Source organism: Pinus tabuliformis, chromosome 8 (genome assembly GCF_031772625.1).
Source record: "Pinus tabuliformis cultivar Carrire ecotype Pingquan chromosome 8, CPIR1, whole genome shotgun sequence".
Taxonomy (NCBI): Eukaryota; Viridiplantae; Streptophyta; class Pinopsida; order Pinales; family Pinaceae; genus Pinus; species Pinus tabuliformis.
The window spans coordinates 1587602644-1587746822 of record NC_142294.1 but is presented as its reverse complement, the minus strand read 5'-3'; the positions used below and the strand labels follow the sequence as shown (position 1 = coordinate 1587746822).

The 144179-nt window shown below is 37.9% G+C and overlaps 1 protein-coding gene across 1 annotated transcript; it reads right to left on the bottom strand.

The window, feature by feature from the left end:
• Positions 1–50319: 50319 nt before the first annotated feature.
• LOC149242119 (uncharacterized) lies at positions 50320–52162 on the bottom strand. The gene is made up of 2 exons (XM_089370765.1): positions 51287–52162; positions 50320–51132 (listed from the first exon to the last, which is right to left on the bottom strand). Exons 1-2 carry the CDS (start codon positions 52160–52162, stop codon positions 50320–50322), a joined length of 1689 nt encoding a protein of 562 aa, XP_089226891.1.
• Between the last annotated feature and the right edge of the window lie 92017 nt (positions 52163–144179).

Here is a 144179-nt window from a genome sequence, read left to right as displayed (position 1 = left end):
GATGGGATCACTAAAAAAGTAAATGTGTCTAAAAATAATAATAATCAACAACCACAACAACAAGAACCACCACAACAACAGCAGACACCCCAAACACCTGAAAGTGGTGTTAGAAGATCTATCAGGATAAGTATACCCCTTGAATGATACTCTCTTTCATTATATTATTTATTGTTGACTGATTCTGGTGAACCCGAATGTTATGAAGAATCAATGCAGGTTGAAAGTAGGAAGAAGTGGGAGCCAACCATGGAAGAGGAGATGGACTCTTTAATGCATAACTAGACTTGAGACTTAGTTAGGTTGCCTACAAGTAAAACTACATTGTAGAATAAATAGGCTTACAGGCTGAAGGAAGAATATGGAGGAAAACAGAGGTACAAAGTTAGACTTGTGGTGAAGGGGTATGCACAGAAGAAAGGTATTGATTTTGATGTAATATTTTCTCCTGTTGTTAAAATGATTTCAATCAAAACTATTTTAAGTCTAGTAGCAGTTGAAGATTTGCATCTTGAGCAATTAGATGTAAAGACAACCTTTCTCCATGGGGATTTGGAGGAAGAGATATATATGTAGTAGCCACGAGGATATGAGGTAAAAGGCAAGGAGAAAATAGTGTGCAAGTTGAAGAAGAGCTTGTATGGCTTAAAATAGGCTCCAAGGTAGTGGTATCTAAAATTTGACAAGTTTATGTCTGAACAAGGTTATGCTAGAAATTTCTACCAGGTTCTAAGGAACTTCTAAGAAAGCAATAAATTTCTTTTTTCTTTTCTTTTAACAAGCTTCACACTCACAAAAAATAACAAAAACTATGGATGCCTTAAAAGATGCACAAACTATCCTAATGCAATGAGTATATGCTGATGTAAAAACTTAAGACTACTCTAAAGCAAAGAATGAAAGTAACTTGTTTATCGCTTTTAACTAGCCACTTAAGATGTTCAGATAGAATATAAGTTGCTAGTGCTCATTTTCGTCCAAACACTAAAAGCAAATATCAAGACAAGCAAAACGCGTTTTCACTCGCAAAAAGAAACCAAATCAAAACAAGGCAAAAGAAAGCAAAAACCAAGTTTTCAAGAAGTTTTCTTCAAAAGCAAAAACAAAAACAACTTTTCAAAAGTGCTCCAAATACTATTGAAAACGTTGAGACCGAAAAATAGGAAACAAAAACACTTTGCAAGCTATCAACTCAAAATGGGCAAAAAATCAACAAAATAGGTGTTTCAGGATGCTCTTAACGACCAAGAAGAAGCAAAAAGAGATTGGTGACAATGTTCAAAAGACCAAGAAAGACAACTTTCAAAATGGTCACTCAACAACTTTCAAAAAGCGAGAAAAGCAAATGGCCAGAAGATGTAGTTTTGACACAAAGCAAGAAGATTACAACGATAAAGTTTGTCACAAATATTGAAACAAATCTTTCTGCCCTAGAAGACTAGAACAGCCAAGATTCTTAGAAAGAAATCTCGTGTGCTCAAACACGAATGATGACACTTGCGACAAAACAAAAACAAGACCAAAACTTTCCACAATAAGAGAGAATTCGAAACTGGGAACTTGTTGTAAAACCAAAGACTGACAACAAAAATTGACTGCTTAGGAAATCCTTAGACCAACAAACAAATCTTCAGAAACAGAAGGTCTTGACAAAAGCTTGGAAAATTAGGGTATACGCAACTGTGTCAATACATAGTTGCGTGTATATGCGACTCAGCCCAAAGAAACCTGCGTATATGCGGGTTCATATGGGGAAACTTGCGTACATACCCTATTGTAACCTGACAAAACTGCGTATATGACAGTTCACAAGAAAAAGAAAAAAAGAGGTCTGAAGAAACTACTCAGACTTGAAGTCTAAGTTCCTACAGGAACAGACAAACTAGTTATAGCAAGAACAACTATGGTTGAGCCCTGATTGGCTTAAAATAACCCAAACTAGGAACAACAATAATGTTGTCCCCAGTGGAGTCACCAATTCTGTTGAGGGACAAAGTCCCCTAGGGTTTTCGGTCAACACCCTAGCAGAGCAGGGGTTATCTATAGTAAAAAAAAGGCATTCCACACAGCCATGATACTTAAATAAGCAAACTATGCGAAGAGAGGTGCACTTGGGGGTCCTTCGTTCAGGTAGATCCAACCAGGGTCCAAACCCTCTTGGAGTTCCTTTCGATCTTTAGACCTGTAAAACAACCAATTCGAAGTATAGCAATAAATGGAACAAATGTCATATATAAATTAACTTCATAACATATTGAAAGGTAGTTAGTTATACAATTGAAACGATTATTCATACGTAAACCATAACATTAGCATCATATGCATGAAGAAGATTGTTATTGGGAACAAGACAAATGTTTCTTTATTGCAGATAACTAAACAAAGCAAGAAATAATATCACCTGAATCATCCTCTTGCTAGCTCCAAGTGGAACCATCCTCCAGATCCGTCCAATCCCAAGTCTTCAAAAGGCTCCCTCCATGACTCATACAAAGATATCTCAGCTAGTGAAATAAAATCAAAGCTCAAGGAAAGAAGGGTTTCTTGTAATGGGGGTTGTGCTGGAAGCACAAGGATCCTCATACCTGATCAAGGATAATCTCAGCAGAGTAATTTTCTCTCTGTTCTCTCCTCCTTAGGCCTTCCCATTGAAGCCTTTTTATACTTCTCCCAAAGTAGTTTTTTAGTTGGGAATTCTTTGGGAACAGTTGGACCAAGGGCACTAATAGGTGATCAATAGGTAAAACCTGTGATCTCTACACGAAATTAAGGAATTTTAATTTTTTAAAGTGTTTTAAGACATATACGCAGGTTGGGTATATACTGACCCGTGTACATGCGTTTAGCTCAGGGCAATGTCACACATAGGTAGTAAAACACTTTTTTTAAAGTATTTGGACTAGGTTTGGAAGGAGGGTTTGCCGTAGGCCATAAGTGGAGCATCACAAATATCAAGGGTGAGATTTGGAGCTATAACAAGGAGCAATCAGAAGATGAAGAGCAACAAACTTCGAGTGTGAGAAGATTAGTTCGAGAAAGAAGGCAGTTGGAAAGGTATAGTTCATCTGCTTTCTGTTCAAATTTTTCTTTGTCTGTTATTGATGGTGATCCAAGAACTATGAAGGAAGTAGTAGATTCAAAGAATGGAAAACTCTGGAAAGAGGCCATGGTCGATGAAATGGAATCTTTGCACAAAAATGAGGCTTGGAATTTGGTAGAGTTGTCGGCTGGAAGGAAACCCATTAGAAACAAATGGGTGTTAAAGAAGAAGACAAATGCAGAAGGAAAGGTGGAGAAATACAAAGCTTGGTTGGTAGCAAAAGGTTATTCCCAAGTACCGGGAATTGATTTTGGTGATATTTTTTCTCCCGTTGCCATAGTGACTTCTATTAGATTAATTTTATTTGTTTCTGCTGCTTTTGATTATGAGGTAGAATAGATGGATGTGAAGACATCATTTCTTCATGCGGAGCTGGAAGAGGAGATCTACATGAAGCAACCTAATGGTTTTGTGGTGAAGGGTAAGAAAGAACTGGTATGCAAGTTAAAGAAGTCTCTGTATGGGTTAAAACAGTCACCAAGGATGTGGTATCAGAAATTTGATACATTTATATGGGGACTTGGCTTCACCAGAAGAAAAGCAGATCATTGTGTGTATTTTAAATTAATTGGTGACCGTGTTATTTATCTGGTCTCGTATGTGGATGATATGTTGCTGGTTGGAAATGACAAGGAAATTATCCAGGATTTGAAGACCCATTTGGCCTCCAAATTTGATATGAAAGATCTTGGTGCTGCAAACTATATTTTGGGTATGGAAATTAAAAGAGATCGGACAAAGAGGAATCCTTGGTTAAACCAAAGGAAGTATGTCAAGACAATGTTGCAGAGGTTTAATATGTAGGATAGTAAATCAGTGAAGTTTCCTATTCCTGTAGGTGTGAGGTTATCTGTTGAATAGTGTCCCAAGACACAAGAAGAGGAAGAGGACATGTCCCGTGTTCCATATGGAAGTGTAGTCGATAGCTTGATATATGCAATGGTATGTACTAGACCAGAAATTTCACATGCAGTGGGAGTATTGAGCAGGTTTATGTCAAAACCAAGGAAGGAGAACTAGACAACAGTAAAGCGGGTTTTCAGGTATTTGCGTGGCACTAGTGATTATGGTTTGTGGTACCAAGGAAGACCAGGATTGGATAGAGTGTTGGATATTCATGGAATTGTTGATGCAGATTGGGCTGGAGATCTGGATCAGATAAGATCTATAAGTGGGTATGTGTTTAACCTATTTGGAGGTGTAGTTAGTTGGATGACTAAGAAACAATTTGTAGTGGCACTATCAACTACAGAGGCAGAATACATGGTAGCCACTCATGCAAGCAAGGAAGCCATTTGGTTGCAGAGATTGTGTTCAAGTATGGGGTTAGTATAGGAGGCTATAAGGATAGACTGTGACAGCCAAAGTACAATTTTCTTGGCAAGGAACCCTACATATCATTCAAAGACAAAGCACATTGATGTTCAGTATCACTTTATGAGGGATATGATAGAAGACTTGCTGGTAAAGATGGACACTTTGAAGAATACTGCAGATTCATTGACAAAATCTATGAGCTCTGAGAAGTTCTCTCGGTGTAGAGAAACAATGGGCATTGCAAGGCTGGATAAATGACTAAGTTCTCTTGTGGCCCCCTGTGGAAAGAAACAAGAATTGGGAAAATGCTGGGTTGTGTTATATTCTTTCCATGACTAGCCCACATAGTTAACGGGGGGCTAGAGGGGGGGTGGAGCCCCCCCTTCGTTGTGTCGATTGTGTAGTGGGGGGGGTCACAGGGGGTTTGAGGGGTACCAATAACCCCATTCTATGGGGTCTGGGGCAGCGACCCAAAAAATTTTGGTTTTGGACCCTATGTTAGGTTTGGCGGACCCACCTATGGTTTTGTGCATGATTTTTGAACATGTATTTTAGATGCGATGGTTTTCGGTCCATGGTATTGGATGCTTTGGCATGTATAAATATGTCTTGTAACATTGAAAGGAACATAATGAAAAATCAAGCTGGTAGTCACGGTTTTGGGATCCAGGGGAAAATCTCTGTGTATATGTGTTTTGTGTGTTATCCTCTCGCATTGTTTATTTTCTGTGTTTTAGAATTCGTATGGAGGTAATTTCTATACGGGGTTAAAACCTACATTTTTGAAAAATGTTCTATAAATATGCGGTAATATCGGCATAACCAAGGAAACCATGTACCTCATTTTGTGTGTGGGGTGTAGGTAATTTAGGGATTACGTCAACTTTCATTGGATCGACATGAATTTGTTGGGTGTGGAGCATGATTATCATCCCAATTTAGAGGTCTTTATTTCAGCCAGATGTATACTCTAGGAAGATTGTACGCCCCTCCATGCGGGGCGGTGCGGGGGGGACTTGTCAAAGTATAGTAATTTCTAGTCAATCTGGGCCATTCATTAGGTGGATGATTTGATGGTAGAATTTATATTTAGTTTAGGGTTTTTTCCCTAGAAGGAAACTCCTCTTTTTGTATGAGGGTATTTTATTGAGGTTGTTGAATATATGTGTATTCTCGGAGCGAGAAACATATAGGTGAGACTGTGAGAGAAAACAGAGGATATTACAGCGGATCTGCTGTAGGTTGTGTCTCATCATTTTGTTGGATAATAGAAAGGAAGGACTGGCTGTTTGGGGTGGACGTAACCCAAACTGGGTGAACCACGTATACCTGTGTCTCTCTGGTTTTATGTGTTTGTGTTTTTCCGCATATTATATGTCTTGCATTTCTCTGTCATATATAATATTTTTCTGACAACTTGTATCATAGTCGAAGGTCTATTTGGCTGATAAACTCGTAGGAAATAAGGGTTTCTCGTTCGGGTGGGAGCAATGGTGGAAGATAATAAGTTTAGGGTCAAGAAATTTAATGGCTAAAACTTCCCGTTGTGGAAGATGCAGATAGAAGATTATCTGTATCAGAAAGATATGTACCCACCATTAAGCAGAAAAACAAAGATGCCGATGGGTATGACAGATGATGAATGGAACATTCTCTATAGAAAGGTAGTCAGAACAGTATACTTGTGCCTCGCAGCGTCGATCGCCTTCAACATTTCAAAGGAAAAAATGACAGAGTGTTTGATTCAGGCGTTGGTGAAACTATATGAAAAACCCTCGGCCTCAAACAAGGTATTTCTTATGAAATGGTTATTTAATATGAAGATGTTGAAAGGTGGATCTGTTGCAGACCATTTAAATAATTTTAATATAGTTACAAGTCAGTTAAGTTCTATAGGGGAAAAATTTGATAATGAAGGTAGAGCTCTGTTATTCTTGTGCTCATTGCCAGAAAGTTGGAATGGTTTCGTAATGGCCATTATTAACTCTGTTTCTGGATCTAGTACTTTAAAGTTTGATGACATTGTCGGTGCTATCCTTAGCAAGGAAATGCCACGGAAAAGCTCTGGTGAGACATCGGGTAATGATTTTAGTGCAGAGTCTAGGGGAAGAAGAATGGAAAGTGGAAAGAGTTGAGGATATCGCAGTAAATCAAGGAAAGGCAGGTCAGGTCCAAGTCCAGATCGGGGATAGTGTGTTGGAAATGCAGAAAGAAAGGACACCTAAATAAAGACTATAGATCTCGGAAGGAAAAATAAAGAGATGCACAACAAGAAAACAATCATGAAGCAAATGTGACAGGTGAGGTGTTACAAGATGCTTTGATTCCTTCTTTCGAAAATATTACTGATTCTTGGGTGGTAGATTCAGGGGCTTCATTCCATGCCACACCTGATAAGAAATATTTTCATGACTATGTTCAAGGAGATTTTGGACAAGTCCGTTTGGGTGATGATAAACCCTATAAAATATTTGGAATGGGTAAGGTTTTTGTAAAACAGTAGAATGGAAACCAATGGGTACTAAAGGAGGTAAATCATGTACAAGATCTGAAGAAAAATATGATTTCAATAGGGTAGTTAGGCGGTGAATGTTGTGTGACAACTTTCACAGATAAATCTTGGAAGGTTTCCAAAGGAGTGCTGGTAATAGCAAAAGGTGAAAAGGTTGGTACATTGTATTTATGCAATGGTATTTCTAACTCTGTTAATGCTTTAACTTCCAAAGGAGCAAATGCAACATTATGGCATCATAGGCTCAGACGAATGAGTGAGAAGGGGATGAAGATTCTTCACTCAAGGAATTTGCTGTCGGGTTTGAAGAATGTTTATTTGGACTTCTGTGAAAATTTCATTTGTGAAAAACAGAAGAGAGTCAGATTTCTCAGAGTTGTGAAAGAAAAGAAGAGCGATAAATTAGAGCTCGTGCATACAGATGTATGAGGACCTGCTCAGGTATCATCTCTTAGTGGCTCTCGTTATTATGTTACTTTTATTGATGATGCAACTAGAAAAAATTGGATTTATTGTATTCAGAATAAATCTGATGTATTTGATACTTTCAAGAAATGGAAAGCTTTGGTTGAGATTGAGATAGGAAAGAAATTGAAGTGTCTCAGATTAGACAATGGAGGCGAATATTGCAACAAATATTTTGATAAGTACTATTCAGAGCATGGAATTCACAGAGAGAAGATAGTTCCAAGAACACCACAAGAAAATGGTGTGTCAGAAAGGATGAACAGAACAATCATGGAGCGTGCAAGGTGCATGAGATTGCATGCAGGATTGCCTTTACAGTTTTGGGCAGATGGTATAGATACTACTGTTTATCTAATAAATAGAGGGCCTTCAAGTTCCTTGGATGGTGGTATTCCAGAGGAAGCATGGACAGGTAAAAAGGTAAACTATTCCTTTTTTAAGCCTTTTGGTTGTGAGGCCTTTGTCCAATTTAATAAAGAAAATAGAAAAAAGCTTGAGGGAAAATCAAAAAAATGTACCTTTATTCGATATGGTGTTAATGATTTTGGTTATCGCTTATATGATTATGAAAATCACAAAATCATTAGGAAAAGAAATAGGAAAAAGTAAACAAGGAATACACAATTAATGATGGGATCACTGAAAAAGTAAAGGTTCCTGACTGAAAATAATAATAATCAACAACGACAACAACAAAAACCACCACAACAACAGCAAGCACCCCAAACACCTGAAAGTGGTGTTAGAAGATCTACCAGGATAAGTATACCCCTTGAACGATACTCTCCTTCATTATATTATTTATTGTTCACTGATTCTGGTGAACCTGAATGTTATGAAGAAGCAATGCAGGTTGAAAGTAGGAAGAAGTGGGAGCCAACCATGGAAGAGGAGATGGACTCTTTAATGCATAACCAGACTTGAGACTTAGTCGGGTTGCCTACAGGTAAAACTACACTGCAGAATAAATACATTTATAGGTTGAAGGAAGAAGATGGAGGAAAACAGAGGTATAAAGTTAGACTTGTGGTGAAGGGGTATGCACAGAAGAAAGGTATTGATTTTGATGTAATATTTTCTCCTGTTGTTAAAATGACTTCAATCAGAACTATTTTAAGTCTAGTAGCAGTTGAAGATTTGCATCTTGAGCAGTTAGATGTAAAGACAACCTTTCTCCATGGGGATTTGGAGGAAGAGATATCTATGCAGCAGCCACAAGGATATGAGGTAAAAGGGAAGGAGAAAATAGTGTGCAAGTTGAAGAAGATCCTGTATGGCTTAAAACAGGCTCCAAGTTAGTGGTATCTAAAATTTGACAAGTTTATGTCTGAACAAGGTTATACTAGATGTCACTCTGATCATTGTGTTTATCTGAAAAATCAAAATGATGACAACTATATTATATTGTTATTGTATGTAGATGACATGCTTGTTGCAAGGTCTAACATGTAAGAAATAAATGTGCTCAAAATAAAATTGGCAAATTCATTTGCAATGAAGGATTTGCGAGCTACAAAACAAATCCTTGGTATGAGAATAACTAGAGACAGGAAAAATTGCAAATTAACATTGTCTCAGAATGAGTACATACAAAAGCTGTTGAAAAGATTTAATATGCACTATGCAAAACTAGTTAGTACACCTTTTGCTAGCCATTTCAAACTTAGTAAGGAGATGTGCCCAAAGACCCAATAAGACATGGATTATAAGTCTAAAGTTCCATATGCATCAACAGTTGGAAGCTTAATGTATGTAATGGTCTGCACAAGGCATAATATTGCACATGCAGTGGGAGTTGTAAGCAGGTACATGAATAATCCAAGAAAAGAACATTGGATGGTACTAAAATGGATTCTTAGATATTTGAGAGATACCACAAATCAAGCATTATGCTTTCGTGTTTCAAACATTTCTCTACAGGGATATGTTGATGCAGATATGGCAGGTGACAGAGATAATAGGAGGAGCACTACAAGATATGTATTTATTGTAGGTGGAACAACTGTCAGTTGGGTTTCAAAAATCCAAAGTGTTGTTGCACTTTCAATGACAGAAGCATAGTATGTTGCTTCTACAAAGGCTAGTAAACAAATGATTTGGTTACAAAGGTTTATGGATGAATTGGGTAAGAAGAATGATATGGGCACGTTATACAGTGATAGCCAAAGTTCCATTCATCTTGCAAAGAACTCAACATTTCATTCCAGGAATAAACACATACATCTCAAGTACCATTTCATACAATCAGTGTTGGAAGATGGAGAGTTGAAGCTAGAAAAGATACACACTAGGCAGAATCCTGCAGATATGCTAACAAAAGTTGTAACCAGGGAGAAACTGAGAATATGCTCAGTTTCAATTGGTCTTCAAGGATGACGATGAAGGAGAAACAGCCAGGTCCAACGAGGAGTCATTGTCCAGCAAATCAAGCAGCGGTGGAGTTTCTATAATCATTCTCCAAGTGGGAGATTGTTGGGTGTGGAGCATGATTATCATCATAATTTAGAGGTCTTTGTTTCAGCTGGATGTATACCCCAAGAAGATTGTACACCCCTCCATACGGGGGAGGTGTTGGGGGAGACTTTTTCGCCCTGCAAGGGGTTGGGGGGGTGGGGCCATCCCCCCCAGCTGGTGGGTCCGAGGGCCTACTGTTCCTCAATGGGGGTTTCGGGGGCAATTCCCTCGAAGATAAAAACAAATGTAAAATTGCCTTGTAAAAGTATAGTAATTTCTAGTCAATTTGGAACGTTCATTAGGCGAATGATCTGACGGTAGAATTTATGTTTAGTTTAGGGTTTTTTTCCCTAGAAGGCAACGCCTCTCTTTGTATGAGAGTATTGTATTGAGGCTGTTGAATATATGTGTATTCTCAGAGCGAGAAACATATAGGTGAGACTGTGAGAGAAAACATTGGATATTACAGTAGATCTGTTGTAGGTTGTGTCTCTCCATTTTGCTAGATAATAGAAAGGAAGGACTGGTTGTTCGGGGTGGACGTAGCCCAAACTAGGTGAACCACATATATCTGTGTCTCTTTGGTTTTATGTGTTTTTGTTTTTCCGCATATTATATGTCTTGCATTTATCTGTCATATATAATATTTTTCTAACAGAATTCCTACAACAGAAATATTGTTGGCATTATGGTACATGTGTTGTCCTCGATGGCAACCCGCATATAGGTCAGTTCAGAATTGATAAAGGTAAACTCACATTGTAAAAGGTCTATTAAAAGGTAACAGAGTAATGGCATAGAAGAACAAGATGATGGAACAAAGGATTATAGATCAGAATCAAGCTATTGAAGAAAAAGAATATTTTAAGTTGCATTAAGTTGTATACACTGTTTCACCTAGTCCAATTAGCATATACAAGCGGGTACATAGAAAAAAGGAGCGTATTCGTATGAAGGAACTTTCACAAGAGGAAAAGTGCATATGGGATTGAAAACTAAGGTTAAATAATACCAAGGGTACATACCATGGTATTAGCGCACAATATTGAGCGAAATAACAATTACTTGATCCCGTCTAAGAACACCACAGGTTCTAAGTGTTGTTTTAGTCTGAGTATTGAAAAAGTCTCTATGTATATAAGGAGGAGAAGATCAAAGGTGTAAGTGTGAGAGTAAAAGGGTTTTTCATTAATACTTTTATCTGAAGTATATTTTATGTTGTAAGGGCTTTGGTTATGATATAGCTCTGAAATATCTTGTGCACCTTTGGATAAAATACTGGACTAGGATCATGAGACTTGAAATGACTTATCATTGTATGATCTGATAATGATTGGACTAGATCTGAATGTTAATGCATGTTTTATCCTTTAAAAGCTACAATCTAGGTTTATCTGAAGTCTAAAATAACTGTGAAGTTATAAGTTATTATTTGCAGATATATACACTGTTTCTCCTTGGTGAAGGCACGTATACACGCAAGTTCAGCACTTCCAAGTAGTGTATACAAAGGAAGGACTTATTGGTCAGAGATGACTAATCTACCTGATTAGTGCTATTGTTTTACTGCTATTTGTCAATGATGTCTTCATTAGATCTGAAAGTAAAATTGATGTATAAGGAAATTGAGTCTATTTCCTACTATCTATTTAGAACTTTGTAACATGACTGTACATCTTCAGAATGTCTTTGCGTAATGTAGTTTTTGGTTAAGAAGTTTTATGATTTAGTATCTTTAGAGGTATATGCAGGTTGGGTTACAAAACGTAGCATATATGTGTAGGTTGGCTTCATTGAAGTAGCATATACATTCTGACATATGATTTTTGAGGTTGCAGTTGGTTTTGGTTGTTGATGTAGTGTTCTGGGTTCAGCGTTGTGTTCTAGTGACAATGATCTGATTGTTCAAATTGACTGACTGTTGATAGATGCAATTGTATTTGATGGTTGTATTGCATTGGTGATTGATTTTGATCTTCAATGTTACTGATGGGTCCAGTACAAAAATTTGATGAAACGTGGCCTACACATTATGTCGCTGTGTACCAAGAGTATCCAATTTTAAAATTTATGAAACGTGGTCCCTGGAGGAAGAGCGAAGGTAGTAGCTTTCTATAGGCTGGTGCATACATACTAGTAAACATATAAGCTAGTACAAGAGCTAGGGGGTTGGAGCTCCCTTCCTATAGAATCTGGAAAACGAGTGAAGGTTGTAGCCTTTAGTAGGTAGATGGTTGGATACTAGAAAAATTTTGCACCAATAAAAAACTTGTAAACACTTTTTATTATAAGAATATTGAAGACTAATATGACAAAAACATTGGTTTTTTCCCTCATTGGGTTTCCACCTGAAAAATCCTAGTGTTCTTGTGTGTTGCTTATGTGAGTTGATTTTGTTCTTACTGCATCTGTTTACTGCTTAGTAAATGTATCAAACTCTGATTTAAGACAATGAATTAGTTGTTTATCAAAGTTTATTATCTATATGTTGGTTTCATTCTTTATAGGCACGGACATATGCTAGTTAGTTTCAGTAAAATAACGTATACAGTATGAAAAGGAAAATCATTATTATGAAAGTTTAAATATTGATTCACACCGCCCCCCCAGTATTTTTCCCAACAATTGGTATCAGAGAAGGTCCTTCAGAAGAAGTTTGATCCCTTGAAGGAAGATCTATCAAGATGAGCAATCATGAAGGAATGGGATCTATTAGACCCCTAATCTTCAATGAAAATAACTTAACATATTGGAAGACAAGAACCAGAGCCTATGTTCAGTCACTTGGAGCTGATGTTTGGGTAATTGTGGAAGGACGATACCAATATCCAGCGGTAGTCCCCACAGATTCAGTAGAAAAGAAAGCATATGAAAATAATTCCAAAGTCCTCAATGCATTATCGGGAAGTCTGTTAAAATCAGAATTCGTCAAAGGCTTGTAGCTCAACATAGCCAAAGCAATATGGTAGAAAGTCATTCAGAGCTACGAAGTAGACTACCAAGTAAAACTTTTTAAGCTCCGAACTCTCAGAATTCAATATGAAACTCTCAAGATACATAGTGATGAAAGTATTGATAGTTACTTTTTATGAGTAAATGAGACTGTAAACCATATGAATAATTTGGGTGAAGAAATAAAGGAGGCTACTATAGTAGAGAAAATTTTAAGATCTCTATCTTCTAAATTTGAGTCAAATGTATCTTCCATTGAAGAGAAGTAGGATCTACAATCTATTACTATTTTTCAACTTTATGGAATTTTAACTACCTTTGGAATGAAGAAAGGAGGTCCATCAGAAATCAGAGAAGCCTCTGCAAAGGAAAAAGAAAAGGAAGATCTCAATGAATCAAGATATATATCAGAAGAAGACGAGGTAAACTTTGTGAAGAAATTTCAACTAGGTACCATAAGATTCAAAGGTAAGCTTCCCTTCAAATGTTTTTCTTATGGTAGAGTTGGTCATTATGCTTCCAAATGTCCTCATAAAAATAACCATGACTAAGGAAAGGATTCCACAAAAGTTAGTAGGAAACAATTTGTTAATAAAATAAGTTATTATACTCATGAAGATTGCGATGGCTTGTCTAAGAGTGATAAAGGTGAATCTAAAAATATATTAAACTACTCATGGCTTATAAAAATGATGAGTTTATGGATGCCTTAGAAGAAGAATATTTTCTTGAAGAAATCACTCATCTTAAAATATGTTTGGAAGAAAATAATATGGTCATAGACATTTTGACACATCAACTCACTGAAAGGGAAAATCACAATGAGAAATTAGAATGTGAAGTAGTGGGTCTAAGAAAATAACTTGAGAAGACAAAATATTTGAGTCTCATATTTGCTAAAGGATCAGGAAACTTAGCTGAAATTATCAAGGTTTAGCGTTCTCCTCTTATAAAGACTGGTCTTGGATACACTTGAGAAACATCCCAATCAGAAAAGTCTTTAGCCCTCACCAGAAGCTATTTTGATGTAGCAAAAACTAGTGGACAATGCGTCAATCCTCAGCAAAAGCCTAAAGGTACTCACCACGTAAAGCATGCTCATTTTACTCGAAAGGTGAACATCAATAGAAGCACCAACCAAAAGGTGAACAATACCAAAATAGTTTATGATCACAGAAACTTCTTCTTTAAGGTTCTATCACGCGTGAAACAATGAAAGTATTGTTTCAAATTTTTAAGTTTAGGCTTTGGTAAGATGTTTTTCATAATTTGAAGACTATTATGAATGTATATACTAAAGTCAGTATTGAAAGAATGTAAAGTGAATCCCTTTTTGTGACTTTTGTCCACTAGTAATAGCTAGTCAGTATCTAATATCTATGACCGTCCATAGCAAATAAATGGATGGTCAATATTGCAAATATGACATTGCAAATCGATGTTGTTTGGATAAATAAATTTCATATCTTTAATTACATATGAGTGTATGTAGAGTTATCAATTTCCTAGTGTAGAAACAAAGCATATCAATGTATGTAGAGTTATTAATTGTCGAGTGTAATCACAAAGCAAACGAAACCTATATTCACTTTCTCGAGTTGGGAAAACTCCTTATATTATAATGACATCAAGTAAATGCTTGCCAATATCTAGACTTCTTTGCAATTTTGCTATATACAAAAGGATTAAACGAACAAGGAGATTCATTTGATTTGGACAACCTCTCTTCATCATCAATTTACTTCACTGTCACTCCAATCTTTTTTTTCCTCTTATATATGAATTAGAAATTCAATATTATTTTCTCTCATATCAAAGACATTGAATTTGTTACCTTGTTGATGTCCATACATGTTAGGTTTGAACACATTATGAAATGTTAACTATATTAATTTGAGGAACAAATCTTCAAATTGTTGATGGTCATCTTATTTCGCTATTGTAAATAGAATATCTGTTAAAAATAGCTAATTACTCTTACAAGTAGATTAGTCTAGATTTAGAGTGTAAGTTAATTTGAGTCAAGTGAATGTTAGTTTAAATTTAATATGGCTATTGTAAATGGAATATCTATTAAAAATAGCTAATTACTCTTGCGTGTAAAGTAGTCTAGATTTAGAGTGTAAGTTAATTTGAGTCAACTGAATGTTAGTTTGACTTGAATCTTATATTTGGAAAGGGTAAATTTAGTATGTGTTTTCATGCTCAAGCTAGCATCATTTTAGTTGTGAGTTAAAAAGTATAAATACCCCATGTTGGGTTCATTGTAATCATGTCAAGTTTGTGTAATCAATAGAAAATCCACAACTCATATTGTTTATGTATATGAAATTTGTATTTTTCTATTAGGTCCCTATAATACTAGTGATTCCCCCATTAATATTGTCATTGTATCCCTTATTGTTATTTTTGTGCCCCTATTGTCCCCATATTGTTATTATTGTGCCCAATAGAAGCTCACTATTATTATTTTTGTGCCCTTATATTATTATTGTTAGGTCGGCTTTGGTTATATTGTGACCCCTTAGACTCTTATATATAGAAAGGTAGTTTTGTCATTTGTATCATCCAAGAATTATTCATTTTTGTAATGTAAAGGAGGTTGCCCCCTCGAAGAGGCTGATTTATAAGTCGCTGATCTATCTTTTCTATCTTTTTGTGAGTTGGTTTCATAACACTTGGTATCAGAGCTTGGATTCTATGGTTTTGCTACTCCAAATAGGTAATTGTGGAATTTTCACTATAAGTTTTTTTATGCAACGTTTCAGATGCTAAAAAAAAACCATTTAAGATTAACTCTCTTTGCACCACAGGTCCAAATTTCATGTCTTGTCTCGCTATAGTTTCAAAGATATGATCCAAGGAAGTTAGGGTTTTTGCAGGATCCCGAATTATATCTCAAACATGTGACCTGGGGAAAATCATCATAATTTTTTTTTTTTTTTTTTTGGAGCATCAGATTGAAATTTTGTAAGATGTTACAAAAGGAGGACGGACTATAGTTTTCTTTGTAATAGTTTCAGATCCTAAGGTCAAAATAGAGACATGTGGTACTTCGTACAATATCGATGTACTGACTAGTCTATAATCAGGTCATCATGGGATATTAGGCATAAATCTTCATTGGAGAATCCAATCTTGATCAGAATTGTGGGGTTGGAAAGAGTACTTAGAGGATTACCGCAAGAATCAATTTCAAACCTTGGAAATCCAAAATTACAGAGATACAGCCGATTCAATATCAAGCTCCTACAAGGAGAAAAAAGGTGTGTAGTTTTTAAATTTTTTTGCATAACTTTGGTTTGAAAAATTAGTTTGAAGGAATTCAAAGGCCATAGTGAAGCATTATTATCAGTAGTTGACGCCTGGAAGGAAGAAAATGGAAACAACTAGTAAGAAACCTGAAATCTCTAGCATGACTGATGAAGAAGAGGAATAAATTCAACATGATATATCAAAATTACGAGACCAAGTGCAACAAATTTCACTCGCACAAAAAGTAACAGAAGCTAAGATGGATGGTTTAAAGAAAGATGTAGAAGCTAGGATGTATGTCATAGAAGCTAAGATGGATGGTTTAAAGAAAGGTGTAGAAGCTAATATGAAAAACGTGGAAGCTAAGATGGATGGCGTGGAAGCTAAGATGGATGGCATGGAAGCTAAGATGGATGATTTAAAGTAAGGTGTAGAAGCTAAGATGGATGGCATGGAAGCTAAGATGGATGATTTAAAGAAAGTTGTGGAATCTAAGATAGAAGATTTGAAGACAGATTTGACAAAGTTTCTACAAGAATTGCTCACTAATGGTGAAAAGGTAGTAAAGGAAACTTATGATGAGAAAAAAATAAATTTTAATCATGATTTCATAGACTCTAGCATTGGTTCAAAAAACTACCATGTTCCAAAGATCGATAGGAGGAAGTTTGATGGCAAGAATCTCGTAACATGGATACTACAGATGGAGCAATTTTTGGATCTTGATAATGTCCAAAACACACAAAAGGTGTGCATTGCAACTTTATATTTGGAACCAAATTAGTTTGTATGGTGTCGATGGCTTTGATCTCGTAAACAAATTGTCACTTGGGCTATTTTTATGGATGAAATGATATCACAATATGAGGATACAAAAAGAAACGCTTTTTTTATCCAATTGATAAATCTCAAATGAAAGGGTTCAATGATGGAGCACATTGAGGACTTACAAAAATTAAATATAAGGGTAAAATATATTCCAGAGGAGCATAGGATTGATGTGTTTATAGGGAATTTAAAGGATAACAGCCAACATGAGGTTCGCCTTTGGGAACCTGATTAATTGGAGAAGGCGTTCAGGTTGGCAAGAAAAATGGAAAGCAAAGTTATGGCAACAAGGAAGCCTACCACTAACAATCATAAAGATGGAAGTGTTGTTGCCCCTAGCCATCCATAACTTACAAGGTTGATACCACAACAATTGGAAGAAAAGAGAGAAAAAGGGATTTGTTACAGTTGTGATAGTAAATACACTAAAGGTCATAAGTGTGCTGAGAAGAAATTATTTTACATAGATTGTGAAGAGGAGGAAGAAAAGGAACAAGAAACATCAAAAGAAGAGGATATATACCAAGAACAAACCGTAGAGAAAGAAGAAATGAATACAACCATATCTTGTAATGCATTGGTTGGAATTACCACTCCTCAAACTTTCATGATAGAAGGGCATATCAAGAAGAAAAATGTAATAGTGTTGATTGATTCGAGCAGTACCCATAATTTTATTCATTGTAAGATAGCCAAGGAATTGAATTGCTTCCTATATCGAGCACCAGAGTGTCAAGTGATGGTTGCAAGTGGAGGAACCATAAATTTCTCAGGAAAGTTCCATAATATCAAGCTATCCATGGGAGAATATGTATTGAATAGCCCAATGCTTTTCATTCCAATGGGTGGTGCTGATGTTGTACTATCTGTCCAATGGTTACAATCCTTGGGTACAATAGCTTTTAATTTTTAAAAAAATTTCATGAAATTTTCTTCAGAAGGAAAGGAAGTTGAATTGAGGGGTATCGTAGGGAAGCCAAGAAAGATAATCAGTTCTAACGGAATGACAAAGCTTCGAAAGAAAGAAGAATGAGGCATAATTTCACAAATATGTTCACTAGAGGTTCTCGCATCGAAATCATCTATTTCTCCATATCTCCAAAAAGTCTTGGACAATAATTCCAAGGTATTTGAGACTCCCAAATGCCTCCCACCTATTCGTGGTCATGATCATGCTATTCATTTGATTCTAGGAAGTGTTCCTCCAAACATCAAGCCTTACAGATATCCCTATGCCCAAAAGAGTGAAATCTAATGTATGGTTGCAGAAATGCTAGAGGCTGGTATAATTCAACCTAGTCAAAGTTCTTTCTCTGCTACAATAGTATTGGTTGACAACAAGGATGGATCATGGCACATGTGTCTAGATTAGAGGGAGCTCAACAAGCTCACTATTAAAGATAGATTTCCCATTCTTGTCATTGACGAATTATTGGATGAATTGCATGGATCAATTTACTTCACGAACTTGGATCTTCGTTTAGGATATCATCAAATCAGAATGAAGATTGAAGACATTCCAAAAACAACATTTAGAACTCGTGAGGGTCATTATGTATTTTTGGTCATGCCTTTTGGCCTAACCAATGCACCTTCTACATTTCAAGGTTTGATGAATTCCATTTTCAAACCCTTCCTTAGAAAATTTCTGTTAGTATCTTTTGATGATATACTAGTCTACAACAAGTCTTGGAAGGATCATGCTCAACATGTTGACAGGGTGCTTAAACTATTGGACGAGAAACAATTATATGCAAAAAGCTCCAAATGTTTCTTTGGAGTATAAGAGGTGGAATATCTGGGTCATATTGTATCTCATGAAGGTGTTAAGGTAGACTGTAGCAAAATTAAAACCATCAAGGAATGGAAAATCCCCACATCCATAAAACATCTACGAGCATTTCTCGGGTTGACAGGGTATTATCACAAGTTTGTTAAGAATTATGGGAGAATAGCAGCACCTATAACAACATTATTGAATAAAGATGCATTTTCATGCACTCCAGAAGTAACAAAGGCCTTTGAACATCTTAAAGAGGCAATGTGCCAAGCACTAGTCTTAGTTACACTAGACTTCACAAAAACCTATATTGTGGAATGTGATGCCTCAGAAAATGGAATTGGAGATGTTTTAATGCAAGAAGAAAGACCCATTACTTTCAAAAGTCATCTAATCAAAGGAAAGTATTTACACAAAGCTATTTATGAGAAGGAAATGTTGGAAATACTACATGCACTTAAGAAATGGCCACCCTACCTAATGGGAAGACACTTCAAGGTAAAAATAGATCATGATAGTATTAAATACTTTTTAGAACAAATATTATCTTGAAAAGAATAGCAAAAATGGGTCACAAATATGTTGGGTTATGACTTTGAAATCATCTACAAAAAAGGGAAGCAAAATGTTGTGGCAGATGTACTGTCAATAATGGATGAGGATGTGGAAGCATTTCTTTGTGCCATTTCTATTATCCAACTAGATTGGATAAATGAAGCAAGGGACGAGTGGAAGGATGACGAAGAAGTGTGGGAACTCATTCAAAAGTTACAACAAGATCCCAGTACATATGATACATTTAGTTGGAAAAATGATTCGTTATGGTACAAAGATCGGTTATACCTATGTAAGAATTCCCAACTCAAAGAAAAGATTCTTAAGGAATTGCACACCTCTCCCTTAGGAGGACACTCAGGATTTCTAAAAGCATACCACAGGGTTAAGAAGGATTTCTTTTGGGATGGACTTAAATCCGATATTCAAAAGTTTGTGGCGGAATGTTTGGTTTGCCAACAAAATAAAGTTGAAAAAATTAAGAACCCAGGTCTATTACAACCTTTATCCATTCCAAGCCAACATTGGGAGGAGGTTTCAATGGATTTTATCATAGGTTTATCCAAGTCCGAAGGAAATAGTGTTATCATGGTGGTAGTTGACAGACTTGCTAAGTATGCACACTTTTGTGCATTATCGCATCCATTTAAAGTGAGTACAATTTCTACTTCATTTATGGAAACAATTCAAAAGCTACATGGAAACCCAAAGATTATTGTAAGCGACAGAGATAGCATTTTCATTGGAAATTTTTGGACATCATTATTTTCTTGTCTTTGTACTCAATTAGCTCATAGCTCATCTTATCATCGTCAATCTGATGGGAAAAATGAGATAGTAAACAAATGTTTGGAAGGATATCTTCATTTCTTTGTATATGATAAATAGACACAATGGGTCAAATGGTTTCCTTTGGTTGAATGGTGGTATAATACTTCCTTCCATACCGCAACAAAAATGACCCCATTTATGGCACTTTATAGATATCATCCACCATCCATCACATCATATTTAAGAGAAAATTGTAAGGTTCAAGCAGTGGAAGATCACATCAAGCATCAATAAGAAGTTCTCCAACTCTTAAAGGATAACCTCACCTTGGCACAAAATAGAATGAAACAGTAGGCAGATCAACATCATAATGAAATAAGTTTTGATGTAGGTGATTGAGTATTCCTGCGGCTACAACCATATAAAAAAATGTCCCTCAACCAAGCTAAGAAGGATAATAAATTATCACCAAAGTATTATGGTCTATACAAGGCGTTGCAAAAGATAGATACTATGGCATACAAATCGAGCTTCCTGCAGCTTCCTAAGTGCACCTAGTTTTCCATGTGTCATGCTTAAAGAAGGTTATAGGTGACAAGATCCCAGTTCAAACAATATTGCTAGAACTTGATGAGGAAGGAAAAATCATATTGGAACCTGAAGCAGTCAAAGAAACAAGAACTTGACAACTACGAAATCAATCCATTTTAGAGTATCTCATCAAGTGGAAGAACTTACTCATTGAAGATTCCACATGGGAGGTTGAGAATTTTATACAAAAGCATCCAAAACTACTCAAGCATTGAGGAGAACACTTTTTTGAAGGAGAGGGGCATGTTAGGTGCCTATAATACTAGTGATTCCCCCATTAATATTGTCATTGTATCCCTTATTGTTATTGTTGTGCCCCGATTGTCATGATATTGTTATTATTGTGCCCCATAGAAGCCCACTATTGTTATTTTTGTGCCCTTATATTATTATTGTTAGGTCGGATTTGGTTGTATTATGACCCCTTAGTCTCCTATATATAGAAAGGAGGTTTTTTCATTTGTATCATTCAATAATTGTTCATTTGCATAATGTAAAGGAGGTTTCCCCCTCGAAGAGGCTGATTTCTAAGTCATTGACCTATCTTTTCTATCTTTTTGTGAGATGGTTTCATAACATTTTCTTTCTCTATCTTTCCAACAAATTAGTATCAAAGTTTCACAGAGTAGTGGGAGAGCTAAGATAATAAAAAAAAATCAATATAGAAAATAGAATTATTTTTTTAATTGAAAATGCAACTGTAACACACTATATTAGTAGTAGATATAGCATTATAACATTTGACAAGTTGTCGTGTTACAAGGGCCAAAGTACCTAAATTTATCACGTCGTTGGTGGGCTACCACGTGATTTGCGACACTACAAGATTCCATGGGGTGTTGGCATGGAAAAGTCAACAAAGTTTTAAGGAAAATGACCAAGCTGAAAGCATACTATAGGACAAGTTAATACTTACATTGATTTAGTTTGAATTCTTATTAAATATGGCAAGCTAATACCCATGTTGATTTAGTTTGATGTATTATTAATGTGAAAAGTTAAATATGTGAGAGAATGTTTTGAAAAAGATTTTTATTAGTCCCTGCCATTAGATGGCATGGCACTAGAGTAATCGATTCTATTAGTTAACATTAGCCTATTGATATTAATACAAAGTTTTGAGTTTTTTATGAATAGGGGCATTTCTTGTCAGCTTATCAGATTGACTTAATAATTTTGAGTGATAACATGATAATTGATGGTTTTGTTTGGCTTCTTTTCGAGGCAGAGAGATCATATGGTTGATATTTTGCATAGAATATGTTTGTGGAATGCATTTATTTGATTCATATTTGTTAAATTGAAACTATTTTTAGCATTAGTTTATAAGCATTTACTACTACCAATTTTTTGTGGCCTCAACAATGATTTTAAGGATGATGAAATGTTATCTAGCATAAAAACAAGGGCAAAGAGTATCATGTCGAATTCCTTGATACAACTGTTAATGCGTTCATGTCTGCAAATGCCATCTACAATTCGCATCGATTGCAGAGCACCCTTGTGTAAGCTTTTAACACTTGTGACACAAAAAGAAGGAAGCTAATACTTTAATTCCCTTAATCAACAAAATTCACATCTTTTTCATCGACTGAAACAACCAAATAAACCACCTAGACCATTTCTACTATAGGCTATGCTTCTATCTATGATGCTACTTACCTTTGAAAATGTGAGAGGAAGGTATTTGATCAACCAATGATGACAAGGCTCTTTCCTCCTGATCAAGATGATTTCAATGTTTCTCTATGACAATGAACATATTTTCTTTATTTATGATGCTAACTTCTTTTTGCGATTCAAATAGAGAAAAGGGAAGACTCAACATGTTGCCTACAATGCTTTCAGATTTGATTTTTTGTAATGAACTCTTGCACCAAATCCTTGTTCTATTGACATATGCATATAAGAGAATAATGAAAAAGCACAATCTCCATTAGAATAAGCATCACCACTAGTACTTACCAAATTTTATCAAAAACTTGGACTCGTGGTAGAATATAAAATCCCAACACCTTCAAAGTTAAGCAACTCATACTCATCATCATAATCGTAATACACTGGCATCAATACTGCCTTCCTAAAGGAATTCTTGTAACCCCTCGGGATGGATCTTTGTTCTTAATTATCTCCTTCTCCTCCAATAGCTCATAAATCCACTGACTATATTTCTACTTTGGTTTGTTCTTAAATAAATTCCTGAATCCTTGCATAGCTAAATATATAAAATTCTTAAGACAAACATGTGTGATCACCTTTGCAAAAAATGTGTGAGTGATGCATAGATTTAAATTTCCAAGTCAGGCATCTTGCATCACACTGGGGCGAGCATGTTCATGAGGAAACAAGGAAATTTACAGAGGAAAGCCACCTCTGTAAAAGTGAAATAAAGACAGGTTTGGGCAGAATATTGCATCCAGATCTTTAGTACCAACCAAGCTGACTAGTTCCAAGTTCATCGGCAGCTCACAAGTACTCGCTTCCTTCAATTATGTGGAGGTAAGGTAATCTAGATAAGCTTAGAGGATATTTTAAGGCCGAGGTACCATATACACCCAGTGGCCGCAATCCACCACAACTTCGGCTAATGGAAAATAGTAGGAGAAAGACCAAGAAACTTTTGATTGGGTTCTAGTTATGCCCAACAAACTAAGCTTTTGGTATAATGGTATGAGGCCTGGCTAGAACTTGGCCTAAAGAATTCCCTCATTTGCAAAGGAAATACATGATAGTAAGAGAAAAAGACATAGAGGGACTAGATTTCAATTGACATCATTGACCACTGCATGCATGCTATATGTGTCTTGCACAGATGTTATACCTATCTTTGGAAAACTTTCTATTTGGTATGTCACTCCAGGCAAGGACCGAGATTTTTTTTTATATTTTTCTTAAGCATGCATTCTTTTAGCAGGCCTTGTTGAATCACTTGTTTCAGGGGTATGTCAAGAATCGATAGATGGGTGGCCCAACACATATTTTAGCTTTCACGTGTATTACAATCATTAAGATTATAAATTACAATATATCTATGGATAGTAAGAACATACTGATGAATTTCCTATATTTTTCCCTATTATTCATGTAATACATGGCAATACTTAAATTCTCATAATACATAGTATTTAATTAATTACACCTAGTTCCAATAGAACCAGAGATTAACATTAATTACATTCTATATAATTAATGTATTAAACGAAATACTACCAACTTAACTAGTTTCTATGACTTTAATTTTTGAGCATATTACTTGCCATCGATCCACTTGGATATAAAACACCTTAACACTTCTACCTATTACTTATTATAATATACATTGTATTAGTCTTGTAACTTTAGTACTATAATTACGTATTAGAGCTATGATATATGTGTATTATCCCTGCAAAAACTTACCATTGAATTATTAACCTTTCCTGCATTGCTACAAGTTCGTTTCTTCAACTATTACTTGAATATTCTAGTGCGTTTCATGTACTCATCCTATAAATGCGTATGTATTCTATAAGTGTGTATGTATTCAAATATTTGCAATGGGATGCTTCTTTCGGGTAATGAAAAGCTCCCTACAGAATGAATGGATGCAAGCTACTCTGGTTCTAGATAATTCCCTGAGTATATGCTTCGAATTGGTTTGGTCTCTCAGTGTATGCATTGCTCGGTGTCTAGGCATATTGGCACTGATTGGCATTGATTATAACGAGCCATTCATCACTTCATGCCATGCATTCCACATGAAGTAGTTTCAATGTATTAAGGCTTAGTCCATTCATTCAATAAAAGGTGACACTAAAACTAGCACATCAACTCTCACCATATCAAATGGAGGGACTTGTTGCTTCACATCCCCTTGTTATATATAAAAATCCAAAGGTTTTTATTACAAGGGGATTGGTTATATATATATAAAAGGTGAAAGGGTTGGTTATAAAGTTTTTTGAGATTACACATATTAAAAAATAGTTATTTTATAAATATTTTCTTTTCTAAATAAAGGGTTTTTAGAAAAGGGAAGTTCAAGGTAAAAAAAAAAAAGAAATGACTTCATCAATTTTTTAGCAGTAACCACTAGCATTTATAGGGAAGAACTATGATATGTGGGCCATTAATATTGAGATGATGTTAAAGACACATGATGTTTGGGACTGCATCCAAATTTGATTTCAAGAAACTTAGAATGAAGAAGCATAACAAGTCCTCATACATACACAAAGGGAGGAATTGAGAATACACAAAAGGAAGAATTTTGTAAACATTGCAATTTATACAACAATAGTGTACCAAGCAGTATTCTAGAAGATTATGACCATGTCTTGAGAAAAAACATTGTGGGAGAGTTTGCCAATGGGCTATCAAGGTATGAAAAAAGTCAACATTGTTAAGTTGCAGAATACTAGGAAATTTTTTGAAATTCTACCAATGAAGGAAACATAGGATATTGATTCATTCATGAATCAAGTTTTGACTATTATAAACTAGTTATCGATTTATGGCAATAACATTAAAGATTAGACAATGATTGAGAAGGTCCTCAAATATTTGTCTATTATGTTTGATGTTGCAGTAACAAATATTGAATAAGCCAAGGATTTGGTAACTCTACCACTTGATGAATTGATGGTATCACTTCTATCCCATGAGGCTAGGATAGAGATATTTAAATATTCCTCTTTAGAAACCATTTTTAAAAGTCAGTTTTCTATATCAAGAGACCCAGGTCGAGGAAAGAGAGATTGAGAGGAAAATGACAATATGGAAGAAGTGGTGTGACGCAACCTAAGCTAAGTTTACCCACAGTATGCATATAAAACGCATAATCTATTATGTCCCACGAATTTTAATTTCCCTGCGAACCTTCACAAATTAAGGCTTTAGGCTTCTTAATGAAACTTCATGCAGAAACATTTCATGTAATTAACCCAAATTCTAAACTTTAATAACTCTATAATCCCACTTTATTTATATTATAACTCTCCTATAATAGAAATATACCATAAACCACTTAACCTTACATTTCTTCTTTTCCATGACCTTTGCACATTTACCGATGCTCACCTTATCGCGTTCAACCTCCACCATTGATTTCTCTCCACAAGATCAGCGGGTATCACGCGATCTCCATTCATCCTCCGGTACTCAACCAAATTTAATTTGCATTGATAAACACATCAGTTCTGCTCAGATTATTAACCTGTGTGCACTTTTCCGTGCAATTATCATCCAATCCGTCAACCCATGGATAGTCCTGATCACCGGAACTCAACGAATATTTAACCCTGCTATATAAACTCTTAGTGGGTCTGATTTCCAAATTAAACCCCATGCTTGTTTGCACGTGATATGCATCCGATAACCCTTTCAATGGATAGTCTGATCACCTCTGAACTTCAACTGGATTAATTTATTGTTTGTAACTTCATTGGGTCCATTTTTCAATTACCGGTTACAGTTTTGAAGCCGCACGAAAATCATTTCTGCCTACGAAAACGACTCCGTCCTTCTGCCAACACGTGGCTTAAACTTCATCGCTCATCTTCTTGACTCCATTCTACACGACTTAATCCTGGTCGCTTATCGCAAACAATCTCGTCCATTGATCTAACTTGTCCAACAGCTCCTAGGAACATTTACTTCATTCCTTCATGCCTTTACTTCTTCTCTTTTACGTGGTTTCTCAAGGTTATTATGTGGTTTCGGTTTCCTCTAGGGTTTCTGGTCTTTGGTTGTTCTACAACACAACTCCCTCTTGGACTTACTCTGCGTACTCTTAAACACTGTCACTCTTGAACTTCATGTTGATCCTTCAATCTTTCTTCTTCTCTGTGTTATGTTCAAACTTCACCTGCATACATATCCTATGCAGAATTACACTAATTCATACACAATTCATAACTCCATTGATCAATACCCACCACACAATTTGGGAATCGAAGTCTCCGTATTGATAAATAAATAGTTACATAAGACTCTCTCTCTCTCTCTGGCCTGATTTTCTAATCAGTGGCCTTTGCTTTCCTACCTACTTGTAGGCTTACAATCAAACCTATCTAACTTTCAAACTAAATCCTAGTTAGCTAACCCCTAACTAGCTAACCTCTTTCTAGCTAACCCCTTTCTATGCCTTTTAGGCTTACATTTATACAAAATGATTCTATAACCAATTCCTGGTTTAGATCCATAACCTTCTCAACAAAAATCCTAAAATCTCTTCTTTATCCCCAAGTCTCCTCCTTAGTTCCTCAAATCATGAAACCAACTCCTAATCTAATATTTACAACTGATTCCCAAATCTTTCAAATATCCTAAATCTTTCAAAAAAATACCACAGAAGCTTAAAATCTAACATAACTTCCCTGTACGGAGGGGAAACATGGAAGGAGACCTGTCTTCTCGAAATCTTGAGGATAAAAATTGAGAGAAGAACTGCAGACCTGCAATTTCTGAAACAATGTAGAAACAAGAAAATCATTCCTCCCTTTGCTAAGGTAAATCATAGACTATTTAATCATTATAATAATAAATCATTTTTGAAATTAAGTTTGGCCCTAATCCATAGTGAAATCAGAAGAACCAGGGCAGCGTTAGACAGGCTCAATCACTTGGCCCTTTCCACTCATCTAAAACTAACTATGATAATCAGCTTCGATCTTTGGAAAATAATTGATGCAAAAGCTGCATTGAAGGCCCAGACAGAGGGTAGAATTGCCCGGGAAAGACAGTCCAGGAAGCTGGCCAAGTTAGAAGAAGGCGTGGGTTTACAGCTAAGCACTGATGTTGACAGCAAATCTACGGTGGAAGGCAATCTGGCCTTAAAGGAAGGCAGCGCAGAAACAACAATTGCTGAGAATAACGCATGTAATTACAGCAGTAACGCAGAAACAACGAATGATGAGAATAAAGCATGTAATAAAAGCAGTAACGCAGGTAATAACAGCAATAATGCATGTAATAACAGCGTAGCTGAGGATAGTGCTTGTAATGACAGCGTAGATGAGAATTACGCATGTAATAACAGCAATAACGCATGTAGTAATAACAGCAATAGCAGCATTAACGTGGTGAGCAGCGTGGTCTCCTGCGCTGTCTCATGTGTTGGTTCCAGCAACGATGATAAGAAGTCCAGCAACGATGATAAGAAGCGCAGCAAGGCCTGCACGAACAGCGCTATCACATCAGGTTACAACAATAATTTTAATAAAACAGGTGTAAGCATAAATAAGGATGGAATTGAATCTGTTATTAGCAGGGTTGAAACTATTAAGGATGTTGAAATCAAGAACATTGATGCTGGAAGAATCATGGAGAATGGAAATTCTACAACACATTATAATATATATAAGGACAAAAGCAGCATAGAAGGTAAGAATTTAGATGCTGAAACTAATGCAGGTTGTAGAATTATTGAAAATGATAACGCTACAGGTGATAATCAATTTAGGGCAGAATCTAATAATTCCGACAATGGTAGGTCTATTGGGAACCCCAATGTTCTAGATAATCATGATAAGAGAGTCGTTAATCTCTCATCCATAATGCTCACTTCTGAAGAAATCAATATCCTTGGCAAAGGATTGGGATTTGCGGTCTCTCCTAAGAACATTCCATTTGAAAGCATCATCTGCAACATTGAGAATGGGACTCAAGGCCTTTCATCAAACAATAAAGAGATATTAAGATAGGAATGTTCCCTAGCTATGTTGAAGTCTAAGTGCCCAAAGAGTAACCTGAATAAAGAGGGGCGAGAGGCTCTTAGATCTCTCCGAAATAATGATAAGATAGTTATTCTTAAAGCTGATAAAGGAGGGGCCACTGTTGTGTTAAATAAGGAAGATTACATTCATAAAATGAATGAACATTTAAATTGTGGGAGTTATAGAAGAGTCAACTCCAACCCTACTCCCGAGGTCATAAAACAAGTCAAGAAAGCCATCATGGAAACTAACCTAGAAGATAAAATAAAAAAGAAGTTGATTCCCTCCTGTGAGGTTATTCCTAGAATCTATGGATTACCAAAAATCCATAAGGAAGGGGTCCCTCTTAGACCAATTGTTAACACCATTGGTTCCCCTACCTATGAATTAGCTAAGTATGTAGCTAAGATCCTAAAACCTCTGGTTGGTAACACAGACTCTTTCATAAAAGACTCAAATGATTTTGTAAGGCTTATTAAGAATAAAAGGGTGGATAAAGATGATATTCTAGTAAGTTTCGATGTGGTTTCTTTGTTTACAAAGATTCCTCTAGATGAAGTTGTTCATGTTATAAAGATGGCCACCGATCCTGAAACAGCAAAGCTTGCAGAAATTTGTTTACGGTCCACTTTTTTCAGTTTTCAAGATCACTATTATCAACAAATATCTAGAGTCACCATGGGTTCCCCACTCACACCTATTGTCGCCAACTTATTTATGGAGTACTTTGAAAGAAATTCCCTTGACTCATACCCCTTGAAGCCAGCTTGGTGGAAAAGATTTGTTGATGACACTAACCTGAATTGGACTCATGGTAAGGTAGAACTGGAGAAGTTTTTCAATCATCTTAACTCTATATCTTCTGAAATCAAATTTACTATGGAGCTTGAAGAGAACGGTAAGATCCCCTTTCTAGATGTTCTGATCAGTAGAAAAGAGGATGGTACTTTGGGACACCAGGTCTATAGAAAGAAAACTCATACTGATAGCTATCTTCATGCTGACTCTTACCATCATCCTTCCCAAAAATCTGGCGTCTTAAACACTCTAGCTGTTAGGGCTTTCAGGATCTCTGATCCTGATCACCTAAAAGAAGAGATTGAACACTTAACCTCTGTCTTCAAAAACCTTGGATACAAAGAGTGGAGTATCAAGAAAGCTATAAGAAGAGCTCAGGATAAGGTCCTCTCTAAGCGTCCTCCTGAAGACAAGAAAGAGAATTATGGAAAAGTTTACCTTCCATTCATCCAAGGGATTACAGATAAGATTGCAAAAATTTTAAGGAAGAATAACATAAACACTCAATTTACAACATGTGGAACTATAAGGCAAATGATGAGGTCAGTAAAGGATAACATTGATCGTCAACAGCTCAAGGGTGTGTACAAGATTGATTGCTCTTGTGGCAAGAGTTATATTGGAGAAACAGGTCGGTCTCTGAAAATAAGACTAAAAGAGCACGCGGCTGATATAAAGAATGAGAGATCCCATACATCAGCCCTTGCAGAACACTCGTCCAAAACCAAACATCATGTGTGTTTGGAGGACGCTAAGATAATTGCAAGAGAGGATAATTATCATAAAAGAAAAATCAGAGAGGCCATCGAAATTATGAAATTTCCTCAGAACCTCAACAGGGACAATGGGAGTGAAATCAGTGGAAATTGGCTTCCCCTAATCAGACAAATAAACCCCTCCAGGCCTTTGGAAGCCTAGTAGCAAGGGTTTTCATATTAATATTAATAAAAATAAATAAATAAAAATAAAAATAAAAATAAAAATTTCAATTAAATTTAATTAGATTAATTAAATCAAAATTAATTAATTTCATTTCATTTCATTTTAATTTAATTAATTATATTAATTAAATTAATTTTAATTAATTCTTGATAAAAAAATATCAAAATAAAATTACTCAAATAATTAATAATAACCAAAATTAACATTTCATTAATAAATAAAATAAAGATTATAAATTAGTTAATTAATTGATTAATTAGACAATTAGGGCTTAATAGGTTATTCAATGAAAAATGATAAATAACAATAATAAATTAAATAAAAAAGAATTATGGATAAAATTAATTAAAATTAATTAATTAATTAAATAAATAAATAAAAATATAGGAATAGAGAGAATTATAAATTAATTACTTGATTAATTTTAATTAAATTTAATTAGATTAATTAAATCAAAATTAATTAATTAATTTAATTTAATTATTTAATTATATCAATTAAAAATAAAAATTAACTAAAATAATTAATAATAACCAAAGATTAACATTTGATTAATAAATAAATAAATAAAATAAAGGTTAAAAATTAATTAATTAATTGATTAATTAGAAAATTGGGGCTAAATAGGATTAACAATGAAAAATGGTAAATAACAATAAATAAAATAAAATAGAATTATAGAATTATAGAATTAATTAATCAAATAAAATTTAAATTAATTAAATTAATTAATTAAACAAAAACAATAGAAAGAACTATAAATTAAAATTATTTATGAATTAAAATATATTTTTAGGTTCTAGGTAAAAATATATTTTTAGGTTCTAGGTAAAACAATGGGAATAATTAAAACTAAATAAATAATTAATTAAAATTTTTATAAAACTATTATAAAAATAAAATTAATAATAAATAAAAATAAATTAAAAAATCATATATATAAATGTCAGCTTCTTTATAAGAATTAGGGTTCTAGGTTTATTTATACCCAGGTCAAAGGACTCTTCTCTCAATTAGCTTTCATTCATATTCTATCTAATTGTCCTGATGATGGAACCACTTTGGGGTTTGAAACATCGACAAAATGAACACGAAACTGTGGATAATCCGGGTCATGCCATTGCAAAAAACTACCACAGAAGCTTAAAATCTAACATATTACTAAATTCTTTTTGTTGCAATAATTCACTACTTTTCTCATTCAGGAGAGATTCTGCATCATTCTTTACTTCAGAGTTTTTATCTTCTGAAAGATACTCTTCCATATTTTTGATAGCTTCAAAATATTACTCATCCTCTGCAAAACCTGTAATCACATCAAAATTACTAGATTCAAATATACAAGGTTTTACATCCTCCTATTGATCTAAATTTTTCCAGCAGTTCAGAAAATCATCGATAATTCCTTACTTAGAAAATTAATCTTCTTGTTGTCTTGAATCCTCAAGATCTTTCACAAATCTCCAATCTTCATCTTCACCTAGAACCTCACCATGTTCTGGTTCACATATGGAAACTTCCATTTCCAATTCTGTTTCTCTAAGTTTTTTTTATCAGCCACTTCACCTACTTATGTTGTAGCCTTCTCTGTAACTTAGAGAACTTCACTGGTTTCTTCTTCAAGACCCAACCTAGTCTTTGCTTTTCCTTAAGTATCATTCTTAATACATTGAGTTGTTCTTTTAACTCAGCAATCTCTTTGTCAATTTCCTCTTGACTCATTCTCTTGCCATCTACCTTGGCATTATCCTTCTTCACCTTTCTCCTGTTGCGGTCTTCCTCAAAACCTCTACTATGACTATCAATACTCATTTTCTTCTCCATCTCTATGAGTTCCTCACTCACTCACTATGAGCTGCACTAAATCATCTACAACATCAAGTCGTCCCTGCTGCCTCTTACGTCACCAAGCTTTCCTTTGTACTTGGTCTTTTGTCAAGCACTTGGTTCTCTATCTCTGGAACCTCTTTTGAGCACTTATCTCTTCTCCTTCTAGGCTTCAACTCATCTGCACCATTTGAAGAACACAACTGTCCTCTTTATCCAACCTCTGTTAGAATTCTTCAAGATTCTACCACATTCTGATTTCCTTTAGAAACTCTTACCATCTTCCCTCATTCATTAGCAATTCTACCCACATGCTCTGTTGAGTTGCCGTTATGATCTTTCATGTGAGCTACAACAATACCTCTGCAGTAACAAGTCTCCTTCTTACTACATATGCCTCACTAAGCTTCTCTCCTCTGAGCTCAGTCTTTTGGCATCTCTCTAATTCTTTCCTTTAGAACCAACTGAGCACTCTTTGCTCTAGGTTTGGTTCAATATTCTCACCTTCTTATGTCACTACCATCGAGACCTCTACATGATCTTGTTCTACCATTCACCTGCACTTTGAATGGATTGTTCTCTTTTCCTTGCATCTGCAAATTCTCCCAATATTCTGCTGCACTTTATCTCTATGTGCCTGTCTGTATGTCAGATTTAAAATCCAATCTCCTCTTGCCTGCTTTCATCACCATTCACCTATATACACACCTTTAAACATAATTCTTAGGACAAAGTTCTCTCAAGGAACTTTTACATACAAAGTTCTTTGTTCGGCTCTGATACCAAATGATGCAGCCTAAGCCAACTTTACCCACAGTATGCATATAAAATGCATAATCTATTATGTCCCAGGAAATTTAATTTCCCTGCCTAGTCTTACCTTCACAAATTAAGGCTTTAGGCTTCTTAATTAAACTTCATACATGAACGTTTCATGTAATTAACCCATAGTCTAAAATTTAATAACTCTTTAATCCCGCTTTATTTCTATTATAACTCTCCTATAATAGAAATATACCATAAACCACTTAACCTTACCTTTTCACCTTTCCATGACCTTTGCACATTTACCGATCCTCACCTTATCACGTTCAACCTCCACCGTTGATTTCTCTCCACTAGATTAACTGCTATCATGCGATCTCGATTCATCGTCTGGAACTCAACCAAATTTAATTTACATTGATAAACACATCGAGTCCACTCATATTGTTAACCTGCGCGCACTTTTCCATGCGATTACCGTCCGATCCGTCAACCCATGGATGGTACTAATCACCGGAACTCAACGAAGATTTAACCCCGCTATATAAACTCTCATCGGGTCCGATTTTGAAATTAAACCTCGTGCTTGTTTACATGCAATATGCTTCCTACCAGCCTTTCAACAGACGGTCCGATCATGTCCAGACTTCAACTAGATTAAGTTATTGTTCATAACTTCATCAGGTTCATTTTTCAATTACCGCTTACGGTTTTCAAGCCGCGTGAAAACCACTTTTGCCTACAGAAACTGCTTTGTCTTTCTGCCAACACATGGCTTAAGCTTCGCCACTAATCTTCTCGGATCCATTCTACGCGACTTAATCATGGCCGCTTATTGCAAACAATCTCATCCATTGATCTAATTGATCCAACAACTCCTATGCATGTTTACTTCATTCCTTCGTGCCTTTACTTCTTCTTTTTTACGTGGTTTCTAAAGGTTCTTATGTGGTTTCACTTTCCTCTAGGGTTTCTGGTCTTTGGTTGTTCTGCAACAGAACTCCCTCTTGGACTTACTCCGTGTACTCTTAGACACTATCACTCTTGAACTTCACGTTGATCCTTCAATTCTGCTCGAACTTCACCTGCATACATATACTATGCAGAATTACACTAATTCATACACAATTCATAACTCCATTAATCAATACCCACAAGGCAATTCAGGAATTGAATTCTCTGTATTGATAAATAAATATTTACATAATAGTCTTTCTTTCTTTGGCCTAATTTTCTAATTAGTGGCCTCTATTTTCCTACCTTCCCGTAGTATTACAATCAAACCTATCTAACTCTCGAAATAATTCCTAGTTAGCTAACCAATAACTAGCTAACCTCTTTCTAGCTAACCCCTTTCTATGCCTTTTAGGCTTACATTTATACAAAAGGATTCTATAACTAATTCCTAGTTTAGATCCATAACTTTCTCAACAAAAATCCTAAAATCTCTTCTGTATCCCTAAAACTCCTCCTTAGTTCCTCAAATAATGAAACCAGCTCCTAATCTAAGATTTACAACTGATTCCCAAATCTTTCAACTATCATAAATCTCTTATGTTCTCCAACATTCGAGAACATTTACAAATATGCCTCACAATACTTAATTAATTCCTATTCTCACTAAAATCACTCAAAAGCCTAAAAAAATTACAATAATTTAACACTTAGGAAACCAACTTCCTTAAAACACAATACCCCCTATCTCTACTAAAATACAATATTTTTCTGAGTTGAATGCTCGTGCATGGTGGTCATAGAGATGACCAAGAGTTTAGTTTTATCTAAGTAATGTTTGTGGATATACACCACACTGATTTTATATATTTGATTTTATAAATTAAATTATATTTATAAATAAATAATTTTGAAACTAATTTGAAAATTTAGGGAAATGATATGTTTTATAAAGTGTTTATTTGATCTTCATAAATTGTTTATGCCATTTGTTTTTTTTATGGGCAGTGATTTCTTATATAAAATTTATAAATTGATATTCTCTTTATTCTTTAAAAATACTTCATAAAATAGTTTTAATGAATTAGGTATTTTGAATTATTTTAGTTTTACATGTTATAAAGAGTTAAATATTATATGTATAATTATTTTAGAATCAATATAATAAATATAACCATTTTACAATAAAAATGGATTAAAATTAATTTTCTTTCATATATTTATGTAAGAAGAATATATGAGATGTTGTTTTTTAATTGAAAATTCTTGTGTTATATAATATTAAAAGGATATTTGAAATCACTTCATTTTACTAGGCAATTTATTTTCACTCATTTTTATAAATTTTGAGAAATTTTAGGGTTTAAATTTTATAGATGAATTAATTTTTTATATTTTTCCCCTAGAAAATAGTTTTCCCTTTTTTCTTAAAAAGATTCACCCCATTTTGTAAGATATAACTACTTTTACTTAAAAAAAAAAAAAAAAATTACATAAAACTATATAAAATCATTACAAAAATTTCCCCAAACATTTTACAATTTGCATATTAGGCATTTAGCCAAGGTGTTTATACAAAAAAAAATGTATCCTTAATGTTCTCCATATCATACTATGTTTCTTAAAATGTCAACAATCAATTCTTGGGGAATAATTTTATTAAAATATCAAAATTTATAACGATTTGATACACTTTTTATAAAAAAAAATTCCTTTACAATCTAAAACACATTTATCGTACAAAATTTTGGCCGAAAATCTTATAAAAATGTACATTAGTGACTATTTTGGAAAATGTGATGGAATTATCCAAATTTTGAAATACCTCCTAAAATTTTCTCCTCTAAATAATGGTGGAAGCTTCTTTCCATGTAAATCATGCATTTCCATGTAACTCATGCATGGCTGGGTTGGTTTGTTCTGTTTTTGGAGACTGACTTAACATCATTCGGTTTATTGATGTTGGAATAGAGTTGTTAGTTTCCTCAATTTTTTGTGATAACTTTTCATTGTGTTATTATCGTTTTGTCTTTAAAGGGGATGTTTTGAATTCCCATTCAACCTCATCTTCCATCTTTTGATAGGAAAAGGAGTATGATGAAAGAGAGCAGGAATCGTTAGAGTATAGGAATGGGGTACTTGTACTTGTGTGGTAGAGGGGATTTTTAATCCACAAACCTTATTATATCAGGATTTTCCTCATTTTGCCTCTTTTAAAAGAAAAAGGAGTTGTGTGACTTATTCCTTTAGTATATGTGGCAAGGGAACGTGCACTAGGTCTTTTCGCTACTTCTTATTAAATTGCATAAATACTATTTTTTCTAGTTGAGAATGCAATAATGAAGGATGAAGCCATAACATAATCCGATGTTAAAAGATATGCAATGTGTATTTGTTATAAGTTTAGTCTTTTGATTTTTTAAAGGTTTAGACACTATGCATTCAATCCTTTCAATATTAGTGTATATCCCATGATCTAAATCAATACTTAAATATATACTATCAAATGTTATATTATATTATATTATGTAAATTAATATAAACTATATTAGTTAATCTACTTTTGAGTTCTTATTAATAACATTCAATAGTTTTATTATGTCGGGCATCTTATATGTCTTACATGATCTGTTTAGTCATATATATATATATATATATATATATATATATATAGGCAATGGCATGTCAGGATGAAAGACATTTAATTTCAACGTTAAATAAATTTTATTGTGAATATCCTATACAATTTGAAACCAAGATTTAGGATTTAATAAGTCATTTATGTGTTATGGTCATTTTGTTGTTTAATTAGTATGTAAAAAAATTAACATAATTATGTTATTGAAGGATAATATTTTAATCAAACCTTTATCGATAAAAACAATTTTTTTTATCAAAACATCACTCTTTAAAAGCAAAATTTTAAACCTAATATTGATTAATATTAGTTAATAGAAATAATAAAAAAATCAAAATAAAATTGTCATAGGAATCCAAATTCCAACGTTGATGGCTTTGGTCTGGTATAACTGTTCAACTGTACCGAAAAGTTGACCTGTACCAAAAATAAATGTTATGATAAGTTTGTGTGGCATATTAATTATTATCTTCATTAGAAATGAATGATTCCGGAGCCAGAAATTCACTGTTTACTTGGTAATTCATCCTGTTCGCATTTCATAGACAATCAGTACTAACTCGTCGAAATCTCATAGACAATCGATACAAACTTATCATAAAGATTCTGTCGGGTGTTTGAGATTTGCATTGTCTATCAAAGCCTGGTCTATTTTTATTATATTTTTGACTGTTGCTGTTTACATCCTTCAAATCACTATAGTTTTTTATTTTCATGGAATTGACATAAAATTAAAACTGGCACATCACTGTAAATTTGTGTTTTTATGGAACTAACATAAAAAAATTAAGGATAAGTTCATTTTCCAAAGAATTCTGAAACGTCTGTATTACCCATTAGGCTCATTTGCTACTAGGATCCTTACAAATCTTAAATATTGAATCAGTCGAAGAACCCTACAGCTGTAAATCTAAACTGAACGGGCCTCAAGAACCCTACTGCTGTAACCCTAAACTGAAAGGACCTCTGCAGTGGAATCTGCAGCTCACGTAGAAAACCCTGAAAAACGACAGAAATGAAGTGGGGAATAAAACTGAATGACAAAACCAGGATATGGTGAAACCCGGACGCGTACACCGAACATGCATCCATCGATCCATCTTAAGAAATCGGAGAGGGCCACCCCTGAATAGAGAATGAAAAATGATGCTGTAATTTTTACTATTTTCCAGGCTAACTGCTCTTAATGAAAACAACACGTCTATAGGAGTTCCAATTCCGTCCATTTTCTAGAATTAAAAATCTGATTATAGGAGTTTCAATACATGTTTCCAGCTATTTTTTATTTTCTAGAATTAAAAATCTGATTATAAGAGTGTTTGAATGGTTTTTTTGATAATAGATAGATTCAACATTCAGCTCCTAGGGTTCCATCTATTTTCTAGAATTAAAAATCTGGTCATAAGAGTGTTTAAATGGTTTTTTGATAATGGACTGATTCACCATTCACTATCTTTAAAAAATTTTGAGCACTTGAAATCTCGATATTTGACAACTATAATCTAGATTTCCCAAAATTCTATATAATTTTAACAAAACCAGGCTAAAATTGCTACTATTTTCAAAACTAATTTATAACCGGTTTAAACCACTCTTCATGAAATCAGCGACATTGTTCGTACGTCGAGAGGAGTCCCAAATGCCAATACAAGGGTTCCTCGCCATCAACATCTTCTAGAATTAACATTATCTATCTCATTCCAAAACCGTCGGCAAGGGATGTGGTGTGTTGTACCCAATTATCCCAATGATGTCAGTGGTACTCCTTCGAGTTCTGTCCTTTTACTGTTTGAAAGCATAAGCCCTCTTGTCATGCCCCTACACCTGCGGTAGTCTTTCAACCGCTTATAGCGTGGTGCGGCACCACCGAACACTTTCTTTTCACCAATACTTATGTTTGTGGACTACGCCTAATTCACTTTTCTCCTACTTAGTTTGTGTTTCACAACCAAGTATCATTATGTTTAGCCTTTATACCAATGAACACCCATACTCATTCATTATCAACAACAATTATAAACGAAGAAGACATTTGCACAGTATAAAGGGAGGGGCAACTCCCTGAACAATGAGTCTGCCCGAATCAATATATTATACAATCTTCACTTTTACAAAGTACAAGCTAAATCTTGGGAAACCCCAAATTTACACTTAGTCAATTTTCACAACTTCGGCAAACTCGGTTACCCAGCGCGTCGGCACCCCCGCACGGTCGCCACACGACTCTCCAGCCCTTCGTTCACCTCGTCGCACTCTCGTGTCGTTTGCCCAACTTGGGCGCGCCTCCAAGTCGCCACACACGGGCGCCTCCAACCGAGACACACCTTCGTTTACAAACCAACACTCCAACAAGTCTTCGTGCACACTTGCACGATGGGCGGGTGCTCATCTGAGCCACCAAGACACCCTCGCTAAGTCTAGGCACAACCAACACCTCCGCACGATCACCCCGGGCACGTCTTGCCCAACGCATTCACCTCTCACCAAGAGCGTTTCCACCAAGTGCGATCCAAGGAGAGCGCATGAGCTATGTGGCTAAACCCTCCTCAAATCTGCGCACAAGTACCTCTTCTCCAAGAGCGAAGTGCATATGATGATGTGCGAGTTCGATGATGAGTTTGAACGCTCCAACGTTCCAACATATATACACTTCTTCGCATGTAGGTGGGCTGCCCAGCCGACGGCCCACACACCCCATACTCGCATCTATTTGGCCGCTCTACAAGTCGGCCTCACCCTTCCATCGTAGGTCGGCCAACCCTCATCGCAATGCGCTCCAACATGGGTATAAACTCCAACGCTCCCTTTTCATGTGTACGCACATCTCCAAGAAACATCGCATATTGTCGCAACTGCAGCTCGCATAACCAGTCATCGCACCGTCGTGCACAACCGCCTGTCGCACAACCACGTTTGCTCGAGCACGCGCCCGTGTCGCCCGACGCCCAACTGCGTTGCACATTTCCGAAAGCCTTACATCCTCCTCCACCTGAAATCGTTGTCGTCCTTGACAACATATCATCCTGGTAGCCATCCTCCAAGATCATCAATATCCATGATGTCAACTCCTCTACATACTGCAAACACCCCTGCAACATATGTAGAACCACCGTCTCAATCATGTCTCGCCCCAGCAACCATATGTCACCAAGATCACCATACCAAGGTATACACCTCATCGGTATGTCACACATCAGAGATCATCTCAATCCATGGTCATCGATCACCCTGTCACAATCTCCACATGCTGCTCTCCACCATCGAATGCTGGCCCCTCCATCTAAGCTACATGCCCACTGCAACATCCCGTGTCGACCTCATCATGTGTCATCATGTGAACTGCTGCCATGATACTCCAACAAATGCTAACACATCTCTGCACACTGTTAACCCCCATGTCTGAACTAGTTGGCTGATCAGTCCAACTGTCACGCCCAAACCATGAGAATGCACATCCTCATGTCACCATCAGTTGTTTCTCAAAACATCCTGTCACATCCTCAACTCGATCAAGAATCCATCTCCATATAAATATAAGCCATGCTCAGGTCCATGAAGTAGCCCTCATCTCATTTGCAACATGCTGTCCATGATGTTTGGTGTCAATGTGCTACATGAAATCAGCCACATCTATCCCAACATCATCCATATGTGTATCTCCTCCATATGAAGAAATCATCTCATCAATCTCCAACTCTCGGTATGCCACATCTAGGTCCATGAAGCAACCTCCAACAAATCTGCAATGTGCCATCCCTCAAGTCTGCCATAGAAACAAGTATACACCTGTCTCATCTATCCATGTGATGTGCATGATCATAGATTAATAAGCTCTCATGTCAAAAGGTAGTTGAGTCTCGGCTCAACCCATGCCCAGGTGTAGTCACCAAGGCATCATTATCGTTGTAATTCCCTCACTCCAAAGTGTCTCATATTGATCCTCCACATCAAGTCACTCTTTCAAGCCATACCCATGCATGTACTTGAAAGTATGCACCTGCATCAAAGTCCCTGACCTCAGCTCCTCAATGCATCAAATCCTCTAAGTCCACCATGTATGAAGTCCCTAAAAGTCACAACCTCATGTCATCATGAGCTCCATGAGCCATCTCCAACCAACATCTCAGCAAGCATATAAGTCTCGGCCCAAAGGTCTCTACAAGATGCCTCTGCTCTCCATGTAGTAGGAATGCTCCATAGTCTGCTCACAACTCCATCCATGTCCATGGTCTTGTTGTACAAGAGTGCACAACCTCTCCATCAGCTCATAAGTAATAAGTCTCCATGTCACATAAGCAAATCCATCTGCACAACATCCCTGCCTTAGCACTCCTCATTGGATGCCCATAAGTGACACCTCTACAAGTGCTTCTGCATAATGTCCCTGCATAAGACTGTCATGCTCCATGTCTCCAACCTGATGTCCATGACTAAGTTGCCCATGTAGTCCAACCAAGTAGATCCATCACAACAATCGGTCATCCTCATCCAAGTCTGCAATCTTCGGTCTAGTGAACTCGGTCACCCAACCATATCATCATCATCACGAGTCCCTTCCATCATAGCTCCACCACTGAAGGTTCCACCAAGACTTACTCTTGGTCTTGACCATGAGAAGTCCACCCAAGCATCATCGTACCTCAAGTGTGTGCCCTTCAATCTGTCCATGAGTCATGCCGGGCACTTAGCCAATCTCCATGTGGCTAAAGCATGACCCAATCCTCCCCAACGATCAACATGTTCCTCCCTTGTCACGGGCCTTTGTACCTTCTACCATAAGGCCACAAACAACCCCAACAAGTCCTGCAACAATCAACAATCCTTGCTTCTCCATACAAGGTCTCATCATTGTCATCCATAGTAAGATGCTCTCTTGCATTGGCAAACTGACTTTGCCCTTCCCTGCATACGGTCCATCTACCAAATGATCAAGTGAAACATAAGTATCAATACTTACTTCATCATCATGAGGCTCCTCCATGTGAGTCTCCTCATCCATACATGTCTGCAAACTGCACGATCCTGGTCCAATTTGATCAATCTCAAGTTCATCATCCATCGTTGCTGTATCTGCAACATCTTCAATCATCACGGCTTCCTCTTCCTTGTCAGCACAATCTGCAACTTCATCTTGCTCCATTGTCCAACCAAGTTGAAGAAGTTCTTCCTCAACATTCTTTTCCAAGTCTTCAAGTTCCTTTCAAATTCGGGGATTCTCTTCTTTCAACCGCTTCAACCTGTATAAGGTAAGCAAGAGCTTCCCTTCGCATTCTTCCAAACCTGCCATGCCTTGTCGTTTAGCTTGGCCCAAGCACTAAGCTTCACCTCTGTCAAACCTATTTCACCATTCACCAGCTTCACCAAGTTTCCTGCAACCATGAACGGCCCTTGTTCCACTTGTATGTGAAACTAGCTTCCTTCACCTGCAAGTACCTGCTTCCACTGTCATCAACTATCAAGTTTCCAAGTGTATCCACACCTGCACTTCGTCACGTGCAACCCTGCTCTAACACCAGCTCCAACCGAGCTCTGATACCACCTGTCACGCCCCTACACCTCCGGTAGTCTTTCAACCGCTTATAGCGAGGTGCGGCACCACCGAACACTTTCTTTTCACCAATACTTATGTTTGTGGACTACGCCTAATTCACTTTTCTCCTACTTAGTTTGTGTTTCGCAACCAAGTATTATTATGTTTAGCCTTTATACCAATGAACACCCATACTCATTCATTATCAACAGCAATTATAAACGAAGAAGACAATAGCACAGTATAAACGGAGGGGCAACTCCTTGAACAATGAGTCTGCCCGAATCAATATATTATACAATCTTCACTTTTACAAAGTACAAGCTAAATCTTGGGAAACCCCAAATTTACACTTAGTCAATTTTCACAACTTCGGCAAACTTGGTTACCCAGCTCGTCAGCACCCCCGCACGGTCGCCACACGACTCTCCAACCCTTTGTTCACCTCGTCGCACTCTCGTGTCATTTTCCCAACTTGGGCGCGCCTCCAAGTCGCCACACACGGGCGCCTCCAACCGAGACACACCTCTGTTTACAAACCAATACTCCAACAAGTCTTCGTGCACACTTGCATGATGGGCGGGCACTCATCCGAGCCACCAAGACACCCTCGCCAAGTCTAGGCACAACCAACACCTCCGCACGATCACCCCGGGCACGTCTTGCCCAACGCGTTCACCTCTCACCAAGAGCGTTTCCACCAAGTGGGATCCTAGGAGAGCGCATGAGCTATGCGGCTAAACCCTCCTCAAATCTGCGCACAAGTACCTCTTCTCCAAGAGCGAAGTGCGTATGATGATGAGCGAGTTCGTTGATGAGTTTGAACGCTCCAACATTCCAACACATATACACTTCTTCGCATGTGGGTGGGCTACCCAGCTGACTGCTCACACACCCCATACTCGCATCTATTCGGGCGCTCTACAAGTCGGCCTCACCCTTCCATCGTAGGTCGGCCAACCCTCATCGCAATGAGCTCCAACATGGGTATAAACTCCAACGCTCCCTTCTCATGTGTACGCACAACTCCAAGGAATGTCGCATATGGTTGCAACCGCAGCTCGCATAACCAGTCATCGCACCGTCGTGCACGACCGCCCATCGCACAACCGCGTTTGCCCGTGCACGCGCCCGGGTCACCCAGCGCCCAATCGCATCGCACATTTCCGAAGGCCTTACACCTCTGGTCGGAGAAGCCATGATGGCGCTCCTGAGTCAATGTTGCGTACCCACCCTGCATGCCAACAACGTGCAGCCATGGAAAAGCCCACTCAAATCGCCACAGTTTTTGTGGTCTTCGTTTTTTATGTTCATTAAAGTTCTAGGAGTCGTCTATCAAAAGCAGCTTGAATCTGGGCAAAAAAATTTCAAAAAATCTTGTAGAGGCAGTGTTTGAATCTTGTTTTTGATGGTGGAAATAGATTCAGCACCATCAAAAATATGTACGACACCTAAAATTTTGAAATTTAACAACTATAACTTGGATTTACAAAAATCCTTACCAGATTTTCTCTAAATATAACTATAATTCCCATAACCTTCCGAGCAATTCCTCAGATAAACTATGACAAAGTTTTATATATTTTTTTATTTTTCTATTTATTTAAAGTTTCATTTATTTGGTTATTTTTAAATTTTATCTATTTTTTTTAATTTAATAATAATTGTTTTTTTTAAACATTGTTATTTTGCTAAATGAATGATTTTCAAAATAAATTTCCAGAAAGTAATAAAACTTAATTTCCTATTTTCACTTTACTTTAGATTTTGCAGCACAGTTCCGAAATATCCCTTTACCTAATTTCCTATTTTCACTTTACTTTAAATATTGTAGCACATTTCCCAAATGTCGCTTTACCTTTTGTCCTCGTATGCTTTAATGTACATACGGTGTGACTCGACTTAACTAATCTTAAATTCCTATTTTTACTCTACTTTAAAGATCGTACAAGTTGTGAGAACGTAACTTTCCATAAGAGGCATCGCCTATAATGCAGATTTATTTTAATCATAGTGTAATTTAAAAAATAAATAATTACGTGTATTATATTACTTCTTTTATATTCAATGATAAACTCTCTTATATTAATCAAATGATCAAATAATTATATTTTAAGAAATTATTTTATATTTTTTCATGTCGGATAGATCCAACTTTAAGATGAATATACTAATTATTCCAAGAAATTTTATATTTTTCATTTCGGATAGATCCAACTTTAATATGAATTTACAATTGTTTTTTGAGGTTTATATTTTATTATCACATCTAACATCTTTTCCCTATTAAATTGTAAAACACTTTATTATATATATATATATTTTATTAGAGATGTTATTTTGTAATACATTGATCTATTTTTTGAGGTTTATTTTTTACTATCATATATAACATTTTCTCCATATAAAAAACTTTATTATATATATATGTGTGTGCACGCTCGCGCGCTAGAGGTCATTTTGTAATACATTGATCTTAATATATATATTAGATGTTAATTAATAATTGCAATCATTTTTTTATTAACTTTTTTTTCTTTATTACAAATTAATTAATTTTTTTTTTTTTCCAAAACCAATTTATAATGAAACGTAAATTTTGTTATTATTATTTTTAACATACTGTAAAATTAACAAATTTTATTTTTTTTAAATAAATCTTTACTACCATTGTTATTGATATATGGTAAAATCAACAATTTTTTTTTCTTTATAGTTCTAATTCAAAAACATAAATTTAAAATTATTTTAAATTGGATTTGTATTTTTTTCACTTTTAAATTATTTTGTAATTTTTAATTAATTAATGTAATTATTTTTTTATTATCTAATTCACATGACAACTTTCTCATGCTAGGCTATAAAGAGCCTCTAGACTCAACAATGATGAGAGATGTTTCTTTTATGATATGGGTATGAGAATAGAAGAGGATAATGATATGTAACCTATAACTAGTCACTAGTAAGATTATTCTAAGAATCTAGCTTATTAGGGGCGATTACCATGATATGAAGTATTATGTAAACCATGAGATCCAAGTTTAAAATCCCCACATAGGTCAAACCAACAAAGAAAAAAACCTACCCTACTAATTATTTGTCATTAGCATTGTATCTATAGTATGACACTATATTGGTATTATGCTTGATTTCATTTTGATAATATCGAACTAGAATTCACCCCTCATGTACTTCGAGGGGAAAATGAGAGAGTTGGTATTTTCCCAATACCATTCCATGTATCTTTTCTCTCTTTTCCTAGTTCATTGATGAAGGATTGTTTTCACCACCAATTGCAATGGTGGTTGGTGACCTTGTAGGACTTCGTGGGATTTGATCCTAAGAACTTCATGGACATTACCCTACATGCCTCATCTCAGAAGGTTTATATACTAGTGCTGGTTGGTGACCTTGTAGGGCTTCGTGGGATTCGATCCGAAGAACTTCATGGACATTACCCTACATGCCTTATCTCAAAAGATTTATATACTAGTGTTGGACACTCAAATCCATTGTTATCATGTTGCATCTCAGGGGATTTAAGTGTTTAATATTTAATTTGAATGGTGTTTCTTAACATGTAATCCAATACCATATTTGAAATATTATTGGATCTTTAGTTTATGTGCAATCATGGAGATAATATTTTGATCTCAATGATAAAAATCCAGAAAATTATACTATTTCGATCTAATTTCTAGTTTGTAAATATGTATTTCCAATTAATTGACAATCTATTAACCTCATATATAAATATATTTTCTCAATTAATTGATAATCTCATATAAAAATATGTTCTCTTAATTAATTAATAATCATATTAATTTTATATGAATGAAAATATTATTTAAGACCAACCCTTAGGTGTATATGAAAGTTGAATAAAAAAGAAGTAACTTCTTCCATTTATTTTAGTTTTGACCAAAAAAAAATCCGATTACAAAAGGTTGAGACATTTTCAATATTTAAATATTTTTAATGCATGCTTTGCAGGCCAAACATAGAATCATCTTATTCACTATTTATCTTGTTTTTTTTTTTTTACGAAATCGGGTGCTGTATGTATTCAAAAAAAGAAGGGGAGACTAAGCTCCAGCAATACAAGAGAAGAGCTCATAGGATGAGCTTGCAGCTGTATTACATTGAAGGATTCCACTGAAATGCTTTCATAATCTACTTGAAGGACTCTAACACAAGTGTAAATTCGGACAAACTGAAACAATAGCAAACTGACTTTACAAAACATCTAATCTATGCTTATGTGACTGATTTGTCGAGCAGTGGAGTTCTCCGGGTGGCTGTCAGCTTCTGCGATTTTTATGCTAGAGGAACTGGTACTTGGGGCGTTGATCTTGTCCATCATATACCTGAGAATATCAACAGATTCCTGAATGTGCGCACAGGTGTTTTTAAGAGAGTTGAATTGCTCCTGCAGAGAGGAGATGCGATGAAGGAAGAGGCTGATATCGGCTTCATATTTTGCTGAAATGATCCTGGAAGCAGCTTCGATTTTCTCATCCAAGAGACGCTGGTGAGCTCTAACTTGCTCAAGTTCTGCTTGCAGGTCACGACAATGGAGACAATCTTCACTGCGATCCATCCAAAGAACTTCAAATCGGACTTGAAACGACACTGAATGAAGGCTCCCACAGGCTGTATTAATGACAATGATAACCAATATGTTAATCAGAGTGGCAGGGGAAAGAGTAGAAGGGGGTCTCAGGAAATTGAAGACAGAACTGAGGGGAATTCCAGAATTTAAGACAGAGACTAAAGCTGAGCGATAGGAAGCAAAGTAAGACAAAGGAGGATTGCGCTGAGGCAAGCTGGAGATGCTTGTCAACCCAGAAAGGGAGAATCGGGCGGGAAGGAGCCTGATCGATGGAGCGATCACAGATTTAGAAGTCAAAAACCAACTGCTAACCAAGGGAGCGAGAGCAGAGGGATAAACGAACGAGAAGAGGGGAACTTGCAGATGAGAGGGAAGCTTCCCATGATAAATAGCAGGTGGGCAGAGACCCAAAGCGTGCCAGATCACGTGAAAGGATCTAGGGCGTTCACGGAATCCAAAGGGGAAGCAAGATTTAGGAGATACAACAAGATCTGCAATGGGATATGAGGGTATTATCGGTTGATTGCAACAGAGGGCCTCGGGATTACAGAAGATTTGGTCGGGGTACGCTTTGACAGGAGCGCAGGTCATTTGACATAAACAGTTTAAAGTAATCATGAAAATCAAGGGAGGAATTGAAATGAATCTTCATTGTTACAGAGCAAGCTTCCTTTGGGCCGAGAGCAAGCATGACTGGCCCGTTTGTCAGCCTCTCGATTGATGGATCGAAGGATGTGATAGAATTGGAATTCCTTATCATGGTTAATCAAGACTTTGCATCTGTTGATGATTTGCTGCAAGAAAATATTAGAAGCTTTCCGCTTGCTGTTCATTAAATTAATAATGATAGCAGAGTCACCGAAGATGAGAGCTTTTTTGATTCCCTGTGTCTATAGCTGAAGTATGCCTTGGTAGAGGGCCAGAGCCTCAGCTCTGTTGTTTGAGAGGATCCCCAAACCCCATTCAAATGAGACTAAGGGCTCACCAAAGGGATTGAAGATAATGCCCCCTGCTCTCGCAGCTCCCGGATTAGATTTAGAGGCACCGTCAAAAAACAAGGAGTGGATGTTACTTGAGCGAAGCCAGTTGTTGAAGTCGATCTGCTTTAATCGAATTTTCCATCTGAAACTGTTAGCCTTGCCCAGATTGCTGCAGGAATTCACTGTTAGGGGAATACTTATCTTTTCTATTAGATTTCTGATGAAGTCTTTTTCCTCGGCCCATAGGCTAGATATGTCAATTTTTTTTGTGAGCTTAGAAGCAATAGTTTCAACCGCCAGACTTTTTGCCTTAATACAGAGATGCCTGATAGAAGTCTCTTTATCTCTAAATATCATGTTGTTCCGAGCGATCCATATCCTCCATAAGATAGCAAGAGGGAGGGCATCCCACACTCTCTTAGCAGGATTATGTTTCATGGATTGCCAGGGGTAATTTCTTTTCCAGTTGTTTAGAGCTTCTCCAATAGATTGCTGAGAATTCCAGATGAGGGGCGTGGAAGGATTGATGCTACTCCAACAAGAGACTGCGAAAGGGCATGAGATAAAAAGATGTTGTATAGACTCCTCTGCATCTTGGCAATTAGGACATCTGGAAGGTCCAACAATGCCTCTTTTTTTAAGGTTCTCTGCAGTGAGAGTTTTTTCTTTCAAAAGTGTCCACATGAAGAATTTAACTTTAGGAATTGCTTCTGCTTTCCATACAGTTTTCCAGTGTATCCATGTTGGCGCTGGGTGTTCCTTGCTGTTCAAATAATCATACCCTGCTTGTATTGTGTAGCTAGTGCCTGTGGGGTCCCATCTGAAATCGTCCTTGTCATTTTCAAAGGTGGGAGCAATGTTGTGCAGATGTTTACAGAAGTTATCAAAGTTGCCTTTGAGTCGTTGAGGGATGGGAGGAAAATTCCATTGCATCCAAGCATGGGATAATGCATCCCATTGAGAAATTTGGTTTAAGTTACATATCCCTTTACTTTGGAGGAAGAGTGTTATTGAATCCATACCTGGGAGGCTGTTGATTGGTGGATTTCCCATGATTTTATCAGTGCCGATGTTGACTTCCTTACCTCCTTTGGGCACCTTAGAAACGTTTTGCGCCATGAAGGTGATGGCTTTTTTACATAGCTTCCAAATCTTTGTGCAGTTTCTGTTGGGGATCTCAGCTTCAAGAAGATGCTGCCTTGGTTGGCTGAGGTATTTTGCCTCCAGGACTTTTTTCCACCAGGCTGTTTGGTTTTCAATGAGTCTCCATATCAACTTTCCTCCAAAAGCTATATTCATGAGGGTTGGGGATCTAATGCCAAGGCCTCCTTTCTCCTGGTTTTGTATGACTTGTTTCCATCCAACCAAGTTGAATTTTTTCTTCTCATTTTTCCCTCCCTGCCAAAGGAAGAATCTGAGGATACTGTCCATTTTACGGTGGAAAGAAGCTGGAGCCTGGGCCAGGGAAAATTGATAAAGGGGGAGGGAGGAAAGACCCGATTTGAGAAGCACCAGCCGTCCAGCTGGATTGAGCCAAGAGGTTCCCCATCTCTGGACTTTTCTTTTCATTTTGTCTAAGGTTAATTCCCAGACATCTGCCCTTGCATTCCCAATACTCACCGGCATTCCCAGGTAGCTGAAATAGTCCCAATTTAACTTGCAAGGGACACCAAATATAGTGGCAATGCTTTGAATCGTTTGAGCTGAGGCATTCCATCCATAAATGCAGCTTTTGAGATGGTTAATCTGGCCCCCTGAATATCTCATGAATTGATCTAGCAAGGATTTGAATCTTCGAGCTATGATCGTAGTCGCCCCTCCCAGCAGCAGAGTGTCATCAGCAAATTGAGAATGGTTGATGTTTTTCACTCCATCTTCAAATTTGATACCAGTGATGAGACCTGCCTGCCTCTTATGGTCAAGCGCACAGCTGAAAGACTCTGCCATTAAGAGGAAAAGATAAGGGGATAAGGGGCAGCCTTGTCTTAAACCCCTTGAGGAACGGAAAGAAGGTCCAGGTCTACCATTGATAAGAGGAGCAATCCAAGGGCCAGAGATACAGGCTCTTATAATATCAAGTAAGGAGGGAGAAAAACCCATTTTCTGAAGTACAACAAAAAGAAAGGAATGCCTTACCCTGTCAAAGGCATTTGCCAAGTCCAATTTCAGAATGAAGCCCTTTTCATTCCTGGAATGACTAGAATGAATGGCTTCCTGAACCAAGAGAATGGAGTCGGATATTTGCCTGTTAGCCATGAAGCCTCCTTGGTTTTCTGAAATTAACATCGGCAGAAGAGGTTTGAGACGGGAGGCAAGGATTTTTGTGAAGATTTTATAGGAGGAGTTGCATAAAGATATTGGCCTGAATCGGGAGAAGTTAGAAGGGCGGTTCTCCTTTGGGATGAGGGCCAGGTGTGTTGAATTTGTGTAGCCTCCTATTTTTCCTTTCCTCTGAATCCATTTGAAGTATTTTATGAGATCCTTTTTTATCAACTCCCAATATTCTCTATAAAAACATATTGGGAAGCCGTCCGGTCCGGGTGCCTTGTTGGGCTGAAGACACCAAATTGCTTCCTTAATTTCTTCCTCTTTTATCTCTTCTGTCAACCTTTTATTTAAGTCTGCTGTGATCTTTGTTGGCAAATGCTGCAAGAGGTCAGCGTAGGGTTCTTCCTCCCCTGTTTCAGTTAGGAGCTCCTTGAAATGGTTTGAGGCAGCACTTTTAATGGCTGTTTGATCAGTGTGTTGGGTCCCTGCATTGTCTATGATGGCTGTTATGTTGTTTTTAATTTGCCGAACAGTGGCTTGCTTATGAAAGAAAGAGGTATTCTTATCTCCGCTTTTCAGCCAAGTCTGCCTAGATTTTATACGCCATTTTTCTTCCTCCTCTCTTTTGATGCTGCATAACTGATTATAAAGCTTTTCTTCTTGAATCTTTTCAACCTGATGATACTCTTGATTTTCTATTGTAGAATGGAAATCTTCAATTTTGGCTTTCACCTCTCTTTTTTTTCCTCTGGTTCATCATACTGCGTTTTGGCCCAATTTTTGAGCGCTCTTTTCACATTTTTTAATTTGCTTTCCCATATAAATCCTGGAGATCCTTCAATGTGTTGACGCCAGGTTTGCTGTATCAGGCTTTTGGCTTCTGGATAATCGCTCCAAATGTGATTGTACTTAAAGGGAAGAGGCCCAAGAGGGCTGTGCGAATCAATAGTTAAAATAATGGGATAGTGATCTGAGACAGCGAAGGGCAGAATGGTGACGTTGACAGCTGAATATGAGGAAAGAAAGGAGATGTTAACCAGAAACCGATCCAGTCTCTCCATAATGTTGCTACTACCCAATCTGCGATTATTCCAGGTGTATTTTCGGTTTTTTGGTATGATGTCAATCAGATCACCGTGTTGCATTATTGTTTCCAGCTGATTTCTAAATGGATCGGGAGTGAAGCTGCCCCCACGTTTTTCATTGGCATGTAATATCAAATTTAAATCGCCCCCTAAGATAATATTGCTACTGTCTTCTTCTATTATGTTCTTGTTGAGGGAATCCCAGCAGACTTCTTTGTCCCTGTAATGATTGGGGGCGTAGACGTTGTAAATTACAATCTGCTGATTGCTCTTATTGTTCCTCAACATTGTCTTTATCCAATGCTGTTCTATTACTTCAGCTTCCCTGTTCCACTCTTCCTGATTCCAAATAGTAGTAATCCTGCCTGAGGCACCTCTGGATTCACATGTGCATCCTGTATAACGCTTATGATGGACAATGATCTTATCAATTTCTGACTTTCTCTGTTTTGTTTCCTGCAATAAGATAATGGATGGTTGCTCTTGATTTATAAGATCCTTTAAGGCATTGATTTTGGAGGGGTGCCCTAGTCCCCTGCTGTTCCATGAAAGAATTTTAATCATTTCAAAAGTGTGATTCGAGGAGTTGCTCTCCCTCCCTTATCTTTACTGTTGTTTCTTTATCTATTGATCCTTGTATGTATGATTCTATAGGATTCTGGAGTCCTAGAGCTATGTCTTTTTGAGCGTTCTCATCCCTGTGCTGTTTGGAAGATTTTCTTCCCGGCTTCTTTTGACCATCTAGAGAAGACCCATGATCTTTGGAATTGCTTCGAGTGATTCTAGGAGGGGGAGGATCTGATGGGAGGGAGGAGGGAATGACCAAGATACGGGGAGAAGAGGGAGGCTCAGATTGAACAGGGGAGTCTTCAGGAAGGGAAAGAACATGAAAGGGATTTGAGGAGGGAGAAGAAGGAAGGGGATTCAGCTGGCGGGCAGAAGATTGAGGAGCTTGAGGGGAGGAGGGAAGAGGGGGAGAGGGTGGGGCGGAAGGATTGAGTGAGATGGGAGGGTTATGAGAGGAAGGTCCAGCATCATTGGGCAGCTTGTGGCTAGGGGCTGTTTTTTTCTTTTTGACCGTTTCCCATTGTTCTTCTTGCGGATTATTGTCAACATTAGAAAGCTTAGAGCAACGATTAGCAAAGTGACCATACTCGTGACATACCTTACACTTGAATGGGATCTGCTCATAATCAAGCTGCTGAATGTGCGACCAGTCATCAACTTTAAGCTTAATGGCCTTAGGAAGACCTTTGCCCAGATCCACTTCAACGCAAATTCGGGCATAGGCCTGCATATTATCTCTTGGCTCGCTCCGATCAATGTATTTCCCGACTGCATTTCCAATGGCACGAACTGATTCGTCTCCCCAGCAATGCAATGGGAGATGAGGGAGACGAACCCAAACAGGAACCGCATTTGGGATATCCAGCTCCAGATCGAAGTCCGGTGTCCATTTGTTTAAGTACAACCCTCTAGAATCCATGAAGTAAGGTCCGTTGTGGAAAATCAAATCCTTGTCTTCCTTTGTCTCAAAGTGGAAGGTGAAGTAACCCTTCCCACAAAATCTGATAGAAATTTTCCCTTGTATTTTATCTGTCCAGTTCCTTTCCACCCACCTCTGAACTATTTTTGGTGAGGGCCAGAGACCTGTAAACTGCCCTATAAGTCCTTTTTCCGCAAGAGCAAGAGCAACCATTCTTGGCAAAGTAGGAGGGAGAGAGACTTCCTGTAACCCCTCGATTTTTTTAACAAACTTGGAGATCGAAGGGCGAGTTCGCTGAGGAGGAAGGGAGTTTATCAGAGCTGAAAAAGCTTGCTGTTGCGCTGCCTCCTCCGGTGGAGCCTCCGGAGGGGCCATCCGAGCTGACGGAGGACAAACTCAAGCGGGTTGCAGAGGCTGGCAGGCAGGAGCCTTCAGAGAAACGCCGGTCCAATGGAGAACAGGGCGCAGGAGCTCCAGAAGCCCAGCAGCAGGGCTGCCAGGCGGGGGCAAGCTGAGAGCCGCAGGGCCGAAGGAGGGCAGGGCGTAGAGGCAACGCACACGCAATCACTCACACTCAAACATGTATACCATGTTAGCTTTCATTCACTATTTATCTTGTAATACTAAGCTCGGAAAACCATAAACACCTACTCAAAATATTCAAAATATTTGTATTGTATACTTATGCATGCTAAATTCAGAAATCACCTTATTCACTATTTCCTCATAATAGTATGTTTTGAACAACCATAAGACCCTACTGAAAATGTAGAAAAAATGGTCTTAGATTTTTTTTCAAATACCTCTTTACGATAGTGTCATCTCAAGGAGACAGCAGGGAAGATAATTCATCATTTGAGGCCCACTTCCCCTTCTCCTACCATTGAAAAGCCCGAATAAATCATGTAAGATTCCATTCATATTAAAGAAGGATGGGGGGTCAAAAGTGATAATAGGGAAGAAGCTTTATCCCAGTGTGGTTAGGAAGGTGTAGCATTAGTGCAAGGTGTTAGTGTTTGCCTTAAATCATATAAAGATGTTGTTAAACACCCCCTTGATTATTAATATTCCACTCTAGGTTATTTTCAACTTTGATAATAGAACTGGCAACTTTGATAGGGACTCTCTCTCTAACTAAGTTGTCCCTCATCTTGGAAAGTTAGAGGGATGACCATATCAAGTTGTAAATAGTCTGTAAGAAGATTTAGAAAGGAATTCAAGCTAATTATGCTATATTTCTTTAGGAAAATTAATCTAGTGGCTTTGAATTGATATGTTGAATGAACTTTTGGTCGAGAGTTCCATTCTCGACTACTCACCATGTGCAAGGAGGCAATGGTAGTGTTCTAGTTATTTCCCACTTCTTTTAGAGTTCTTGTGATTGATCAAGATTCTTCTAAGCCAAATGTGATTTTTCTCTAGGGAGTTTAAGTATGGTGGCTTTGAGTTGAGATGTTGAATGACTTTTTGTTGTGAGAGGTCTACTATGGGCTACACACCACATGCGGGTAGGGAATGTCAGTGTTCTCATTGTTTCCGATTTCTTATAGAGTTTTGTGATTGATCATTGATTGGATGCCAATAATAGATGCATATTGTTTACATGAAGCTAAAGGATAAACTTGTAGGTTTGTGTTTCATTTATGATACTAATTCTAGTTTCGAGAGATGTGTGATATGGGATTGTTGGATGGTTGTTTCTTTGCCAAATGAAAAATGGTTTTGTGTGGAGACGTCGATATGGTTGAGCAAATTGGAGATAGGGAAGGTGGTATTGGTTGTGTTATCTCTAATTTTTTACCATAACCGGAAGAAGACGGGCCTGAATTATGGTCGCTAGTTTAATTGGTGGAATTTGTAGCAAGGTAAAGATAGAGTGAAAGTCAAGCCAGACAAGTAATTATGGATGCAATGGAATCCAATCACCTTCCCATGTCTACCATTATCACAATTGAACATGTTTTTGATATCACACTTTCTTCCTTTCCAAGATGAATGTTCTCACCCTGATTCAACTAATTTGAGGTTATCAATACACAAAGTTTGGAACCTTTCCTTCAACCAACAAAAGGAAAGGGGTTGGCTCAATTGGTGGGAAGCTACTATCCATAGAAAAATGAAGTGAATGAAGAGTTGGGGTAAATTAGTAGCATGGATGCAAAGAAAAAAGTTGAAATCTTCAAATAATATGTTTGAGAATGTCAAGATTTTCTTAGAGGAAGATCTTCATATCCTTAGCCTATAAGAGGAAGTAGCTAAGTTTGAGTTTTGCATTAGTTGAGAGGAGGAATATGTGGTTAGAGGTGCACATGTACGAGCACATTTTTAGGGGATTTAGGAAGAGGATGAAGGTTCAAAGTTTCACATCAACTCTCTCAAGAGGAAGAATTGAATTGATAGGGTTATTGTCTTGCATAGGCCAGATGAATCTTTGGAAGATGAATCTTATTAAGATAAAAACTGTGTTTAAGTTACATTTTCAGACTATTTTTTCTCCACGTGCCCTGACAAATAACAAGGTGGAATCTATGCATCAATGTTTCAAAATGATCCCATTAACATTTCCTCTTTGGATAACGATGTATTAGATAGTGACTTCTTGAAGAGATTTTTGTAAATACCAACTCAATTAATTACAAGTCTCCCAAACTATATGGTCAACCATTGGAAATTTTTTGTAACCGCCGACTCCATTAAGGGCAAGTCTCCCAACCTATATGGTCAACCATTGGAACTTTTAAATCAATGTGAGTAATGGTTGGTGATTACCTCTTTCATATGGCCAAGGAAGCATTTTCCTCTCGTCACCACACCAACTTCTTAAATCGAGGGCTAATTAAATGTTTTCCAAAGAATTTAGGTAGAGATACAATTGGGGGTTCAAGATCCATTACATTGTTCAATGTTTCATCCAAAGTTTTAGCCATTGTTGTCGCTTTGTTGCTTTGTGTACTTGTAAACTTTCATGCAAGTTGTCAAATATGAACAAATAGGTTTGTGTAGGGCAAAGTTATCATGAATGCAATGATATATGTCTGTGAAACAATGGAGTGGACAAGATAATCAGATGAAAAAACATTAATCCTCCTTATTGATTTTTAGAAAGCTTATGCTAGCATTGACTAGTCCTTTATTATAGAGATGTTGGTGAACCTTGGTTTTGGAACTTGATGTGTGCCCATGGTGAATACTCTATTTTTGTATGCCAAGAACATAGTTTTAGTTAACAATTATTTTCTAGATTATATCTCTCTTCATTAATCTAGTAGACCAGGATGCCCTTTAACTTGATACCTCTATGTTTTAGTTGATGTTTTGGGCCACCTTTTGGAGACTACTAGATTCCAAGGAAGGATTAGAGGGATTTCCCTTTGAGAAGGTGCAAGGATCATTAAGAACCAGTTTGTCGATGGTTCATGTCTTTTAGTGCACATTGAGTAACTTTCAGTTGATTGTACTAGGGAATGCTTAGACATTTGTCCTTTAGTTGATGTTTTGGGCCACCTTTTGGAGACTACTAGATTCCAAGGAAGGATTAGAGGGATTTCCCTTTGAGAAGGTGCAAGGATCATTAAGAACTAGTTTGTCAATGGTTCATGTTTTTTAGTGCACATTGAGTAACTTTCAGTTGATTGTACTAGGGAACGCTTAGACATTTGTCCTTCTACCTCAAGTGCAGTTGTTAGTGATAGCATGAATGATTTTTGGTTTTTGGGTCTTGACGATCCTCTTATATCCGCTCATTCCTGAATTGCATCAAGCTTGATGTTATTGTCCATTATTTTGATATTCCTTTTTAGTACTCTTCCTTATCTCCACATGCTATGTGGGATTGGTGTCCGTAGAAGTTAAGTGTAGTAAAAGCTTCACTTTTGAAATTTTTGCAATTTGAGGATCTGCCTTTTGCTGGTAAGTTTTTTTCAGTAAACCTTTTGCCGGTAAGTTTACAGCTATTGCAGCTTCCCATATATATTATTTATTTGGTTGACCCCCCTTCCGAGCTCAGTTTAAGCAATTGGAGCAAATTCTAAGATCCTTTTTGTGCACCAAGTATTGAGGCGTTTGTGGGTTCCTAGTGGTCCCTTGGGATGTTTACATTTTTCCAATAGATCAGGGCGGTATGGGTTTGATTGATTTTTATTCTTGGGGAAATATTTTAAAAGATAAATGGATTGTGAGGGTTTGGAGGGTTCAAGTTTTTGCCAGGTCCTTTTGAGACACATGATTGTGCAGAATTAGTGTGTCCTTAAAATCCATTGTCCCTTTTGCTTATATGACGTTATCTCTTTGCCTCACTTGATTTAAATTTGGTACTTCTTTATTATCTGCTACATATGTGGTCGGCTTGAAAATATATTGCCAAATTGATAGAGTAGAACTTTTAGGGAACAAAGTTGGTTGGGACTTACCTTGGCACTTGGTTGCCAAATTGGTAAAACAAGAACTTAGCCCGACTTCCTTTGGCTTTGGTGAGTTGATGAAAAGGAGATCTTGGGGTAAAGCCAAAATCCCTTTTCATATAAAAATCTCGAACCTGGGCCTGTGGGTTATGGCCCACAAAGCCTTATTGGAAGCGGTTTAACTTTTAAAACATGGATCTTCATTAAATATTGAGCCATCCCTTATCATTGGAAGCAGTCTTTGAACGCTTTCAAACCAATTTCAACAACCCAGATTTCATTTATTAGATGCTGAATCGATTTGCCAATTGTTGTATTACGATATGTCGAACCTGCACTGATATAATATCAATCGGCGGTCTCAATCATTAGGATTGAATGCCACTTAACTGTCGCCCGATTCCACCATTCCGGCCCAATGCAACCTCTATACTCTAATGCGCACCGATATGATACCAATAACTGTTTAAAGCGATCCAAATTCTGACTTACGCCAATTTCACAACGCCGATGTAATTCTCCACGGCTTCGATCCAAAGTTCCTAGATCCGACTTGATTTCCAATCCTGACTCATAGCAATTTGCGTCCGATGATATGGGTTACCTTTGGGTTCCGATGCGAAGTTCGACTGAGGAAATTCGACATTAAACCGAACAACATTATCCACACACAATTATATTCGGTCAACATATATATAACAGTTACGCAATAATTCAGGTCGCCATTGATCCCGTAAGTGATCAATGTCGATCAACAAACTCGCACACAGAAATTAACTCATAGATATAAATTACAAAATCCATAGCTCAACACGCAGGAAATCAACAGAATGCATTAATTTGATTATATACAAAAATCGCTTACATCTAAGGCATTGCAGCCTTAGAACAAGCTCGCTCTTGGTTACATCTTGCTCACTCACAATTTCCTAACAAATCAGATATCTCTCACACCCTATAACATTACATTTATATAAGACGCATTAGGAAGGATCGATCAGATCTTCTCCTTATTTTTCTCCAGTGTAAGCTCTCCAAAAAAACGTGCATGGCTGTTAACAATAGTAAGTCGTATCCATCTTATCCGCTTTAAATCTGCTTTAAACTTATCCGCTTTAAATCCACTTTAAATCTGTTTTTCTGCTTTAAAGCAGACTTTCCTTTGTTTTTCTCCCTTCGTTCAGCTTCGTTGTTCCACGCGCTCCTCTTCACTCTGCTTGGATTCCTCTCTTCTTCTAAGGGTGCTGGATGCTCCTGCATCAGACTCCCGAGGCACAAAAGTTTATGACCTCCTGGTCATATGCTTCTCATTGTCCTTATCAATTCTACCCACTTCATATCTTCAGTGGAACTGCCTTCATGGTCTTCTGTGAGCTGCAACCAAACCTCTGCAGTAACAGTCTTCCTTTGCTACACGATACCTCACCAAGCTCTCCACACTCGGTCTTTTGGCATCCTTCAGGTTCTCTCCTCTGGAACCATATGAGCACACCTTGCTCTAGGTTTGCTGCGATCTTATCACCTTCAGCTGTCGTTCTCTGTGTGACAGTAAGACCACAAACTCTCCAGCATAACCAACTGTGCCTCCTGCTTTTTCTTCTTTCTCTCTGGAATCCTTCTCCTCGCAGGAAACTTTCCCTGCTCTGATACCAAAATGATGAAAAGGAGATCTTGGGGTAAAGCCAAAATCCCTTTTCATATAAATATCTCGAACCTGGGCTTGTGGGTTATGGCCCACAAAGCCTTATCGAAAGCGGTTTAACTTTTAAAACGTGGATCTTCATTAAATATTGAGCCATCCCTTATCATAGGAAGTAGTCTTTGAACGCTTTCAAACCAATTGCAGCAACCTAGATTTCATTTATTCGATGCCGAATCGATTTGCCAATTGTTGTATTACGATATGCCACAAGAGTTGTTGTATTACGATATGTCGAATCTGCACTGATATAATATCAATCGGCAGTCTCAATCATTAGGATTGAATGCCACTTAACTGTCACCCGATTCCACCATTACGGCCCAATGCAACCTCTATACTCTAATGCGCACCGATATGATACCAATAACTGTTTAAAGCGATCCAAATTCCGACTTACGCCAATTTCACAACGCCGATGTAATTCTCCACGGCTCCGATCCGAAGTTCCCGGATCCGAATTGATTTCCAATCCTGACTCATAGCAATTTGCGTCCAACGATATGGGTTACCTTTGGGTTCCGATGCGAAGTTCGACTGAGGCAATTCGACATTAAACCGAACAGCATTATCCACACACAATTATATTCGGTCAACATATATATAACTGTTACGCAATAATTCAGGTCACCATTGATCCCGTAAGTGATCAATGTCGATCAACAAACTCGCACACAGAAATTAACTCATAGATTTAAACTACAAAATCCATAGCTCAACATGCAGGAAATCAACAGAATGCATTAATTTGATTACATACAAAAATCGCTTACATCTAAGGCATTGCAGCCTTAGAACAAGCTCGCTCTCGGTTACATCTTGCTCACTCACAATTTCCTCACAAATCAGATATCTCTCACACCCTATCACATTACATTTATATAAGACGCATTAGGAAGGATCGATCAGATCTTCTCCTTATTTTTCTCCAGTGAAAGCTCTCCAAAAGCGTGCATGGTTGTTAACAATATAGTAAGTCATATCCATCTTATCCGCTTTAAATCTGCTTTAAACTTATCCGCTTTAAATCCACTTTAAATCTGTTTTTCTGCTTTAAAGCAGACTTTCCTCTATTTTTCTCCCTTCGTTTAGCTTCGCTGTTCCACGCGCTCCTCTTCACTCCACTTGGATTCCTCCCTTCTTCTAAGGGTGCTGGATGCTCCTGCATCACGAGTACATGGTAATTTTGTTGCAGAAGTGCTGTGGTATTACGCTGGAAGGCAAAGAAGAAAAAGCATATTTCATTGGAAGGATCTAGGAGATGCTGGGACTAGATCACGAGAAGAGTGGAGAAGTTTAGTGAGGCAAAAGACTCCTCTCCTCGAACAGAGACTGTATGAGATATTCAAAACCTGATTCTCTCTAAAGACTTGTACAAGATGGATATTCAAATACATGGCCTGACATAGAGAGATTGATGTTGGGTTTTTGGTAAGCGAATTTGGAGTTATGATTTGAAGAATCTTCACTCCTTGTTGCACCAAAAACAATCACGGGTTCCAGTTCTTAATGCTAGATGGAGTTCTTCTATTCCAGAGAATAGATGGATATGCAAGCTGCATAGTGTTTGGTTTATTTTCCTTTCATACAAACTAAGGTTCTTTTACTTGGTTGGTCATTTACCAAGCTCTGCCAACAAAAGCTTTCTTAGGAAAGAGTGGAGTAACGAATGGCTTGTGCATGATGTGGCGAATTGGAGACGTTGAAGCATATTTTTGGGATTGTTCGTTTGATAGAGACTGCTGACAGGAAGTCCCGATGCAGAGATCTTATTTGTTTCATGGAGTGATTCACTAGAATGTTGAATTGTCGACTTTTCCTTGTGATTTCTGCTTTAATGGGAATTTGGAACTAAGTTAGAGAGTACTTTGTTCTTTATCTGGAAACTCAAAGGTACATCTGTTTTTACCATTGAGGTAAGTTTTGTGTCTTCCTTTTGTGGTATCTGGTATGAGGAATTGGTAAGAGATATGTACCCTGTTGATGGCCAAAGGTTATCTCATTATAAAAGATGTTAAACATTTAGGTGCTTTAACCTGTTGAGATTTTATTTCTGCTTAAGTAGTGCTCAGGAAGAGGATATAATATCTCCATTCCATAACGCTTCTGCCTTCTGCTTTCTTTTGTAAATTTTTTTTCAAAATAAAATAAGTATTTCAAAAAAAAATAAAAAAAAATTTAATTAAGTTTCCGGGTTCGTAAAATGCCCCTAAATTTATGTATTTTCTTAAATAATTATGTCACGGAATTTAAAAGCTCATGTCCAACATCTCTGCTGATGCAGAAAGTCAATATCTCTACTGATGTGGCAAGATATTTGGATTGCTTGCTTTATTCTCTTTGTTAAAAGGAATCTGTGTTTTTGGTGCAGAGTTAATAGGAGCATAATTTGGCTAAGATGCTTTTCAATAAGCCATGTTTTAGATGACTCTAGCAGACTCTTGCATTTGTCTAAATCAAGTCTATATATTCAAGCTCTGGTGTTTATAATTTTCGTTTCAACAACCTGCTTGATCATTTCACCTTTCTTCTGTGGTATATGCTTTTTCCACTCTTTTGTGACATTCGTATTTTCATTCCTTAACAATTCTGGGCGATAAGCATATAGGTCTACTATATTGAAGATTGGACCGATATCCAAAGCATATATATCTACTACTGAATTGAAAATGGTACTGATATCCTAGTCTTTTGACAACTCTACAACATAAGCACTCTCACTAATCTTCTTCCATGGGCTAGTATTCTTGGGCTTGAGATCATTATAGGTATTCTGTGGGTACCTTTCTTTCCATAGATGAACGATAACCAGTTGCCCAATCTGGAATTCAGTCCCCTCTACGATGAAGATCATCTTTCTAGCTTGTACGCTTCATTTGTGGCTTGCAATTCCTGCTTCACATGTTGTTGTACAATTATGAATGTATTCAATAAAATATTAACATGTGATCCTTCAGGCAGATCAAGTAAATCCACACCTCCTTTTAGATTTTTCCCAGTAAGTTATTTGAAAAGTGGATAATCCAGTCCACCTATCAACCCCTGAATTATGGAAAATTTATGCTTTTGCTATGACAGTCCCATTTTCTCGGACTTTCCCCGACAAAATTTCTCAGTAGATTACCTAAAAATTTGTTCACAACTTCAGTTTTCTTATTAGTTTGTTGATGATAGGATGAACTATATTGCAACTTACTATCCAACTTCCTCTAGAATGTCCAACAGAAGTACTAAGATTAAGAAATTTTGTATTTCTGTCACTTATTATAGGTTTTGGAATATCATACAACCATTTAAGCCCGAAGAGTAACAATCAATTAATTTGACTGACATCATTAGTCTTTTTCTCCTTTCGCGAGATTGAAACGAACCATTTTAGAAAAATGATGCCCCACCACAAGTATTGATCCACATCCTCTTTGTGTTCGAAGCAGCCCCAAAACAAAGTCCAGGGTAATATTAGTCCATGGTTAATTCAACACAGGAGGGCTTATAAAAACCAATGTTTTGCTATACTGCCTTTTGCAATTTAAGAAATCTTCTTGCAAGCACCAACAAAATGTCTAACATCTGTCCTCATTTGTGGCCAAATGATTCTTTCAGTCACTCAACTGAATGTTTTATCTTTGCTAAACCTTCCTCCCGATCCACTTGAATGCAATTCTCCGATCAATTTTCTCTCATCGATCTAGCTGAAATACATAATTATCTACCTTCAGATAAAATTTCATATACTTCTAGTTGTGTTAAATAAGTAAATAGCACCTGCTACTTAAAGCATCTGTTGCAACATTGGATTTGCCTATTCTATGTTGAGTAGTGTAGTTCTGAAAGAATAGGAACCAATAGAATAGCGTAGTTCTGAACTTCTGAAAGAATAGGAACCAATGGGAATGTCTATGTGATAGTTTTGCTTGGGAATTTGTATACCTTATGGCTTGAGGATCCGTCAGCGAAAAAAATTCTCTATGCAACAAATAATGCTGCTAATATCTTAAGGTTTGAGCAATAGCACATAGTTCGTTGTAGTAAGTGTTGTATTTTCTCTTTGACCTCTTTCAGCTTTTCGTTAAAATGTACTATATATGTCTTATTGACTTAATACTCTTCCAATTGCTACAACAGCAAAGGCAAAACAGAGTCCATGGTAATATCAGCCCATGGTTTATTCAACACAGGCAAAGGCTTATGCAAACCAGTGCTTTGCTATCCTCTGCAATTTAACATATCTTGCGAGAAACAATAAAGTTACTCACATCTTTCATTGTGGCCAACAAAACCTTCAACTCACTTAACTGAATGCTTTATTTTTGCCGAAAGGCTTCCTCTCAACCCACTTGAATCCAATCTTTGGATCATTTTTTCTCTCATTGATCTAGCCAGAATACATAATCGTCTTCCTCTCAACCCATTTGAATCCAATTTTTGGATCAATTTTTCTCTCATTGATCTAGCCAGAATACATAATTGTCTATCTCCAGACAAAAATCCATCCACCAACAAATATTCTTCAAAAGTGCTTCTAGTGTTGAATTGGTTGGTAAGATTCGAAACCCTTTACCAAAGTATGCATAATTCACGTAATCATTTTCTATTACATTTAAGCCAATTGTCTAGCATAAGGCAAAATCCATCCACCTACAAATATTCTCCAAAAGTGCTTCTAGTTGCGCCTCTTTAATCACATTAAAGCCCATGGTTCAGTTTGCATAGTTATAATTAAATGGCAACCCTACTTAAAGTTTCCACAGCAACATTGCATTTGCCTATTATATGTTGAATAAGGAAAGCAACAATCTGAAATAATGGGAACCAATTGCCATGTCCATGTTATAATTTTTCTTGGGAATTTATATACCGTAGTGCTTGATGATCAGTGGACAAAACAAATACTTTACGCAGGAAATAATGCTGCCAATATAATGTTTTTGAATAACAGCATATATTTCTTTACCAGAAGTGTTATATTTTCTTTTTGGCATCATTTTTGTTAAAATGTGCTACAAGCCTACATGTCCGTGTCTGACTCAATACTAATCCAACTGCTACAGAAGAAGCATCACAGAGCATCCAATGCTATATAAGTTGGGAGATACACCATTTAAAGTCCAATATTGTATATCCCAACCTATACAGCATTTAATGCACTGCTGCATGGGCCATATTGTTTTCCCTTTTTGGGTAGCTAAATACCTTTTTCCAGTGTTACTTCATCTGAATGTTGACATTTGGTGCAATCTGTTAAGGCTGCAGCTATGCCAGAAATTTTTAATAAATCTTTTCTAAATATTTACTTATCAAATGAAACTTCTTATCTCTGCTTTACTTTCTAGAACTGGCCATTCAAATATCGCCTTGATCTTCTTTGATCCATGCTCAGGGTATCTACTAAAAGTGAATTTCAAAGTACTAAAGGTTTGTCTTTTCTTTGCAAGACTCGGTCATTTCAAGATTGATTATGTGAATTTTTTTAATACGAGTGTTCTAAATATTAATTCATGTTTATCCTAACCATTAACATTATGAAATTAGAAAAATAAAAAATAAAAAATAATTTAATGTGCAGTATAAGTACCTGGTTTATTGTTCTTATAAATGTAATCCGGTGTTTATCAACACAAACAACGTGACCAACTATTCATACAAACCATTCTTGGTTACCATTCTTGGTTTTGAATCCCGTACTTCACTCATCTCCTTCTCGAATTCAGACTCGGTAATATATACTCCTCGGATTTTGATCTCTTTCGAGTACAAAGCAAGGGCATAAACTAAAAACAAGAAAAAACGATCAGGGCTGAATTACATTGACCTTTAACACAATCTGATTACGCTTCAATTCAGAGGAGATGGTGCTGAAATAAATTTCTAAACAATGACTGATGTCATACTCAAAATGAAAAGGGAGGTGTATAAATCACAACACAGTCCTTAAAAGAAACTTTGCTGCTACAAAATGACCACATGTAACAACCTGCTTAAGTGGGAAAAAGAAAGTTAACAAAATTACAAAAGAGACTTATAACTTACTGTAGCCATTGGGCTTGATCCTCTTTTTCTGACCGTTGTAGCTCAATTGTTGATCCAAAATCCCTCATGTACAGAGTGCTTCTAAGCAATGTTCTCAGTTGCAGCTTCTCAATAATCTTTGACAGGAATTTTCTATCAAAAGACATAGATGGTCGAGCTGCAGAGTTGTCTACTAGGCATCTTCACAATCCATCCATGTGAGTGAAGGGATACCGTCAGATAGAAGATGGATAGAACAACGAAAATCAGAGCAATGGGAAGGTCTGTGTGTTCAATTCCATTACGTTATCGAGAGCAAGAAATAATGAGAGAGTCCTCTTACGAAAAATGGAGGACAAGAAAAAGGAAATAGATGGGATATCAGAGAGACAATGGGCTCTTCAGGACCTCCCTCCATTTCCACTGTTTTTCTACAACTGCCACCTTCATTTCACTTCGTCCATTTCTTGGCTATTATCAGTTTGCCTACAATTCTGCAAATTTACTTTGGTTTTGCTCTGACAGTCAATACTCCAGATTCTAATGGTCCATAATTCGATATTCTAATACAGATGATCATAAATGTTTTGTATCTTATTGCTTAGGCTCAAGATTATTTCTTGGTCCATCTCACCTACATAGTTAACAAAAGCTAAAGGAAATCAAGGGAGTGGCAAGAAACAGGTAGAAAGATCCAAAATCCCCATGACAGTTGATGGAAAATAAAACAAGGCTCACGAAATTCAGCGCATACAAATTTTACCCCGAAGTAACAAATCCAAATGTGAAGAGCTTGCATTTCCCCAAACACAATACAAATCTTGCTTCATTAGTCAGCCTTGGTGCACACTTGCATCCGCGCCAGATGTAAATACAAAATTCCAAGTCTTTAATCAAGATTCAAGACAATGCATCAAAATTAAATTTTCCACTAAGCTAATTATAACCATTTTATAGACATTAAAACCTATTCTATTTTGAAATGATGGTGACACATGAAGTAGAGTTAGAACCTTTTTAATGGTATACAGTTGTTTAGAAGTGGCCCTTTCCTTTATAGTTCTGCCTCTTTCTTTGGTTGGCACTAAATAATAGGATCCTCACGCAAGATAATCTTCAGAAAAGTGGCTAGGAAGGGCCTACAAGATGCCAACTTTGTTGTGTTAATCAATAGTCAATGACACAATTGTTCATGGATTGTGATTTTTCACAGGTGGTGTAGATAAAGATCTTCTTTGAGGAGGCTTGTGTAGGGTTGTGGTCAGTTATATCATTAGGGGAATGCCTCACATGGTGAAAAAATACCCTAGCCTTGGAGCATATTTCCATCCTTCCAAGTTTGGTCCTTTCACATATTTGGTTACACAGGAAGGGTCGTGGTCAGTTATATCATTAGGGGAATGCCTCACATAGTGGAAAAATACCCTAGCCTTGGAGCATATTTCAATCCTTCCAAGTTTGGTCCTTTCACATATTTGGTTACACAGGAATAGAATTGTGTTTGATAATTAGGTCCCAAATATATGATATGTGGTGCAAAAATCAAAATTAGCAATGAAGGAACTCAACACAGAAGGTGTAAAGAAGAAGAACAAAACTCTGATTGGGCTTAGGATTGATTCTTTAAAAGCATGGTTTTTTTCTTTATGAAGCCAAGAACTTTTGCGGAGCATGAGTAGTATTTCACCAAAGTAACCATCACTTTTTCCTTCTTAGCTTGCGGCCAAGGTATGGATCTAATAATAAAGATGAATTAATTGGGATTCAACTTGTCCTTGACTTTGCAATATCTAGGCATGTGAATTTCCTACAAATCTTTGGTGATTCTCGAGTGGTTTTTGGTTGGTTCTTGGGGATTGACACATTACATAGTTTGACCCTAAATCCTTGGCAACAAAGAATTCACCAAATTTAGTAAGTTTTTGAGGAGCTCGAGGTATCAAATATCCACAAGGTACACAATTTTGATGCAGACATAAGATAAAAGGAAGCATTACTCTAGTCTGTTGGACATTTAGTGATATCAGAAAAGAAGTTGATGTCCTCATGGAGCACACCATCAACATTTTTCTAATTTGAAGATATGGTGATCATTGGGATCTTGTCCATTTTTATGTTTGATTTTTTTTGTTCTAGTTTGGAAGACATGTCTAGGGGAATGTAATTGAACAATAATATGTATACTTTGATTTCAATGAAATAATAAGTATGTGATTTTTTCTGTGGGCAAAGAAAGAAAGAAAGAAAAAGAAATATGTTCTATTGAAATTCAAATAAAACAAAAAATGAGACTAAACATCAACTAAAGTAAATAAAATCATTTTTCTAAAATTAATATCAAACAAAAAAATGTTAGTTACTTTGTTTTAGGTTTTAAAGGGCATGAAGGGAGTCTCCCTTAGATTGATAAGTTCTAATGCATTATTTTTCTTTTTTTCTATTGTGTTATTTTTATAAAATCTTCAATCATATTTCAAGTTTCTTTTGAAGGTATATTAGGGTATTTGGACACTTAGGAGATGGTTCAAATCATCTTGGTTTAGTGTGTCCTTAGAATAAATCTGTTTTTATTGTGTGCTTTTGTAATTAACTAATCTAATGGTTATGATAATGTTTTAGACATGATGATCTAATGGTTGACCTTCTTCTTAGTAAACAACACTTGATTTGTTTCTTAACATCTGATTGGTCCATGATCTCTATCTAAAGAGCATGAAGGGTCATTTATCGATCCTCGCTAGTTTGGTGGTTATTTATGTAATCCATGCAAAACGGATCAAGGTATATCCACGTAAGTCAAACACCATAAGACAAACACTCACTATATGTTATATCCACATAGATCAAACACATTAAGCTAATCGATCAAACACATAGATAAATGTCAGTACACAAGTGCTTAGATGATTAAAATCCTCAAATTGAGAAAGAGTGGATGGCCCCAATAAACATAGCCACCCGAGCCAATATATTAATGCATAAAAAAATTATATTATTGGAACATTTATTATAATTGATCATCAACAAATGACCTTCATGCCCTTTAAATAGAAATCATGGGTCAATTGGGTGTTAAGTTGCAAATCAAGTGCTATTAATACAAATGAAAAGATGAATCATTGGATCACTTCTATTCCAATTTGTCGCACTAGATGACTTGATGATATCTATATATTTCAACTCCACAAGGGTTTTATTTTTTACATTGGAAGACATAGAGGAACTATCTTGGAATAGTAAATCTGACTTTGATCCATGAACTCCTTTTGATAGAGTCAACATTAGTAGAAGATATCCAACAAATGCTTATAATCTTCTATCATGCCAACATATTTCACCTTCCAAAGAAGGAGGTATGACTCAAAGCATGTCTATTAGTTGTCAATTATGTGTGGTGCAAAGTATTGAATATTTAATGGGGTTCCAATTCCAATTTTTAGCATTTAATTGTTTATTTCAGCTAATAAACCTTAAGCATGAACATTAAGCAAAAAAAATATAGACATGATGCAGGAGCATTCACCCAAGAGAAAAACCATTGTAATTAAGTAGACATAGGGGGTCATGTATTTTTAGGAAGTTGGATTCCTAAGTGATAAATTGATGTAATTTAAGCTTTCAAGTGCATAGAATAGGAATAAATCGGAGAGTGTGAGATATATTGTAAATGCTCTCGAATAAGGAGGACATGAGTGGGAGTAATGACAAAAGAGTTCAAAATCAAATATAACTCTTAAATAGTTCCATGATTTGAGGAACTAAGGAGAGCTTTTGGGAATTAATTAAAACTAGAAATGGACATAGTGGACAGAGGGTTTAGGAGTCGGTTCAGTAGAGGTAGGAGTCGAACCAGGATCAGTTCAATAGAACTGTTTGGCATATATGTAAGCCTAGGGGTAGAGTCAAAGGTAGAGGCCATTGACATTGAAAAATAGACATGTGCGAGATAGAGTAGTCTCGAATGTAATCTTTTCTTTTACATATATCTATATATATATATATATATATATATATATATATATATATATATATATATATATATACAGAGTTCACTCATGTCTGTATCAGAGTGTGTGAATCACGTGTTTATGATTGATTATGGTGTGAACTCGTAGGTTCTGTAAAAGGGAATTGCAGACAGAGTTATGAAGAATACACAGAGGAGAGAACAATTTGGAAGAATCGTAAGGGATCTTAAAATCCAATTGAAGAAGTAGAGTAAAACTCTGGAGAGAAGGAGTGAAGTTGAGCGTTCGAAGACTTAAGCTTAGAAAGAGTTGAGCAGTGGAAACAGCTATGAACCAGAATTTTTTTTGAAGAATCGACCCACAAAGGAAACGCTGGAAAATAGCAAAAAAAAACCCAAGTAACAGGAAGAGCGAGAAGTGGAGTATTGACACTCAGTAGCCGTTGGATCATTTAGATCAATGACTAGGATTAAGTCACGTTGATAGAACCCTTTTTAAGTCATCAGAACGGGTCATTGATTTATAGCGATAGCGACCAGCGATTAAATGTAGATCGTCAGATCAAGATTCAGATCGATGGTCCAGATCTGGTCGCCTATCACGTATCGGAGAAGCCAAGGGTCTAAGTAATGGTGGAATAGTTAAGGGTCGATATGCCGATAGCAATTAAGTGTTAATTGGTGATCAGAGATATTGGGTGATCGGAGGTCAGGCCTTAATATAGTGCAGCACTGTGGAGCGATTGATGGTGTGGACTCGACGACATTTATAAGTGTTGGTGGATTAGTTTTGAAGTCTGCCTTATATGGTTCAGGGTGGAAGGTTAGTGTAATTCCTTTGTATTGTGTTAAAGAGTTGCACCGAGTGTTTTAAGGCTTAAGCGGTGTTTTAACGATTTTGATAGTCATATATCGGAATCAGAGGGGTGATGAGGTATGTAAGTATGGCCTGCGAAAGTCCCGATAGTGATTGCAATAGGATACAACCTTGGAATCTATGCAGAGTCTGTAAGGAAGGCGGAAAAGGTATGATTTGCATACGTTTTCCTTTGTAAAAGGGTTTTAAGGGAAATAGCACCGACAAAGGGATTTTATGGGTTAAATATATATTAACCAAAGGTTAAGAGGGTGGTTATATATATATGAGGCTTAAGGGGTTATATAAAGGTTCTGAAGGGTTTTTAGAGTCTTGATAAGAAATATTTGAGAGAGACTCTTGTAAAAGGGATAATGAGTGTTATAAGTAGGTGAATAGTCCCGATAGGAGGTTTTGGCGGGGTGATTGGGTTCCGATATAAATGAACCATTATATAGGCCTTAACCATTTTATATTATGAAGAATTGACTCCCTTGTGAGTCAATTACCTGGGATAGTTGTGTTTATGTATTCTTATGGATACTGTGGATATATGCGGGGGTAACCCTACACCATTAGTGGTATCAAAGTAGATTTGTAATCAGAGCAGGTTTGAAATCAGAGTAAGGAAAGATTTCTACAAAATGGAGTTTCCACACAGAAGAAGGTCATGTGCATAAGTTAATTGATGAATGATAGAGAATAAAACAGAAGATTGTAAAGGGAAATTTTGAAGTTCTTGGGAGACTATAACAGTTCCAACAGAGGCTTGGAGTAGACAGGAACAGAGGAAAGAGAAAGTAAGATTGCTTAATACAAGTTCTGAAGGAAAGAGGACTTGGAAATAAAAACAGAGTGCAATGCATTCAAAGTACAAGTAGAATCGGTGAAACAAGATCATGCTGAGATCTTGAAGGTGAGGTAATATGTTCTATTTTAAACTGAGAATGTGTGTTTTTTATACTAATGCACAGGTGACATCAAGAGAAGCTGTGGGAGGAGAACTAGATGTGTTCTTGAAGACAGAGTAAGGAAAACACTCTAAAGGAGAAGTGGCAGTGAACCTGAAGAATCCAACAAGAGATTGGATAGAGAGGACCGCTGAAGTGTTCTCAAGAGGAAGTGAGAAATTGCAGAAGCCTAGAAGGAGCAAAGGTGTTTCTCAAAAGGAGGTTCTAGACAGAGGACCCATGCTTACCAAAACACTGAGTGAGGAGAGCTTAGTGAGGTAAGATTACAGCGAGGAGGACTAGCTGTTGCAGAGGCTTGTTGTAGATGAGTGAGAAGCTCATGAATAAAGAGGAGAAGAAGATGACTACTGATAGTCATAGCAGAGGTTCAGAGAGAAGCCACAACAGAAGAAAGATGAAGAAAGAGGATGCCAAGGCAAATGGAAAAAGGATGAGTCAAGAGGAAATTGACAAAGAGATTGTAGAGTTAAAAGAACAACTCGATGCATTAAGAAGAATACTAGAGGTAAACTAGAGACTAGGTTGGGTCTTAAGGAAGAAGACAGTGGAATGGCATGAGATGTAGAGAAGGCTATAGCAAAAGCAAGTAAAGTGGCTAATGGGAAAACTCAAGGAATATTAGTTGGAAATGAAAATGGAAGAGTCCATTTGTGAACCAGAAAGGGGTGAAATTATTGGAGAAATTGAAGATGAAGACTTGAGGACTGAAACATCAAGTAAGGCCAAAGGGTCACATGGTTTTAAATCTGAAAATTTGTGTATGCTTGCAGGTGAAACATGTAAAGAAGGACAATTTGCTGATATTTTCATAAAAGAGGAAGAAGATAAGCAGAATCTAAATTCTGTTATGGAAGGAGATGAGATAGATAGATCTCATACACGGCTGGAGAAAGATATCAAGAAACCAAGTGAAGGGCTTGAAGAGATTGAAGAGCAGACAATCAAAGAATTTCTGAGTTATAAAGAGAACTTTGAAGAGCAAGGAGATATGATGGCTGAAGCATCCAGTGAGAACATAGGGTCTTATGTTTTTAAAACTGATAGTTTGTGTATGATGGCAGGTATTGCAGGAGAAAAGTAACCTTTTGAAGATATCTTCAGAGGAGATGAAGATCTAGAAATAAAAGGTGACAAAGAAAACTTTTCGGAAGAGGATGAATTTGACTGCATACAGAAGGAAAAGTCTATGGATGAGTCTATAGAAGCTGTCATGGAGATGAGGAATCAGGATCTTATTCTGATGAAGAATGAAGAAAAATTGTCTCAGAAAGGTAATCAAATGACTTTGATTAATGTTATGGATGAAAAAAAAGCAGGAGAATGATAACGCAGATGGTGAGATAAGGATAACTCTGGGGAAAGAGTTATAGAGGGACAACAAGACAAAATTTACTAAAGAAGAAGAGACTATGTTAGCTGAAAACATATTAAAGGATCATCAGTTCACTATGATGATAGGAACAATGGAAATAGCCATGGAAACTGTGGGACAATCAGTAAGAAAGAAGGACATTTACTGAAAGATGTTAAGGAAGAAGAAGCCTATGAAAAAGGCTTAGCAAAGGGATAAAGGACATCTGATGATCTATCCATAACAAAGGAAGGTATGGAGAACTGTGTGAAATTTCCAAAATCTACTCCAATTGAAATTAGTGAGTTATATAGAAATTAGATTTTCAAAGAAGGGAGTTAGAAAAACAGAGAATAGAAGTTCAAGAGAGATTGCTGAAAAGGGAAGACAAAAAAATTGTCATGAATGATAGTCATAAGAAAAAGGAGATGATAATGAGAGTTTAGCAGAATAACACTGCAGAAGAAGGAGTTCACTACAATGGACAAAAATAGAGAGATATCATTGAAGAAGATGGTATGGAAGAGACACTAATGGAAAGTCTCATGAATTCATTTGAGACTTCAAATCAGCATACTGATGTGCTGACAGAGGAGAAAGAAATAGTGCAGCAACTTGAATTGTTGCCAAAGGAAAACAAGGCACAATAGCCTTTTGCTTTTAATTTTAACAAGTGTTTTGTGAGTGCAGGTTTTGTTGCAAATGCTCGAGGAGATTTGGCACAACTAAGCCACTTAAAGATGAAAGAAGGAGATTTTGTGGAACAATTCAATCCATGGAGCAGACATGTTAAATTGCTGTAGAGAGTGTTGAACAGTCGTGATTCAGTGCAAGAGGGTAAGGATGATATGGAGGCAACAAGTAAACCAAAAGTTGGAGCAAGCAAAGCAAAAGACAACATAGGAGTCAGCAAAGCAACCAAGGCAAAAGTTGAAGTAAGCAAAGTAAAAGTTGGAGTAAGAATAACAGAACGAGAAGAAGAACAGCAAATTGAAGAACTAATGAATAAGAACCACAACCTGAAGCAAAAAGAAAGAGGTATAAGTAAGAAGTAGAATATGGACCAGTCCAAAGATGTACTAGAAAAATAAATTGAAGAAATGTGGAAACTGATGATGAAGCAGTCGAAATGGAAGAAAATGGCAGCAACAAGAAGAAAGATCAATCAGAACTTGAACTTGATTGACAAATAGAAGAAGATGGAGTAGAAGACAACAAAAGTACATCAGCAACACGGGAACAAAGCATGTGGTTAGTTAAGGAAAAAAGTGTGGGATCTAGGAAGACCAAGATCAGAAGACACATGATCAAGAGATCATGAATATTTTCTACTTTGGGAGTCTGATGCAAGAGCATTCACCCAAGAGAAAAACCATTGCAATTAAGTAGACATAGGGGGTCATGTATTTTTAGGAAGTTGGATTCCTAAGTGATAAATTGATGTAATTTAGGCTTTTAAGTGCATAGAATAGGAATAAATCGGATAGTGTGAGATATCTTGTAAATGCTCTCGAATAAGGAGGACATGAGTGGGAGTAATGACAAAAGAGTTCAAAATCAAATATAACTCTTAAATAGTTCCATGATTTGAGGAACTAAGGAGAGCTTTTGGGAATTAATTAAAACTAGAAATGGACATAGTGGACAGAGGGTTTAGGAGTTGGTTTAGTAGAGATAGGAGTCGAACCAGGATCAGTTCAACATAACTGTTTGGCATATATGTAAGCCTACGGGCAGAGTCAAAAGTAGAGGCCACTGACATTGGAAAATAGGCCTCTATGAGACAGAGTAGTCTCGAATGTAATCTTTGCTTTTATATATATATATATATATATATACATATACATATATATATATATATATATATATATATATATATACATATACATATACATATACATATACATATACATATACATATACATATACATATACATACATATATATATATATATATTGTGTCAAAGTGTGTGAATCGTGTGTTTATGATTGATTATGGTGTGAACTTGTAAGTTCTATAGAAGAGGATTGCAGACAGAGTTCTGAAGAATATGCAGAGGAGAGAACGATTTGGAGGAATCGTAAGGGATCTTAGAATCCAATTTAAGAAGTAGAGTAAAACTCTGGAGAGAAGGAGCGAAGTTGAGAGTTCGAAGACTTAAGCTCAGAAAGAGTTGAGCAATGGAAACAGCGAGGAACCAGAACCTTTTTGAAGAATTGACCCATAGAGGAAATGCTGGAAAATAGTGAAAAAAAAACCAAGTAAAAGAAGAGCGAGAAGTGGAGTATTGATGCTCAACAGCTATTGGATCATTTAGTTCAATGGCCAGGATTAAGTCGCGTCGGTGGAACCCTTTTTAAGTCATCGGAACAGGTCATTGATTTATAGCGATAGAGACCAACGATTAAACATAGACTGTCGGATCAAGATTCAGATCGATGGTCTAGATCTCATTGCTTATCGCATATCAGAGAAGCCAAAGGTCTAAGCAATAGTGGAATAGTTAAGGGTCGATATGCCGATAGCGATTAAGCGCTAATCAGTGATCGCAGATATTGGGTGATCGGAAGTCGGGCCTTAATATAGTGCAGCACTGTGGAACGATTGAAGGTGTGGACCTGACGACATTTATAAGTGCCGGTGGATAAGTTTTGAAGTCCACCTTATATGGTTTGGGGCAGAAGGTTAGTGTAATTCCTTTGTATTGTGTTAAAGAGTTGTGCCGATTGTTTTAAGGCTTAACCAATGTTTTAACAATTCTGATTGTCATATATCAGAATCATAGGGGTGATGAGGTATGTAAGTATGCCTAGAAAAAGTCCCAATAGCGATTGCAATAGGGTACAACCACAGAATCTGTGCAGAGTCTGTATGGAAGGTGGAAAAGGTACGATTTGCATACATTTTCCTTTGTAAAATGGTTTTAAGGGAAATATCGTCGACAAAGGGATTTTATGGGTTAAATATATATTAACCAAATGTTAAGAGGGTGGTTATATATATATGAGGCTTAAGGGGTTATATAAAGGTTCTGAAGGGTTTTTAGAGTCTCGATAAGAAATATTTGAGAGAGACTCTTGTAAAAGGGATAATGAGTGTTATAAGGAGGTGAATAGTCCCGATAGGAGGTTTTGGCAGGGTGATTGGGTTCCGATATAAATGAACCATTATATAGGCCTTAACCATTTGATATTAAGAAGAATTGACTCCCTTGTGAGTCAATTACCTGGGACAGTTGTGTTTATGCATTCTCATGCATACTGTGGGTATATGGGGGGTAACTCAGCATCAAGACACCATTAAGATACATCACAAACACAAAAGAATAGACATAATAGGGTTTCATTATATTAGTAGATCAAGTATTAAATTTAATACTAACAACATATTATGTGTTGGCCATGTATATGACCTATAACTAGAACACATATCTATAGCGCTGAGAACAAAATACTAATTAATAACTATTCACCTTCATGTTTACATAACATTATTGATATATATAGGTTAAGGAGGTGGCTATAGAGGATTCTTGACTATATTAAGGAATTTGCTAGGTATAGTACACTCATAAAAGAAGGTCCATGTCCTTAGGAAAATATGTAAAGATTTGGGAAGAAAGGGCATAGAGGGTTGGGAAGAAATGGTCTTTCTAAGGAAAATAATAATATAATAATAAAAATAATAAATAAGAATTGTGAAAATTTAAAGGAAAAGAAAGAAAACTATATTTTTATTATATTTTGAAAGTCTCTTCTCGTAGGTTTACTAAAATTTTGAATATGGGCACCCATTTGATGTAAAACTAGATTCTCTATCCAATAACTACTCAAATAAAAAATACATGAAAAAAACATGTTTCATTCATTAAACACATTTTTTCATGTATTTTCATTTTTTATCAGTGTGGATAAAATCAAGAGTGTTCATAGTGGGTACTCATTGGATGTGGAATCTATTTTTGCATCCAGTGAGTGCCCACACATGAAATGTGAATAGATCTATATAGAGATAAGTTGAAAACATGATTTAAGAAATAGTTATATTTTCTCTCAAAAAATACTTACCCTTGGTATGACACGATCATTTTGAATCCTATTGGATTTTTAAAGTTGATTTTGATAATACATTTTTCATTTTGAGACCCATTTTTTACCTCCAAATTCCCTTAATGACTCTTATGTACTTAGAAATTTGTCATTTCACATGCTCAGGTTTTGTGACTTAGCCATTTGTGGAATTTTTTTTAAGCTCAATTCTATGCCAAAAATTAAATAAAATTCGGCCAATACAACTCCCTAATCATGCCTTTAATTCATCCTCACGTTGAGTTCTTCAATTCACTTGTAAAAAAGAGGATATAATTAAGGGATTTCTCTTATGGTAGCATCATTGAGCCTATTGAACTAAAAAAATAAGGCTCCAAGTAGTTATGACATATAAGAGTTTCTATGTGCACTCTACCATGGGTGTTTTTGTCATGACTTGCGATGTTGGCATGATTTCCATTAATGCTAATAATTCAACTTATGCTCTAATTTCATTTTCTTTGTTGTTGCGAATTGGTGTTGTGATTTCCAATCTAACTCCCTTTCCATCTTCCTCATCTCATTCCTTGTATCTTCTGTATCATATTGTTTTATCTTGAGTCTATATGTCTTTCCATCTTTTTTTTAAGTTTTATGAATATATTTATATTACAAAACAACTACTATTACATTAATAGCTTTTGTTTCCAAAAAAATCTTTGGGATCCCATACACAAGTATAATGGACAAAACATGTTCCCATGATCCCATGTTTAGCCAAAAAAATAAGCAAGAAATTTTCCTACTGCTAAGTAATTTGCCACATCAGCGTACCAAGGTGTTTTTGTTGTCACAATGAATAGATGCTCATATGAGAACTAGTCATCTACTGATAAATAATCATTCATTTTATGTACTCGAGACAAGAAATCTGCAACAAGGTTCTCTTTTCTTGGTCAATCTTTGATGGTGATATACAATTCATGTAATAAGAATAACCATCGAGTCACTCGACAATTAGTAATTGGTTTATTAGCTAAATATATAATAACAGAGTGATTAGTATATAGAAAAATTAGATATCCTATTATATAATGTTGAAATTTATTAATAACATATATAATAGCTAGAATCTATTTCTCTGTCACTGTATAGTTTAATTCAGGAGGAGTAAGACTTTTGCTAATGTAATAAATAACATAAAATTTCTTGTCTAATAACGATTCCTATGGTTGTATCCAATTCATATGAGGAGATGTGGAAGGGTAACTCCCAGTTTGGCCCTCTTAACACTGGCGTTGTTGAAACCAGTTTCCTGAGATCTGTAAAGGCAATATCACATTTATTAGTCCATTCGAATTCAATATTATCAATTAAAGTATACAAAGGTGAAGATATTTTTGAAAAATGTTCTATAAATTTGTGATAATATCCTGCATAACCAATGAAGCTAAGTACCTCAGTTTGTGTGCAGGGTGTAGGTAATTCAAGGATTACCTCGATTTTCATTGGATCCACTTGAATTCCTGTAGCAGAAATATTGTTGCCATTGTGGTACATGTGTTGTCCTTGATGGCAACCCACATACAGGTCAGTTCAGAAATGATAAAGGGAAACTGACATTGTAACAGTTCTATTCATAGATAACAAAGTAATGGCATGAAAGAACATGATAATGGGACAAAGGATTATAGATCAGAATCAAGCTATTGAAGAAAAATAATGTTCTACATTACATTAAGTTTTATACGTTGTTTCACCTAGTCCATTTACACATATAAATAGGTACACAGGAAAAAAATAGTGTATACATATGCACAAGCTTTCACAAGAGGAAAAACACGTATGAGATTGAAAATTAAGGTTAAATAATACCGAGGATCCATACCATGGCATTAGCCCACAATATTGAGCGGAATAACAGATACTTGATCCCGTTTAAGAATACCACAGGTTCTAAGTGTTGTTTTGGTCCGAGGTATTGAAAAAGGATCTAAGTATATAAGTAGGAGAAGATCAAAGTGATAAGTGTGCAAGTGAAAGGGTTTTTCATGAATACTTCTATCTGAAGTATATTTTATGTTGTAAGGGCTTTGGTTATGATATAGTTCTGAAATATCTTGTGCACCTTTCGATACAATGTTGGATCAGGATCATGAGACCTAAGATGACTTATCATTGTATGATCTGATAATGAATGGGCTAGATATGAATGTTAATGCATGTTTTATCCTTTAAAAGCTACAATCTAGGTTTATCTGAAGTCTGGAATAGTTGCGAAGTTATAAGTTATTATTTACAGATCTATATGTTGTTTCGCCTTGGTGAAGGCACATATAAACGCGGGTTCGACACTTCCAAGTAGCATATGCAGAGGAAGGGATTATTGTTCCGAGATGATTGATCTATCTAATCGGTGTTGTTATTTTACTGTTGCTTTTCAATGATGTATTCATTAGATTTGAAAGTAAAACTGATTGTATAAGGAGATTGAGTCTGATAGATTGATTGATTGAGTAAGAAGGGTGATATTTGCTGCTATCTATTTAGAACTCTATAACATGATAGTAGATCTTCAGAATGTCTTTGGGTAATACAGAATTTGGTTTAGAAGTTTTATGATTCAGTATCTTTAGAGGTATACGCAGGTTGGATTCATTGAAGTAGTGTATACATTCTAACATATGCTTTTTTAGGTTTCAATCGGTTTTGGTTGTTGATGGAGTGTTTTGAGTTCAACTCTATGTTCTAGTGACAATGATCTGATTGTTCAGATTGACTGACTGATGATAGATGCAGTTGTATTTGATGGTTGTATTGCAGTGGTGATTGATTTTGAGGTTCAATGTTACTGATGGGTCCAGTATGAAAATTTTATGAAACGTGGCCTACAAATTGTGTTGTTGTGTCCCAAGAGTATCCTATCTAAAAATTTATGAAACATGGTCCCTGTAGGAAGAGTGAAGGTAGTATCCTTCACTAGGCCAACACCTATGTACTACTAAACATATCAACCAGTACAAGAGCTAGGGTCTTGGAGGTCCCTTCCAGTAGAAGCTGGAAAACGAGTGAAGGTTGTAGCCTTCAGCAGGTAGATGCCCACGTATTGGAAAATGTCTACACCAATACAAAACTTGTAAACACTTTTTATTATAAGAAGATTAAAGACTGAGAGGACAGCAGGGGTGACTTTTTCCCTCATTGGGCTTCCACCTGAAAAATCCTGGTGTTCATGTGTGCTGCTTATGTGTGTTGGTTATGTTCTTACTACATCTGTTTACTTCTTAGTAAATGCATCACACTCTGATTTAAGACAATGAATTAGTTGTTTATCAAAGTTTATTATCTATACGCTAGTTTCATACTTTAGAGGCACGAACATACGCTGATTTGTTTTAGTAAAATAACATATACAGTTTGAAAAGGAAAATCATTATTGTGAATGTTTAAACACTGATTCACCCCCCCCTCTCAGTATTTTTCCCAACAATTGGTATCAAAGGAGGTCCTTAAGAAGAAGCTTGTTTGCTTGAAGGAAGATCTCTCAAGATGAGCAATCATGAAGGAATGGGATCTATCAGACCACCATTCTTCAACGGAAATAACTTAACATATTGTAAGACAAGAACCAGAGCCTATCTTTAGTCACTTGGAGGTGATGTTTTGGAAATTGTGGAAGGAGGATACCAATATCCAACAATAGTCCCCACAGATCCAACATAAAAGAAAGCATATGAAAACAATGCCAAAGCCATCAATGGATTATTGGGAAGTCTGTTAGAATCAGAATTCGTCAAAGCCATGTAGCTCAACACAGCCAAAGGAATATGGGACAAAATAATTTAGTGCTATGAAGTAGACTCCCAAGTAAAACATTCTAAGCTCCAAACTCTTAGAATTCAATATGAAAATCTCAAGATGCATAGTGATGAAAGTATTGCTAGTTACTTTTTACGAGTAGATGAAATTGTAAACCGTATGAATAATCTGGGTGAAGAAATAAAGGAGGCTACTATAGTAGAGAAAATTTTAAGAACTTTGTCTTCTAAATTTGATTCAAAAGTATTTTCCATTGAAGAGAAGTAGGATCTACAATCTGTTGTTGTTGTTCAACTTCATGGAATTTTAACTACCTTCGAAATATAGAAAGGAGGTCCATCAAAAATTAGAGAAGTCACTTTCAAAGCATCTGCAAAGGGAAAATAAAAGGAAAATCTCAATGAATTAGGATATATATCAGAAGAAGATGAGGTAAACTTTGTGAAGAAACTTCAACTGGGTACAGGAAGATTCAAAGGTAAGCTTCCCTTCAAATGTTTTGCTTTTGCTAAAGTTGGTCATTATGCTGCCAAATGCCCTCATAAAGATAACCATGACAAAGGAAAGGATTATGCAAAAGGTAATAGGAAAGAGTTTGTTAATAAAAGAAGTTATTATACTCATGAAGATAATGATGGCTTGTCTAATAGTGATGAAGGTGAATCTGAACAAGATATTAAACTACTCATGGCTTATGAAAATGATGAGTTTATGGATGCCTTAAAAGAAGAATATTTTCTTGAAGAAATCACCCATCTTAAAATATGTTTGGAAGAAAAGAATATGGTCATAGACACTTTGACACATCAACTCACTGAATTGCGCAAGCACAGTGGAAATTTATAATATGAAGTAGTGGGTCTAAGGAAAGAACTTGAGAAGACAAAATCTTTGAGTTTTAGATTTGCTAAAGGATTAGAAACCTTAGATGAAATCATCAAGGTTCAGTGTTCTCCTCTTATAAAGACTGGTCTTGGATACATTGGAGAAACATCCCAACCAGAAAATCCTTCATCCGTCACCAGAATCTATCTTGATGCAGCAAAGACTGGTGAACAATGCGTCAATCCTGAACAAAAGTCTAAAGGTACAAACTAGGTAAATCATGCTCATTTTACTCCAAAGGTGAACATCAATAGAAGCACCAACCAAAATGTGAACAATACCAAAATATTTTATGATCACAAAAACTTCTTCTTTAATGGACAATTTTTTTTATACCATAACTTTGATCATAAGGTTGCTCAATGTGTTGCTTACAAAACTATAATGACTAGAGAAGCAAGAAAACAAAGGAGCGTGACTGGAATCAAGAAGAGCTCTTATACTAACTTTTCTCCTCTTGAAAATGAAATTGAAATTTCATTTTGCAATACCTTTGGTCATGAAGAATCTGAATGTAGGAGAAAGTTTCGGCCAACATATCAAAAGGAGCAAACATCATCCAATTCCAAGGTATGGAAAAATAAGGAACTATAGTCGAAAAGATGTGGCACAACTCTGTTTGTAGAACGACAAGAAAATCAATGGTACATTGATAGCGTATGATCGAAACACATGACAGGTGATAAAGATAAACTCATTTCATACAATGCTTTAGAAAAGGAAAAGAATGCCTCCTTCAGAAATGACACACTAGCTGTCATTGAGGGTAAAGGTTCTGTTTATCTAAAAGAAAAGATTAAAGATAGAAATTTTAGGTATGTTGATGGTTTAAAGCATAATTTATTGAGTGTTAGTCAAATGTGTGATCAAGGAAATGAAGTTGTGTTTTGATCAAATGAATGTGTGCTTCTTGAGCTTGACACAGGAAATACCATAATCAAAGGTATAAGAACTCCAAGCAATCTATATATACTAAAAGGAGGCCAAGAATAATGTTATCTAAGAAAAAAAGAAGAGAGCTGGCTATGGTACAGAAGATTGGGGCATCTAAGCTTTTCTCAAATAAGAAAATCATGTAGGTTCAAGGCGATTCGTGATCTTCAAGATGTCATCATCCTAGAAAATACCATCTACAAACCATGTAAATTTGGTAGTAAAACTAGAGTTCAATTCAATGCGAAATAAGGATCAACATTTAAGCCTCTTGAACTCATTCATAGTGATTTGTGTGGGACAACAAGGAAAAAGTCACCTCCTGGAGAAGAATACTACATTTTATTCATTGATGATTTTTCTAAAATGTGCTGGATTGCTTTACTAAAACATCAAGATGAAGAATTTGAAAAGTTTAAGGTCTTCAAAGCTTTAGTTGAAAATGAATTAAATTTAAAAATCAAATGTCTCAGATCTGATTGGGGAGGAGAATTCATATCAGATGAATTTTTTGAATTTTGTGAACAACATGGAATAAAGAGATAGTTCTTTGTTGCCAGAACTCCTCAACAAAATGGCGTGGTGGAAAGAATGAATAAAATAGTTCAACAAATGGCTCGAGCTATGCTTGATGAATCTAGAACTCTTGACACCTTCTAGGTTGAAGCTACACATACTGCATTAAATATTGTCAACAAATATCACGTACGTGTAAATAGTGATCAAAGTCCATATGAAATTTGGTATGGTAAGCCTCCTACTGTAAAACATTTCAGATTTTTTGGAAGCAAATGTTTCATCAAAAAGACTGATGAAAAACTTGGTAAGTTTGAACCTAGAGCAGATGAAGGAATATTTCTTGGTTATTCATCTAGAAGTAAAGGATACAAATTTTATAATAAGAGACTTCGAAAAATTGTTGAATGCATTGATGTTGTAATCGATGAAGCATGTAGAAATCCGAAACAGGTGACATCAGCAAAGGAAGATGATAATGATGAAGATGGTGAATTCTTTCCTGTATCAAATTGAAATGATATAGAGGAAGAAACCAATGAAGCATCAGAAGAAGATACATCTGACAGGTAAAAGGCTCCATCCAGGTATGTTCAAAAGAACCATCTAAAATCTCAAATTCTAGGAGAAAAAGGGTTTGTACAACAGACAAGAAGAACTCTTGTAGGATATTCCAATTATCTAGTATTACTATCCTCCATAGAACCACAAAATGTAAATGAAGCTAGCAGAGATGAATGTTGCGTTAAGGCCATGGATGAAGAACTTGATCAAATTGAAAAGAATGATACGTGGGAATTAGTTCCTAGACCTCATGATAAAAATGTTATATGAACAAAATGGATATTCAAGAATAAGTTGAATGAAAATGGAGAGGTTATTAGGAATAAAACAAGGGTTGTTTGTAAAGGGCATGCTCAACAAGAAGGTATATAATTTGAAGAAAATTTTGCACCCGTTGCTAGACTTGAATCCATAAGAATGTTTCTTGCTCTTTAAAGTTTTCGAAAATTCAAAGTTCATCAAATGGATGAAAAATTTTCATTTCTTAATGGAGATTTAGAAGAAGAAGTATACGTTGAACAACTAGAAGGATTCATTCTGGGAAATGAGGCAAAGATTCTATGAAAACTTAAACAGGTTTTATATGGACTAAAACAAGCTCTGAGGGCATGATATTATCTTTTTGACAAATGTCTTCAAAAATAAGGTTTCACAAAGGGATCTGCAGACAACAACTTATAATACAAAAATTGATAATGATAAGGAAAAATTGAGAATGATAAGCTACTAATTATTGTTGTTTATGTTGATGATTTCACCTTTGGAAGTAATGAAGAATATATGAGTCAAAACTTTTCTTCGGTTATGTAGCAATAATTTGAAATGTCTTTACTTGGAGAACTAACTTATTTTCTTCGTCTACAAGTGTAATAAACAAAACATGGCATCTTTCTTTCACAAACTAAATATCTCAAGTAGATTCTAAAGAAGTACGGAATGGAATATTCCAAACTAGTATGTACTCCAATGGTAACAGGATGTAGTCTTAGTTCTAATGATGAATCTCCTACAGTGAATCAACCAGCATACAAATCTATGATTGGAAGTTTGCTTTATCTAACAGGTACCAGACCAGATATCACACATGCAGTACGAATTGTTGGAAGATTCCAAGCCAATTCGAGGGAATCACATCTTCAGGCAGTAAAAAGAATATTCAAATATCTCCAACGAACTCAACACTTCGGTCTATGGTATCCTATCGATACAGATCTCACTCTTCGTGCATATATAGATGCGGATTGGGCTGGAAATGTTGATGACCAAAAGATAACTAGTGGAGGTGCATTCTATATGGGATCAAGATTAGTATCTTGGTTTAGCAAGAAACAGAGTTCAATTGCCTTATCTACAACTGAAGTAGAATATGTGGCTGCTGCATCTTGCTGCACACAACTACTGATCCGGATTTAAGCAGGAATGCAATAAAACACAGAGATAACCATAAACATATATATGCAGCGGAAATAATACTTTACTCCATTAATATAGAATACTGAAATATGCTTACAAACAGTAATGGAAATAACCCAGCTAGGGCGATTGTAGCTTATCTCTGAGAAGAGATGCGGTGGCTACATGCCTCTGAACTGTCTTACAATGAGGCTCGAAGGCCTATTTATTGTTGAGAAATAGTAGAAAACCTTTAACATTCCAAAACCTAACCCTAGAAGATGAAACGCCAAACTATGGGCCCCGTTTGGGGGTAAATTGGTACATCAATTTCCCGGAGTCGTAACTTTGGCATACGATCTCCGTTTGACGCATACAATAGCTCGTTAGAAAGATCTATCCGAGCACTACCATTGTTGGAATGGGAAACATGGTCCATTCCATGGACCCATGTTCCCCTCAGCTTCCCCAAAAAACGTTGTTTAGGGCCTCAAAACGGCTCCGGAAGTTCAGGACCCGAAAAACTGCTAAAAATAGTAAGTTGTGCTACAATTAACGAAACTGAAAATGCTGAGAAGAACAATGGTGGGGGTCCAGGTGGGCTTGGCAGGTGGCCACCAAGATCCACCTGGACCATTCCTCCCCCCTTAGGAAGCAATGGTTCCCATTGCGTTGAGTTCCTCCATGAGATGAGGAAACTTGTGCTGAACCTGGTCCCTAGTGAGCCACTTGCCCTGGTGAAGGAGTTTGCCTACTTTGACAACTCGATATAGTTGGATGTTCTGTTGGCGAGTGTTCTTGATCTGTGTGTCCATGATCCGATCAGTTGCAGCTTGTTCCATGCAATCTGGGTTTAATTATGTGGGTGTGAGCTGTTCTGCAATGTCGGATGTGTCTAGCAATGGTGGAAAGTATGGCCGAAGGCGATCCACATTGAACACTGGGTGCAAGCCAAGGAATGGGGGAATGTTGAGCTCAAATGAATTGTCCCCCACAGCCTTAGTAATGGTGTAAGGACCGTATCAGAGTGGTCTCAGTTTTCGATAGGCTCCAGTAAGGCGTTCCTTTTGCAGATGCAACCAGACTTTGTCGCCCACCTGAAACTTGTGTGGCACCCGGTGTTGATCATGTCGCTGCTTGTACTTGGCATTTGATTTCTCCAGAATGTCATGGACCTGCTGGCGAATATGTTGGATGTGCTCAATGAAGTTGGTTGCCTTATCTGTTTCAGACTGGACATGAGCTGAAGCTGTGTGAGTAGCTGCAAGTGGCAGGGCCACATCAATGGGGCATAGTGGTTGGAATCCCAAGCCCACCTGAAAAGGGTTGTGGCCAGTCGAGCTATGAAGAGCTCGGTTGTAGCTGTGCTGAACATAGGGGAGGGTCTCGTCCCATGTGCGTGGATGCTTTGAATTGTACATGCGCAGAATGTGTATAATCATCCGATTGACAACCTCGGTCTGGCCATCAGTTTGAGGATGGAAGGCTGTGGACTTAGTGAGTTTGGTGTCCAGCATTGACCAGAGACTGGACCAAAATGTACTGAGGAACCGACTGTCCCGATCTGAGATGATAGACTGTGGGATCCCAAACTGCACCCACACTCGTTCAAAGAATAGTTTAGCAGTGGCTTCTGCTGTGATATTCTTCTTGCAGGCCGCCATAATGGCCATCTTTGAGAACCTATCAACGACCACAAAAACACAATCATTTCCATGCTTAGTGGAAGGAAGCCCTGACATCTAATCCATGGAGATGGATTCCCAAGGTCGACTAGGGGTAGGCAACGGGGTATAGAGGCCTTGCTTCTTGATGGTCGGTTTGGCAATGGCACAGGCAATACATGATCTGATGTACTTCGCGACATCCTATCGAAGATTTGGCCAATAGAAATACTTTTGTAGTACTGCCACTGTTTTCTCCACCCCGAAATGTCCAGCAGCCCGACTGTAGTGTGCTTCCCAAATCATCTTGGCACGCTCGCTTGAAGGAACACAAAGATGACCCAGGTGGCATAACAGTGCACCTTGGAGGTGAAAATCTGGAACATGCTGACCCCCCACGAGTGTCTGGTATGTGTGGCCAAATTCTCGGTCACTTTTGTAGAGAAGTGGCCAATTAGAAGTCTTGTGCCCACAAGAGTTGAGCACAGTCGTTAACGCCATGATTGGTGGTCGACTGAGGCAATCTGCAACATGATTGGTGCTGCCCTTCTTATACTTGATATTCAGATGGAAGTGTTGCAGATATGTAGACCACTTCTGATGGCGATCATTCTGCAATTTCCCTTGGGTCTGTATGAACTGCAGGGGTCGGTGGTCTGTGTGGATGACTGTTTCCTTCCCCAAAATGTAATGCTTCCATTGTCGGCAGGCCTGCACAATGGAGTACATCTCTTTGTCATAGGTTGGATACTTCCGGACTGTGTATGAAAGTGTTTCACTGTGATATGCCACTGGATGCCCGTGTTGAGTAAGGACTGCCCCAATAGCATAGTCAGAGGCATCTGTCTCGACCTCAAATGGTTGTTGTAAATCTGGTAATGTGAGCACTGGTGCCGTGCAAAGGCGATCTTTCAATTTTACAAATGCCTTCTGTTGAGATTCAGAGCAAAAGAATTTCGCTTTTGCTCCTCCCTTGGTGACTTGACTCAAGGGCCAAGCGATATGAGAAAACCCCAACACGAACCTGCGATAGAAGTTGGCTAGGCCTAGAAAGCTGCGGAGCTCTGTCAAAGTGGTCGGGGATGGCCAATCCCGAATGACTTGGATCTTGGCCGGATCCACATGCACCCCCTGTTCATCAATAATGTATCCCAGATACTGAACCTGGGTCATGCCAAAAGTGCATTTCTCCAAATTGGCAACACAGCTTGTGTTGCCGTAATGTTTGAAGAACCTGTCGGATGTGGTGGAGGTGCTCTTCCCAACTCTGGCTGAAGAGCAGAGTGTCATCCAAGTATACCACTACAAATGAGTTGGTGAATGGCTGCAAGATGTCATCCATTAGCCTCATGAAGGTTGCAGGAGCATTCGTCAATCCGAAAGGCATGACTAACCATTCGAAGAGGCCCTCCTTAGCTTTGAAGGCAGTCTTCCACACATCAGAGGGTTCGATTGGTACCTGGTGATATCCTGACTTCAGATCGATCTTGCTGAAGTACTTTGCTCCCTTTAGTTGGTCCAAGAGGTCGTCAATCCATGGGATCGGGTACCTATTACGGACAATGATCTTGTTCAACGCCCGATAGTCAATACAGAGTCTCCAAGTCCCATCCTTTTTCTGTACCAACACGATCGGGCTCCCACAAGGCGATGAACTCGGATGGATGTGACCTTTCTGCAGCAACTCCTGAATCTACCTCTTGCTTTCATCGTTCTCTAGAACCGAACGCCGATAAACTGGTCCATTGGGTAGCGGCGCACCTGGGGTTAGATCGATGGAGTGCTTAACCTGACAGTGCAGAGGAACCCCTGCAGGGGAGGTGAAGATGTCCTCGTACTCCTTCACGACCTTATCCATCTATAGTTGTCGTGTGGACGGATCCTGTCTGGAGGTCGTCGCCACCAGCTTCTTCTTCCCTTGAGGGCGGATCATCAGGAAAACAAACTTCCCAGTCTTGGAAATGAGCTTACTACATTGTTTTGCAGTAATCAAGGAGATGGCGGTAGGCGGTGCTACTTCTGGTATCGTGTACAACTTATTCCCCAATGTAACAATAACAGCCCGGGGCCTTGATTCATACACAGCATGTCGCTTCCACAAGTATGGTTGTCCTAATAATACATCACAAACTTCAAGGGGAGCGATGTCATACAATACCTCATCCGTGAAAGGCTTGATGTTGTATGGAAGGCGACATTGTTGGCTCACGCGAAGATCCCGCCCTTGGTGAAGCCACCCGATGGTGTATGGTTGTGGATGTGCTGTGGTCGCTAAGCCCAACCGCTTCACGACCTCCGCTGAAATGAGGTTCTTTTGGCTCCCGCTATCGACAATGAACTGTAGCGGGGAGCCCTTTACCCACATCTGGGAGTGGAAGAGACGCTCCTCCTCCTCTGGATCTTCGAGTTCATTTTTCTGGATCTTGGCGGTAGCAACAGTGGCATTGGGATCCGCGTCAATGATTTGCTTCCCTTTTTCATTCCCCTTGTCGGGTTCTAACTCAGAGTCGGAATATGCATCTGATTCTGGACCCTTTAGCTTGGCCACCAGTGACTGCTTGGACCGACACTCACTGGTGTTGTGAGTGGAGCTCTTATGGAACTCACACCATTTTCCCGTGTCCTTTTTAGTCTTCGCGGTGCCATTCTTTGTCTGTAGCTTTGGCGGGTTGTCTTGGGCTGCCCCACCTTGGCTTTGCCCTTTGTTCTGAGTTTTAGGGGCACCTTTCCCTTGCTTCAGATTCGCAGATCTGAAGTCTCTCTTCTTTTGTTTAAACTTCTGCTCGACCTTGACGGCATATCGGTATGCTGCGCCGAGTGAGGAGATGTTCAGGAATTGTATTTCTTCCTGAATGTACTTGTGCAGGCAGCCGCGGTATTTGAGTATCAAATGCTGCTCCGTATCCTTGATACCCAACTTTGTGCGAAGGGTATGGAAAAGATTGGTGAACTCCGGCACGTCTTGGTCCCTTCCCTGCCGCAGCGTGGTCCATTTTATGTATTCATCCTCATAGCTTCCGACAGGGTAGTACTGCTCCTTGATGGCCTCGCGGAATGAATTCCAGGTGGGTGTGGCTGAAAATAGTGAGCCGGTAGTTTCATCCTTCTGCTCGTAGTAGGTTTCCCACCAGTCCTTGATGTGGGGGGCTGCTTTGAGAAGAGCGAAAACAATCTTTTCCCGACTTGAAAATTCATGAATAGAAAAATACCCTTCTAGCAGATTTAACCATTTATCTACCGCATCTGCGTCTATTTTACCCTCGAAGATGGGGATTTCAAAATTAACTTGTACCTTAAAGGGCGTGGTGGCATTTCTAGAGTAGCTGCTAGAAGCCGAAGCGTCGCTTCTGGGTAGCCGCTGAAGGATCTGGGCGAAACTGTCCATCATCGCATTCCGTTGTCGCTCGAGGGCTTCTTCGAGCAAGATTTTGATAGGATCTCCTGCCCCCTCGTCTTTCTTCTCGTCCGCCATGGGAGGCCGTCGGGATTTGCGCGGCTGGTCTTGCAAAGGTTCGACCAGTTCAAGCCCTAACTCCTTATATCCCGACCTTGTTGGGGACATGCAAAGAAAAAAAGAGAAAAAGCAGACCGCTCTGATACCACTGATCCGGATTTAAGCAGGAACGCAATAAAACACAGAGATAACCATAAACATAGATATGCAGCGGAAATAATACTTTACTCCATTAATATAGAATACTGAAATATGCTTACAAACAGTAATGGAAATAACCCAGCTAGGGCGATGGTAGCTTATCTCTGAGAAGAGATGTGGTGGCTACATGCCTTTGAACTGTCTTAGAATGAGGCTCGAAGGCCTATTTATTGTTGAGAAATAGTAGAAAACCTTTAACATTCCAAAACCTAACCCTAGAAGATGAAACGCCAAACTATGGGCCCCGTTTGGGGGTAAATTGGTACATCAATTTCCCGGGGTCGTAACTTTGGCATACGATCTCCGTTTGACACATACAATAGCTCGTTAGAAAGATCTATCCGAGCACTACCATTGTTGGAACGAGCAACATGGTCCATTCCATGGACCCATGTTGCCCTTGACTTCCCCAAAAAACGTCGTTTAGGGCCTCAAAACTGCTCTGGAAGTTCAGGACCCGAAAAACTGCTAAAAATAGTAAGTTGTGCTACAATTAAGGAAACTGAAAATGCTAAGAAGAACAATGGTGGGGGTCCAGGTGGGCTTTGCAGGTGGCCACCAAGATCCACCTGGATCAACTCCTCTGGATGATGCAAACATTACAGGATATTCAAATCACATTCTCTCCACCCATCTCCATTCTATGTGATAATACAAGTGCTATTAGTATTTAAAAAAATTGAGTCATGCAGACTAAGACCAAACACATACCCATTAAGTGCCACTTTCTACAAGAACAAGTGCTTGAACAAAAGGTTAAATTGGAGTATGTTCCCTCCAAAGAACAAGTTGCTGATATATTTACCAAACCTCTTCCCAAAGAAGCATTTGAATATCTCATACAAAAGCTGGGAGTTGTCTCTGCCTCACCTTGCTATTAAAACCAGTTTTCAGAGAAATGTTTCCTATAGGAGGATTTCATGAAGCAGAGTCTCATATATACAAAAGATTCTATGCCTGCAGTGGCGTATGTGTTTTTTTGATAGAAAATAGTCGGTCAAACTCAAAAGGTGTTTAGTCTCATATTGATGCTCACAGTCTGTTGATATGCTTTTCCCATTGATGTTTATTTCATTGATGAGGATTCCTTGATGAATGAATTGTTGATAATTCACAGGTAGCACAGTTTCAAGGGGATCATTAGCCTTCAAAAAATTATGCATTATTGGCATCATGGTTACTGAATTCGGCTGTGGTCTCAGTTATCAATATCATTTGTTGTAAAGGTCATGTAAAAACCTATGGTGTCATAATATGTCCCTTTCTGTCATAATATATTATTAATGATTCCTTTTGGACATATGATGCAATTTGTACCCCCACTATGCACGGGAAGGATGATCTAATAATTGCAATTTTCAGTCATGTATGAACATTTGGTATATCCCCACTTAGTTGGGTGATTGATGTATGTATGATTCATTGGTGATAATAAGGTCATACTCACATAGTTGAGTTATATAGTCATGTTTTTCCTTTGAAAAATATTTCTGCAGAATCTGCACATGCTTAGGGGGAGCATGGACAGTATAATGAATCTTAGCATGTACTAAGGGGGAGAATATCTTGGTCCGCCTTTTTCCCTTGATGTAAAAGGGGGAGAGTATATTAGTGTTGCTTGATATATATAACAGGTTCTACAGCTTGAAGTGATCAACACCAATATGGTTGCCATTAAGTCCAAAGGGGGGAATTGTTGGCATTATGGTACATGTGTTGTCCTTGATGGAAACCCACATATAGGTCATTTTAGAATTGATAAAGGGAAACTCACATGGTAACAGGTTTATTGAGAGGTAACAAACTAATGACACAAAAGAATAGGATGATGGGACAAAGGATTATAGATCAAAATCAAGCTGTTTAAAAAAAATAATGTTTTAAGTTGCATTAAGTTGTATACATTGTTTCACCTAGTCTAATTAGTGTATACAAGTGGGTACATAGAAAAAAAAGAGAATATATGTATGCACACACTTTCATAAGAGGAAAAGCATGTATGGGATTGAAAATTAACCTTAAAGAATACCAATGGTCCATACCATGGTATTAACTCACAATATTGAGCAGAATAACGATTACTTGATCCCATCTAAGAATAACACATGTTCTAAGTGTTTTTTTGGTCCAAGGTATTGAAAAAGGCTCTAAGTATATAAGCAGGAGAAGATCAAACAAATAAGTGTGCAAGTGAAATGTTTTTTCATGAATACTTCTATCTGAAGTATATTTTATTATGTAAGGGCTTTGGTTATCACATAGATCTGAAATATCTGGTGTACCTTTGGATACAATGTTGGATCAGGATCATGAGACCTGAAATGACTTATCGTTCTATGATCCGAGAATGAATAGGATAGATTTGAATGTTAATGCACATTTTATCCTTTAAAAGGTATGATCTAGGTTTATCTGAAGTCTGGAATAGTTGCGAAGTTGTAAGTTATTTTTTCAGATCTATACATTGTTTCGCCTTGGTGAAGGCAAGTATACACACGGGTTCAACACTTCCAAGTAGCATATGCAGAGGAATGGCTTATTATTCAGCGATGATTGATCTATCTGATCAGTGCTTCTATTTTACTATTGCTTGTCAATGATGTCTTCATTGGATCTCAAAGTAAAATTGATTGTATAAGGAGGTTGAGTCTAATTGATTGATTGATTGAGTAAGAAGGGTGATCTTTGCTGCTATCTATTTAGAACTCTGTAACATGACAACAGATCTTTAGAATGTCTTTGGGTAATACAGTTTTTGGTTCAAAACTTTTATGATTAAGTATATTTAGAGGTATACGTAGGTTGGGTTACACAAAGTAGCGTATACATGCAAGTTGGCTTCATTGAAGTAGCATATACATTCTGACATATGATTTTTGAGGTTGCAGTTGGTTTTGGATGTTGATGCAGTGTTCTGGGTTCAGCTTTGTGTTCTGGTGACAGTGCTTTCATTGTTCGGAATGACTGACTATTGATAGATGCAGTTGTATTTGATGGTTGTATTGCAGTGGTGATTTATTTTGAGCTTCAATTTTATTGATGGATCCATTATGAAAATTTGATGAAACATTTCCTACACATTGTGTTGTAGTGTAACAGGAGTATCCAGTCTGAAAATTTATGGAACATAGTCCCTGGAGGAAGAGTGAAGTTAGTAGCCTTCTATAAGCTGACGCCTACATACTAGTAAACATATCAGCCAGTACAAGAGCTAGGGGGTTGGTTCTCCCTTCCAGTAGAAGCTGGAAAACAGGTGAAGGTTGTAGCCTTCAGCATGTAGATGCGTATGTATTGGAAAAAGCCTGCACCAGTACAAAACTGGAAAACACTTTTTATTATAAGAAGACTGAAGACTGAGAAGACGACAACAGTGGTTTTTTCCCTCATTGGGTTTCCATTGAAAAATCTTGGTGTTTATCTGTGCTTCATATGTTAGTTGATTCTGTTCTTACTGCATCTGTTTACTGCTTAGTAAATGCATCACACTTTGATTTAAGACATTGAATTAGTTGTTTATCAAAGTTTATTATGGTTTCATTCTTTATAGGCGCAGACATACATTGGGTTGCTTCAATAAAATAACGTATACATTTTGAGAAGGACAATAATTATTGTGAAAGTTTAAATACTGATTCACCCCCTCCCCCTCTACATATTTTTCCCAAAAAATATAATGTCCTAAAACTACACCTTCAATCATCATCATATGGGAGTTTTCATGGCTTACACATAATCTAGTTTCAATACATCATTTAAGAACTTTTTCCAAATTTGTTAAAGCTTGGTCAAATTCATCACCATATGAGGTGAAGTCACCCATATAAAATTCAAGTCCTTTGTTAATCAGATCAGAAAAAATATTCAAAACTCTAAAATGTAACTAGAGCATTACATAGTCCAAAAGGTAAAACTGTGTATGCGAATGTACCCCAGGGGTAGGTAAATGTAGTTTTATCTTGATCTTCCGAAGAAATCTGAATTTGATTATAGCCACTGAAACCATCTAGGAAGGAGAAAAACTTCTTCCCATCTAAAGTGTCAAGGACTTGATCTATGAAGGGAAGGGGAAAATGGTCCTTCTGGGTAGCCTTGTTAAGTTTTCTATAGTCTACACAAATTCTCCATTTCCCATTTTTCTTAGGGACAACCACTAATGGGGTGACCCACTGGATACATGAGATGGGGTATATAAAATTTACATCCAACAATTTCTGTAATTCTTGTTTCACAATATCCTTGAGCTATGGATTTAACCTTCTCTGGGGTTGCCGAATAGCATGAGCATATTTCTCAAGATAAGTACGATGGGTACACAACTGTGGATCGATGCCTTTTATATCTGAATATTCCTAGGAAAAATCTTGTTTATATTTACAGAGAATCTGGATTAATTTTTGTCATTACTCATTTTCTAGATTGTCATTAATATTAAGGGTTTTTCCTAGTTCAATCTTGATTGGCATACTATTATGCACATTAGTTGTGGGAATGTGATTATCATTTCAAATCTTTAATGGGTCTCCTTGTGCATCATTATCGAGTATAGCTTTTAGAATTTGGCATGTTGGATTTTTTATAATAGTTGGTTGATTAATAAAGCTACTGATTACATCATCTTCTATTTGATTTTTAAGTCCAAAGACCTCATCTAACGTAAGATAAGAGCACATATTTTCTTCTAGATCTCTCTGTGGGTGTAAACGGAGACTTGTAATAGGCAAACTTGGTTTAGCAGGAGGATACAAACTAAGATTTTTAACAACGTTTCCTTTGGTAATCGTCATGCTGCATGTTAGACATCCTATATATGCATATGTTGCTACTAACCATGGTCTTCCTAATATCAAAGGATGCCCATCCAGTCTACTCCTTGGGTTAATAACTAGGAAATCCACAGGATATTCCCAGGAGTCTACAGAGATAGTAGTATATTCCAAATTACCTTCAGGCTTAACCACTAATTTTTTAGCTAATTCTAACAGGGTTGAGGTTAGTTTTAAGGCCGTAATACCCAGAACATTGCGGGTTTCATAAGTAATAATATTAATAGCTACTCCTAGGTATACCAATGTGTTCATAAAGGTGCAACCTTGTATTTGAACAGTTACAACAAGATTTCCTGCATCTTCATATTTGATAGGTACTTGTTTACCTAAAATAAGATCAGAGAATTTTCGCCACATAATTCTTTGACCATTTTAGCATAAATTGGAATGTCTCGTATGGCCTAGAGGAGTGGGATTTTTATACACAAAATTTTCAATTCTCCTACAAGATCAAAATCGGGATAGATGGGTGGTTTAGCTATCATAAATCTTTCAGGGAGTGGAGAAGAAGTAGTTATAACTTTATTAGAGTTTTTTTATTCAACTGTATCTCCTACCAGTTATATTTCTGAAATAATTACAGTCAAAGGGTTTATTACAGTTTGTTTTTCTTTATCGGTTTCTTGTTCTTGATTGGTATTATTTTCTTCAAGAGAAATGAGATGTGTTGACATTAATCGGAGCTCATTACATTCTAGGTGATTTATTTCATAGTCTAGATTTTCAATGATTTGTACATACTAGATAGGTCTATTATTAGGGTTAGGATTTGGCTGAGTTGGTAACTAAGGACGCATCAGAGGTTGAGGATTTGGAGGCAACTAAAATGGAGCTTGCAGTGTAGGTTGAGATTCAGGGTTCTGTTGATGCCTCGAAAATCGCTGCAACAACATTGGGGGATAACCACCCGGTCCGGACCTTAGTACAGCTCCTTTTCCGTTTGGAATGGTGGCTTTGACTGGATATGATGGGACCAGTTTCCCAATAATGAATAAAAGGGGATGGATGAATGATTGGTTGTCTAATCTAATGATATGTGAATAACTTAATCTATCAAAAAAAATATAAGAACTATTACTAATCCTGGGAACTATTGTACTTTGAAGTGTAGCGTTTGATGATCTATGTCTATGGATAGGCATATAGATGATTCCATCTAATAAACATGGATATTAATTCATTCAAGGATTACTTTGCTTAAATAGTTAAACAAAGCGATTAAAACAATATTACTACACTTATTGTTTATATCATCGACACATATATGAAAAAAGAAAAGCATACCGTAAACATCCAATAGTGGAAAGAATACAGAACTGCTGTTAAAGCACATACATATATTCGATAATAGAAAAGGCGATCAAATGACAATTCATATAAAAAGAATGAATTCAGACATAGATAATAGTACCATATGAGCTGCGTGTCACTCCCCAATATCAATCGCTATTTGAGATTCTTCTTCCAATGCAGAAATACTTTCAAACAAAGACGGTAGTGCACATTTGTATAAAAGCTTCCTTACCAAAATTAGAATAATTGGTCCAGTTTTATAAAAGAATAGGCCTGAAGTACAGTAGTGCAACTTCAAGCTTTAAGTCATATACAAAACTTTTACGACCCTTTCCAAAACAATGAAAGGGTCTATAAGTACTAAATTAACTATCTATGAAACTGAAATCCTACTTAATTGGTATCAATTGATTTTGATCATATTTTCCTCAGCAACTTGGCAGTCGGCGGCATGACTCATCAAGTAGGTTGTTTGCCTTTAAATTTGAGCTGACTTATCGCAAGCATCGGCTCCACTTCAGGCAGTCTGTTGAGGCGAGAGCTGAGCTGGGCGGCATAGGTGGCATCCTGAATATCGGGGATGATACACCCGATTGCATCTATGAGGCATTTGAGGGCGGCTCTTTGAGTGTGTGGTTTTACCAAGAAGAACCAATAGGTGTCCCATGTTAAACTGTTAATTCCAGCAATTAATCTTCCTTTTTCCTCTAGATCTGGGTAACATGACTGCTCCAATGTTTTCATTGCTGTCAATTTTCCTGGTGTGCATTGGGAAATCATATTTGACAAGTAGAGAGTGTTATTAACTAATTCAACTAAATTTCTTGTAGTTGATTTGCACCTTGAACCTACCCTCTCTACTTTCATTAACTGGGACTGCCATTCTGTGAATAATATATCTTTATGTGACTCTAAAATTCTTGGTAAATTCGCCTTTTGTCCCTCATCAGTATCTTGCCAGTCAAGAAATGCAGCTATCGTTTCTTCAGCTTGATCCAATTCCGTCCTAGCCTTTTCTATTTTCTCATTTATAGATGCCGTCAATTCACATAGTGGCTCCGCCTGGGCGATTTGTTGACATAGAAGCTTAATTTGGGCTATCAATGCCGTATTTATCTGCAATGCTTCTACTCTGAATTTAGTTATTTGCGGAACACCCTTTGTCTTTTCAAGCTGTGCTAATAGTTGAGCAATCTGCTCATCTTTTGTTTTTAGCATTTGCTCATTTAATGCCTTCAGTTGTGCCAGGGCCTCTGATAACTCTTTCTTCTTCTGGATTGCACTGTGGTCAATCCTTTGTTTCTCTGCCTGCCATTGTTGAGTTAGTTGATTGTTTACTTGCTGTTGTGTCAACAATTGCTGTTCTGCCTGCTCTGCCTTCTGCTTTGCTTCAGTTAGCTGTGCCTGTAATAAGAAGATTTCCTGATCTTTTGTTTTCAATAAAAGGCTTACCTCTGATGCCTTGTCTATCGTTGCTGCCGAATAGGCTCTAGCATATTGTGACAGTTTGGTCAGGTCATCGGATGGGTCAACTTCTTCTTTCCAAACCACATTGCTCGTGACCGTCTGTTCTGGGAAAAGGGAAGGTTGATCAGTCCTTCTTCTCTTCCTCTGTCATTTTACTACAGCTTTATGCCTTGGGCTGTAGAAGACATCCAAGGGAGGAATCTCTTCTACCTGCAAAATGATTTGATCAGATGGGTCCTTTGGTATTATCTCTACTTCTTTTGAGATGGGTGAGCCGCTGGTTCCACTTAGAACCTGTTGTGAAGTGGTTTCCTGTATGTCTACTGCTTTCGAAGTTTCGGTATCCTTTGAACATTCCAGACCGCTGATAATAAAATAAAATTGCTGCCATTCCTGGAGCAATTTTGGATCAATATGAGTATCCACATTTACTTCAATGTTGGTCTATTTCTGTTCTTTAGTCTGGGTCTCCTCCCGCACATTCTCCTGTTCTTTAGTCTGAGTTTCCTCCTGTGGTTTTTCTTGTTCTGTTGTTATAACCGGAGGTTCCTTTGACTGTCCCCTTTCAGGCTCGCTTGAGGATGTAGTTGGGGTCGTTGCTAACAGATCTAGAGGTAGAGTTTGAAACCTCTGTTCTCTAAGTCTGTTGAATTCAACCAACCCTTCATCTTGATATTTCATTCTGGCAAATGCCTTAACCTGCATTATTGACTCAGCTGAGGAGAACAGGTCATCGAACATATCTTCTTTATGATCAAACTTTGACAATTTGGCCTATTCAAGTGCATTATAGGCAACTTTGTTGGGATCAAACTGCCTATTAGGGAGAGTTGCTAGAGTTAATGATCTTATCTTTGTAGCTTCTTTATTTGCATGTTTGAGATCATGCAAGGTGTAAACACTGCATCTCAAAGGAAAAGAGGGCCAGCCTTGCTTTTTATTTTTCTTGAGAGTCTGTGTAACACTTTTAGCAATGATCTGATAAGCTATTTCCCTTGCCAGCAGTTTATCAGGTATGTACAAAGGAAGGACGTGAGGTTCGGCTTGGCTACCGAAAACTCTTATATAAGTGAACTTCTCCTCCCCGAACCATCTTCCTATTGATGTTAAATCAATCCCTGCTTGGTAGGAAATCTTGGGAGCAGGTTTATCAAAAATAGAGTAATGAATGGGTAACATAAAGCCATTACAGACTTGATATAAATGGTGCTTATAAGATGATTTCCATAATTTCTGATGGTATATGTGAATAGGCATAGGGTCTTGTGGTTTCCACCTCCAGCGGAGCACAAGAAATTCAGAGTTAAAACACAAGGTATCTAAGATATAGGCACTGTAGTAGAATGGGGGAATTACCCTTTCAGTAATGCGGGTCTTATTTCTAAACTCAAGAACAGCTGTTGCTAGTTTATCTGGGAGAATAGTGGCCCAATCCATTATTTCACTGTTACACGCCGCTTCCATCAAGGGAACCATTTCTATAGTGAAATTAGCAAAGTCGTGCAACCCCCACAATCTACACATCATTATTCCAGCATAACAATAAGGAGAACATAGGGAATCAACCGAGTACTTATGGGAAGATTCATGTTTTTGTTTTGCCGGATTTTGTCTCCAATCCCGAATGGGTTCGGATTGAACTTCATTCTCCTTTCAGAACTTCTCCAAAAACGCCTTGTTGTACTTCTTCTCTGGTTCAGGAAAATGATACATTTGCCTTAAATCATCAGCCTTCTATGACCCGAAAATTCTCCCGTCTCTGGTGCAGAAGGTTCTGTCCATGATTGGGATTTCCTCAATTGCCCATCGCACTACATCCGTATAAGGGAGGATTTGTTCCCGAGATGCTATCCGATGAAAGAAGGAGTCGGCTAAGTCCTTCAAGGTACCATTAGATTTTCGAGTTGGATCTGCAGAGGCTTGTACTGTTGTCACTTCAGGTTCTTCGGCCTCGATCAAATTATAAGTACTTTGCCAAGTAGTTTTGCCGAGACCAGAACATGTAGTATCTGATATCAATCCTTTCTTTTTATTTGTTTGATCAGCGACGGATTGTGCTGGGGCTGGCGAGGCGGTAGCGACTGTGGTTTTCTTTGACTTCTTCCCCATTCTGTTTGAGTTTTCTGCTTTGGAAGAATTCTGCATAGGAGTGAAAGCAAACGTATCACAGAGAATTGGCAATGAAAACCAAATATGAGAAAGATATATTGATCAATGCATTATGAGGGATTAACCTTTAAGGTGGCCGCGGATTCAATCTATGAGGCACTTTTAGGACTTAATATTACATTAAATGGCCGTTTAAAACCTGCCAATCCTTTAAATGCCCATCATATCACTAATCGGCCAAATGATTCGTTTAAGCGTGGCTTGGATGTTTTGGCGGTTGAGCGCAGGTAAATCATTGTTCGAAAGATCGAGCTTTTAATATGAATTGATCGTAATATCCCTCTCTTTTAATGGCTTTTTTGAAATTTGTGCTTTATCGCAATCGGGCATTGGGGGAACTTAACTCCTTCTATTGTTACCTTTTGACAACCCCGATCGCCAATAGCGATATCGCATCGCATCGGGAATATTGGCATTTTACAAAAACATGGATAGCATTTCGCCGATCGCCGATAGCGATATCGCATCGCATCGGGGTTTATTACGTGGGGCGCTTTAAGAACATGGATAGAATATTACCGATAGCGATATCGCATCGGCGAAAACCAATGGGCTGTTAACGTATGCTCCCTATGTCATTGCGATATGCGATCTTGCGATTGCTTTATCGCAATGATTAAAGATTGATTATTTGCATTATTAAGATCAAAAGTGGGTTTATCGAAAAGGTCTTTATATTATTTTCACTTTGGTTTAGGACCTTTTCGAATAATACAAAGTGGATACCAATTAAACTAAAAGGGACCCATTTCATATGATTATTTGTGAATAAGGATGATATGAAATGGGGGGTTGTTGTAGAGCACAACAATTGGCGATTCGCTGGAAGAAACAGTTATCTCTGCAAATTATGAAATACTTAAACTTTTCCAAAATAGAGTTCCAATCAAAGGGGAAAATTCTAATATAAATAGGTATATATGCATTCCGAATAAAATGAAACTATTTTTGTTAATTTCCTCTCTTGCTTAAAATTAGATACATTCTAAGTTTTAAATAGGCCTCTATTGGTTTATAATGATAAAACAGAAAACCTTTCCAAATCAGCTTTTATAGTTAACTCGTCTGTCATAGGTAGAGCCTCTGCTGCCAGCAAACGTTCATAGTTTCGATAGGGATACCTTTTAACCATGTTATCGTCCACTATCCCATCCATTTAAGAGTGTGATTAACAAAATGAATTCAAAACATGTTTTCATATTTTGTATTTCCTTTTTCTGTTTTCGCTAAGATAAAAAGCCATTGTCCTGGTTTGGTGGCCAGCTATTGACAATGCCATTCACTGGTAGTAATCTAACCGAACAAGCTGGCTCATGATGAGACCCCTTGTCTTATAATTATAAGCCATTACCCTGTTTTGGTATGCAGTATTGGTAATGTCGGTTAAACTATTTCCCTATGAACATGGTAAGCAGGCTTATAATAAGACCTCTTATCTTTAATATCAGATATTTTAGAATTACACTATGAATAACCATAAACTTTGATGAATGGGATGGACAATTTTCTCCTTAAGAGTAAATGGATGACAGGGTAAGAGTTGAAGGTGCTGAAGTTGGATTAGTTCTTGTTTTGATATTGATAAGCTTTTTATGACCAATTTGAAAACCTAAAATGATTCACAATTTTTCTAAACATTGAGGGGAGTTCACAAAACTTGAAGTGTGGTTTGAGAATGCAATTATACCTAATTTCCTAGAAATTATCCCTTTTGTCTAAGACTTCTATTATTTTAAAAGCAAATATCAACACTACTTCTGTTGAGCAACTCTTCAAACACAGCAAAGGTCAATGGAAGATACCTTACAACTTTATTTCCTAATGATCCTACAAACTACAAAATCCTATTAAAACAAAAGGAGAAGGGGTTACCTCCTCAATTGAAGAATTTTTTTAAGATAAGGCCATTAACAGGGAGAGAATCTCTCAAACCTGATAAATCTTGTAATATGAAGGTCGAATGGCCTATCTTTTCACAGATCTGAAATGGCCCAAGCCACATTTTCTGGAACTTGGTGTGTTTTCCCTTTTCCTCATGGGCTTTGTCCCATTTCGGAACTAAATCACCGACTTGAAATTGTTTTGAACCGGATGAGACTGAATCAAAGGATGCCTCGATGATTTTTTGATGTTTGGCATGAATAACCTTGGCTTTTTCTCTTTCCTCTTCTAATTTTAAAATTTGGTCATGTCTAAGTTGAATAGAAGAAGAAGGGCTTTCTTCAATAAATTGCACTAGGGTTAAGGAAGGAAGAACAAGATCTGTGGGTAGCACTACTTCTTTTCCATATACAAGATTGAAAGGAGAAGGTCCTATAGAATCCTTCTATGTTATCCTATCAGCCCATAATGCAAACATTAAGGATTTGTGCCAGTTTTTATGATTCTGTTCGATAGTTTGCTTAATGATTTTAATCAGATTTTTATTAGTAGATTCTGCTAAACCATTACCCTGGGGATAGTAATTAGCAGAATATTTCAATTTAAATCCTCGTTTAATAGCGAAATCAAACATAGCATTGCCATAGAAGTAAGATGCATTATAAAAAACAAGAGCATTTGGGACACCAAACCTGGTAATGATGAATCGATCTATGAATTCAATGATTGCTTCAGAATTTGTTGTCTTCAAAGGAATTGCTTCAACCCACTTAGTAAAATAATCAGTAGCGGTAAGGATATACTTATGCTGTTTGGAAGAATGTGGTGTGATTTCCCCGATGATGTCCAATCCCCATTGCTCAAATGGTTGTTCAATGTTGACTGGTTGCAAAGGAAAAGCTGGTTTTCTTTGTCTTCCACTAGAAGTTTGACAATTGCGGCATTTCCTTAAAAAGAGTGGGCCAATAGTATCCAGCATGAATAATTTTGTGGGCTGTTGTGTCAGCTCCAAAATGTCCTCCTGCTGTTCCATCATGTAACTCCTGCAAAACCTTTTGTGCTTCAGGTTTTTCTAGGCATCTTAATAAGATTGAATCATAATTCTGCCTAAAAAGCACATCATCAATAATTGTGAAATTCTTTGCCTTTAGTCTAATGGCCCTTTTGTTTTTGTAAGACAGGTTAGGAGGTGCATATCCATTTTTCAAATAAAAAATCAGATCTGCATATTGTGATTCAGAATCAGTAATACTTATCTGGTTGATTTCTTCGGTTTGATCTGCATCACATGATTCTGGAATATTGGATGCTCCTGCCAATAACCTGCAAAAACTTTGGCCCCTAACAATCTTTGCTGGCTTAATTTCTAAGTCATATTCTTGAAGCGCTGTAACCCAATTTGCCCTTTTTTCACCTAGTTCTCTTTGGATTAATAGTAGCCTTACTGCAGGGAAAGGAACTATTACTTTTGTATGGGCTTTTAAAAGGAAGGGTCTGTAATGTTTGACAGCTTTATATACAACAAAGGCTTGTTTTTCTACTTCGGAGTAATTCAGCTCAGCACCCTGAAGATTTGAACTATAAAATGAAATGGGTGCTTCTACTTTGTGATCGTTGATCTGTGTCAGTACTGCCGCGTAAGATAAATCGGTTGCGATGGTATACAATGTGAAATGATTGGAAAAATCAGGAGTATTCAAAGTGGGGGCATTGATTATTGAATGTTTGATTAAATCAAACGCTTCCTTTTCTGCTGATCCCCATCTAAAAACTGAATTTTTCTTAATCATAGTTTGAAGTGGTAAAATAATTTGAGAAAAGTCTGGAACGAATCTTTTAACAAAATTGATCTGGCCTAAAAATGACTGCATGGATTTTTTGTTATGAGGGAAAGGGATTTTAGAGATTTCTTTGATCCTGTCGGGATCAATATAAATGCCATCTTTAGACACAATAAAGCCTAAGAGCTTTCCCTGGTCAAGAGCGAAAAATGATTTTTTAGGGTTAAGAGAAATACCGTATCTTTTGCAGTGTTGAAAGATTTGATTTAAATCCTGCAAATGATTGGACCTCTCCTTAGAAAATACAGTAATGTCGTCTAGGTAGACAACTACTGTTCTATTAATTAACCCTTTAAAGGCTATATCCATCGCTCTTTGGAACGTCGCTCCTGCATTAATAAGTCCGAAAGGAATTTTCTGATATGCATATGTTCCCCATTTTGTTCTGAATGTGGTTTTGAGCTGGTCGTCAGGATGGACCAAAACCTGGTTATATCCTGAGAAACCGTCTAGAAAGGACATCAATTCAGAGCCCGCTACTGATTGGAGTATCTGTTCCATAGTAGGTAATGGGAAATTATCTTTTAAGCTCCCCTTATTTAAATTTCTGAAATCAATACAAATCCTAATGTCGCCATTTTTCTTTCTGACTGGCACCATATTGGAGACCCAGTTTGAGTGCCGAATGGGAAAAATAATCTTGGCTTTCAAGAGTTTATTAAGTTCAGTTTTTATTTGACTCTCTAAGTTTGGATGTATTTTTCTCAATTTCTGTTGAATTGGCTTCTGTTCAGGAAGCATTGGAATGGTATGCTGGATTATGAATGTGTCATATGTCTTTAAATCGTCATACTTCCAAGCAAAAACATGTTTATTTTTCCGTAATAGTCTAATGAATGATTCCTTTTCTTCTATGGAAAGTCCTAATCCTAGATTGATGTTTTGAGGATTTTTTTCAGTGCCAAGGTTTATCAATTCAAACCTTAAAGTAGAGCTTTGGAGCTTTGCATTGGTCACAGGTTTAAACCTGTCTTTAATATCATAAAGATCCTCAAGCTTCACCACAGGCTTTGGGATTGAATTTTCCTTGGACTTACCTCTCATTTGAAGGTCATGTTCGTTTTCCTCAATGATTTGATCATCATAGGACTTTTCTGAAGTCAAAAATTGTAAAATGTCGTCGTCATGGTTGAATACTCTCCAATTAGTGACATTGTCAGGAATTGATGGCCTAAAAAGTAATTCTACTGAAAACCTATCCGGGCTATAATCTTCTAAAGGGAGGAGCTTAGAAGCCACATTGGCTAGCAGGTCAGCTCTCGAGTTTTGAGACCTGGGAATTGATGAAATATTGAATGCCGAAAAGTGTGAGGTGAGTTCTTGTACAAGCGACTGATAATGTTTAAGATGATTTGAAAGACAATGAATTGTATTTCTCACCTGTTTGATAATAATTTCAGAATCGCCGAATACTTTCAAATATTGTACTTTAAGGCCGATTGCTTTATACAATCCTTGGATTAAGGCTTCATACTCGGCTGTGTTGTTCGTGCATTCAAATTCTAACCTACAGGACAACATTGTTTTCTCTCCTTGCGGGCTAACCAAGATACACCCTGCTCCAGACCCTTCATTAGATTTGGAGCCATCAAAATATAAAGACCAAAATAAAGAAGTATTAACAATTTTATTTACAGTTTCCCCAGTATCATTAAAACATCTTGACTTATCTGCTTGCGAATAGTTTTCAATCTGTGATGTTAAATTGTTTACTGGGAAAGGAGATGGTTGGGCAGTGAAATTGCCAAAAAATGACTCAGAAGAATAATTCCCCAAGATGTTGTTATTGAAGGCTATTGGTTGATTTTCCTGTTCAAAATCTGTTACTGTGTGGGTCATGTGTTTCTCCCGATCGATCTTTATTTGATTTGGCTTTCCCTTATAGGGTAACCACATATGAGACCAATCGGTAGAAATATACCCATGGAGCTTTTCAGACCAATCCCTACTCAAGATTAAACCATAAAACTCAGGTATATCGGCGATCAAGATATCGATTCTTTGTACTACTCTAGGATCAGCTGACAACCTGATAGTTACAGAGTTAATCTCACCTAAGACCTGTACTTTAGTCCTAACCAATTGTACAATATGAATAGCCGACTTCTGGGGTTCAATATTCAGTTTAGCACAAACTGAAGCAGGCATTATATTGGATGATGCCCCTGAGTCAATCAAACAGTTATGTAGGTTTTGGTTGTAGATCTCATAGGTCAAAAGGAAAGGTGGAGTATGAGAATTTGATCTATCTCCAATCAGGACTGAATCAGTAGCTTCAACCATACCAGAAGGGGGTTGTCCTGAATCATTTGCAGCTTTAGCACTGGGAAGAGGTGAAGAGGGAACAACATTCAATTCTTTGAGAAGCAATTTCTGCTGATGTTTTAATTTGCTAAGTTCAAACATGGTAATGTTTGCCTTAGTTTTCTTCATATCATCAACGATATTGTAATCCATTGAATCGGATACTACTAAAGTTTTGGATGTTGAGGGAGCATTTGAGGTGGAAGGTTGATTTTGAGGAACTGCTGCAGGTGGCTTCTTTGTAGATACTTTTTCCTTTGTTGTAGCAGCACCTGCACTCCTTTTCTTTGAAGTTGCCTGAACAGGTTCGGAGGTACTTTTACTCCTAGTAGTGACAGGAAAAGCTTCTTCTTCGTTATCTGTATCGGAGTTAGGTAGTATGAAATCCCACATTCCATGGCATTCAACAACTTCCTCTTCATCATCAGCTGGTGAGATTGTTTCTTCTTCTTCCTCTTGATCTAAATCTGCATTAGATACGACACTTGGTGGTTTTGATTCGGTTCTCTTGTAATTCTTGAAAGGACTCTTGGTTGAGGTTTCAGCAACTTGTTTTTTTATTTCAACCATTTCATTGGACATCGTTTTGAGGACCTTTTGGAGACCCTCCATGTCATATGGATCTTTCGGGGTTTTCTTCTTTGAATCATCTTTGAAAGAAACTTTTTTGGTTTTTCTATCCTCAAGAGCAGCTTTCTTTTCCAGAGCATTGATACGTTTCTCCATAGCAAGTGCTTCTTTCATGTTTTCAGCTAGTGTTGGTTTTCTGGCCCTATCTACAAAAATAGCTATATTGGCAGGTAGGGCAGTGATATACCATTCACTTCTGATTTGTTCACTTGGTTTGGAGGCGGTTGGGATTTTATTCAATAGCTTATTAAATCGCGCATTAAACTCTTTGATTGGTTCCCTATGCTCTATCCTAAGATTGGAGAGATCGTTTATTAGTGTAGCTAAAGATCTATCGTCTCCATACTTAGTACGAAACTGTTCTTGGCATGTCGTCCAACTGGTAATGGAACCAGAAGGTAAAGAAAAATACCAGGATCCAGCTGATCCCTGCAGAGTATAAGGGAAAAGCCGAACGACAACATCTTGCTCTGTTACTCCCTTCAAATTAACTGCTAACACAAAGTTATTGATATGTTCCTCAGCTTGGGTTCCATCATCTGGATTAAACTTGGGAAGCCATTTCTCAGGAGCATCAGGTAATGCATGCAATGGTGCAGGCATGTTGACCGCACCAGGCCTGGTCCATGGATCTGCCATTGTAATAGCAGTAGTGGATGATACTACTGTTGAAATTCCAGATGTCTGGGAAGGAATTGATGTTAATGAGTGAGCAGGTTGGGATGCTGAAGTTTCTAATCCCTGATGAACAACAATATGTAATGATGGAGTGGATGGTTGACTTCGCACTGGGGAAGATGAGATGGAGGATGTGGATGAAAGTGTCTCACTATCAGATCCTTCAGTGTTCTTCTTTGCCTTTTTCCTTTTAGGTAAAGGGAACTTAGTAGGTTCAATACCGAGTTTTCCACTCTGAAGTCTAGTGAGAGGATGAGGTAGATTAAATTGCGAAGTCTCACTGCTTTGAGATACCTCAGATTTCTGTGGTGAAATCGAGAAGCTCTAAAGTTTATGAATGAGAGACTGAACTTCAGGAGATTCAAGACTTAATTGTTCTGGAGTATGGTGGTTTTGAGCAGTGGTAGTTGATTCCTCTCCTTCTTGTTTGGATACTGGAGAACCAGCATGTAATTTGGAAGTACGAGGGGATACGGAGGGAGAATTACTCTTAGAATGGCTTGCAGATTTGGGTTTGCTTGCCATTCACAACTGATGGCCCTCCTTCTAGCGCCAAAAATGTTGATGCCTCGAAAATCGTTGCAACAACATTGGGGGATAACCACCCGGTCTGGACCTTAGTACAGCTCCTTTTCCATTTGGAATGGTGGCTCTGACTGGATATGATTGGACCAGTTTCCCAATAATGAATAAAACGGGATGGATGAATGATTAGTTGTCTAATCTAATGATAGGTGAATAACTTAATCTATCAGCAAAAATATAAGAACTATTACTAATCCCGGGAACTATTGTACTTTGAAGTGTAGCGTTTGATGATCTATGTCTATGGATAGGCATATAGATGACTCCATCTAATAAACATGGATATTAATTCATTCAAGGATTACTTTGCTTAAATAGTTAAACAAAGCGATTAAAACAATATTACTACACTTATCGTTTATATCATCGACACATATATGATTAAAAGAAAAGCATACCGTAAACATCCAATAGTGGAAAGAATACAGAACTGTTGTTAAAGCACATACATATATTCGATAATAGCAAAGGCGATCAAATGACAATTCATATAAAAAGAATGAATTCAGACATAGATAATAGTACCATATGAGCTGCGTGTCACTTCCCAATATCAATCGCTATTTGAGATTCTTCTTCCAATGCAGAAATAATTTCAAACAAAGACAGTAGTGCACATTTGTATAAAAGCTTCCTTGCCAAAATTAGAATAATTGGTCCAGTTTTATAAAAGAATAGGCCTGAAGTACAGTAGTGCAACTTCAAGCTTTAAGTCATATACAAAACTTTACGACCCTTTCCAAAACAATGAAAGGGTCTATAAATACTAAATTAAGCTAACTATCTATGAAATTGAAATCCTACTTAATTGGTATCAATTGATTTTGATCATATTTTCCTCAGCAACCTGGCAGTCGGCGACATGACTCATCAAGTAGGCTGTTTGCCTTTAAATCTGAGCTGACTTATCGCAAGCATCGGCTCCACTTCGGGCGGTCTGTTGAGGTGAGAGCTGAGCTGGGCAGCATAGGTGTCATCCTGAATATCGGGGATGATACACCCGATTGCATCTGTGAGGCATTTGAGGGCGGCTCTTTGAGTGTGTGGTTTTACGAAGAAGAACCAATAGGTGTCCCATGTTAAACTGTTAATTCCAGCAATTAATCTTCCTTTTTCCTCTAGATCTGGGTAACATGACTGCTCCAATGTTTTCATTGCTGTCAATTTTCCTGGTGTGCATTGGGAAATCATATTTGACAAGTAGAGAGTGTTATTAACTAATTCAACTAAATTGCTTGTAGTTGATTTGCACCTTGAACCTGCCCTCTCTGCTTTCATTAACTGGGACTGCCATTCTGTGAATAATATATCTTTATTTGACTCTAAAATTCTTGGTAAATTCGCCTCTTGTCCCTGATCAGTATCTTGCCAGTCAAGAAATGCAGCTATCGTGTCTTCAGCTTGATCCAATTCCGTCCTAGCCTTTTCTATTTTCTCATTTATAGATGCCGTCAATTCACATAGTGGCTCCGCCTGGGCGATTTGTTGACATAGAAGCTTAATTTGGGCTATCAATGCCGTATTTATCTGCAGTGCTTCTACTCTGAATTCAGTTATTTGCGGAACGCCCTTTGTCTTTTCAAGCTGTGCTGATAGTTGAGCAATCTGCTCATCTTTTGTTTTTAGCATTTGCTCATTTGCTGCCTTCAGTTGTGCCAGGGCCTCTGATAACTCTTTCTGCTTCTGGATTGCACTGTGGTCAATCCTTTGTTTCTCTGCCTGCAATTGTTGAGTTAGTTGATTGTTTACTTGCTGTTGTGTCAACAATTGTTGTTCTGCCTGCTCTGCCTTCTGCTTTGCTTCAGTTAGCTGTGCCTGTAATAAGAAGATTTCCTGATCTTTTGTTTTCAATAAAAGGCTTACCTCTGATGCCTTGTCTATCGTTGCTGCCGAATAGGCTCCAGCATATTGTGACAGTTTGGTCAGGTCATCGGATGGGTCAACTTCTTCTTTCCAAACCACATTGCCCGTGACCGTCTGTTCTGGGAAAAGGGAAGGTTGATCAGTCCTTCTTCTCTTCCTCTGTCGTTTTACTACAGCTTTATGCCTCGGGCTGTAGAAGACATCCAAGGGAGGAATCTCTTCTACCTGCAAAATGATTTGATCAGATGGGTCCTTTGGTATTATTTCTACTTCTTTTGAGATGGGTGAGCTGCTGGTTCCACTTAGAACCTGTTGTGAAGTGGTTTCCTGTATGTCTACTGCTTTCGAAGTTTCGGTATCCTTTGAACATTCCAGACCGCTGATAATAGAATCAAATTGCTGCCATTCCTGGAGCAATTTTGGATCAATATGAGTATCCACATTTACTTCAATGTTGGTCTATTTCTGTTCTTTAGTCTGGGTCTCCTCCTGCACTTTCTCCTGTTCTTTAGTCTGAGTTTCCTCCTGTGGTTTTTCTTGTTCTGTTGTTATAACCGGAGGTTCCTTTGACTGTCCCCTTTCAGGCTCGCTTGAGGATGTAGTTGGGGTCGTTGCTAACAGATCTAGAGGCAGAGTTTGCAACCTCTGTTCTCTAAGTCTGTTGAATTCAACCAACCCTTCATCTTGATATTTCATTCTGGCAAATGCCTTAACCTACATTATTGACTCAGCTAAGGAGAACAGGTCATCGAACATATCTTCTTTATGATCAAACTTTGAAAATTTGGCCTGTTCAAGTGCATTATAGGCAACTTTGTTGGGATCAAACTGCCTATTAGCGAGAGTTGCTAGAGTTAATGATCTTATCTTTGTAGCTTCTTTCTCTGCATGTTTAAGATCATGCAAGGTGTAAACACCGCATCTCAAAGGAAAAGAGGGCCAGCCTTTCTTTTTATTTTTCTTGAGAGTCTGTGTAACACTCTCAGCAATGATCTGATAAGCTATTTCCCTCGCCAGCAGTTTATCAGGTATGTACAAAGGAAGGATGTGAGGTTCGGCTTGGCTACTGAAAACTCTTATATAAGTAAACTTCTCCTCGCCGAACCATCTTCCTATTGATGTTAAATCAATCCCTGCTTGGTAGGAAATCTTGGGAGCAGGTTTATCAAAAATAGAGTAATGAATGGGTAACATAAAGCCATTACAGACTTGATATAAATGGTGCTTATAAGATGATTTCCATAATTTCTGATGGTATATGTGAATAGGCATAGGGTCTTGTGGTGTCCACCTCCAGCCGAGCACAGGAAATTCAGAGTTAAAACACAAGGTATCTAAGATATAGGCACTGTAGTAGAATGGGGGAATTACCCTTTCAGTAATGCGGGTCTTATTTCTAAACTCAAGAATAGTTGTTGCTAGTTTATCTGAGAGAATAGTGGCCCAATCCATTATTTCACTGTTACACGCCGCTTCCATCAAGGGAACCATTTCTATAGTGAAATTAGCAGAGTCGTGCAACCCCACAATCTACACATCATTATTCCAGCATAACAATAAGGAGAACATAGGGAATCAACCGAGTACTTACGGGAAGATTCATGTTTGTGTTTTTCCGGATTTTGTCTCCAATCCCGAATGGGTTCGGATTCAACTTCATTCTCCTTTCGGAACTTCTCCAAAAACGCCTTGTTGTACTTCTTCTCTGGTTCAGGAAAATGATACATTTGCCTTAAATCGTTAGCCTTGAATGACCCGAAAATTCTCCCGTCTCTGGTGCAGAAGGTTCTGTCCATGATTGGGATTTCCTCAATTTCCCATCGCACTACATCCGTATAAGGGAGGATTTGTTCCCGAGATGCTATCTGATGAAGGAAGGAGTTGGCTAAGTCCTTCAAGGTACCATCAGATTTCCGAGTTGGATCTACAGAGGCTTGTACTGTTGTCACTTCAGGTTCTTCGGCCTCGATCAAATTATAAGTACTTTGCCAAGTAGTTTTGCCGAGACCAGAACATGTAGTATCAGATATCAATCCTTTCTTTTTATTTTTTTGATCAGCGACGGATTGTGCTGGGGCTGGCGAGGTGGAAGCGACTGTGGTTTTGTTTGACTTCTTCCCCATTCTGTTTGAGTTTTCTGCTTTGGAAGAATTCTGCACAGGAGTGAAAGCAAACGTATCACAGAGAATTGGCAATGAAAACCAAATATGAGAAATATATATTGATCAATGCATTATGAGGGATTAACCTTTAAGGTGGCCGCGGATTCAATCTATGAGGCGCTTTTAGGACTTAATATTACATTAAATGGCCGTTTAAAACCTGCCAATCCTTTAAATGCCCATCATATCACTAATCGGCCAAATGATTCGTTTAAGCGTGCCTTGGATGTTTTGGCGGTTGAGCGCAGGTAAATCATTGTTCGAAAGATCAAGCTTTTAATATGAATTGATCGTAATATCCCTCTATTTTAACGGCTTTTTTTAAATTTGTGCTTTATCGCAATCGGGCATTGGGGGAACTTAACTCCTTCTATTGTTACCTTTTGACAACCCCGATCGCCGATAGCGATATCGCATCGCATCGGGAATATTGGCATTTTACAAAAACATGGATAGCATTTCGCCGATCGCCGATAGCGATATCGCATCGCATAGGGGTTTATTACCTGGGGCACTTTAAGAACATGGATAGAATATTGCCGATAGCCAATAGCGATATCGCATCGGCGAAAACCAATGGGCCGTTAACGTATGCTCCCTATGTCATTGCGATATGCGATCTTGCGATCGCTTTATCGCAATGATTAAAGATTGATTATTTGCATTATTAAGATCAAAAGTGGGTTTATCGAAAAGGTCTTTGTATTATTTTCACTTTGGTTTAGGACCTTTTCGAATAATACAAAGTTGATACCAATTAAACTAAAAGGGACCCATTTCATATGATTATTTGTGAATAAGGATGATACGAAATGGGGGGTTGTTGTAGAGCACAACAGGTTCATCCCTATAGGCGGATTAACAAGTCCCACCGTGCGTTGCCAATTTTGAAGCCATATTGGATTTTGCGCAAATGTATTAGTCCATTGTGAGGGATAGGGATTATTAGCTGGATTCTACCACAATGGGGTAGGATATTGTGATTTTGGCCATGCATGTCCAATGAACGATTGATTTGGCGAAGGAAATGTTGGATACGGTTTTTCCTGCCATGTAGATCTAGGATTCTACTCTTGAACATACTTCCCAGAATAAAACAAAGAGGGATCTTGCATCGTACCTGAAGGAAAAGCTTTCCATTGTCAACACTAAGACATAAGATATGTTGGTTCTATTTCCTCCTTGACTTTTTAAACACAATTTTTAATCCTAGAAGTGACAGGCATTGATCTCTCGAATGATCTTTAGTGGAGATAGCACATGTTTGAACCATATCCAGGGGACACTCCCTTTGACTATGTTTCTTTTGGAGGTGTGGATAGAATATGGCTAATGCGCATTCTGCTTCAACTTGTTTTTGTTTGGCCTACAAAACATCTAACTTTTTAGTTAGCGTGCCCAAAACGTCAGTCTTAAAATATTCTAAAAGGTTACCAATTTCTGTTCGCATTACATCTCCACCCATGTAGGAATCAAGGGACCATTTTGTTGTGGAGTATATGGAATAGTATGTTGCATTTGAATTCCATGCTCAGTGGAAAAGTTGATGAATTCATTGTTAACATATTCTCCGCCATTATCAGATCTTAGCTTATGAATTTGATGTCCATATTGTTTCTCAACAAAGGCCTTAAAGGCTAAGAACATGTTAAATACTTCAATCCTAAGTTTTAAGAAGTATACCCAAATGCGTCTGGAGAAATCATCAATGAAAGTTAAGAAATACGTGTAGCCAGAGAATGAAACAACTGGAAGTGGACAACGTAAATCACTATGCACAAGTTGTAAAGGGGCTGAGGCGTGCCAAGAGGCACGTTTTTCAAACTATCTCGATGATGTTTTCCGAGTACACATCTGGAACAAACACCATCTCTACAAGATACCATAGGAAGACCTGTCACCATATTTTCCTTACATAAATTTTGAAGGGAGCGATAGTTTAAGTGACCAAATCACTCATGCCAAATTTTTCTAACTTCATCATTATGAGCAACAAATATTGAGGGAAGAGTTGATGACCGAAGTTGTTAAACTTATACAACCTTGTTGAATCATCAAAAATGCCAATAGCTAAAATCTATCTAGGATCTCTTAGGTCCTTAATTACAACATCATGAGGTGAAAATTCAATGATTTTACTTTCACCTGAATGAGTTATCTGATATACATATAGAAGGTTTCAGGATAAGGTTGGAACACATAATACATCATTAAATTGACCATTGTTTAGATTAATAGTTCCAGTCCTTACAACACTAAGAGATCTATCATCACCAACATATACATTTTTAGCATTACAATCATTTAAATAAGAAAACATGGTTTTATTTTTGTCCATGTGATAAGAAGCTCTAGAATCAATGCGCCACTCATGAGAATGAGAAGAAGGAGATACATTTAGTGCATAAGTAGACCGAGATTCTTGACACCCACATGCAGAAAGTGTTATTCTTGAAGATGAAGTTGAAGTTGTTGAGTGCTCCAAATGGATGTTATGCTTATTCATTGCTTCTTCCAAGGCTTCCATGTTCTTAAAACATTTGGATTCTAGGTGGCCATCTCGATTACAAATGTTTCAATGTCTATCAGTCTTCTTCCCTTTTTTTATTTTCCTTATCATTTTCAGACTGAAAGTGCTTAGGACCCTTGGTTGGTTTAGGACCATTCTCTTTAGGATGCAGCTTCTTAAGATTCTTTGAAAATTTTTGTTGCTAGGCAGCTAAGGCTTTCTTAGAAGAGTTTCCAAGAATAAGAAGACCAAGATGTAAGCGTTTTTCTTGTTCTCCTAAAAAGAATCACAAAAGGCAACAAAAGAGGGGGATTTGTAGGCATTTCCTTGAGAAATAAATGCTTCTTTAGTAGAATGGAAGGTGGAAACAAACATATAGTAGGATGGTCCTAACTTAGTGAGAATGGAATAGATAAGGCTACCATCTTCTTTCTTAACCTTAACACCTTCCCAGAGAAGTCTAAGGGTCTTGAACTTGGACAAAAAATATTCAATGGAAGAAAAATCATTAGGGTCCAATGTAAGAAATTCATTTTCAAGTTGATGGGCTCTAATTTCCTTTTTAATTCCAAAAACTTTATTGAGTTGTTTCATTGCTTCATGAGGGGTATCAAGTTCTGTGATATGGAATCTAAGGTCTGGAGAGATAGACATCTTTATCAACCCACGTTGTTGATGTTGCTTATTTTCCCATTTGACTGCAGACTTATCTTCATGTTTAGGTTTAGACTCTTGGCTTGAGGCCATTCTATAAAGACATTTACTTCTAAGTAAATCCTCCATGTAGGAAACCCATTGGAAGTAGTTCGTGCTATCAAGAATAACTTGGCGTGGAATTTCCATTTTCACAGAAACTGAAGTTTCAGATACTGAAACTGAGTGTTCCACTGGAAATATCTTGAAAAATTAGGCCGATTAAAAAAAAAACCTCTCTAAAAATGACTTCTGGATGAAAAAATTATGGCTTTTTGAAAGAACGTTGTTGAAGATGCCGATGAAGTACGTGAATGTGCAGAAGTGAATGATAATGTTATATTTTAAAAAAATCTCCCCTCTTTCCAAATTTAATCTAATTAGATCACTTTAAAAAAAAATTATGTGACCCACTTTTATAAATAAGTGAAAGCCACTTTTAAAATGGTACTTTATGAGCTACCCACTAAATTGTAACTTAAATAAAAGATAAAGAGACATTAGAATTATAAGTGACTCACTTTTTATAATGGGTGAGAACACTTTTACATAAAGTAACTTTGAAACATAAGATACATGTGCATTTTGAAAAAGTAACTCAACAAAAGGAAATACTTCAACCCAAGACCTCTATTCTCATAAAGTAACTTTGGACCAACTGAGCTAGTTTAAAAGGTTAGTATTTTTTGGAAAAGAGGAAAGGTTTTTTTTTTTTTCACTGAATCTTTGGAGTGCATGCTTCCCTAAGAAAGCCCTTTTTGTCTATAAAACAAAAAACCACACAACCCAAAACAGACATGCAAAAAAAAACCAAAACTTACAGCTTGAAGTTAGATTTCGCTGGAAACTAATTATTTCCTCAATGTTTCTGATTTTCCAAGATCACACTAAGGCGTGGCGGAAAAGAGTATACGTATGAGAAAAATTCTTCCTTTTTGTTTTTGATTTGTCCAAATCACACAGAGTCGTGGGGGAAAGAGCATACACAGAAATGAAAGGTATAGATCTAGTAATAAAAAACCATGAGACAAATAAACTGAAATAAATAGAGAGATAAATAAATAAAATTGCAAATAAATATTGTATACCTCCAAATCTTAAAAACAATGTAGCTAGGGAAACCATAAACCTTTTCACATGAAATGAAAGGGGTTCCTCACTGGAATTGATGCTCCTAACACAATAGAGCAGTCCTCTCAGTCCAAAAGTGGTCAAAAACTGTAGATCTAGGAAATGACAGTTAGATGCAGTTGTACCGGCTTTGGATTTGGATCACCAATGGATGCGGCCCTCAAATAGCTCTGATACCATGTAGGAATTTACAGGGTAAGTTCCTCAGATAGAACACCAAAGGACACTACTCACAAATATATCATAGATAAATACACCAGCATTCAGGATATTTATTAATGTAAAAGAAAGAAAATTTACATAAACTTCTCTCATGAATGGTCACCTTACAAATGACCCTCCATGCTCTTTAAATAGAGATCATGGACCAATATGGTGTTAAGCCACAAATCAATTATTGGTAATACCGAGGAGATAATTAACCGTTGGATCACTTCATGTCTAGAACATATCGTGACTGTCGGTTTGTAAGTTACAAAAGCACATAGTAAAGAAACACATTTTACCTAACTCTACACTAGATCAAGTTATACTTAACTATTTCATATGTGTTGGAATATCCTAACAACCCAAAATTTTGCCAATTTATGTTAGGGGATCTGGCTCATGTGCTACCACATGAACACATGACGGACAATTTAACAATGTTATCATATTCTTCCTGATAAATATTGTCCTGTCCCATTAAATTTAGTGTTTATATCCACTCTTCTTTCATGCCTTTCATCAGATCAGCTTTCAGTACTTCTTTTGGTAAGGTAGCATAGGGTGATCTCTACAGGTTGTACTAAAATATCTCAATATGCTCTTCTAAGGTTTCACTATCTTTTGTGGTCATTTTGAAAATTTCATCTTTTATATCCTGGATCAACAGTAATCCTGATACTTAGTGAGAAAATAATTTTTATTACGCCCCAAGAATCTATAATGCCTCCTTCTAAACCCATAAACCACCATAAATCTACTCCTTTCAAAGTGGAAGGAAACAATTTCAATTTGTGGATCAACAGTATAATCATATCCTCTGCACAAAACATCAAATTCGAACAAGAAGGCATCAGGATCCTCCAAAGTCATCCCATGAAAAGTTGGGATACTTTGTAATGGGATGGCTTTCATCGGAGCATTTTCCAATGGGTTGACTGTGGGATATCCCACTATCAAGGTTTTAGCTTGTTGTGGTTCGTTTTCCAATTGATCGAAAATTTACCAATAATTTTCAGGGATTTCGTGATCAGGGGGTATTATTTGAGCGAGAATATTATGGTTACTATTTGATTCTCGAGGGGGATTTAATGTGCTACTTAAATATGGGATTTCAGATGTTTTACTTTCGACTAGAATCACAGGGGATCCAGATTTCAAGAATCGTGGATCTGTCTCAGCATCTTGTATTTTTTCTCCACTAGTCTCTCCTTCTCCTTAAGTTTAGGTTACAAAATTTTCTTTCTTGTGAAGGACTAGAGTGTTGAATATATGTGCTTTGAAAGCTTTACTTTGATCCTTCAGTTTTACTGTGAATCTCAGTGTGGGCTGCACTTGGTAATTTTTCTGCTATAGGGATTATGGTAGAGCCCTTCCCAGATGTTGTTTGGGGTCCTACTAACACTTGAGATTCAACTTCACGAATAATTTCTTCTATAAAGGTCGATCTCCCAAGGTTCACCTATCCCTGGGTTTTGGTAGTCTTTGCTAATGGTTTTTGTTTATTGCTACTTGATTCCTATCTTTCTTCCTAGTCATCCACACTTACATAGCCTCAGTGTATCAGCTAAAAGTGGGCACTAGGCACAATTTTTTTTCTTATTGCATGCATAGGCTCTTACCTTTCATATTCAGTAACGAGTTTTGTTAGAGACACAATCTATCACTATTTTGACAACCTCCCCGGCAACGACGCCGAAATGTTGGGCCCTAAGATGAATCCTAGAAATCAACTTAATCATACCTTCATTAATTATGTCAACCTGGGATTCATCTTTTATTTCAAGGTTGTCAGCACAGTCTGTGAAAGGATATAATTCTAGATTATAAAGGTGTGTGAGGCTATTACTACGAAATAATCACATGAAATGATAAATCTTTTCCAATCATTATAGAAGTAAATTGTTCATAACAACAAATTTCTTACTTTCTACTACTATAGTTTCAAGATTCATAAACAAGATATATCCTAGCTCACTAATGACTTTATCTATTTCGAAATGCTCTCAACAAATTACAGGCATAATGAAAATTACTTAATTTATACTACTACTTTGAAATCTCACTTTTCCTAAGTAATTCACGAAATTCACATAATCAAACCTTTAATCTTATGGAACTAATTCATGCGATTCAATCGACAATTTCATTAAATATACAACAGAATTATAGAGCATAAAGTTCAATCAATCATTATCTATGAAAAGGGAACAATTAATAAGACAACCAATATCAATATAGTGAATAACTAGATGGTAATGATACAAAACAGAGAACAGATCCTTTAGGGACTCGGCCCAAGGTCCCCGGAAGCACTACCTTGAGGAAATTCAATACAAGAAAAATAAAACAAAGTCTTCAGTGATATCATTAATATCAAAGTTCCTTATAGAATAATCTGTATAACTTCAAGATTGATTTGTTGTTCAAAGTTTCATAGTAAAGTAGAAGAAGTAAAGTTCCATCCTTGTTTCCTTTTTTTACTTTAGTCATATATACTACATCAAAATACTAATAATGGAGCTATCCTGAGAATCAAAAGATTTTTAGGATTTCTCATCCTAACTATAATATCCTTGAATAGTAGCTAACATCTTCTTCAACTATCCTTCATGATCATGTGCTTGCCTTGAGCTGACTTTGCCATAAATAAGGTAACAACCTGTTCATGCTTAAACACTCTACATTCGTCGGAGGGAACAACAATTTTTAATCAGATCATTCTTCACATCAATTTACTTAAATTAAATCTCTATGTTATCTAAAATACTTAAATTAACAACAATACCATTAATTGATTTTCATTATCCTTTTCTTCCCAAATTATTGCAAACTAAAGATAAAATTCTTGAAAAGCATAATATTAACAAAGAAAATAAAGAGAATAATCATACAATTTCCATGGCCCAACATCAGCCACCCTCTATTAAGAACTTATAGACTCATGAAGAGCCTCTAGTTCTCCTGTCACAAGCGAAGGTGCTCTCTAAGATTTAAAGAAACCCTGCAAGTAACACTGCGGTGCCATTTAGGGGTTTTAGGGACATTTGGCTATTAACAGTGAGGTGTGACCAATCTCCCAGGGACAATATTCCTTTCGCTCAACATTATGGCTATTACCAGGCATTCAAGCAAGAACTTATCACTTCATCTTAGTGTTGATATAATAAACTAGACATGACTTCCAGTTTAGGAAGGTTGATCATTGATGCAAACAAATCATAAAGCACCGTACAATGGATGCATGAATGGAAATCCCACCAATCCCACTTAGGAGGTCATGCCCTATTGAATAAGGTGCATAGGTCCTTTGGACCAAATCTTGTTTTAATTGAATATATATTCCCTATACCAGGGAACTTATCACAACAAACTAAAGAAGCCTCTCATGTAAAGCCACAAGTTATTAAAGTTAAGAGAGTAGGTAATCATCAACATCATCACAATTCCAAATAAATTGTAATATGGGCATGTAACAAGTATATGCACACATACCTTGTTAAAATAGGTTGTATTCAATGTAATCATTAAACTGTAATAAAAGAAGTTATTATGTTGATTATTGTAAGGTTTAATCCATATTCTTACATACCATTCCAATGCCTTTAACATTTTATCTTATATTATTCATGTGCATCGTATCAGAAACACAGTCCTATATTTCTCATAGTACACCATTTCAAGCCATAAATGCAACATACTTTCATTATCTTGTAAAGACCTTGCACCTTACATCATCCAGAGTTACAAGGCCAACAAGCAATCATGTATTTTTCTTAGTAATACCATTTCATTTCAAAAATGCAACATGCCATCACTAACATGCAAGAAAGTACATCAAACCACTTATCTTGAATATTCCAGGACAAATGAGTTAGGAACTATGACTCTGCACCCAACCATATACAGTTTCAAATAGTCCTCTCTTGCAACCTTCACCCCCAACCTAGATTCCAGAGACTGAGGGACTTTGGTCAAAGGACTTGAACATTGACTTCTTGTTAGAACAAGAACTCTAGAGGTCCACCTACCTCCATCCACCAACTATCAAAATAATCAATGAAAGTTGAGGGAATATAGAGGCCTGCTACCTCCACCCTTCAGCTACTCAGTAGAAAATTAGTTTTAGGGAATCAAAAGACTACCTCTCCACCCAATAATGTGAAGGGAGTCTAGAGAAAACAAGTCTCCACCCTTCAAAAACCAACACAATGGTTCCATCCACATTGGGGATCAAGAACCCACCATAAAAAACCACTATAAGAAAGGCTTTAAAGATTATCCTTTCAGGAATCTAAAGAATAACCCTCCACCTCAACCATCAAGGGACTCCAAAGAAAATCCATCTCCACCATCTTGTTAAATTACGAATAAAGATTCCATTGTTCCTCACCTAGGAGTGATATTCTCTTTTCCAATCTTGCCAACCAAAACTGTTATCCCCTATTATTCTTCTTTTTTGTACAAGAGTCCTTGGTTGTCCATCCTCATGGGATTATCTTCTCGTGCCTCCCCTTTCTCTCCTGCACTATTGTTGAATGAGCCTTCTCAAATGCTCTCTCTCTCCTCATGGTTTTCTCTCTCACTCTCTCTCTCTCTATGCCGCCTTGACTTCATTTGCCTTTCTTTTTTTTGCTTCCCCCAACTCCAACACAGTCCATTTCCCACTAATTTCCTTGTCCTTCCTCACCTGGAATGCTTTCCAAAGCTGCATGGTCTACATAGTTCAATTTCAGTCTCATTAATTATGAAACTAACAAGGCATCAAATTTGTAACAACTGTCCTTTGATGGTTGCTATAACCACTTTTGATTTCCTACAACAAGGAAGCTTACACATCCCAAGTAGGAAACCTCCCGAGTCTCTCGAATCTGCCTCATTACTCAACCATTGTTTTTGTTAAAAATGCATTTCATGAGAGAAAACATTGTTGGGGTTGTCACAAAGCTATACTTCAAAGGGAAGAAATGAGTTAATGCATTGACTATAATAATTCACATAATCTCCAAATTGTCTACATAAAACTTCATTTTTTCTTTTACTTTTTTGATAATTTTAACCAATAATAATAATAGTAAATATTAAATAAAAACTATTTAAATCCCATCCTAATATTTATATCAACTAAAAGAATTAAAAATTAAAGCTGAAGGATGAATAAAATAAATTTGATTTTGATAAAAATAAAAATAAAACAACAAACTCTTATTTCCAACAGAATTTTTGGAATTAAAATAATAATAAAAAGGAAAAGTGAAGGTAATTTGACTTTAGACTTTTGACCTAAAACAAGAAAGGTATGCATATTTAACTAATGGAATTCATGATTCTAAATAGTTCTTTATAGAGTGAACTATATTAACAAAAAGATTATTGAAAAATAAAATATTTAAAAGTGGTAAAATATTCTAATTAATATTATTTTCAAGATAGTGTGAAAACTTTATGCTAACTAAATAAATTATGAGTTTTTATAATTAAATTGTCTAAATTATTGATGGAGTGTTTAATATATATACTTTTAAATATTATTATATTTTATAAAAAAAATGGAAACATTAAAAACATATACTAAAACAAAATGATTTATTTAATTTTGGTGTTGTTTAATTAGGTTTATGTTATAAGTAATATAATTGTTTTTTTCCTTTTGCCAAATATTGCATTGTTTTTTAAACAATAATGTATATGAAAGTACAATTTTTCTAAAGTTAATTAGTAATTAGGAAAACCTAATCATATCTAAAGATTCATCCTTGGTAGAGAGTAGAAGACATCAATGTTCCAAGGAGTTCAAAATTTACAATACAAGACAAACTAAAAAAACTAGAGAAGAAGAAAACAACAACATGGTAAGAGACTAAATAGAGGGGTCAAAATCAGTAGCTACGACCTTCAAATTCCAGGGATAGGTAGTCATTTTGTATAATTCCTAATACATTTTCTTGAGAGGAGTGTCTTGTGAAAGACTCTAAGTGGATAAAATTATGGGTGGGGAATATAGACTGCCATAATTAGCCAGCATATGAGCAACCTTATTCTCTGATTTGTAGACATCAGAGGGAATAATTTCGACGATGTTAATGATTATGGAGGAAACCCTATGTAATACTTCTTCTAACTACCAAATTTTGGAAATTTTGTGCACAATATTATCATTTTAGAGTTTGCAGAGCATGTTGACAATAAGTTGGGAGTTTGCTTTCACAAATAGCTTGGAGAAGATTTTAATTTGTGCTACTTCTAGTCCTCCGATAAGTGTAGTGCGTTCTATAGAATTTTGCTAATGAGGCCATGTGCACGAGAGTATATGAAGATTTGAATACTAAGGTGGTTTTTGAAAATGTTGTTATAACCTATTGGACCCAAAATCCCTTTGAAGCACCATCAAAATTCAATTCAAGAAGGAAGACTGGTTGAGGGGACTTGGAGTTAGCGATACCAAGATGAGGGGGATGAACAAATGCAAGGGATAAGGAAGGAGGATAAGGAAAAAGGTGCAAAATATAAAGGATATATGCTTCTTAACCATATGCTTTCTATTCTTAAGGGGACTAAGGGAGGGTGATATTGGTTTCTTTTTTATTTATGAGTACGGAATTCTAGAGAGAGTAAAAGGAAATATAAGAATCTTTAAATTATGCTTCCTTGAAATTGACCATAGTAAAAATTCACGTGTGAGCATCCAAATATAGTTGAGAAAGGGATTAGAGAAGGTGTGATTCCTCCAACATTAATGGTGTTAGCAATACCAAGAGGGTCCCGATAAAAGTAATTTAGGAATTCTTCCAGTCGAAGCTAAAGGAAGTTCGAGAAAACATAGTTATTGAATTAGTGTTCAAGTCTCTCTAAACTAAGAAGGAAAAAGGGACATCTAAAAGGTACCTGATTATTGCATTTTTTTATGTTGTCATAGGTTAAGGTCTTGTTTTGAACAAGGAGCCACAAAAAAATGATATTTTTTGCCATGTGTTTTGCTACCAAATTTTTATCCAGTTCTCATCAGTTGGAATTTCTTGATGTTAGGATTCCAAGCGATAAGCTCCATGTAGGAAAAGGAATCTTTTGAACCATAGCCTCATCAAATTTTATTTGAATAGTAGGTGTAGCGGATAAATATTTGTTGATGATTACCCAAAAACAGCTGCCAAAGTTCTCCCTCCAGCTTAGGATGCCATTTTTCTGATGGTAACCACTTTCTCCATTGTTGACTTATGTCTGAGTTGATCCAATAATTAGTTAACTTTGTTGATCCTTGGGTTCTCATTTGGATACACAAACTCTTTAGATACTATTGATCTTGTAGTTTGGGGAGCTTCTACCATACGCCATCTAAGAACAAAGTAGTGCAACCATCCTTGACTTCCCAAAAGAAATGTTGTTGAATTAGTTGAATTAGGAGCACGAAGATATGAAGGTTCTTTCACCGTAGAGAGAGAGGGTGGAAGTGAGTGTCCAGTCGAAAGGATAGAGTCCCAACTTTGTTAGAGACACACAACACAATAGGACATGCACAACTTCCGGAGTAGTAGTCCACACAAATGTGACAGTCACAAACACACAAAAAGAGATAGCACATACGACACTCAATGGAGTAGTCTGTGCGAGTGCAACAGTCGTTATAACAAGTTTATGGGAAAGGTTATGTCTGTTCCGTGAGGCAGCCCACATGGGAAGGACAAAATTAACAACTTATACACCATATTTTCATAAACATATGTATTAGAACAACCGAAAGAGATAAAATGTTTTAACAAAAGTTAAAGCAACATGCATTACAATGGTTCCAAGATCAGTCTTACAAACAATTAAAATACACATGTGAAAATGTGTTGGACTATTATCAAGCTTCTCAATTAAGAGAAAGTTCCAAGACACATCGGTACACCATACATCACTAACCCCATAAGAGGGGCGTTGGAGCCACTGCTCACTCCTCAAAGAAAAGACTACAGACTCTCAAGGCTATTGTGGGAAGAGACAAGGTGAAAAGTCTTTTGCATGTACAAATGAGGGGTATTTATAGCCAAGGGTGAAACTGATCCTTGTGATTGTTCAACTCCTCTCATGATTGTTTTACTTACATGACTCTTCAACTTTACATGAATCTTGATCTTTACATGTGGGTCTCCTAGACTTCCACGTTACATTATATTGATTACAACAGTATGTCCCACAGTAGTGATGTGGTCGAGATGACTCATGACAAAAATCGACACGACAGTGTTGGTATGTTCACGCTGTTGGTGGTGTCCACATCAAGCTGCAGTGCTACTGAGTGATGGATGTGCTCTTGGTGTATCATAGCTTCATCTTTGCATGGCAAGGTGTGTGAAGTCTTCGATGGTCTTAGTGTTCACTTGATGTTTGCACGTGTACGTTCCTACTTCAATTGTACTTTGACATACTTCATGTGTTCATCCGTTTGCGAAAAAATCTCCTTGCATGCATCACTCGTGTGTCCATTCATGAAACAATCTCCTCGCGTGGATTCCTTGTTCATCCATTTGTGAAAAAATCTCCTCACATGCATTCCTCATTCACTCGTTCATGAATGGATCTCCCGCATGCTCTCCTTTTTCATCCCATTCGTCATCTCGTCATGTCCCATCCATGTACTTGTTTCTGTAATCAGTCATGATGAGATGACATCAAATGCAGAAATATCCTAGTCTACCATGTTGCATTATCCTTCGCTTTTGGATGTAGGTGACTGAGAGAGGACAAGGATCTTGAAACTACACAAGGAAGATTTTAAGTCGGGATGCGGGCTCCAGGCACTGCCGGTGAAAATTGCGCGAAGGTCACTGGTAGACTGAGATGGGAAATCTGGATCAGCAATGACTGTCTATAGGATTTGGTTTGGTTGGAGGGTAAATCTACGCAATTTTTTTAGGGAAGCGATGTAGGCTTCTGAATTAAGAAAACATTCCAAGACACATTGGTACACCATACATCACTAACCCCGTAACAGGGGCATTGGAGCCACTACTCGCTCCTCAAATAAAAGACTACAGACTCTCAAGGCTATTGTGGGAAGAGCCATGGTGAAAAGTATTTTTCATGCACAAATCAGGGGTATTTATAGCCAAGGGTGAAACTAACCCTTGTGATTTTTCAACTTCCCTCATCACTGTTTGACTTACATGACTCTTCAGCTTTACATGTGGGTCTCTTGGACTTCCACGTTACATTACATTGATTACAATAGTATGTCCCATGGTGGTCATGTGGCCGAGACGACTCATGACATGAATCAACATGATAATGCTAGTATGTTCATGCAGCTGGTGGTCTCAATGTTGAGTTGCAAAGTTGTTGATTGATGGATGTGCTCTTGGTGTATCATAGCTTCATCTCTGCATGGAAAGGTGTGAAAAATCTTCGATGGTCTTGGTATTCGCTTGATGTTTTCATGTGCATGTTCCTCCTTCACTTGTACTTTGGCATGCTTCATGTGTTCATCCATTTGCGAAAAATTCTCCTTTCATGCATTCCTCGTTCATCCTTTCATGAAATAATCTCCTTGCATGCATTCCTTTTTCATCCATTCACACACAAATCTCCTCGCATGCATTCCTCGTTCCTCGTTTCATGAATGAATCTCCTCACATTCTCTCCTTGTTCATCCCATTTGTTGTCGCAACATGTCTCATCCATGTACCTGTATCTGCAATTACTCATGACATGATGACATCAAATCTAGAAACCTCCTAGTCTACCATGATGCATTATCCTTGTAGAAATTTTGAATAATTTAACACATAGTCAACAGAGATTATCCTGATCATGTACTATTGCGGAATACATACACAATACATAAGCTCCTCTACGTTGATCATCAATATAGCAGCATCAATAACAATAAAACATCAAGAGCATTCACACATTAACACAGTATGTAACCCGGGGAAAGCATCTCGCTAAAAACCCCAACTATCTGTATATTAATGATTGAGAACATGTAACATCACAAAGTACAATGCTTATCACAAGCAATCCAGTACCAGCTCCACCTGTTACACACAATACAGCTCGGATCTGATCTCCAAATCTATTCCACTGCTTGCCTGCCTCCACTGCTCAATACCTGCTCAAGAACTGATGAGAATGGCTTACCAAACTCGTTTTTCACCTGCAAATAGTCACTCACACAATGTTGGACGTGAGCACAAGCTACAATACTGGGAAAATACGTGAGCAAACTCATTGGCATACTCAATCCCTTGATTGTGCAAGATCTGGTGCACAACTATAGTCACAACTGATAGCAATATGATTCTCTACCACCTGTCCCTGTTGAACTGAACATGCACTGACATGCAACTGAGTTAACTGATGTATTCATTAGTTGCATCATGATTTAATAATTAGTTTAACAACTCATCATTAGTCTATTTGCAGTTAGACTAATTACAACTAGTTTAACTAAGTCAAACTGAACACAACTCCATCAACTCCACAATCAACTCCACCAAACTCAACTGATTGAGTTCTAACTAAAGTCATGCATGCAACAACTCAACTGACTCATAAGAAAAGCGTATTTCCTTTTGACAGCTGCATGTGCCACCTCTGTAGCTCAAACCGAAGTGCTCCAAGAGAATAAGATCAAGTTTATAGTCCAAATATTATTATGAGATAATAATATTTGACTTTTCTATTTTTGACAGCCAGTCTAAAAATAGACTTTGATCACTCACACAGTGACCAAAAATAGAAGTCCATCTATTTTTCCCAACTTGACCAATCATCCATAAACAGCAACCTGCAATCCATAGACATGATCCATATGTCTAAAAATAGACATAGTCTAAAAATAGACTTGCGCCAAAAATAGCCTGTGGGCCCACTTAGTGAAGGCGACTCTTTTCACTAAGCTCCATCATCTTGTTGCAATCTCAACACTCCCTCTCGACAAGATATGGATTATCAGCAACCCCTATCCTGCCTCGGTGGTACTCGAATTTGCTCCTGGTGAGAGCCTTTGTCAGAATATCAGCATCCTGATCCTCCGTTGGAATGTACGAAAGTAACATGATCCTCCGCTGCACACAATCTTTGATATGATGGTACCTGATGTCATCCGTTGAGCTCCCTACCCAATTTGCATCCTCCTGTCTGTACCAAGATCCATATCCCGATGTGCCTCTCAAGTAGCTCAATACATGCTTTCCCGCCTTCTAGAAGAGCTTGGTAGGCTTAACCATAGCTTGTGAAAGCTGGTTAACTGCATAGCATATATTGGGTCGTGTATTGACCAAATACATCAGCGACCCCACCAACTGTCGATAAACAGTGGCATCCACTTCTTCTCCCGAAGTGGCATCCTCCTTCCTCCAACCTCCAGGAAGAGGAGTATCAACAGGCTTGCAGCCATGCATGTTGAACTTCTCTAGTATCTCCCGAGCATACTTGCCCTCAGAAGCAAATAGTCCACCACTACGCTGCCATATTTCCAATCCTAGGAAATAGTGAAGGAGGCCCAAATCCTTCATCTCAAACTCTGTAGCAAGATCCTTCTTGCATGACAGTATCAACAGCTCATCACCCGTTAGAATCAAATCATCAACATACTATACAATGATAAGCAACTTACCCTCCACCACAATCTGGTATAGGTTCGGATCCGCCTCGCTCTTGGAGAATCCAAGTCCTGTGAAATAGCTGTCTATCCATGTGTACCAAGCACGTGGTGCTTGCTTCAACCCATACAGCGCTCTCTTGAGCCTGCACACATGCGACTCGCTGCTGAAGACCTCAAAGCCTTCGGGTTGCTCAATGTACACCTCCTCCTCAATGACTCCGTTGAGGAACGTAGTCTTCACATCCATCTGATGAATGTGCCATCCCATCTGCGCTGACAGAGTAAGAATCGTCTGTATGGAAGAATACCTTGCGACAGGTGCAAAGGTCTCCTCATAATCGATCCCCTCAATCTGTGAAAAGCCTCGGGAAACAAATCTTGCCTTGTACTTCTCCACACTCCCGTCAACTGCTTGCTTAACTTTGTAGATCCATCTCGAACCCACCACTGATTTCCCTTCCGGTCTAGGAACAATCTCCCATGCACTATTTCTGACAATAGAATCATACTCTTCCACCATGGCGTCTACCCATGCGGGATCCTCCACATCTTCCTCGAAAGAGGATGGCTCAGTCACAACACACTTGCTCATAAGAGCCATGTATCCAGTGTACCGATCAGGTGACTGTCTCTGCCTGCGTTGGGCTGTAGGTGGTCCTACAACTTTCTCTGCATCTTGAGCCAGTCGCTCAGCTTTCGTCAAGCGCTTTCGCCCTCTGATGGTTGGCGCTGCATGAGTGGTCTCTTCCACTCCATGAACCTCGTCCTGTGGCTGATCCACATCCTGAAGCTCATCCTTAGGAACTAATAGCTCCTCATCTGCATGCAAATGTAGCTCCCTCTCAAGCGAACACTTCATGGCTTTCTCCTCCTGAAATTTTATATCCTGTCGCACAACAGTTTTACCACTGTCTGGCAAATACACACGATAGTTGTGGGGCGTATCAGTGTACCCCACAAATATCCCAACCTCTGCGGTCGGCTCCAACTTCTTCCTGGCATCCTTCATCACATGCATGTAAACGTTAGCACCAAAAATCCTCAAATGAGAAAGATCAGGCTTCTTACCAGAATAAGCCTCCTCGGGTGTACTCATGCCAAGTATCCTATGAGGACAACGGTTCTGCACATAAACTACTGTATTGCATGCTTCCCCCCACAAGTGAAGGGGTAGGTCCTGATCATGCAACATTGCCCGTGCAGCACCCACGATCGTTCTGTTCTTCCGCTCAGCTACCCCGTTCTGTTGTGGGTTATGGGGAGCTATGAGCTCTCTACGAATCCCTTCTGCCTTGCAGAAATCCTTGAACTTGTCTGAGATGTATTCACCACCATTATCGCTCCTAAGAGCCTTCACCTTCTTCCCTGACTCCTTCTCGACCAGTGCTTTGAATTCACAGAACTTTGAATATGTCTCGCTCTTCTTCTGCATGAAGAAGATCCAGCACTTACGAGAGAAATCATCAACAAAAATCACATAATACCTGTGTTTTGTTGTCGAAGCAACTGAGAAAGGTCCACACACGTCTGTGTGAATTCTCTCAAGGATCGTCGTGGCACGACTATCCTTCTCGTGAAAGGTGGCTTTCACAAACTTCCCCAAAGTACACCCCTTGCACTGATCTGACTGTGCAAGTGTGCCTTTAGGAAGCCTTGTAGTGATCTGCTGCAGTATCTTCAAGGCTCCATGGTGAAGGTGACCCAATCTCCTGTGCCACAACTCGCCATCATCCCGGCTCACCAATCCTTCTACCTTGCCTGCCATTGCTGCGCATCCATCTACATGCAACTGATAAAGGTTCCTCACTCGAACCCCTATCTTCCGGGTCTCACCAGTTGTCTTGCTGCGCAGGAAGGCCTTTCCCTCGCTGAAAACAACATCATACCCCTTGTCTTCTAACATCGCCACTGAGATGAGATTCTTCTTCAATCCTGGAACATGCATGACTTCCTTCAATACAAAGGGTTTACCAGACTCCCTCTCAAAGGAAATGGTACCGATACCGGTCGCACTGTATCTACCATCATCGCCCATCTCGATGTGCACTCCAAGATCTTTGTCCTCCAGATCAGAGAACAATTCTCTATCTCCCGTCATGTGAAAAGACGCACCACTATCCAAGAACCACACTGATCCCATCACACTTGAAACCAAGCATGCGATCAATGAAAAATCAAGCTCAAACTGAGAAGCTAAGACCTCTCCCCCTGCAGATCCAGCAACTTTCTTGTTCTTCTTCTTCTGCGGACAATTTGTGGCATAGTGTCCATGCTGGTGACAGTGAAAACACTTCACCTTGGACATATCTTGCTTCTTGCCTTTCGCACCAGACTGAGAAGCTTTCTTGCTCTTCCCTTTCTTTGCTTTGGCAGCCAAAGCACAATTCTCTTCATCAGCTCCCTTTGACGAAGATCTATCCCTAGTACTCCACCTAATCTCCTCCTGCACAATATCTGACCATAGTCTTTCCCATCCTGGCAACTTCTCACGACCATTGACAGAGTCCTGATAGGAATGCCAACTCTTCAGAAGACCAAGGAGATCCAATCTCACCAAGTCCTCATCATCAACAGTAACCCCCACACTTCCCAGCTCATCTCGACACTGAGTGAACTTCGTGAGATACTTGGGAATACTGTCACCCTTCTCGAATTTGATGTTTCTGAGTTTATCTTTGAGCCCCAGCTTTCTCTGATCGCTCTTGCTTTGGAATAATTCTGTTAATTATTTCCACATCAAATATGGAGTAGCCTTTGCATGGAGGCTGGACACAATGTGATCCTTCACGCCCTCCAATACAATCCTTCGACATTTTACGGTCTTCTTTTGCCAAACTTCTGCTTCAGCAGCATCAGTAGGCTTTGGGATATCTGTATCTATGAACTCCTTCAGCCCGTTATCATCCAATACTGCCTCCATCCTGTCCTTCCATGCAATATAGTTTGAGCCGCCCTCAAGAGCACTACTCCAATCGCAATCCATTGAAAGACATTGCTGCGTTGTCACCAAGAAAACACTGCTGCAAATTCGAATTCCACCAGCAACCAACTCAACCGCCTTGGATCTAAGATTCGTGAGAACAAAATATTTCTCGTACAAAGATTGACTGTATGGGCTTTTACCAGATATTTTACCTTCCAAAGGAAGGATGAATCTAGAGGCTACCTGGCCCGATTACAGGCTCTGCCTAGAGAAATAGAATGTAAACACTTCCTGAATAGTAGATCTGATGATCAGCAGCTCTGATACCATGTAGAAATTTTGAATAATTTAACACATATTCAACAGAGATTATCCTGATCATGTACTATTGCGGAATGCATACACAATACATAAGCTCCTCTACGTTGATCATCAATATAGCAGCATCAATAACAATAAAACATCAAGAGAATTCACACATTAACACAGTATATAACCCGGGGAAAGCATCTCGCTAAAAACCCCAACTATCTATATATTAATGATTGAGAACATGTAACATCACAAAGTACAATGCTTATCACAAGTGTTACACTAAAAAATGTCACCATGACTATTTTCAGTTAGTATGGCTCCATCCACTGTCATACTATCCTCCTTGGCAAGTCTCATGCCTCTGCTCTCCATGTCAAACTCCAAGAAAGAGAGAAAAGTCATTTAAAGTCAATTATCTCTGGTACGCAGTTTCTCTAAGCCTTACCTGCGTGTACGCTACCCAAGTTCACAATACCTGCGTACTTGTACGCTCTGTATGTAAAGGGGTGGGTGCGTACCCCTATAAAGGTCAAAAGGCGCGAGTTTCATCTTAAAAAAGTTACTTGTGGTCAAATCTAGAGCATTCTAGAAGATGGTTTGACGTGTATTGAGCGCCTCCAGATGGTTCATGCACCCCAAAGAAAGAGGAACTTATCCCATGAAGAGGGGAGCTATCCCATTGAAAGAGGGGCTTATCCCATTCATGGTGGAACTAATTAACTTCCTCCAAAGCACTATAAATACAGGCATTGGGCCAGAGGGAGGGGAGGTTGAAAGCTGAACATTCCTAAGGGTAGATGCTGCTGGAATTAGGACTTCCTTGTAGAAGCTTGTGAGGAGAGATTCCCATCCTTTCTTGTTTCATTTGGAAGTGGGTGAGCTGATCAGAGTAAAGGATAACTCTTGTTGGACCCCGAGAGGGACCTGCACAACACCAAGGCTCAGGTTGTAATGGTTTCTTTTGTTTCCTATTAATACAAATAAGTCCATTCTTCTCAACAATTTGTTATTTATGAGTTGTTTCATATACTCCTTGGTCTATATGTTAAAGATGTTTTATTTTATGAGATCTTCAGGTGCTATTTAATCGTTTGATTGTTAGTGAATGCAGGTTTCGAAGAGAAGGAGGAGCTCATCCGGATCAACGAGGCTGGACTACTACAACAGCGTTGGGTTACAGGTAGGATCTAAACACTTGATTACTCATATTGTAAATGCATATTTAGAGAAGGATTGCTCTTAATTGTCTTGTTTGTCACTAGAAAGCCTTAAGCTTCTAGGGAGGTTGGCTTTGTCTGCAAAGTCGACTCTTTCCGCATGACAAAATGGCGACTCCACTGGGGAATCCATGAATGTGTTTGAGTTCTTTTTGATTTGATATTTTGATCTGAGAAAAGTCGATTGCTTTCTGGTTTTTGGCTGTCTGACTGTGTATTTGGGTGGATTAGCTTAGGGTTAAATTAGATTTTCATTTTTCTTAGCTTTGCCAGCAGTACGCAGCCTCTGAGTTAGGCACAGTGCGTACTTGTACGCACTGCGGCTTTGTGCACAGAGCGTACCCGCACCTGTGTGAACAGATCACCTGCGTACCCCTGTCAAATTTGAGAAAATTTCAATTTTTTCCTTTTTTCTCTTTAGATTTTGTTTTCAATTTGTTTTTACTGCCCAGATCCATTGGTTTACTGTCAGAGATCTTCACCTGAACTTGTTCCGTTAGTGTCGAGGGTTTTAGTGGAATTCATAGAAGTTTCGCCCTAGGGTTGATTTTTGCATTGGTCTTGTAGTGACCTTGGCTTTAGGAGCTGTAAAAACCTTGGATATCCCTGGTCTTTTCAGTCTTCTTAGAGGTCAGACCTTTCATAAAATCTGCCTTTGTGAGAAACCTACCTTTGTGTTTTCGCTTTGCGAATTTCGAAAAAGTTTGTTGATTAAAGCTTTGAATTTCATTCTTGAGAAAAAGAACAAAAAGATTTCGATTTTGTTTTTGATTAGTTTATGATTCTGCATGAACTGATCCTTGGTTGCATTTTGACTGAGTAAAACATCCGGGAATTATCTTTTGTAGGCTTTTGTCCTCATTAGTTTTGCTTTTTAGGTAAATTTCCCTTTGATTTGCTTTTAGGTGAATTTGATTTGATTTTCTTAGATTTGTTAAATTTGATTTTTGATAAGTAGTTTTACATGCTTTATTAATATAGGAAAAATATAAAAATTCTTTTGGAAAAAAGTTTGCTTTGGTAGCATTTGTAGTCTTTGAAAGAGAAAGGAAATTTCGTGAAATAATTAGTGGTCATGTGTTGTATGCTTTGAAAAGATAAAGAGATTGTTTCTTTGATTGTCTTTGCCAAGAAAGTTGTTTTCTATAAATTTTGCATTCTCCAACTCTCTTAGCTAGGAGATTCATTGAAAAAGAAAAGTAGTGTAAATCATCTTAGGTGCATCTTTGTAGTGGTTGCGAGTCGAGTCTACACACCACCCGTTTCATCTCCACTACCTTTTCTCTTAAAGAAAAGCCATAAAATTAACACTTAAAGTAAAATTAACTTAGTAACTTTTTATTTACTAGGGCTCTGAAACACCAATATAGATCAGGCTAGTGTCTTGGAGTAGGAGAGTAATAAACTCTCCAAGACAACAAAACCAAACAAGTAGCTTATCTTGTGATAGAATAAATCCAGCTGTTTCATTTATGCTCTGGGAAAGCTCCTCTTAAAGGAGAAGCACGAGACCGTGTCCGAACCAGTGAGGGGATCAATCCTCCTTCATTGGGAAAGATGCCAGATACGCACGTACTACAAACGGTAAACCTTGGATTATTGTCGAGGAGCCTGGGGTCACTTGTCGGTAAACCTTGGATTATTGTCAAGGAGCCAGAAAGGGGATTGAGCTTATTACTCTGCCCTTGCGTGCTATCGGGTCGTAGACTGTTCCCCCAGGTATATTTGTTGCTGTTGGTAACCTTAGTGACCATTATCTTTAGGATTCTACCGAGGTGACGGTGGAGGGAAGATCCCACTGTACCTGGAGCAGACGTCGGCTAGACTCACTTGGATTTTCTGGGGGGTTCACTTCACTCGAGACGGTTAAAGTGGAGGAACTTGTGCCGGTCTATTCATTAAGCAGGTTTCCGGGGTAATTGTTCCACCTGCCACTTCTGTACTGAATCCGGCGATGTTGGGCTTCATCTCCAACTAGCGTTTTCGGTCCGGAAGGCTACTGTTTGTGCTTGGTTTGACGCCCTAGATTCTTTAGGCGTGTGATTCAAATTTGTTTGGTTCTTTAGAGACTTTAGGCAGTTTGCTTTGAGATTTTACTTTGTTTGCGTGTGCAGTAGTTAAAAGTCTTTAACTGTGGCTGAATTACCGAGACAGTCCCCTGGATCTCGGGGCAAGTCTCCTGAAGTTGTAACCGTGGCCGATTTGTTGAGGAGGTCTCGTAGACTTCGAGGCCAACCTCCCGAAGAGGTTCCGAGTCATTACGAAGGTTTGAAAGTCCTTGTAACTCCTGAAGGCAGTAAAGTAGGGTCACCTGAAGAAGGAGAGTCTTCGTTGGTAGTTCATCCAGATTACCAAAGTCTAGGAACAGGCTATAATCCTGAAGCTGTTACAGTTTCCGAGCTTGCTGGTAGTTTTTCATCTACTAGTGATATAGGTGAGGAACCTGAAATATCCGAACCTGTTACTCCGACTTCTAGTGCTCCAGATTCACCTAGGGTAGAAAGAGTCATTACCGAAAATCTTCCTTCTGGTTTGATAGCTATTGAAGAACTTGCTCCAGAAGAAGATATAGGCGTCCCTATCCCTGAACATCAACCTACTATTGATCTAAGGGAGCGTGAATCCATTTTTTACAGTCCTCCTAGAAGTACTACTTGGTATCTTTCGTTAACTAATTATTTAGACAACTCAGGGTCAAGTTTTTCTCCACCTCGTACTCCTTATCCACCTGGAGGTATTTATACTCCTATAAATATGTCTAGTCAGTCGTCCATGTTTACTCAATCGCCTGAATCATTTTTGTACGGCGGTCCTTCTGTTCCTACTTGGTATCAATCACTTTCTGGTACTTTTGCAGGAGCATCTCCTCAACCCATTGAGCATGGGTTATTAACTGGAAACAATGGTAATAAACTGAGCGTAGGAGACATTTACATGATGTCAGGTTCAAATCCTAGTTCTCAACCTCAAGGTGCGCAGTTACTGCCTGGGGGGCAACCTCAAGTAACGCCTGGGGGGCAACCTCAAGGTACACAAATTGCATCTGGGGGGCAACCTCAAGGACAGTATATACCTGTGGTACAATACATTCCTCAAGGTCAACCCCAAACGCAATTTGTGTACCTTGAGGTTGCCCCCCAGGCGTTACTTGAGGTTGCCCCCCAGGCGGTAATTGCGCACCTTGAGGTTGAGAACTAGGATTTGAACCTGACATCATGTAAATGTATCCTACGCTCAGTTTATTACCATTGTTTCCAGTTAATAACCCATGCTCAATGGGTTCAGGAGATGCTCCTGCAAAAGTACCAGAAAGTGACTGATACCCAGTAGGAACAGAAGGACCGCCGTAACCTGGTTTAAGTACTGTTGTCACAAGTCAACCACAATTTACTTATCAACAGTACCAGGGACAATACCAATTCGGTCCTGCTGTCCAACAACCAGTTTACCAGTATCAACCGTATCCTGGGTACACTTATCAACAACCTCAACAACCCCAGTACGGTCTGGTTAATCCTGGTTTTCTAGGAGGATACAATATCCCAAACGCGATTCATATTCCTAGTTATCCTGGATATCCTCCTCCTGGAACTGGTCTTGTGACCCAGAGTTTTAGAGATCCTAATCGGCAATTACCGTTTATCGCAACTTTGGATTTACCCGACTTGTCGCGCCTAACGAACGATCCAATCAATTATCTTCCGTTTTGACCGCCAATGCCAAATAAGTTGCCCAGTGATATACCCAAGTTCGAAGGTAAGTCTGGAGAGGATCCGTCAAATCATGTGATGACTTACCACCTCTGGTGTGCCTCAAATTCCATCTCGGATGATTCGATCCGCTTACGTCTTTTCCAGCGTACACTCATTGGTCTTGCGGCCAAGTGGTACATTGAGTTACCACGGTCCTCTTTTTATAATTTTAGCCAGTTAGCTACCTCATTCCTAACTCATTTTCAGTTGCCGGTCAGATATGATAATGGTACTGAGTTACCAACTTCATTAAAACAATCGACATCCACTTATATTTCCGATCATATTCATGAATGGAGACGTCGAAGACGTTTAGTGAAAGCTTTTATCCCGGACCAAATCTTAGCTGAATGGTTTGTTAAATCATTATTACCGAAGATTACTGAAGACGTAGCTAAGGCTGGAGTAGTTACTGAAGAGCAAGTCATTGCTCAAGCGCAGTACCTTGACTTAGTTTACACTCAGTCGGTTACGTTACACGAGAAGATCCCAGATCTTCCTAAGTCAAATCAAATCGCTGCTGCTCCTTCGGGATCTCATGCTGCTGATGGCATGATTGGTACGGTGAACAATAAAAGTAAGAAGAAATCCTCAAAGAATTCTTCTCCGATAATAACCTTACCAGACTCCCCGACAGGAGAGTCTTCTCCTGAAGTTACCGCCGACATTCACGTTGTAGAGTCATCTACGGCTAAATCAAAAAACGGTGGTAAAAAGAAAGGCAAGAAGAAGGATAAAGTAGACAAGGCTCCAAAGGAGAAAAAAGAAAAGTCGGAAACCAATGACGAAAAGCGCAAACCTCGCTATCCTTGTCTAATTTGTGAAGAGGATCATTTTACAAGAGATTGCCCTCATCGGGCAGAGGTTGTGAAAATCGTTAAAGGTTCCCCAACTCCTGTTGTTTTAAAAGATCCATTTCCAAACCAGGAGTCTAAAATGATAGGTTCTTCCTCGAATGCCAGTGAAGAACCCATATTGATGATGTCTCATGTACGGATTGTGACTCGATCGCAAGATTATGGTAGTAAGAGTCCTGTTGATGGCAAAGAAGCAGAATCTTCCCATTCTAATCCATCAACCTCATCTCCCGGTTCCGATCCACTACAGATCGAGAAACCTAACCCGGACTTGGTAATCAGACCGCCCACCAAGGGTATACTTCGAAAGTCTGCTTTCAATCCACATTCGAGAGTAGCTCAGAATTATAACATTGTTGAGGACTTAGCTGTTTCACCCTCAGCAATGTCGGCTTTGGAAGTGCTGCAATCATGTCCAGCACAACGAAAATTACTTTTGTTGGCTATAGGAGCTGTTGATATTCAGGACCCGAACCTGATAATCTTTGATCTAGAAAATAGTACACCGCGTCTCCCTCATCAGATGGCTTTCCAGATTCCAGTGATAGTAAAAAACAGGCCTATTCATCGGACTGTAATTGATGAAGGAGCTTCTACGTGTATTATGTCGATTCAGTGTTGGAGATCGCTTGGTTCTCCTTCGCTAAACCAATCCCCGACAATTCTTAAGGCCTTTGATGGCCGTGGGTTCCATCCGTTTGGCATTCTATAGGATTTGCCTATAGGGGTTGAAGGAAAAACCGTTAGTCTAGATGTGGAGGTGGTTGATGCCCCTCTAGACTACAACCTTCTTTTGGGTCGCAGTTGGTCTTATGCTATGACAGCGGTCGTTTCATCGGTCTTCAGAGTTATAAAATTTCCACACAATGGCAAGATCGTGACAATAGACCAGCTGGCTTACTTTTCATCCGACCCAGCCTCTTCAGAGAGTATCCAGCATGTCGGTAAAACGACTATCCCTTATAAGGATGTTGGTGTAGGATTAGTTAAAGATTCCGGTTTACTGGGAACTTTTCCTTTCCCTCCACTCAACGCAGACCCTTCATTTGCTTTCATTCATATGATTACATCAGATACTATTATTTACGATGATCCTTGGATTGTCCCATCTGAATCTGAGATAGACTCATTCAGTGATGCTATGCCTTTGAGTCCATATGAAATTGCTTATGAAGCCGTGGACTCGCGTTCAACCCAAATCGACCAAATGAATGTGGTCGGTGAAGAATCACTTTTCACATCAACCTCAGAACAGATAGCGTTTCCCGAAGTCGTGTCATCTGATGAACAACTTCGCGAAATCGTAAGTGTAGACGATCTACCATGGGAAGATCTCCATCATAGATATTCGTTTTTACCTGAGGGTGATGACTTTGAAAATGATTTTTCATCAATATTTACAGCTGAATATGTCAAGGACGCTCAGAATCCCATGAAACATCCTGATTCAGAGTTGAAGTTTGGAAACATTTCCCAAACTATCGCCATTGACATTTCAGTCAAAACCGGAATTGTTGAGAACATTCATATAGGTGCCTCGTGTACAGATGACGAAATTCAAACATACAAGGCCCTATTTCAAGAATTCCGCGACGTGTTTGCCTGGTCCTATGAGGAAATGCCAGGAATTGATCCCTTCATTGTTGTTCATGAGATTAAGACCTACTCGGACGCTAAACCTGTTCGGCAACGTCTGCGTCAGATACACCCTAGGAAAGCGGCTGCAATTAAAGCAGAAGTAGAGAAGCTGTTGAAAGCAGGTTTCATTTATCCGATCCCGTTAACGGATTGGGTATCGAATATTGTTCCAGTTAAGAAGAAATAGGGAACAATAAGAATATGCATCGACTATAGGGATATAAATCGTGCTTGTCCAAAAGAAAACTATCCTACGCCCTATATCGATCAAATAATTGATGATTGTGCCGGCAGTGAAATATTTTCCTTTATCGACGGTTTTTCCGGTTACAACCAAATCAATATTCTACCTGCCGATCAACCAAAAACGGCTTTCATTTGTCCTTGGGGGACATTTGCTTACTGCAAATTACCTTTTGGACTTAAGAATGCCGGAGCCACTTTCCAACAGGCAATGTCTTATGCGTTTCACGACATCAAACACATTGTGCAACCGTATCTCGATGATTTGCCTGCTCATTCTTTACATCGAGCTGATCACCTTGTCCACTTACGAGCTATTTTTATGAGGTGTCGACATTATCGAATTCGGTTGAACCCACACAAATGTGTCTTCTGCATAGAAGTGGGACGATTGCTAGGATTTGTCGTTTCAAAAGCCGGTATCCGCGTCGATCCCTCGAAGGTAGAAGCTATTGTCAAATTGCCTCTTCCTTCAAGTCTTCGCCAACTCCAAAGTTTGCAGGGCAAAGCAAACTTTTTATGTCGATTCATTCCTAACTACGCTGAGGTTACAAAGGGTTTCACCCGGTTGTTGAAACAAAATGCTCAATTCTCTTGGGATGAGATAGCTCAGAAATCTTTTAATGCACTTAAGCACGCGTTGACCCATGCACCGTTGCTGCATCCTCCCAACTACAACCAGGATTACTTTTTGTATCTTGCCGCCTCCCACTCCACCATTGGAATGGTCTTAGTTCAGGAAGACGAATTCAGAACGGAACATGTGATATATTACCTTAGTCGGACGTTAAATCCAACCGAGCTAAAGTACTCGCATGTGGAAAATTTGGCACTGGCAGTCGTTCAAGTTGTCCAGCGATTTCATCACTACATTCTTCTCCGTAAAACTACAGTGATTTCGGATTGCAACCCTATGACCTATATTCTGACTAAACAATTGCTAGGGAGAAAGTACTCCAAATGGATTGTTATCCTGTAGGAGTTCGATTTGGAGTTCGAGAAATCCAAGTCTAAGAAATCCTTAGTCTTTGCCGAGTTAATGTGTGATTTCCCGCGTGCTGACACGGAAACAGTGGTAGAGGAGCCCATTGCAGACGAATCTTTGTTTCTTATCAGCACTTTAGATCCGTGGTATGGGGATATAATCGTCTATCTCCAGACCCAATCCTTTCGGCCCGAAATCTCAAAGTCGGAGCGTCGGAAAATTCGATTCCAGTCCCAACAATACAAAATTATTGGAGATACTCTTTATCGTCGTGGGGCGAATTTGATTTTTCGACGTTGCTTAACTCATGAGGAAGCTGAAAGGGTTTTGAATGATTGTCACTCTGGAGCGTGTGGCGGTCATATGTCTGGGTATGCCACAGACCAAAAGATATTGCGCGTTGGCTATTTTTGGCCGTCCTTGTTTAAAGACTGTGTTATTGCGGTCCGAAAATGCCACAACTGTCAAGTGTTTGATCGTAAGATGCGCGCGCCACCTGCTCCTCTCCACCCTATAATTGCCGTTGGTCCTTTCGCCAAATGGGATATTGACTTTATTACTTGTAACCCTCACTCGGCCGGGGGGCATGCGTATATCATCCTTGCGGTTGATTATTTTACTAAGTGGGCCGAGGCGATGCCTACATTCGAGGCAGACGGCAAGACAGCAGCAATTTTCGTATTCAATCACATTATTGCTAGGTTTGGTGTCCGACAAGCGATAATCACTGACCATGGGCGCCATTTTCGAAACATTATGATGACAGAACTTACAGGCCAGCTTGGTTTACGTCATGATAGTTCTACTCCTTATTATCCCCAAGCGAACGGTCTGGTTGAGTCTATCAACAAAGTTCTAGTTATCATGATCCGACGGATCATTGGTATTCATCGGTCGAATTGGCACAACATGTTATTTTCAGCGCTTTGGGCATACCGAACCTCAGTAAAAACATCAACAGGGTTCACTCCTTTCCAACTAGTTTATGGTTTGGAAGCCGTGCTGCCCATTGAATGCGAAATCCCGTCACTGCAAATGGCCATCGAATTACTCCCAGCTACTTCCGAAGAGGAGAAGCGTCTGTTATACTTAGCTAAATTAGATGAGACTCGACGTGAAGCTGCTTTAGCAATCGCGACTCACGCAAAACGTATGAAAGCTTAGTATGACCGGAATGTGACCCCTCGAAATTTTTCGGAAGGAGACCTAGTGTTGTGATATGATCAAGCTAATGATAAATTAGGTGTTGGAAAATTCGTTCCTATGTGGCATGGGCCCTACATTGTCAAGCGAAAGCTAGCAAAAGGGGCCTATGAGCTGGTAGACTTTGACGGGGACTCTTTGGGTAAACCCAGAAATGGACTTTACCTAAAGAGGTATTATGCTTAAATGATGGGTATGGAGATTTTAGTTAGGTCAGTTTTCTCTTTCTAGCTGGTGTGTTTGTTAGTTTAGACAGTGTGCTTAGTTTAGAAAGTGTGTTTTTCGTCGTTATTCTGGCTTATCTTGGTTTTACTCTTGATATTGAAGATGTCGACGCCTCTCCAAACGTACATTGGATTTGCTGATGGTGCTTGTCGTAGTACACGGAATATCTCTTCCGCAGCTTGGGTTATTTATTCGCCCCCTGACGAGTAAGTTTCTATGCATGGGGTGAGCCTCGGTCAGACAACAAACAACATTGCAGAATACAGTGCAGTGATTGAGTTATTATCTGAATCTATCTCATTTGGGATTCGGAGTTTGATAGTGAGGTTAGATTCTGAACTCGTTGTATTACAGCTTAATAGAGTCTATGCCATTAGAAATCCAGTGTTATTAAGATTGTTTTTGAGGGTGCGTCTCTTGGAACGTGAATTTGATTACATTGAATATCAGCATATTCCAAGGTCTTTAAATACATTAGCAGATGCAATTGCGTCTCGAATGTTAAATAGACATTTGTAACAATCATAAATGTAAATTTACAAACATTTCATCACACATGTTTAACAAAATAAGCCGGTAATAATGATATATATAGATAGGAGTGTGTCAAAAAATATACATCGTCTTCGATCATAGGTTGAAAAACACCTTATGATCGGCAAAAATGATAAGTACAAAAAACCAAAATGTCACATGTGTCTACAAAATGATTGTCCAATCACTGGTGATGCTTCCTATACGACACCACTGCATGGGCTACCCTACACAAAAACCTCCTAAAAGGTCCTGGGACTGTGACTACATAGCGCTGAATTCTGATAGGAATATCATCTATAGTAGTCTCTGGTATATCCGCCGTCAGACGCTCTAGATCCTGCTCCAACTCAGCTAGTGTCTCTGCAGCCTCGTCCTGTGGGACCTGTGCCGGTGCAATTGGTTGTCTCCTCTCAAAAGCCCGGAGATTGGCTGGACACCGTGGGCCTACATCTGCATTTTGAAAATTTTTACTGTCAGCTTTGAGACGATATATGAAAAACACAAAAAAAAATAAAAAAAAATAGATAATTTAAAAACTTGTGAAAAATGAAGTACCTCTGTCGTCCCATTGTTCTCCCTGTGGAAGAACCATGTCCGGATCATTGCGAAAATCCATTCCGGCATAAGGAAAATCCTGAATCGCAAAGACCTAGTTCTCCAACCAGTGAAAGTAACCCGCAGGAAATCGGACAACTCCTGCTCCCTCATCAGGATGTCGGGCCATCACCGCAACCCACCGCGTCAACTTAGGCTCCCGAGGAGGCCCAACTGGAACAGTGAGATGCTGGGGGATCAGCATTGGAACTCTCTCTAGGGCAAAGCTCACAACTAAAGGCCCATACCCAAAGGTCTTCAATTTCCCGTTCTTTGCCCTAGTCAGTTGGCCCTTCATATTGGCCAACACAGCATCGCACCAGTTGAAAATGGTGCCTCGGAAGCAATCTATAGCCATCCGCATTTGGGAACCAGTGGCTATGTGCAAAGCAGTAGCACCGCAGAGTCTGGTAACTGTAAAGGAAATTACCATAAGTTCAGGTCGGGATATGTACTTGATTTCTATCCCCTTCTCATGGTTTTGATTGTTGCACCACTCTAGCCGGAGACTAGCAAGGGATTGGCCACCCAGCCTAGTCCCGAATAGAGACAGATGCTCGCCCCTGTTAGGCAAGCCAGTAAGAAAATATATGTCGGAGGGATCTATCTCAAGCTGGTGCTCTCCGATGTAAAAACATTGATCCTGAATGTTCCACCATTCAACCAGCCACTCTAAGAATGGCACCTGGGCCCTCATGCCAGGTATGGCCCAGTACTTGTAGAGACCGCATGCCTTTAAAGCATCAATGGAAGGTTGATGACCTATTGCGGCCAAATCGACATCTTCGTGTTCTCTTTCGTGCCAATCTAGCATGGTGGGCAATCTACACACCAGAAAACATTCATTAGAATTCATTAAATCAAGAATTGATGGTCTAGTTTTGAGTTTGGGGCTTGGAAAACCGCTTTGCACGGAGTACGCACCCCGCGTTCAGAAAACAGAGCGTGGGTATGCAGCTGTTCTGAAGGTGGGCTGCGTACTCCGACCATTTTCCCATTAACGAAAATGTCGGGGTACACAGGTCACCCATGGGGCACCTGCGTACCCCGAAAAGCGGATCCTAAAACCCCAAAACCTCTAAAAAATCAAACTAAAGCTTAAAATGAAATTCTAAACGGATGAAATTGAAGAGGAGGATGTTGTGAAATACCTGAAAGAGACGGCGCTCGATTCCGACGGTCGGATTCTCCGCAAAGTCCACGGGAAGTTTCTTATCAAAAGCCCTTTTCTCTCCCTCAACAGTAAAATGGTAAAAAGTCTTTTTATAGGTTTTTTGGATAAATGAATGCTAAGTTTGTTTATTTTTCACCGTGAAAGGATATTTTTCAATGTATTTTTGCCCATCTTAAACAGGTATGAGTAATGTGTTGTTTTTGTGCAGGACAAAGGGACTGTAGGGTGAATTATCATTTTTCACGAACCAAGAAATCAGAGTCATATTTTAAGCCCTTTTCTGACTCCTAAAACATGAAAATATTGCCGAGCGTTTCTTTTACACTCATTAAAATGGAATTAAAAGACGGTCCTATTATAGCCCTTTTCTGACCGTAAAAACAAGAAAAGATTGCCGGATTTTTGTCGTTTCAAATTCGATACTGGAAATAAAACGACGTGCCCTTGATCGCTTTTTGCTTTTCAGGTCAGAGGCACTAATCATGAAAGTACTCCTTGGTCGCAAGATCAAGCGGTTCTCTCAGGTATTATTTTATACTTTTTCGGGCTTGAGAGACACAAATTCACGAAAAAGTTCACCTTGGAGTCTTCTTTAGTTTTTTCAGACTCTCTAAAATTGAAAAACGCCAAGTTTCTCCTATACTGGACTCGTTAAAATTTCACAGTAAAGGACCTGTTCGATTACAAACAGGAACGGACCACTCCTTCTTAGGGTCCGAATCTAAACTAAGTTGGACTCATCCGAAGGATGAGCTTATAATCAAGCATATGTTATCCTCCTCAAGCTTGTAAAAAATAAAGAGGTACTTGCCAGAAATGGTGGGGGAAAAGAGAGAAGAATGAACCTATTTGTTATCCTTTGTTACAGAAGAACCTTATCACCGCTCTTGAACACGACACTTTTCGTTCACCTGGGTTGGGAAATCCTTTGCCTTAAAGTTGATCAAACCACTTTGAAAGTCTTCAACCGTTTTTGGGTATTAACTTTGGGTCAATCGTCGCCAAGCCATCTGTCGTGTCGTTATGTTTTCAAGAGGTCTCTGCAAATAAACCATTCATATGCAAAATACTTGTCATCCATTTTGACCATCCCTGAGTCAGTCCTTACAGCAACATTTCTTCAACTTGAACTATGATTTCGTGTTGTGGGCTTGCCTGCGACGGGTCACTTTCTATCGACATCAGCACATTATCTAGAAATATGACTTAGAAATCGTCAGTACCTTGAAGTCTGCATGCATCAATGGCAGGTTTCTCACCTTTGACGACATTTTACATCATTGACTTTCGATCAAAGGACTCCGTGATGTGTTCGACATCAACCCATTCATTCACATCTCATGGATTGTACTGGGTACTTTGAGAACCATTGACATCACTGGTGGTTTCTCTCACACTTGTTAACAGTTTACATCATTGACTGGTAATCAAGTGGTTTCTACCATGCTCGACATCAACTCATTTATTCGCATGGATAGAATCGTACCAATTCGGGAAGTAGAAATGAAGACCTTGGATCTAGTTTCCACCATCCAGGCTGCGAGGAGTTTTGTACTCATTATATAGTAGACTAACCATAAACAGATGGCTGCGTCCATACTGTGTCTACATGAGTCTATGATTGTGATGTACTGCAAAATCATTCCTGTATCAGAGCAGTAGTTAGATTGTTAGTTAAAGTTTTCAATCTGAGTATGTGAATGCCTACCTCAGCGATGATATCATCTTATATATGTATTTTGTGTTGAATGTTTGCAGGTTCTGACCAGGCTCTCCGCAAGATAATCCTTGAAATGATAAAGTACTTCACCCTTCCTAGAT

Coding starts and splice junctions, on each gene's coding strand:
- LOC149242119 (XM_089370765.1), bottom strand. CDS start 52,162: ATGGATTCTAGAGGGTTGTACTTAAACAAATGGACACCGGACTTCGAT. Junction 51,133..51,286: donor CAATAGATAAAGAAACAACA/GTAAAGATAAGG, acceptor ATCTTATTGCAG/GAAACAAAACAGAGAAAGTC.